Source organism: Cervus canadensis, chromosome 16 (assembly GCF_019320065.1).
Source record: "Cervus canadensis isolate Bull #8, Minnesota chromosome 16, ASM1932006v1, whole genome shotgun sequence".
NCBI classification, from domain to species: domain Eukaryota; kingdom Metazoa; phylum Chordata; class Mammalia; order Artiodactyla; family Cervidae; genus Cervus; species Cervus canadensis.
The window spans coordinates 6,935,532-7,079,710 of record NC_057401.1 but is presented as its reverse complement, the minus strand read 5'-3'; the positions used below and the strand labels follow the sequence as shown (position 1 = coordinate 7,079,710).

At 44.2% G+C, this 144,179-nt stretch overlaps 1 long non-coding RNA gene and 1 other non-coding gene across 7 annotated transcripts; one reads left to right on the top strand and one right to left on the bottom strand.

The window, feature by feature from the left end:
- Nucleotides 1-43,605: 43,605 nt before the first annotated feature.
- On the top strand, nt 43,606-43,678 carry TRNAR-UCG. The gene has a single exon. It is a non-coding gene; the product is annotated as a tRNA-Arg (tRNA).
- A 15,893-nt stretch (nt 43,679-59,571) lies between these two features.
- On the bottom strand, nt 59,572-124,740 carry LOC122454503. 6 transcript variants are annotated; one of them, XR_006273419.1, is made up of 5 exons: nt 124,401-124,740; nt 111,771-111,937; nt 97,781-97,880; nt 73,052-73,235; nt 59,572-68,025 (listed from the first exon to the last, which is right to left on the bottom strand). It is a non-coding gene; the product is annotated as an uncharacterized LOC122454503 (long non-coding RNA). The 6 variants fall into 6 exon arrangements; XR_006273421.1 differs by lacking the exon at nt 59,572-68,025 and adding an exon at nt 71,847-72,895; XR_006273418.1 differs by lacking the exons at nt 59,572-68,025; nt 73,052-73,235 and adding exons at nt 93,614-94,605; nt 95,617-95,859.
- Nucleotides 124,741-144,179: the final 19,439 nt, after the last annotated feature.

Sequence of the window (144,179 nt, the reverse complement as noted above, 5' to 3'; positions counted from 1 at the left end):
AATCTCTATGTGCATGTATTGAACAATCAGCAAATGCACAAGGACTTTCTTATATCTGTTGTTCCAAATCTTCATTGATAAATCACTGTACCTCACATGAGCCTGTGAATTTTGTAATATACGTGTATTTTAAATTGAAGTACAGTTGATTTACAATGTTGTATTAGTTTCAGGTGTATAGCACAGTGATTCATATATATGTGTATATATATTCTTTTTAAAATATATATATATTTGTAACATAGCATTTTATAATATATTTTTATATTGAGTTGTTTACACAGATAAGGGCTCCATACAATATGGGGGTGCCCTGCCTGTAGTGATATCCTTCTTTGATGGTGATAATTTAAGAAGGGTTACTATGAGAGTTCTCAAGAATTTGTAGAGCCTCTCTGGGACTCAGTTTTTTCTCCTAGTAAATGTCGAAGGTTAATTTATTATTTACACTGAGGCTAGAAGCTTATTTATTATTTTACACTGAGAAATACTATTGTCAAGCCCAAGTAGGTAGATGAATTGGCTGGCCAAAGCACTCTCTCTTTATAGACAAGATTCTGGGGAAGCAAAGTTATGGGATCAGAAAAAGGAGAGTTTGTTTATCATGGAAATGTTGAGCCTGGTCATCAGGAATGGACAGCCAAATGTAGGAGGGCACACTGGTATAAACGAGGGGTGGCACCAGTCTTAAATTCTGAGTCTCTGTCTAAAATCATCAAACACGAATGATGTCTAGTGTGTCCCTTATTTATCTATGTTAACAGTTTTGGGTAGGTTTGTTCTGAAAGGGAGTTAGAGCTACAGGGACCTCATATATTTGTATTGTTTAGACTGATTTGTGTTCCCACCAAAATTGTATGTTGAAATCCCAACCCGCAACTTTTGCTATTAGGAGGTGAGGCCTTTGGTGAAGGATTGTGTCATGAGGGCAGAGGTTGAAAGTGATTAGTGGTCTCATGTAAGAGACCTCAGGAAGCACCTTCCATTGTATGAGGTTGTAGCAAAAAGAGGGCCTTCTCTAAACCAAGAAGTAGGCCTTTAGCAGACACCCTGATCTTGACTTTCCAGCCTCTGGAACTGTGAGAAATAAATTTCTGTTGTTTATAAGTCACTCCACCTGTGACATTTTGTTATAGCGGCCAGAACAGACTGAGATTCTGCTCCTTGACTCTGATACTGTAACTCTCTGCAAGCAAGGTTCCCCTTATTCTTATGTTCCTGGGCTGCAGCTTTATAGCTGTCTTGTCAGTGAGGGTTGACCTGTTGTCCCGCAGATATGAGCCTGTTAACAATGACTTCAGCTTTATTTTCCAGTTACAGAAATGTTGAGGATAATTGAAGTTTGTATCCAGCTTGGATGCTTTTTTCCTTTGACTCACTAGAGATATCTCTGATGCCTATACTCTTAACTAGGAGGGCTGAAACGCTTCTTCCTCCCATACTATTTTCATAGCACATACCTTTAGGAAAACATTTCTTTTCCATTGTTCATATTTTACAGTTCTGCTTCCTCTTCTAAACTATGAGCTCATGAAGGTATGAACCTGGCTTGACTCACCTTTGGATTTCCTGGAGACGGTGTAGTGTCAAGGTCAAGATCTTGGTTGCTGGAGTCAGACTACCTAGCATGGGGTACCTGCTCCTCCTAATTTCCCTCAGTCTCCATCTTCTCACCTATAAAAAAGGATACTAGTAGTAATTGCCTCTTAGGTTGTTGGGGGGAGTATGGGATGACATAGGTAAAATGCTCAGCATAGTAGCTGCCAGTTAACAATACATACTAAATACTAGTATCTAGTTGGTGCATGGAACAGGGTTACTCAAAGGAATGTGTTCTGAGTGAATGAATGCAACTGAATCAGTGAACTGAAGTCACAAATAGAGCTCCCCAACTACAAAATGGGTCCTCATGATACACAAAGACATTTACTAAATATGACTGCAACAGAAGGGCAAATTCTGAGACTACATGGATGGGTAGATGAATCATTGGGCTTCTTGAAATTTCCAGCATCTCTTTCATTGCCCAAAGGGAATGTTCCTCAGAAATCCCCTGGGGAAGATCCAGCTCCACTGGATGATAGAATCAATCTGTGAGGAAGAGACATTAGCCATCCCCATTTAATTCAAAAGTGGGAGATTTAGACCCAGGGGGCTCCTGAGTCTTCTGAAGTTTAAAGAATAATATTCTTTCTGGTTTTCTGCCACTCCGATGAAAAAGTCAGGGCTCCTCTGCTTGGTGGGGGAGTGGGGGTGGGCAGGAGAACACAGTGGTAAATGCCTTCATCTTTAAGGTCCCAGGTTCATTACAAAGTTTCCAGGCCCCTTTTTTTGGGGGGGGGAGGGGAGTGTTCTTAAAAGGGCTATTTCATTGCATATGCACTGGCATGTTTCACTGTGACAGGTAGACACATCTTAAAGCAAATACAATTCAAAACAAACAGAGTTGGTAAGAACTGGTTTCTTACATGAACTCGTCAAGTCCATCCCCTTGTGAAGGAGAATCGAATCTCCAGGTAGAAGACCAAATACTTGATCTTTTCCAGAAGGCCATGTGGATTTTACTTCTTTTCCTTCCATCACCAATATGATCTCAAAAAACCACATCAGCCTGGCTCATAGGAGGAGCTAGACCTTGCTTTGCTAAGAAATTGCTTGTTGCTAGTGAGGGCCTGAGCCTCATGAACAAAGAGATTTTCAACCATGTGGCTGCACTTGCGTCTGGTTTTCTGTCAAGCTTGCTCTCTCAGCGCCTATGTCACCAGACTCTTATGTTGACCAAATGAGACATATGTAACAGGGGGTTGAAAACCACTGCAAGTTCTATGTAGATGTGATCTGTGCCCATTTTTCAGGGCATTGCCAACTCACTATCCTTAACCTCAAAGAGCTCTAAAGTTTAAATAAGTTTATGATCTGTACACAGGTTTTGCCTGTGTGTGTGATTCTGGAAATTTAAGTTGGCTTGGGTGACAGTTCGTGGTCATGGAGAGAGAAGATGAGGAGAGAAGGTCCTGGACAAGAGAGCCTGGAGTTCAGAGGAGCAGGTGTCTGTGTCACCCAAGTCTTCTAAGCCCCATGAACAAATCTATGCTGAGGGTTTTCCCTAGTGGTCCAGTGGTTGAGAATCTTCCTGCCAGTGCAAGGGACACAGGCTGATTCCTGATCTAGGAAGATTCCACATGCCTCAGGGGCAATTAGACCCATGGGCTGCAATGACTGTAGCCTGCAACAACTGCAATGACTAGAGCCTGCACTCTGCAGCGAGAGAAGTCACTGAGATGAGAAGCCTGCACACTGCTACAAAGACTAGCCCCCCACTCACTGCAACTAGCGAGAACCCAAGGGCAACAATGAAGACCCAGTGTAGCCAAAAATAAACACATAAATAAAATGTATTAAAAAAAAAAAACACCTATGCCAAGATCAGCCCCTTTTGATCCCTCTTGTCCACAAAGGGCCTTGGCCCTGTTAAATGCCCTTACAGAATTTTCATCTGTCAATGGCTGTTGCTTCTATGGTGCCATCTCCTACTGGGTACCACCTTGTCATGCCCTGAGCACTGCATGCATGGCCCCACTGCCCACCACGTTTCCTCTTGATGTCCCCTCTGAATAACACTCAGTCCAGTGTTATCACACCAAGACTGCCTGAGCCTCTCCACTTCTCAGCTTTTCAGAGAAAGATGTCTTTCTTATTTGCTGCCCACGCTATTCCCCACCGAGCCCCACACTGAGTTCAATGGTGCTGCCCCAGGAACAAAACTAAGTGACAGGCTCAGCGTGCACAAAATCACTCTTCCCTGCCCCAGGCCGATACTGTGCTTCAGGGCTCCCTGGCATACACATCCTGCTCTTTCCTCAAGGCCTCTTTCTCAGGAGACTCAGTCACCTATGGGGTGGACTGTGGACTGAATGCTTGTGTCCCCTCTAAATCCCTGTGTTGAAAGCCTACCCCCTCAATGTGATGGTGTTAGGACATGAGGTCTATGGGAAGTGATTCAGGTCATGAGGGTGGAGCCCCTGTGAATAGGATTAGTGCCCTTAGAAAAAGAGACTCTAAATCTTGTTCATTCTCTCTTCTCCTGACCAAGTGAGGATATCAGGAGAAGATGGGCCATCTGCAAACCAGGATCAGGGCCCTGACCAGGCACTGGATCTGACACACCTTGATCTTGGACTTCCCAGCCTCCAGAGCTGTGAGAAATTGGTGTCTGTTGCTTAAGCCTCCTCATCTATGGTGTTCTGCTATAGCAGCCAGAGCTGGCAAAAACTATCCCACTCATTCGTCTCGTTTTTCAGATATCTCCAGAAATGTCTGCATCTTATTTAGACTTAACCTCCTCCTTCCCCTGCTTCACCTCACTTGCTTTATAAAACTCTCCTTGTTTTTCTTATGTTCATTTATTCCATAGATTTATTTGAAGAGTATTTATTCTATGAAATGTTTCTCAAGCTATAAAATGAAATTGTATTCCAACTCCAAGCTGTACTAAAAATGTCCTGTAACTTAAAACCCTTAACTAGAGGCACTAGGCTTATGGAAAAATGAGGGACTTGTGACTATAATTCATCATGTATATTCTGTTTTAAGAGATGATTTAAATCCAAACACTGAAATAGATTTAAAGGGTTTTATTAAAATTATTTACTCAAAAATTACACCTTAATGAAATTGCGTTATATATCATTTTAAGCTCCAAATTGCAAAGTAAACAACTAGAATGTGTGGGTGCTTACCTAGTTCTCCTGGAGGTAAGTTCTGGGAGGATCTGGAAGTCGGTAGAAGCTGGAATAATAGTGGTTCTGGGGTTTGCTGGAGGTGGCTGGGTTAGGTGGGGAAAAGAAGGGGCCCCTACTCCTCTTAACTCCTCCCATCCCCCACCCCCAGGCTCTAGGAATGGCCCTAACTGACCTCTATTATCCACAGAATAACTCCATATGTATATGGTGGGTGAGATGGGGTGCTGGGAGACAGGAGAGGCAAGAAAGAAAGTGAGCAACACAAATCCCATTTATTTTGAAAGCTTTCAACGTCCTCTTCTTGTAGGACAGCAGATCCCAAGCTAAGTCCCCAGCTCCTTTTGCTGCCTGGAGAATCTAATGTGAGAACAAGAGAAGGAAGGGGAAGAAAGCATAGTTGTGCGTCCACACCCACATCCAGTCCTGCCCCCTCGAAGTTCTCTTCTCCCCCAACTCCAGTCCACCCTTTCAGCTTTTAGAAAGCCTGGCAGCAATTCATTCCTGCTCAGGCCAACACCCTCCAGCAGACTCACTGGTCTTTGCGATTTGCTGAAATCAGAACAATGAATTCCTGTGCCTGGGTTAAAATCAGTGAGGGTGGGATGGTGTTCGGGGAGTGGAGAGAGCAGTTTGGGGCTGTGGTGTTTTGGGGGAGAGAGATGAAAGAGTGGCTGTGGCTGAAGGTCTGCAGAGAGCTCTGGGTCTTGGGAAGACTGTTCTGGTTCTCCCAGTGTGGGTTAGATGTCTCTCCTACATGCCTGTAGAGGGCCTCCTCATGAGTGCCAGTGCTTGTCCAGCTGCCTGCTTTTCATATGACCCTCCTCTGATGCTATAAACTCCTCAATGGTGTAGACTGCTTCCAGACGGGCACAGCATTCCCAGCCCCTAGCCCTAGCTCCCAGGTCAGTAATGTCACTTGTTTATGAATGGAGTGGGCTGCCATATTGATAAAGTCCCTGGACTGAGAATTAAGAGAGATGAAGAATTCCTGCTCTTCATTTATTAACATGGCTGGAACAATCCCTCTAAATCATTTTTTTTTCCCAATAGCAAAATATCAATTCATCCCATCCTACGAAGGAAATAATGGGGCAAAGTGGAATAATAGATGTAAAGGGGATTTATAGACTATGTAGATTTAGTCACAGGGAAGATATGCTGATGAAGCTTGAGCAAAGAAAAGCACAAATCTGGCCATTGTATGAGAGCAAGTCCATGTACTCATGTGAAGAGTTTTATAAAACCAGCTCTTTAGCCTCAGAGTAAAAGTAAAAAGAAAGAAGAAGAGGAAGAAAATTATGACAAACAATTATGAGATAATAATACTTTAACATTTTGTGAATATTGTATTTACTATGTGTCAGGAAATGATGTGAAATGCTCGGCATGCATTGTCTTATTTAAAATCCCTAATGATCATAGAAAGTAGATGCTCTCATTTCTCTGAAGTTTAGAGGGTCATGTGACCTGTGGTGGGCCAGAATTCAAATGAGATCTACCTGATTTGGGAGCCCAGCTCTAAACAAGATCACTAAACCATGTCAAGTAATCACTAGAACTAGTTGGAAGTAGTTGACCTAGTTTGAACCTCCTTAGAAATGAAGTCTTAAATAAAGACAAGCAGTCTTGTGTTTAAATCTTGCCACCTCTGAAACAGTAGTAAGTTGGTTTTTACAAAGGACTATAGAAAATGCTGGGCTTCCCCAGTGGCTCAGCAGTTAAGAATCCACCTGCAAGGCAGGAGACCTGGGTTCAATCCCTGGGTTGGGAAGAGCCCCTGGAGGAGGGCTGTCAACCCACTCCAGTATTCTTGCCTGGAGAATCTCATAGACAATAGAGCCTGGTGGGCTACAATCCTTGGGGTTGGAAAGAGTCAGTGACTGAAGTGACTGAGCATGTAGGCATGCGAAGGAACGCTTGTTTGTCAAACACCAAGGGTACCAAGGGTCCGTGCTGCATGGGAGGGCAGGGGTGGCTCACAGGCCAGGCCAGTTGACCTTCTATGTTCCTTGATTAATTCTGCTTTTTTCTGTTGCGAGAGTTGTTTAAGGCCTAGAGGAGATTTCGTTGTCTGAAGAGAATTTGCATTGGTTCCACCCAAAGGTCCCTGAGAGCTTCTCATTTGGAAAACATCTACTTTGGATGTTCTCAACTATGTAGGGGGTGTAAATTCAAACCCCAAATCCCCAGAATGGCAAGCACAGGCTATGGATTTTCCAGGAAATCTTGTGTGTCACCACTAAGAACCCAAATCCAGCAATGCACGTTTCCTTGTCCTCTCCCTTTGCCAATACACTATTTTCCCAGGTTTTGACAGGAGTCTTAGCTGTACCTACCTACCTTGCTCAGACCCTGTCCCCTGCATGGTTGACAAGACCCAAGGGCATCAAAATTCTCCAACACTCTCAGCACAACCTGACCTGGAACCCACCTCCTACTTTGAATTCTGGCCCCCCTCTTCATTTTGAGCCCCTTAGGGTTTGCTTAACGTTCCTTTTGTGATATTTTCCCAGCATTTCTAGGCAGTTGTAGTAGGACAGGGTTTCAGAATACACAGTTGGCTACATTGGCAGAAACAGAACCCCCACCAGTATTTTTACGCAAGTAAAATCTGGTTAAGAACTGACATGAGAAGAGGAAAAGAGACCAGTTGAGTTGTCAGTGGTCCTCCCTTTCAAATCAGAAGTCAGGGAGAACAACCTTGGAGTTGTTTCTTTGGAGTTCAAGGGATGGAATGTTAAAAATAAGAACTAGCTCAAGAGATCCTTGCCTAGAGGGGAGACAGGCATCGCCACCAGCAGGGCTCAACATGGTCCCTGGGTAAGGAGAATGTCTCCAGAGACCAGCACCCATGTGAAACTATACCTGCCTCCCAGCCCTGCCTCTCACGAGGGGAGCGCAGGGGGTGGACAAGAATCCCCACCTCCTGACCTGGGAAGAGTCTCTGCCCTAGCCTTGAGCACCTCTAAGGACAGGCTCTGCAAAACACAATGTGTGTACAAACGTTAAGTCTTTCTTCCTCTCTCTTTTCTTATGACTGGCTGGGAAAGAGCTCAGCAATTGGCTCCTGCTGTAGGACCCCAAAATTAAAACACTTGAGTCCAACATCTAGTTCTTTGGTCACATTAATGGCTTGGCATAAGGTGGCAGGGAATGTTCTTGATTGAATCACATCCATTCAGTCATCCTCAAATGTCTTCCTAAACAAGCAGATGGCTAACCTTGGGAGGCTTGGTGGTTGGTGGGAAGTGTGTGAGGAGGAGGGAACGCCTTTGTCCACTGTTCACTGCCCATTTGACTGACATCTGAGCTGGGTTGACTTCACCTTCACCTTGTAAATAGTCACCCACGAAGCCCATTTGCCTCACTGAGCTCTTCGCAGACTTCCTCTAGTGAATTTTCATCTTTGTTAAGGAATCAGGGCCACAACTGGCAAGCTTAATGTGTAGGAACCATCTTTCCTCATGGAGTTCTTCAGCTGGGGGAGAAGAAATGCCCCCACAAAATTAATTAGCCTCAGGTGAGTGGCACAGGCGGTGCTTGCCATGTTGGACATGCTTCAGCAATTGAGAACAAACCCACATTTATCCTGGAGATGGGAAACTTTGGGCCTCAAAGGGCAATGCTCTTAGAGTTCACGTTTTCTTCTCATTCCCCTTAAGGCTACTAAAGTGTCTTAGCCATTGCAGAATCTACTCTGTATTTTAAATTCACAGTCCTTTTGGTTAATTTTAAGAATGGAAGGGTTTCTCTCTCCTCCCACCTCTTAAACCAAGGCCCAGAAAGATCTGGGGATAGACTCAGGATCACACTAGTCCCCAAGGTGGACCAGTTCTTAGGGCAGTTTTCCTTCCTCCATATTCTCAGGGCTTCGCATAAAATGGTAACAGAGGAAGCAGGCAAACAGCTGGAAAATATTCCTCCCCACCCACCCCAAGCCATGGAAGGAGTGGCCACGGGGCCTGTCTTGCCTGTGGTGGAATTTTGCTGAATAAAGACACCAAACAGACCAAACCATGGGCTCTGTCTTTAAATCTTCAGCTTAACACTTTCAGTGTCCAGTGAGGGGCCTAATGAAACAAACACTTGCTTTTGATTTTCATCATAGGCTACTTGTAAAGAGGGACCGGCATTTAATAGGTACATAACATCTCCAACTCTGTTACCTCCTCGCCTTCAGAGGAAGCCAAGGCAACAGGGTCCACACCTGCATGTTCCAAATGGCCTTCTTGTGAACCTTCCTGGACAAACAACCTCAGAACCAAGTTTCCTTTAAACCCAGGTCAGAGAAATCTAAGCCTCCTGGAAAGCACAGAATGCTGACCATTATACCAATCTTTGACTCGTTATGATATTGGGCACTCCTCATTCTTTATGCCTCTCTGGGAAGAGGAGATTGTAGAGGAAGCTCTATTGTAAACATCTGGCAAGTTTGCCTTCAACAGCACTGGAATCCTCAAGGTTATGTTGCAGGCAGGGCTCTCCTCTCACCTCTCATCTCTCTTCTCTCTCATCTCTCATCTCAAAGCAGAAGCAGGTTAGATAGTTCCTCTCTCAGCAACATGGCGTGTGGCGTTGGGTGCAACTGGCCTTGGAATCTGAAATGGATGACACAAAGAAATGTGGGGGTACTTAAAGATGAATCCTGGCAGGACCAGCAACAATCAGGCTGCAGTGACATCCAAACCCTTCCATGGCATTACTATGGCTGTGTATCTAGCATCTGGTCTCCCTTGGCACCCGTGTATCACCCAGACCTGGTTCTCATGTGGCCTTCTCATCAATTCTGCAGGTTATCCAGTCTCTTCCCAATAAATTCCCTTTCTGCTTAAGTTAGCCAGAAATGGTTTCTGTTGTTTGCAAACACAGATCCTGGCTCGTCCCGCTTCCTTGAAGTTGTTTCAATGAATGGATGAGTATTTGAGGACTGAGCTATGCTCATAGCATCTATATTAAAACGGAATGAGGATGTAAGAGCTTCATGATTGAGGCTTGAAGGACTTTTACGTCTCCAGCTGCTGGCAGTGGGGACAGGAAAGGGGGCCATTTAATGTCAGCAGGAGGTGGTGGTCTATGTTCAATCACCCACATGACTTTGCTACAGCTCCCAACCCCCAACTTAAAAAAAGGTACTGACAGGCATCTTGTGGATTTATTTTTCCAGCTCTGGTCTCCCTCTCTCTCTGGCCCTCCTTTCTAGCCAAAAGTCAGGCCCCACAGCTGGATGAAATAAAACAGTTATATTGGGAGGCCTTAAAATTAGCATGGCTCAGTATGTTTTAAACTTGGGGCCATTCCCTGAGTACAGAATGGAAGCTTTTCTCACTTTCTCTGCTGCAGCTGCTGGGAATGAAGTCAGGAGCAGTCTGCTCCAAGGGCTCCCCCAACCCAGACCTAACACCCACCCCCAGGCCCCCCTCCGAATCCAGCCACCACCACACCCACCATGGACCTCAGTGAAAGACAACCCCACTCCATCAACGGCACATTATCATGTGGCTTTCCATTTTTCCTAATCACCTTATTCTTCTGCTCTTCCAAAGTTGAGGATAAATTATTTAACAAGTCTCCAGGGGTTAGCTTTATGAGAACTTAAAGCCAGTGCCCATATGCTATAGGTTAGGGTAAGCCAAACGCTGAAAGTTAATCCTTCTTGTTCCACTCTGGAAAGCACCCAGCCATGCACACACACGTGTGCACACGTGAGCAATCGCAAACCCACACACCCCACAACAGCACCTCCCAAACCACACGGCCTGAGCACTAAAACATCAAGGCTTGAATCACCTACTTAGGCCAATAAAAACTTAACTTTGGGCCCTGATGTAGTTGAGCCTGTGCTTGCAAAGTATCCCCCACACGCCTGGCTCTGTGAGAAAACCATTGTCATGCCTTTCAGAAAAGGGAATAGGTTCTGTTTAAAAGCTTATGCATTCATTTGCACCTATATCTTTCTGACACGTGCAGTGAAGTATGGAATATCAGAATTGAAAGGGTACATATGCGACATATATAACGTTGTACATACACTGTATTTTATCATTTGATAATGTATTAATTCCACCACATTTTATTTAGTTTTAATTTAAGGGGCAGAGAGCAGCTAATGCAGTAGTTTTCAATCTTTGGCAGAAGAAATGGATTTGAATGTTGGCTCTGCCACTTTCTTACCAGATAACCTCGTTAAGCCAGAGCTGCTTCTTTATCTGTAAAAAGGGGATTGAAAATAGTACCTACCTTGTATTATTGTGACAACTAAATGAAATAGCAAATGAAGTCTTAGCACAGAGTTTGGCAAACAGAAAAGGCTATATTATTAGCTAGAAAAATGATAGCTATTATTATTATTCACCCCCAAATGGATTCTATTTTGAAGGAGATAGACAACAAAACTATGTTTATGAATTAGTAATGAATTTACTCTCCGTATCTTTTAGTTTTCACACACATTAATATCACCCCATCAGAACTTCTCTTCTGAGAAATCAGTTGCTATAACTCTGGTAAAGACCATTCTAATTAAGTTTAACCCAATCAGTCTTATTGTCAATGATGATAGACATTATAATTAAAAAATTTTGAAAATTAAAATTTAAAATATTTTAAAATGTTTCATAACTACCTAGAACCAGCCTAATGCAGATTCTGTATTTTTCAGAAGAAGAAACTGATATCTAGAGAACGGGAACTTGCCTTAGACCACAGAGCAGAGACTAGAACCCGAGTCCCCTAAGACTCTGAGACCAGCGTCAGTCTCCTTCATTCTGCATCCAACTAGGAACCTACAGCCCACTTTCAAACCACTGGTTGGTACCTTTACAGGCCACATCCTGAGCCAGGAACTGTGGCGACCCTACAGGGAACCCCACTGGGTTACGTGTCCAGCAAGTCACCCCTGTTTCACCCACAGTCCTTCTGGGGAACTGCTTCACCACTCCCACGACTCCCCACCCATCCCCCTCCATGGCTCCTGGCTGCCGTGTTTGTATCAATTTCGAATCAGCTCCTGGCATGGGAGTAAGCACCAGGACTAGGCCTGTATTGGGCCACTCGGAATAGCTCTTCTCCTGAATATGGAATGAAGTGAGGGAAGATCTTTTTCAAGTGAGGAAAGAGTCTTTTTCAGATCAGTGGACACCATTATTGGTTGTGTTTTCAGTGGTGCTGTCCACAGAAGCAGAACAGGCCAGGGTATAAAAAGAGAAAAGAAAATTGACCCATCAGGAGGAGATGGAAGAGTCAGATTTCTTATGGCTTTTGTCCTGCAGGTTCTAGATTATTTTGAGGTCTGCTGCCTGCTAACCCAAAGATTTTTTGAAATATTGTTGAATGAACTCTTTCCTGATTTAAACTAGCTTGAGTCATTTCTCACCTCCTTGTACCCTCATAGTGGTTACATTCCAGGAGGTGAGAGCATTGGGGAACCTACACTACATTGCCCATTTGAACCTCATCCCAATGGGGAGATATTTTCTCATCATTAGAAATGACATTTCCAGAGTCTTCCTGTGCTTTCTCAAGAGTGGCATGAACTGCCCTATAGCCCCAGTGATGAGAATCAGAACAAAAGCAGTTAAATAGATTTTCTCCGTAGTCAAGAAGGTCTGACTCTGGAAGGTCCCTTTCTTACACAGGCCCCCATGGATGCTGGGAGTTGCTGGGATTGCAAAGGTCTAGGTGAGAAGGAGAGGTTAAGCTGCAATCATAAAGTATTTCTATGTAAGCACATAAAAAGGCCTGAGAAGAAAGGGACCTGATTTGTTTCAATCTGCTCTCTCATCATAAATTAAATTCTCATTACCCCCCAAAAAGAAATGGCACTTCCATGCCTCATGTCTCATTAATGCACGGCATGCCTCTGGCTGTGGTCTCTGAAGCCCCCAGGTCTACCATGGCCTGTCAGGCCTCCCAGCTCCTGTGCTGTTTCTCTAGCAGATGTCTAAGGAAGCACTACTACAGACCCCCACATACTTCCACTCTTTTTTTCTGCTTTTACCGCCATTGTCCTGAAGGCCTTTGGGCTTCCATGAAACTTGCATTTTACCATCTAATAGAAAGCCCTGATCCCTCATAGCTCAGTTGGTAAAGAATCCGCCTGCAATGCAGGAGACCCTGGTTTGATTCCTGGGTTGGGAAGATCCACTGGAGAAGGGATAGGTTACCCACTCCAGTATTCTGGCCTGGAGAATTCCATGGACTGTATATGGGGTCCATGGGGTCGCAAAAAGTCAGACATGACTGAGCGACTTTCACTTTCACTTTCAGAAAGCCCCATGCTTCCCCTGGGCAGCTATAGCTCCAGCACTTGTCAGCCATCTGAGGTCAAAAAACTCCCGTCATCTATCTGGGGCCCAAAATGTCCCCCTAGAACACAAGATGAGTGGCTGGAAGAGAGATCACAGTGGAGAAGACAACATGCATTACAGGAGAAGGACACTATAGCCAACTGTTATGTGGCCTGGACATGAAACAGCCCTCACACGTCCTAAGTCTCACAAAGTCCCTACTCTATGTCCAGCCAAACACCATCTTTGAGCCTACATCCAGGAGGAGGAAGCCTGGAGTCAGAGGCCCTTGCATACATTCAGGTGGCAGAGTACCAGGAAGACATGCATTCTTTGTGGAAACTTGTGCATCATTGAGTACTTAGAGTAACCAAGTACTATGACTTTGCTAAATGATGTACCATCTTGCATTTGTATCCCAAAAAGTATTAGCAGGTGCTAGAATGTAAGCCCAAACCCACAAGTACACACACACACAAAGGCCTTACAACAGAGGAGATGCAACTCATTAATGTACGTGTGTGTGTATGTACACAAGAGAGAAAGAGGGAGACTGAGGTTGGAAAGATGACCATGTATGGACACATCCACGTGTGGCAGGCATAGCCCATGGATCACCAGTGTTTTGAAGGAACTGGCCTGGAAAGCCTTGGAAAATGGCTGAGCCTTTGGGGGTCATTTGGGAGACCTGGTGAGTGTGCACTGGGGCTCAGAATCCACGTAGTGTCATTCCTGGGAATCTCAGCTCCTTCTCTGTGGACACGAAGTGGTTAGACTTGAAGCTCTACTGGTGCTTCTCTAGTTTCAACCTTCTGAGATTCCTCCTGAAGTTGGTAGGCCAAGAGAAGGTTTAGGGTAAAAGAAAACGTTTTAGGGAGGGAAATGCCAAGAGAGGAGGTTTATTAGGTGGGAAGACGTTTATAATATGGCTTAGGACCTCACAGTGGTCTGTTATCTACAAGGGTGGCACTGTAATTACAAGGTATTTTAAAGGGGAACATTCTCAGCCAGGAATAATATAATTCCAGCCTTTGCTCCAAGCTGCTCAGGGCCTATGCACAGGAACTTATTAAGCCCTACAGACCCCTAGAATGGGCTATAAGTATCATTGTATCTTTCAGGCTATAAAAGGCGCTGTGGCCGCAAAGAGGGCTGCCTTTGTGCTCCCAGAGTTACCCACTGGCCCAGTGGTCTTCTGGGGTGGTCCAGGCCTCCCTGGTGTGGTCTGCAGTAGACTTTCAGAGGTCTGTGGGTTGGTCTATGCTTTGTCTCTACTTACACTCCAGAGGGATTTATAATTTACTCCTGCTCCCCCTTCTGAGAGTTTGCCAGATTTTAATGCCATTCTTCTTGCTTCCCCTTGTGACACTGTCCATGCAGACCCTGTGCCTCATTTTTACAATGCCAAGGCGGCCTGAGTGTTCTCTGGTTCTGACAAAGTAGCCCTTTAGTCTAAAGTGTCAGCTTCTCTGGTTCATTCTGGCTTTTAGCTAACATATCTTATAATGCTGAATTTCAGCCCCATAACTGGGCACAACATCCCTCAGAAGTCATCTCCGCTTCTACTAACAGCCGTTTTTCTCGTCCAAAGGCGGGTGTTGTCAAGACATCATCCAGACTGTGCCTAGTAAAAGGCCAAGAAAGGAAACCAGGAAAAACAGAGAAATTATTTGTGGGTCAAGGTTTGTTATTCAAATATAAGTTTCATTTTAGTGGAGAGACAGGAAAAGAACATATGCATGCCCACCCAGACAGTTTATTAATAAGCACAATTGTTTTCCTTTGTTATTGGCTGTTATTTCAAAGGCTCTTGAAAGTATACACAGAGTCATTATTTTTTAAAGTAGTAACTCTTTGCAAAAGTTTACAGAAGCATCTATCTATTGGCCTAATTTTTCAATGAAAGAACATTTAAACCACAACAACCTGAGAGTCCCAGAACCTTTTCAGCTTTTTTTAGTCTGTTTGTTTGACAATGAAATTTCACATCTGGGTTGACAAGCTTGGTGCCAAGTTTTAACATAACGCGATTTCAAATGGATTAGCTATTATGTCCAAGCAGGAAGACTCAGACTTCTAACGGACCTCCTTGACAGCCCTTCACCCATAACTTGCTGCTGGAACAAAGGGTTCATCACTTTGCTTAGTGGCCAGTGAACACAGGCTCTTGCCCTAGACTATTTTCCTCAGTTCAGTTCAGTTCAGTCGCTCAGTCGTGTCCGACTCTTTGCGACCCTATGAATCGCAGCATGCCAGGCCTCTCTGTCCATCACCAACTCCCGGAGTTTACTCAAACTCATGCCCATTGAGTGGGTGATGCCATCCAGCCATCTCATCCTCTGTCGTCCCCTTCTCCTCCTGCCCCCAATCCCTCCCAGCATCAGGGTCTTTTCCAATGAGTCAACTCTTCGCATGAGACTATTTTCCTAGAGGGGACCAAGTGTGAGACTCAAGTCAACACAATCCAGTTTATTCAAACTTGTCCTCATTGAGAGGGCCACTGCTCCCCTATTAACTATGCACACCAACAGTACCTCACCCAAAACCTACTGTAAAGATTCTGGAGAAAATTACCCCCCACATGCTGATAGCTCAAATGTGATCAAGGTTTATTATTTTTTGCTTCTATCAAGTGTAAAATATGTTCTCCATCAGCAGCCTGCTCTGCTTCAATATGGGACACGGGGCCTAGGGTGACTCAGCCGTCAGTCTCACATGGGCCATCTGTAATAACCCAGCACAAGGAGAAAGAACAGGGCAAAGCACATCTGGAGGTGTTTGAGGGCCAGGCCTACAGTGTCACATATCACTTCTGCTCACATTTCTTCAGTCACAAGGCCAGACTGAATCACCAAGAGCCACGGAGGAGGAAGAAGAAATGGGATTGGTGAATCATGAACCGGTGTCTGCCCCTCTTTGTTCTAGCCCCAAAGCTTAGCTTTATAGCACCTCCCAGCTCCACCCCCTAGAGATGATAGGGGTCTCTGGCACAGGAACTGGAATAGAATTATGTCTACCCTTCATCCTCATCCTGGTCTCTGGGGGAATGAATGGATGAATTTCAGCCAAAAGAGTGAAAGTGTAGACACATTTTATGAATCTTGGACCTTTTGATGGTAAGGACAGATGGTGAGGCTCAACAGATGTAGCTGTTAAGGTCATCTTTTGCAAATTGAAAAAGGATTCTTGTCTTTTCTAATTGTATAAAACTAATATGCGCTTATCATACAAATTCAGAAAAATGCTGAAAATAAGTTAAGGAAGGAGATTAAAAACCACTCATAATCCCTTTTCCCAAGAGACGCTAACATTTTTCTTTCTTATATATTCTGATAGAATCTTTATGTGCATGTCATTTAAATTAATTTGTGTCTACAAAACTGAGATCATACTGTATAGTATATGCTATTTTGCAACTTGCTTTTTTACTTAACAGGATACATTATGAAAGTCTATACATGTACAGAAAAATAGGTCTGCATCATAATTTTTGGTTATGTATTATTTGATTGTGTAGACAGGGATGAGAATGATTGTATAATACACTGAGCTGAAAAGTTATAAACTAGGTGGTCAGTGAGACCTGGGATTATGTCTGTTTTATTTATCAGTTTATTCCTGGGCAAGATATGATGTCTTGCTCATAGGGGGTGCTCAATCGTATTCTAATTAAGCTGGCCTCAGCAAGATGAACAGAGCCTCTCAGACCTTCAGTGAGGGATAGTCTCTCATTTGTGGCCAATTCTTTGCAATCCCATGGACTGTAGCATGCCAGGCTCCTTTGTCCATGGAATTCTCCAGGCAAGAATACTGGAGTGAGTTGCCATTTCCTTCTCCATTTCAGACCTTTGTGTGCATACAAATTAAGTGGCTTGCTTATTTGCTTGCTTTGCTTCAGTCATGTCTGACTCTTCGCGACCCTATGGGCTGTAGCCCACCAGGTTCCTCTGTTCATGGGATTCTCCTGGCAAGAATACTGGAGCGGGTTGCCATTTCCAACTCCAGGGAATCTTTCCAACCCAGAATCTTCTGAACCCATGTCTCTTGTGTCTCCTTCTTTGGCAGAGGTGGGGCGGGGGGGTTCTTTACCACTGGCACCATCTGGGATGTGGGAAATCTTGTTAAAACACAGAGTGTCATTCAGAATGTCTAGGTGGGCCCTGAGATTCTGCAGTCTCACCAAACTTCCATGTGATGTCCCTGTTGCTATACATTCAGTAGTAAGGATTTAAACTAATGGTTCTCAGCTGGGGGTGATTTTGTCACCTGGGCTCACTTGGCAAGATCTATAGACTTCTTGAGTGTGTGTGTGTGTGGTGCTAGTGTTAAAGCCATGAAATTAAAAGATGCTTACTCCTTGGAAGGGAAGTTATGACCAGCCTAGACAGCATATTAAAAAGCAGAGACATTACTTTGTCAACAAAGGTCCGTCTAGTCAAGGCTTTGGTTTTTCCAGTAGTCATGTATAGATGTGAGAGTTGGACTGTGAAGAAAGCTGAGCACTGAAGAATTAATGCTTTTGAACTGTGGTGTTAGAGAAGACTCTCGAGAGTCCCTTGGACAGCAAGGAGTTCCAACCAGTCCATCCTAAAGGAGATCAGTCCTGAATGTTCATTGGAAGTACTGATGTTGAAGCTGAAACTCCAATACTTTGGCCACCTGATGCGAAGAACTGACTTATTGGAAAAGACCCTGATGCTGGGAAATATTGAAGGCAGGAGGAGAAGGGGACAACAGAGGATGAGATGGTTGGATGGCATCACTGACTCAATGGACATGAGTTTGAGTAAATTCTGGGAGTTGGTGATGGACAGGGAGGCCTGGCATGCTGCAGTCCATGGGGTCACAAAGAGTCGGACGCGACTGAGCGACTGAACTGACCTGAGTGTTTAAGAACACGCCTGCCAATGCAGCAGACAGACATAAGAGATGTGGGTTCAATCCCTGGGTCTGGAAGATCCCCTGGAGGAGGGCATGGCCACCCACTCCAGTATTCTTGCCTGGATAATCCCACGGACAGAGGAGCCTGGAGGGCTACAGTCCAGAGGGTCACAAAGAGTTGGACATGACTGAAGCGACTTAGCATGCACGCATGCATAGACATTTTCTGGTTGTTATGACTGGGGTGTGTGTGATGGGGGTGGGGGATGCTCCTGGCACCTAATTAGTGGACAGAGACCGGGGATGCTGGAATACATCCTCCAATGCACAGAACAGCCCCCACATAAAAAATTATTCAGCCCAAGTTTTTAACAGTGCCACTGCCAGAAACTCTGATCTAGCCTTTCTCAACCAGTATTTTTCATCTGCACACAGACAATGATTTGTGTGACCATTTTCTCAATTTTCCCAAGGATAGTACATAACTAGTACTAAACTATATACGTAGGGTAAGTTGATTGATTACACATAATGGATGCTTTAGGTAGTTCCAGCTTAGTTCTTTCCCAGAACTTAGATTTACAGCTGGCCATACAGCTATCCTGTTTCAGGGATTAAGGGAAGACAAAAACCTCACAGTTTCATTTCTCTCTCTCTCCCTTTCTCCCTCCCTCCTTCTTTCTTTTTGTGGAAAGAGGGATTGAAAATTACTGCTTGCACTTAAGCTTTTCTTGAGAGTTGAAGAAATAACTTATCAGAAAAATATAGACTGCATTGATTATTCAGTTGGGGAATATTCATAGGAGTTTTTTTTATAAAGCCATGATCCTAATGTATTACTCTTCACACAGAGTTGCAGCCAGTAAAACACAGTTCAGTCACCAAAAATTACCCAAGTTCCAAAAAGGAACTCTTTTAACACCATGAAAGAAATAACAGAATACAACAATATTTAAAAACAAAGAAAACAAGCAAAACTTATGTACTTGTTTCCTCCTATTCTTAATGCAAATACCCCTCAACTTTTCAACCAGATTTAACTCAGGTCTTTTCTACTTCTCCCCAGTTGCTCTTAGTTTGCTGTCATAAAAGGCCAAAAGAACTAGCTTTGATGAGGATAATTTTCCTTGATGGGCACAATAGATAAGAATTTTTATGAACAAAGTCAGAATTTTCTTTAGAAGACAGGGGAGAGGATATAGACAAAGATATAGCTACAGATACAGTATTAGTACTCTTCAGAGAAATACAACCAATAGATGTATAAAACAAGGAACTTGTTCACATGATTATGGAGGCCAAGGAATCCCAAGATCTGTAGTCTGCAAGTGGGAGATTTGGGAGAGCCAATGGCATATGTCTCAAGGCCCAAGAACCAGAACTGAGGGGGTAAGTTCCCATCTTAAAGCTGACAGGCTTCAGACTTAAGAAGAGTCAGTTTTCATTTCAGTCCGAAGGTAGGAAAAGACCAATATTCCATCTCAGCAGTCAGATAAGAGGAGTTTGTTCTACTCAAGTCTTCAGTTGACTGGGTGAGGCCCACCCACATTAGGGGCTTCCCTGGTGGCTCAGATGGTAAAGAATCTGCCTGCAATGCAGGAGATGTGGGTTTGTTCCTTGGGTCAGGAAGATTCCCTGGAGAAGGGAATGGCAACCCACTCCAGTATTCTTGCCTGGGAAATTCCATGGAGAGAGGAGCCTGGTGGGCTACAGTCCATGTAGTGGCAAAGAGTCAGACACAACTGAGCAACTAATACTTACTTACTTACTTTGTTCAGGTTACCATCTCAAATGTAAATCTCATCTAGAAATACCCTCACAGACACACCCAGAATAATGTTTGGCCCAACATCTGGGTACTGTGTGACCCGGTCAAGCTGAAACAGAAAAATAAGCATTACAGATACAGCTATTAAACATACATGTGTGTGTGTGAAAGTCCCTCAGTCATGTCTGGACTCTTTGCGACTCCATGGACTGTAGTCCGCCAGGCCCCCCTATCCATGGGGACTCTCCAGGCAAGAATACTGGAGTGAGTTGCTATGCCCTCCTCTAGGGGATCTTCCCATGCCCTCCTCTAGGGGAATCCCTAATCTTTGATCTAGGGATCAAACTCAGGTCTCCCGCATTACAGGTAAATTCTTTACTGACTGATCCACCAGGGAAGCAAGCCCTGGTGTGGGTAGCCTATCTCTTCTCCAGGGGAACTTCCTGACCCAGGAATCAAACCAGGGTCTCTTGCATTGCAGGTGGATAATATTGCTAACATAGATACTATTGGTCTGATCCCTCGGTATGCACTTATGACAGTGTTCTGGGGCTCCCCTCCCATGAGTGTCTCCAGATAAGGTTACTTCTGTTGATCTAAATTCTTCTGAAGATTTCCTTCAAAGTTACAATATTATGGCACAATGGTATAATATTGCTTTCCTACAGTGACCCACAGAGAAGGGGGGAAGAAAGCAAATTTTTAAAAATTTGGGACTCTCTGAACTGTGATGAGAGGCTCAGAGGACAGTGACCTTTCTCAGGGCCTCTACCTAGAGTGGTACACCATGTGCTTGGTCCAAAGGAAACCAAGCCCCTATTGATCTCACCAAGCCCAGTGTTAGCCTCACAAGGAGCGGCTGTTTTCTGATTGGTGCACCCAGAAGGATGCCTTTTTCTGATTGGTTTTTGGAGACCAACGGTTTTGTGTAGTCTTGGGCAATCACTTGCTGTTCCTAGGGAGAGAGGGCTGGGGGGACCCTTCACCCTCACTGAGAATTCCTCTAAGAATGAAAAGGGCAAGTATTTTTAGAATGCCCAGCACTAAGTTTGAAACATAGCAGTCATCACTCAGTACATAGCAGGGGCAAGAGGAGGAGGGCAGACTGGGGAGAGGATGCCAGGCAGGGAGGGGGTTAAGGTGGTTACAGCTTGGCCTCAGGAGGGGCACCGTCTCTAGATCTGACTTCTCACCAAATGCCTTCAGGTTGTGTGACCTTGAATAGGTTGAAAACTACTCTACTTCTCAATTTTTGAGCTGGTGATGGGGTTGTTTGGGGATTAAACCAGATATCAGGGGACAGACTAACATAGCATTTAACATGAAGTGCTTCAGACACTTTCAGATCTAAAGCACAGCATGTTGATGGTTAACAGTTCTTGCGCATCTTAGGGTAACATGTATTCTAGACTTAACGAATAAGAGTGGGACCTTGTTTTAAAAGAACCCCTGGCCAAAAATCAGGAACATAACCTTCTCCTTGCCAGACCCCAAATTACTTATTAGGTAGCAAGTGAAAAGATTCAGAATTCGAAGAAACGGGGAGCAAGCTGAAGGGATTTTTCAACAAACTCAAATCCTATTTCTACTTGAGACATTGTCTTGAATAATTTCAAAGTTCCCAGTATATCTAGAGAATGCTCCCTTCTGAGGAGGTTCTCAGAGAAATACGTCATTTAAGGTCATGTTCTCTTTCTGCAATGCAGGAGACCCCGCCTGCAATGCAGAGAGTCCACCTGCAATGCAGGAGACCCCGGTTCGACTCCTGGATCGGGAAGATCCTCTGGAGAAGGGATAGGCTACCCACTCCACTATTCTTGGGCTTCCCTTGTGGCTCAGCTGGTAAAGAATCCGCCTGCAATGCAGGAAGCGTGGGTTCAGTCCCTCGGTTGAGAAGATCCCCTGGAGAAGGGAAAGGCTACCCACTCCAGTATTCTGGCCCGGAGAATTCCATGGACTGTATAGTCCATGGGGTCGCAAAGAGTCAGACACGACTGAGCGACTTTCACTTCACTTCACTTCTTCACTTTCTGCAAGGTGACCAGCCTCCATTACTGATAATAAGGATGACTGACAGAGATGACATCTAATTATAGCCTTTCTCTTTCCATTTGGCACAAAGAGACACTTCCTCTCCTTATAAACAGAAATATTAAGATGTAACCAGCATGCCAGTAACCACGTCATGAGGTCCAGTCAGACATTAAGAGTGATGTTTTCTTTCCCTCCCCTTCTGCATTGTGTAAGTGATCTAGTGGGCATAGAATGGTCCCAGCTCAAAGTTCCATGTGCTCCTGATGCCAGGTTACCAAGGCTGTGTGTTCACAGAGAAAGGAAGTATTGTAACTTTGCAGCTGACCTAGTGGGATTGTCATGGCATTGTCTCGGGGCCAGGTATATTAGCACTCCATGGTGCTTTTGACGTGCGGTCTGGGTTGAGACCAACAGATTAAAGGCTCTTGGATGTTCAGGATGGTCCATTCCTTCCCAACATAGGCCATGTCCTCATTTAACCGAGTTTCTTGCTAGTATCTGTTGCATAGACTCCTTTCCCGTTTAAGAAACTGACCTCTATGGGGCCAGATGGCCTTGTACCTCGGGGCTCCAGGTGCCTGGTGTTTATCCTGTAGCCGAGCTGGAGTCCCCATGGTTACATAAGCCAGGGGCACTTCCAAACATGACATTAGCTGGAGTGTATTTGCTTAGCAAATTAACAGCGTAAATAAGATTAAAAGGAGGCAAGGAGTGGGTTTAAATGTTAAAATGCCTGAGGACAGACTGTGTTTGAGCATCTTAAAAGCCTCTATTAATATTTAAGTAATTTAAAATTACTTGTACACGCATCATACCTATGACACCAGGCCAGGCTTGATTGAGCTGTGTATATTTGTATACGTAGGTGGAATAAGGAAGAAGCTGCTTTCCCACTGTTCAGTGATCTACACGTTCCACTTACATCTCAAACATCCTTTGTGTAGCAACCTATGGATTCAAACAAAAAGATATGACTGCTACTGCCCAGGTCTTGGAACCACCAAACTCCCATTGTTCATGCAGGACCTCCCATGGTCTCCCCACGTATGTATGGAATCCATGGAGAGTGACTTACGTCCATCTGTGAATCAGCTTAGGAACATTGATCTCACTGCCTCTTCTCCCCTTGTTCAGGCTCCAAGGGCCCCTGCTGCCCTCTGCTCTGACCTCTGCCATCCCGTACTGTTTGCAGCTGCAGTCCCCTGCCTCCCAAAGCCACATTCCTGCCTTTGACCTGGGCCCTTTCCAAAGACCTCTGCCTGGCCAAGGTTCGGCTAATGCGCCTGACCACCACAGGGCTATCAGTCAGCCCAGGACTATGACAGCTTCAGTCTCCTGTAAATTAGGAAGGAAAACATTCATTCCCTCTATGTCCCCTTCTGACAGACGGGGGTGGGGGGCAGGGTGTTCCCACAGCACGGTTCCTTGGCTCTTGGATTGTTCTGAGGTTTATTGCAACACCTGTCAGTTTACACACCCAGCTCCTATTCTTCAAGGAAAGGACAAAGGTCACCTGGGGGCCGTGGATGGGAGGATTTCATAGCCAGACCCCATGCTGCCTGTTCCAGAAACATCTACTGTTTCTGGAGGGAGAAACAACAGGACTCTAACAATAGGACCCTGCTCTTGGATCTGGCTTGCTGGACCATATTTATCCTTTTATTCCAAATAATAAATTATTCCTTGAGGAGGCTGCTTTTATCTCTGCTCCCCACCCATCTCCCACCTCCTAATCACCACCCTCCCACCCCAAAATACATCCACACACATTTGAATCCCATGGGAGACACAGGGACTCAGGCAGCAACTCACCCCCAAGTTTATCAGTTGGTGCAAATAGATTTGGAGGGTGGAGTTTTGGAGATTTGGGTAGGCTGGGGGCAATAAAAGGTGGGGCAATATCTACCACATTCCACAAATGAATACTAGCCAAGCCCTTTGTTTTTTATTAATTCATTTTTGCATTTCTCCAATTAGTCTGCATCAGGGAGGTCATGCACCAGAAGTTCATCTTCTTATAAGCTGCTGACCAGAGAATACTGATAGAAAGATCCAAGGACGGGGATGGCATTTTGAAAAGTTAAGGTATATAGTTTCCATTGAGATAATTTTTAAAGTTGAAAATGATGAAAAATGACAAGCACTTGTGTGTGAGGTTATTTATTTAGTACAAAAAAATCCCAAGGCTCAGACAGTGAGTGATACAATATGTAACATAATAATATAATTCTTCTCTATGTATTTTTCTAAGGGCTCTTAATTCCAAGTTTACTCTGATTTCCCAACTCTTTATTTAGAAGGCAGTTCCAAGAGAACTGTGGAAAAATAAATAGTGGGAGACTAGAACATCTTAGGTTGAAGTCTTTGAACACCACCTCCACCCCATCTCTTCCCCTAAGGAAAGTTTTTCTAGAATGCTTAAGAAGCCAGGAAAAGAGCTGCCCACACTTTGTCTTTGATTCTTTGGTTTTGCCAGCTACAGCCTTGTCCTTCAGATTTTATCTTTGCCTTTGGGGTTTCAACTATCACCCAAATGAAAATGCCTTGATTTCCATCTCCAGCTCTGATCTCTACTGGACCTTGGATATGAAACCCTCCAGAGCCACACCTTGTCCTTTCTCCCTTCATCTAAAACACAAGATCTAGAAGCAAATCTATTCATTTCTTTTTTCCCAAACTAGGTCTGTATCTGGACTTGTTCATTTCAGTTAATCACTGTTTTGTAAGTTCAGTTACAGTTAAATATATGAAAACTTTTCAAAGGATTGGGAGGCTTTATTTTTCCAAAAACTGAAAGCTTTTTAAAAAAACAAAAAAAAAAAGTTAGTTTTTTCCCCTAGCATTGAGTTGGAAGTTTATCCATTTCTCTTATTTCTTTTCTAAGGGAAGGAACAAAGCTGAACAGCAAGCAGACATGGATGGTGGCTGCAGGAGAAAGCCTGAAGGAAAGTAGTTACCGTGTCTGTTGGCTGAGCTGATGAATGGACAAGGAGTCCAGCCCCAGATGCCATTTCAGGATAAGATCAGTGGTCTAAAGCCATTGCTCCCACCTTCCCAGCATCCCTGGGGAGCAGGAGCTGGGTGTGGTACCCCTCTTGGATGTGATGCCGAGTTTCCAGCCAGCAAGGCCACGTGTGGATGGGCATCAACTAAAAATGCAAATGATGTCACAAGCACAGCTGCTGCTGTGTCCACCCTCGGGTTTTGCTCACAGCCTGGCTTCAGCCTGGTACTGAGCACATTCTCTGCTTCCCGGTCTTCTCCAGGCCATGCCTTGCTTCTCCCACCCATCTACTCCCAAGCGGGAGGCTGCAGCTGCCGCTGCTTACAGCCTGTTTCCATGGTCTCTTTCCAGGCCAGTGTCAAGAGTGGGAATGTGGACTCACAGCTGACACTGGCTGGCTCTTTGTCTTCTTGTCAAATGGAACAAATTGGGGGCAGCTGAACTATCTTTTCTTTTTATATTACTCCTCCAACTTCCAAATTTTTCTTAGTGGCTGAAAGCTCAGTCTCTGTCACCAGGCTTTCTGGGTTCAAGCCCAGGCTCCACCATTTTACAAGCTGTGTGAAAATTGGGCAAGTCACTTAACCTCTCTGTGTCTCAGTTCCCCATCTGTTAAACAGAGATAATAACAGGACTTATAAAATGAATAAAGGGATTAAAGGAATTAATATGTGTAAAGAATTTAGGATAGTGCTTGACCTATAATAAATACTGTGCTGTGCTTAGTCGCTCAGTCATGTCCAACCCTTTGTGACCCCATGGACTGTAGCCCACCAGGCTCCTCTGTCCATGGGGATTCTCCAGGTAAGAACACTGGAGTGGGTTGCCACGCCCTCCTCCAGGGGATCTTCCCAATCCAGGGATCGAACCCAGATCTCTTGCATTGCAGGCAGATTCATTACCATCTGAGCCACCAGGGAAGACCATGAATACTGGAGTGGGCAGCCTATCCCTTCTCCAGGGGACCTTCCTGACCCAGGAATCAAATCGAGGTCTCCTGCACTGCAGGCAGATTCTTTACCAGCTGAGTTACTAGGGAAGCCCATAATAAATGCTACCTATTACAATTTTTATTACTGAAAAGATGTTCACTCTACAGCAGCAGGTCATATCATGATTGAAATTGTCATTTCTAAGAGAGGTGTTTATTACCAGTAGCAAACTTTTGTTAAACATTTTACAATTTTAAGACAGGATATTCACTATTTCACTAAATCCTATAATACAGACAAGGAGAGGTTTTTATTATACCCAGAGAGGAAGCTCAGAGAATTTTAATAGCTTTCTAAGATCATTGAGTTTGTAAGTACAGAGTAGAAACAAACTTACAGCCATGTGGCATTGAAGAAGACTCTTGAGAGTTCCTTGGACTGCAAGGAGATCAAACCAGTCAATCCTAATGGAAATCAATCCTGAATATTCATTGGAAGGACTGATGCTAAAGCTGAAGTTCCAATCCTTTGGCCACCTGATGTGAAGGAGTGACTCATTGGAAAAGACCTTGATGCTGGAAAAGATTGAAGGCAGAAGGAGAAGGGGATGACAGAGGGATATGATGGTTGGATGGCATCACCAACTCAATGGGCATGAGTTTGAGCAAGCTCTTGGAGTTGGTGATGGACAGGGAAGCCTGGTGATGGACAGGGTGATGACCCCTGCAGTCCATGGGGTCACAGAGAGTCAGACACAACTGAGTGACTGAACAACGACGACTCCACATTTCCTACTCTTTCTGACTCTATTAAGCTGCCTCAATTTTTATTGACTTGTTCAATCAATTTTTGCTGAGGAAGAACATGGTACTAGGGTGAGATGAAATCAGGTATGATGAAGAAACAGACACCAACAAAAAGACAAGTAGACAAACGGAGGTACAGCCTTTCACCCAAAGACAGTACCCCTCAAATGTATAAAATTTAATTGCTATAATTGAATAATGGATTGGATCCAGTTAACTATTTAAAGAAACTCTTCTAAACAGATGACCTCCTAAATCAAATTTTAATCAGAAAATCATCTAAATATTTTAGCAGGAAGGGATTCAATAGTAGGAACTATGTGCCTCTGAAACTCAGAAGAGTTGAAGGCATAAAAGCCACAGAGATGCTCTGATTTTTTTAGGAGATCACAGAGAGCCTCTATCAGGCCCTTAAGAAAATAGACAAATCACAAGATCTCAGTGGGAAGCCATTGCAAACTTCACTTACTACTTTCCATAGTCTGCCCCCAGCTTCTAGCAAGAAGTAATGGCTGATTTTCTTCTGCCATGGAAATCTCCTATCAGTGCCTTTCATTGGCTGCATCTGAAGAACTCTCCTGGCAAAGGAGTCTGAGAAATGTAGTTTCTAGGCTTCCAGCTCTGTGATAATTGAACACACTTAGAAGGGCAAGGACACTGTTGTTCAGTTGCTCAGTTATGCCCAACCCTTTTCAACCCCATGGACTGCAGCACACCAGACTTCCCTGTCCTTTACCATCTCCCCTAGCTTGCTCAAACTCATGTCCATTGAGTCGGTGATGCCATCTAATCATCTTATACTTTGTTGCCCTCTTCCCCTCCTGCCCTCAATCTTTCCCAGCCTCAAGGTCTTTTCCAATGAGTTGATTCTTTGCATTAGGTGGCCAAAGTACTGGAGTTTCAGCTTCAGCATCAGTTCTTCCAATGAATATTTGGGACTGATTTCCTTTAGGATTGATTGGTTTGATCTCCTTGCAGTCCAAGGGACTCTCAAGCATCTTCTCAAATACCACAGTTCAAAAGTATCAGTTTAGGTGCTCAGCTTTCTTTATGGTCCAACTCTCACATCCATACATGACTACTGGAAAAACCATAGCTTTGACTATATGAACCTTTGTTGACAAAGTAATGTCTCTGCTTTTTAATATGCTGTCTAGGTTGGTCATAGCTTTTCTTCCAAGGAACAAGCGTCTTTTAATTTCATGACTGCAGCCACCATCCACAGTAATTTTGAATCCCAAGAAAACTAAGTCTGTCACTGTTTCCATTGTTTCCCCATCTATTTGCCATGAAGTGATGGGACCAGATGCCATAACACTAGTTTTTCAAATATTGAGCTTTAAGCCAGCTTTTTAACTCTCCTCTTTCACTTTCATCAAGAGGCTATTTAGTACCTCTTCACTTTCTACCATAAGGGTGGTATCATCTGCATATCTGAGATTATTCATATTTCTCCTGGCAATCTTGATTCCAGCTTGTGCTTCATCCAGCCCAGCATTTCACATGATGTACTCTACATAGAAGTTAAGTAAGTAGGGCCTTGATGACAATATACAGCCTTGATGTACTCCTTTCCCAATTTGGAACCAGTCTGTTGTTCCACGTCCAGTTCTAACTGTTGTTTCTTGACCTGCATACAGATTTCTCAGGAGGGAGGCAAGGTGGTCTGGTATTTCCATCTCTTTAAGTATTTTCAATAGTTTGTTGTGATCCACACAGTCAAGGCTTTAGTGTAGTCAATAAAGCAGAAGTAGTTGTTTTTCTGGAATTCTCTTGCCTTTTTTATGATCCAACGAATGTTGGTAATTTGATCTCTGGATTCTCTGCTTTTTCTAAATCCAGTTTTTATATCTGGAAATTTTTTGTTCACATATGTTGATGACTAACTTGAAGCATTTTGAGCATTACCTTGCTAGCCTGTGAAATGAGTGCAATTGTGTGGTAGTTTGAACATTCTTTGTCATTGCCCTTCTTTGGGATTGGAATGAAAACTGACCTTTTCCAGTCCTGTGGCCACTACTGAGTTTTCCAAATTTGTTGGCATATTGAGTGCAGCACTTTCACAGCATCATCTTTTAGGACTTGAAATAGCTCAGCTGGAATTCCATCACCTCCACCAGCTTTGTTCATAGTGATGCTTCCTAAGACCCACTTGATTTTGCACTCCAGGATGTCTGACTCTAGGTGAGTGATATTGTTGGGTATCTATAAATATGATATATAGTACTCTCCCATTGACTTGAAAAGTACCTGCAGGTGGGGATGATTCTCTTCTTCAGGTCTGGAAACCAAAGTTTCATGGAGATAGGTGTCACATTGTCTACTTCCGTGAGCATAAAGGGCTTCCCTTGTGGTTCAGTCAATAAAGAATCCTCCTGCAATGCAGGGGACCCAAGTTCCACCCCTGGGTCAGGAAGATCCCCTGGAGAAGGAAATGGCAACCCACTCCAGTATTCTTGCTGAGAAAATCCTATGGACAGAGGAGCCTGATGGGTTACAGTTCAGGGGATCACAAGAGTTCGACATGACTTAGTGACTAAACCATCACCACCCACATTAAAAAGCTGAAAGTTTTTCCTTGTCCTATCTTATTGGAATTAAAGTCCCCAGAGATGCTGTTTGAGGGTATTGCTTTGAGACAAGTGGGTCCATATAAAGGAAGATGTCCTTCTGAGTCTCAGAAGATCTTGGGATTTGGGATACTGTCCCTTGTGTTAGATGATAAATACATGGGTGATTTGCACTCAGCAGTCAGGGAAAAACCCTCACACTGTGCATCGCTTATGGGGCTTCGCGGCCTTGGTGGTAGGTCCTGTTCCTGAATCGGTGATCTAGAAACAAGCACCCGATCGCCACACCATTGTGTTGATCTCTTTTCATGCTGATTCTTTCCTCCCGACAAAGTGCTTGGTCCACTCTCCAGGCTTCAGGTGCGCATGCCCCATCCCACTCTCTTCCTCCTCCCAGCCCTGGTCCAAAGTGATCCTCAGGGATGGGAGTCTTTAGCCAGCATCTCTCTTCTCTCCAAGTCCAAGTTGTCACAATGCTGATTTCCTTTCAGTTCCCAAGGGCTTCTCCTCTCTGGGCCAAATCTATTCCAACAAATGAAAAATGTTGGCCTTCAAAACAATCATTTCTGGTTTAAGATACAAGAGCTTACTCTGGAAGTGAAATCTGCACATCAAATACTGCTCTCTAAAAATATTTCCCAAAACAGATACATACATATACAGTTGCTTGGTTTATGACAGAACCACATTTAAATGAGAGGGAGATCTTTCTCGTAAGTCATGTTGGAACAGTTAGATATCTGTATGGAAATGTTAATCCCAATAGCTTTTATTTATTAATAAACTAATAAATATCTTAAAAAACAGAGTATTCTCATGACCTTGGCACAGGCCATAATTTTTAAAAGTCAAGACATAAAATGGACTAAGCACAAAAGAAAAAACTAAAAAATTGGACTTCATTAAAATTAGGGACTTTTGTTCTTCAAAGGTTCAAAAATGGCACCAGTGAGAGATAAGGCACAGATTGGAAGAAGATACATGCAATATATATGTCTAATATGAGACTGACACCCACAGTAGCCTATGAATCAATAATGAGAAGAAAGATAAATAACTGTAAATATACAATGAGAGGGAGAGTTGAGCTGCTGCTGCTACACTAGGTAAAAGAGAATGTATAAAGGACCAATAACCATGTGGAAAAGCCCTCAATATTATTAGTTATCAGGATAGTACAAGTTAAAACCACAATGAAATGCCATTACACACTTACAAGAATATTAAAATTTTAAAAAGATGGACAAAACCAAGTGTTGGCAAGGTTGTAAGCAACTGGAACTCTGATATCAATACATTGATGCTGGGAGTATGAAGTGATGCAATCACTTTGGAAACTCCCTGTCAACATCTAATTAAGCTAACGATTAATTGTTTTTCTAGATATAGGCCCAAGGGAAATAAGTATTTGCATCCAACTAAAACAAAATCCTTAGAAGCCTTATTCATAATAGTCAGAAACTGGAAATAACTCAAATATCATCAACAATAGAGTGGATAAATATATATGAGATATATATATATATATATCACAAGACATCAAATAGGTATATAAAACAGTATTTTAATGATTTAATGTAAGTAAACTAGAAATGGATTATATATATATGTATATACATATATATATATAACTCAGCAATAAAAAAGAATGAGCTAATGCTCAAACAGCATAGATAAATCTCAAAAACATTATGTTGAGTGAAAGAAGCCAACAAAAAAAGATACTCTCAGATTTTAATCAATATTGTATTGTAATCAATACTCTCAGATTACATTTATATAAAATTCAAGGACAGGCAAACGGGTCTATGATGATAGAAGTTAGAATGGCTACCTCTTGAGGTGTCAGGATGGCCGAGTGGTCTAAGAATGGCTACCTCTTGAGAATGAATGGGTGCTGACCGAGAAGGAGCCAAGGGATCCTTCTAGGGTGTGTGGGAATGTTTACGCCTTGATCTGGGTGGTGTTTACATGCATGTATACATTTGTAAAAATCTAGTGAATTGTGTTCTTGATACCAGTGCACTTACTGTATGCATCTCATGCTTCAACTTAATCAGAAAGGGAAAAAGAACTCATTTGAGAAATTAAAAAGATAAATATTAAATATTCCTGTCTCTTTCTCTTCTTAGAGCAATTTAAATTCTTCCCCCAAGAAATGTATATACCTGTGACTGACTTGGGGAAGGACTCCAAGCAAGAGAGTCTGGAAAAGAAAAGAGCACATGTTTGTTTAGTTGCTGTTTCATATCTCTTTAGCCTTTTGCTAGCCATGGAGAGACATATATGCTTCAGGATCGGGGACGGAAAGAAGAAAGAAGAGAGCACCCCCAATCAGGCTGCCCTCTAGAGCGCTGGTACACAGCATCATGCTGCAGACACACAATAGTAGATAAACATTTGCCACTTTTCTGACTGAGTCTTTCTAGGCAGACTGGGCCCCATTAAAGACCAAAGAGACAAGTCTGATTGCATGAAGGTGCAGGCTAATTTCACAAGACGCCCTTGAGTGGGCTCCCCGCTTTCAATGCAGAGCTGGGTGCTGTGCTCAGAGTGGCCCCTCTCTCTTAGGGGAGCACTCAGCTTCAAGTGGGTCAGGATAGCTCTCCTGATGAAGATTCTGGGCTCACCTGATTCTTGCCTCTGAAGCCTGGGAAAGTCCCTTTTCTTTTAAAACTTTCTGGCAGGCCTCCCACTCCCCCTCCTGCTCTGCTTGGTGGCCTCTGGGTAAATTAGACATGCTACATTTGAACAACCCCAGCATCCGCAGACAAGCTTATCTCAGTCTGGCCACAGACTTAAAAGTACCTGCACTTCACATTTTGGGTAATCCATCCTTTGTCTACAGAAATGAACATCCCCGCCCATGAACTCCTAATAAATATCTGGAAGATCTCAAGGAATGAACCTTGGCTGACCCGCACGTGCACATCTTTGAAATCCCTCCCTTCCGCACTTTCTGTGGGGCTGGGCGAGTGGTCTGAAAACCCTTGAACACTTTTGTGAATCATAAATTCAGAGAACTGTGAGTTTGGGGATTTGAGGAACAGATTTCAGGAAGTAGCAAGGAATAATCATGTTTTGGGTCATTTCATCATTGTCCATTCCCAAGAGATTACATATGTTCTCTGCCTGTATCCCTACAGATCCATACTTCCTGTTGGAAGGAAAGAAACCAAGTCAGTACTCGATTTGCAAATGATATTAATCAAAATTTTATTTTAAGTGACAGCTCTTGGTAATGTGGGGATAGCTCCATCTCTCACAGAAGATCAATTCTGTCTGTTTGAATGTGCATGAAAAGCAATGTATGTCCTCTCTGCATAAAGAATCATCTCATAAAAACATATTCCTTTCCCATATGGCACGTTTTCAGCCCTTGTTATGTGTGTAGTCAGAGGAACAGCAAGCAGTAGCTTTGAGCTGCATGACCAAATTCATGTTATTTTAAGAATCTAAGAGTTTGACCTCAGTTCAGAGCCATACTTAAAATGGATAGGTTTTATGAGTTGCAACTGTAAAATGGGAATTCTTTGTTTGATGAGTTTATTTCATCATTGCTATGGGATGGAATAAGTGACAATAGTGATCATTAGGGAGAGAAGCATTCATTTTTCCCTGTGTAGAATTTACCAGATCCACAGGGTTTGGGTTCTAGCCTAGAAGTAGAACCCTCTGGTGCTTGAACTTGTTTACTGTGGTCAAAAATATGACTACAGGGGAAAAGGATTAGAACATTTTTTAACGACTTCCAAAAGCATCTAAGACATCAAAAGGGTTACATGAAGCAACATTTTAATGGTTTGATGTAAATGAACCAGAAATGGATATATTGCATTTCGTTTAGAGGTACATGGGGATTAAAATTAAAGGGAAAATGCTTACAGAGAGGGTTTCTGACTTTAATAAATCACAAATGTTTCTAAGACCAATTCTGTGCTGCATAGGATTAAGAAAGGATCGCTTGATTTTCCTAAAAAAATGTTAATCTGTCGTATTTTTAACTCATAAGATTCTGTGTTAGCTAACAGTGTTTAAATACAAATCATCTCTACCCATCATTGAAAATGCTGAGGCTACCATGGAAACAATAGATTTCATTTTTTTTTTTCAGTCTAAATAGCGACATTATCACAGCTCTGAAAAACGAAGCCTGGAACATGGTATCAGCAGAAATTTCAAGGATGTGTCAAGGTGGAGATTGCAAGCTTGTGGCCCATGACTGGATCTGTTTGGCACTCATGTTTTATCTGGCCCAGAGCATTCAAACTGTTTTTGAATTATTTGCCAGCATTTAAACAATCTGTTGATGGGATCAAAAAGTTAAGATTTCTGGTTTCTCTGGACAAATAGAGAATCTGGCCCCAGTGACCTTGATTGCCTGATGGCCACGTTGGCAGGAGCTGAAGCCAGACTGACTCTTCAGAAAGCAAGTTCTCCAGTTTGCTACAGTCCCCCTCCTGAGCTACTTCAAGCAGCCACATCACCTTGTCCCTCTAGGCTTTAAATGTGAGCCAAACCAAAGAACAGAGGAAGAATGCAACACCTGCTGAAAACTGCATCCATCTTAAAAAGCCATGGAGCATTTCTGCTCTGTGTCCTTCAAACGGAATATCAACTTTGTGTCTTCAAGTACAGTTTCTCTCCTTTACCAACACTCAATCCCAGATCTCTCAGTTTACTGCTCAGAGCCCCTTCATTGAAGAGGCAAGGAGAAACGCAGGGAGCGGTGTCTCTGCTCAATACTTTAACTCTTCATTCAGTCAATGACATAGATGGTCCTTGAAACTAAAATCAAATTATCGAATTAACTATGACAATTATTTCTCAAAGTTCTATCTTCAGCCACTGAGATTTGGGGGCTACACATTCCACTGGCTATTTAATTATTACCAGGAATCTTTGGTAAGCACAAGATAACGGTTCTGCTGGCCCAAGCTTTTAACTAATTTAGACATTATCCTTAGGAGGGAAAGAGAATGGGATCAAGTGTGGCATGGGCCAGTTACAAACTATGATCACAGAAAACACCCTTAAATCAAGCCAACCACCTCACCCAAGTAAACTGCTTATTATAAGGAAAAAGAGGTTAAAGTGTACCTGAATCACTGCAAACCTATCATCATCATGGATAAGTAACTAAAAACACACTTGTAAGCAGAGAGGTACCATTTATATTTGCTTCATAATCTTGATTTGAGTAAAATGGCTAAAACTAGGCAATGTGTCCAGTTATAACTCATAAGGCAGCCACTAATTACACCATAGAATAAGTCCACTTTATAAAAGAATGACATAACCCCTGGGTTGTGACGTACAGCACTGAGGTCAAGGTGACTCATGATTTCAGCAGAATTCGGAGCTAAAAACAATGCCCAGAAGATTCACCTTCATGGAATGACAAGAGTTAGCATTCAGTCCTGGACCCTCTTCTCTCCAACTGAAACCAATGCAGACAAGACTTACTACAACCCTTCCGTGAGTTATCTTCTCTGCTTGTGCTTCTTCTCAATCTTTTTTTGTGTTTGAATATTACCACTAAAAGATGATGCTGTGCAAGTGCTGAACTCAATATGCCAACAAACTTGGAAAACTCAGCAGTGGCCACAGGACTGGAAAAGGTCCGTTTTCATTCCAATCCCAAAGAAAGGCAATGCCAAAGAATGCTCAAACTACTGCACAATTGCACTCATCTCACAGGCTAGTAAAGTAATGCTCAAAATTCTCCAAGCCAGGCTTCAACAAACAATACATGAACTGTGAACTTCCAGATGTCCAGGTGGTTTTAGAAAAGGCAGAAGAACCAGAGATCAAATTGCCAATATCTGCTGGATCATCAAAAAAGCAAGAGAGTTCCAGAAAAACATCTATTTCTGCTTTATTGACTATGCCAAAGCCTTTGACTGTGTGGACTACAACAAACTCTGGAAAATTCTTAAAGAGATGGGAATACCAGACCACCTGACCTGCCTCTTGAGAAATCTGTGTGCAGGTCAGGAAGCACCAGTTAGAACTGTACATGTAACAACAGACTGGTTCCAAATAGGAAAAGGAGTATGTCAAGGCTGTATATTGTCACCCTGCCTATTTAAATTAAATGCAAGTACATCATGAGACTCGCTGGGGTGGATGAAGCACAAGCTGGAATCAAGATTGCCAGGAGAAATATCAATAACCTCAGATATGCAGATGACACCACCCTTATGGCAGAGAGCGAAGAACTAAAGAGCCTCTTAATGAAAGTGAAAGAGGAGAGTGAAAAAGTTGGCTTAAAACTCAACATTCAGAAAACTGAGGTCATGGCATCTGGTCGCATCACTTCATGGCAAATAGATGGGGAAACAATGGAAACAGTGAGAGACTTTATTTTTTGGGGCTCCAAAATCACTGCAGATGGTGACTGCAGCCATGAAATTAAAAGATGCTTGCTCCTTGGAAGAAAAGTCATGACCAACCTAGACAGCATATTAAAAAACAGAGACATTACTTTGCCAACAAAGGTCTGTCTAGTCAAAGCTATGGTTTTTCCAGTGGTCATGTATGAATGTGAGAGTTGGACTATAAAGAAAGCTGAGCGCTGAAGAATTGATGCTTTTGAACTATGGTGTTGGAGAAGACTCTTGAGAGTCCCATGGACTGCAAGGAGATCCAACCAGTCCATCCTGAAGGAGATCAGTCCTGAGTGTTCATTGGAAGGGCTGATGTTGAAACTCCAATTCTTTGGCCACCTGATGTGAAGAACTGACTCATTGGAAAAGACCCTGATGCTGGGAGGGATTGGGGGCAGGTGGAGAAGAGGACGACAGAGGATGAGATGGTTGGATGGCATCACCGACACAATGGACAGGAATTTGAGTAAACTCTGTGAGCTGGCGATGGCCAGGGAAGCCTGGCGTGCTGCAGTCTATGGGGTTGCAAAGAGTCGGACACGACTGAGTGACTGAACTGATTACCACTATTGCCCCTCAAAAAATTCTTTGAAATTGCCTCTTCTCTCTGTTGCACAAAACTCAACTGAGGCCCAGACCTTGCTGTCCTTTCTAGATGAAAACCCCAGGGCAGGGCAAAGATTTTGGTGTGCAAGTGAGTCCCTGTGGAGATCAGTAATTGTGATTTGCTTTCATAATTGATGACATCTGTTTACTTTCCCATTTTAGATTTATTCAACAAATATTTATTGGCTGTGTATTCCAGGCCAGATATAATCCCTGAGTTATGGCATTTAAATTAGTTCACTGGCTATTTCTCAATATCTCCAGGGATGGAAAATGAAACCCTCACTCTGCAACGCTTGTTAGTATATGGTCTTCCACTTAGTGACACACTTTCTCAGGACTAGTCAAAGATTTTCTGACTTATTCACAACATATCTGTTGACTTAACAATACTCATTGACCTTTTTTATTGTTGTTGTTCATGAAAATACTTTTCAAGAACATATCATGCGTAGCAATCTTAGTCATCATTTGAATATCCTTTTTCTTTCAAATGAGTTGAATCCATTTAGTAGGAATGTTTTTGGTAGGTATCTTGTCTCCTACTGGAGAAATAAGGCAATTCCTTTGTTATTTTAAACAATTTGTTCCACTCAGGTATGCAAACTTGTTCCTTTGTTGCTACCAGTTTGTGATGTGTGAACTGGGCATATCTCAGGGATGGTATTTTCATTGTCAGCTCTCAGTAACTACAAAGTCTTTCTCAGTACTTACTATACTTGTCCAGAGTTGAAGAAGAATCTATATAATAAGACAAGAGTTTCCAACCAGTTAAAACTACCAGCTGAGGAGTCAGATAACAAAGCACAGTGCCACTGTAATGGTGTCCCTGCATGACAGGGACATCTAGCATCATGCTGGTGCACGTGCATACTCTGCCTCCTTGTAACTCTGATTGCAGAACCTGACCTTAATGATGCTCTTTGGATGTCCATAGGACTTCCCAACAAAGACACCTTGCAGGGCTCTCTCAGAACTCAAGTGTGCATGAAGAGAAAAAGGAAATTGCAGGAGATGTTGGATACCAGAAACCTGGACACAAAAAATACTAAGAAGTCTTCCACTCTTCTCTCACGATGGATGCTTGGTTATTTTGAGATGCAGTGTGTTGACAAGGAAACTGATGTGAGGGTACAGTGAAAGCTAATAACTATCAATTTTGGTTAAATATAGAACTTATAGATAAATGAGATGCACAGAATATTGATATTGATACATGTGACCCAATGGAGAAAAAAAAAAATCTATCAATTTGGACCATAAACTCAACAATCACTTATCCTTATTTTTATGAATGTGTGCTGTGCCATGCTAGGCTGCTTGTCATGTCCGGCTCCTTGTGACCCCATGGACTGTAGCCTGCCAGGCTCCTCTGTCCATGGGAATCTCTAGTCAAAAATACTGGAGTGGGTTGCCATGTCCTCCTCCAGGGGATCATCCCAATCTGGGGATTGAATCCACATCTCCTGCATTGTCTGGTATGTTCTTTACCACTAGTGTCACCGTGGAAGCCCTTTCATGAATGTACCTTTTGCAAAAAAAAAGCCACGTGATAAGTTCAATGGAGACCAGTAGGCAGGTAAGAGGCTCCACAGCACGGTGTGAAGAGGAAGAATGCATTCAGCTTATTTCACCTCTGCAGTCTGCATCTTATAGTGAAATAAGCTTTCACTCTGTGCAATAGTCTGGCCAGCCACCAAGAACTAGACTTAATTTTTACCCATGAGTATAAATTAGTCCAGCACGCTGACTGCAAGACCCCAGAGCTCAGCTCAGATGGAGCGTGCTTGAGCCCCCCCATGCGCTGCAGCCAGGTCTCTTAAGCCCATCAGCTAATTAAGCTCACTTCCTGAAGGGCGAATTCCAAATGAGTGGGGGTCATGAAATAGATATAAGTGAGATGCTACTGAGATGGTCGGTAAGAGGAAAGGTCATACCTTCATTAGAAGTCTGATATGACTTATAATTTTGTAAATATATATTTCTTGAACACATACAGGGTGTAATTCATGTCTAAAACACAGCAATTACATTAAGTTTTTATCTTTTATTGGAAAAGACTGTTAAAGGAAGTGAGTGAGTGAAAATTGCTCAGTTGTCTCTGACTGTTTGAGACCCCATGACCTATACAGTCCATGGAATTCTCTAGGCCAGAATACTGGAGTGGGTAGCCTTTCCCTTCTCCAGGGGATCTTTCCAACCCGGGAATCAAACCCAGATCTCTCCCACATTGCGGGCGAATTCTTTACCAGCTGAGCCACACGGGAAGCCCAAGGAAAGTTAAAGGAAAGAACTGTGTTTATCTGACTTGGCTAAAGGAAATGTTCAACCCCAAACTGTTTCAGAAGCATTAGGTCAGTTCATGTGAAATATTATTAATGACTCAGTTTTATTGAGGGGAAACTAAGTTGCTATCCTGATAGTTATCTTTCTTGCATGGTGGAAAATTCAAGAGTAGAGTTATATTAAGAACAGAAAAAAATATACAGAAAAGAACTTCAAAAAGCCAGGAAGACACCTTAAAAACAATCTGAAACATTGCTGTTCAGAAATAATGTAGGAAGAAAAGGGTCATCAACAAAATAAGAGTCAGGGATTGATTTGGGCAAAATATCAACTACTTTATATTGGGACAATTTCACACTAGCTGTCAGGTGAAATGTGATGATGGCTTTTTATTCTTATGACAGCCCCATAGGAAATACCAACATATGACTGAATGTTAAAATTGATCAGGAAGACACCAGTGAAATGAGGTCAACTGAAGGGGGGAACTGAGTGGAAGCCTACAAAAGCCCAATAAAAGTGAAAGTCTCTCAGTCATGTCTGACTCTTTGCCACCCCGTGGACTGTAGCTTGCCAGGCTCCTCTGTCCATGGGATTCTCCAGGCAAGAATACTGGAGTGAGTTGCCTTTCCCGTCTCCAGGGGATCTTCTCGACCCAAGGATCGGACCCAGGTCTTCTGCGTTACAGGCAGATTCTTTACCATCTGAGCCACCAGGGAAGCAAATGTCATTCCAAATGACAAGAAGTCTCAGTGGGAAAAGGACCCCATGAGCCTTTCTGCAGAGAGCTGAAAAGGGGGAGCTTGCACAGGAAAGGAAAAGTTAAATATAGCCTGATAAATCAGAGGAGGAGACTGAAATCAGTAAATGTCAGCCAGGTGAAAGGGGGAAAGGGAAGGTGGAGAATGGTAGCTTGGCTCTGCAGGCATCACCTGGGGGTAATGTGATGAAAGCAAATGATGCTACAAACCTTTTAAGGAATTGATGCAAAGAGAAAATTTTAGATGCATGGGTATACTTAGGCCACAGGGGAGAAGGCTGTTAAGTGGTGTTTCTGCAACTCCACAGATACTGTCTATAGATTAATAGATGCACCCTCAGGCGTATTAATTTTCAAATGTATGCACATGGAAGCATGAGGATGTCAATAACTGTGAGGAGTCTGAGACTGTGCCGTATCTACAAATTATGAAGTTAGCCTGCAGGTTTCATGGCTGCTGCCGAGGACACAGAGACTCTTGGATCAGAGACGAAGGACATCTTATTACTTACATCTTGGGCCAGTTCCCTGAGCCCCAAGTCCTATGGGGGTGACAAGAGGAGGGCCAGGCTACACCTGCACATGCACTGAACTGTCCTGTAGGGAAGAGATCTTGAACTTAGGAAACCTGGATCATTGTAGTGGGCTGCAAACAAAGCTTCCTCTTGCTTCAAAGGGAGACATTATTTCTATCCTCCAAGAATGATCTCTATACCAATATTGTGTTTGTGAGATTCATCCACATTGCTGTGTGTAGTTTGGGATTATTTATTCTCATTGCTGTATGCTATTCCATTTGTAAACATTTCACAACTTATTTTTATGCATTCTACTGTTGATGGCCATTTGGATGATCTTCAGTCTGGGGTTATTATGAATAGTGTTGCTTTGAACATGCTAGTTCATGTCTTCTGATAAACAAATGAATTTCGGTTGGGTACATCGCTATGGGTAGAATTGGGTTGGTCATATGGTATGCATGTATTTAACTTTAATAGGTGTTGCCAAACATTCTACCAAAGTAGTTACAGCAGTTTACGCTCCTCAATAGCATATGAGGGTTCTGGTGGCTCCACATCCTTGCCAACACTTGATATTTTCCATCTTTTTTCTATTCGCTACCCTAGTGGCTATAAGTGACTGTCCGTGTGCGTTAAGCTCCGTGTGCTTTGAACATGACACAGTTTTATTTTTCTAGTCCACACTTTCAACTCTACTGTCAAACCCTACTTTCTCATCACTTAATGGTATCTTAAGAAAATCTCACAACTTTTAGGTCCTTTTCATTAACTAAAATTTAGTTTGATTCAGTGTGAAGTTTCAGTCTCTGATTCAGAGCTCTTTCCTTTCTCCAGTCCAGACAGACAGGTTTTGCAGCTTAAGAGGTGTGTGGAGTAGAGAGGTGTGTGGTCTCCTCTTTTTAACAAAGCAAATTCTCCTTCCTTTAATAGGTTCCGTTTCTGGTTTGGAGGCAAGGAAGATGGTGGAGTTTTTTTTTAATGTCTTGCTAATTAGCTTATATGAGCTCACAAGTAGTCTTCTTTTGATTGTGGCTCCTTCTCTGGCTATCACTGGTTCAGTTCAGTTCAGTTCAGTCGCTCAGTCATGTCCAACGCTTTGTGACCCCATGGACTGTAGCACACCAGGCTTCCCTGTCCGTCACCATCTCCCGGAGTTCACTCAAATTCATGTCCATTGAGTTGGTGATGTCATCCAACCATCTCGTCTTCTGTCATCCCCTTCTCCTCCTGCCATCAGTCTTTCCCAGCTTCAGGGTCTTTTCCAATGAGTCAGTTCTTTGCATCAGGTGGCCAAAGTATTGGAATTTCAGCTTCAGCATCAGTCCTTCCAATGAATATTCAGGACTGATTTCCTTTAGGATGGCCTGGTTTGATCTCCTTGCAGTCCAAGGGACTCTCAAGAGTCTTCTCCAACACCAATATTCGGGAATATATCCAGTGTCCCTAGTTCCAGGCACAGGGCTTTAAAATCCCTTGGAATTTCCCCTAGTGTAAGGACTGTCTTTGTTATGCTAATGAGATGACTCTGGTGGGTTCCTAGATTGCTTCAGGGTGGAGGCTGGTCCCCAGAAAGACCAGGAAGCCTGTGATTAGAGTTGGAACTCTCAGCTGGCTTAGGAGGGGAGAAGATCTGGAGAGGAGCTGGAGATTCAGTTAAATCTCATGGAGCGGGATTTAATCAATCCTGTCTATGCAATGAAGCCCCAACAGAAATTCTGGATGCCAGTGCTCAGCAGAGCTTCCTGCTTGGTGTACACACTGATGTAGGCTGATGTAGGCTGGTGTGTCCTGATCCTGTGAGGACAGGGCCAACAAATTCTTCATTCCCTCCCAGACCTCACGCTATGTGTACCCTTTATAATCAAACTAGAGTGGTAAGTATAGTTCTTTCCTGAGTTCCGTGAGTCATTCTAGTGAATTTTTGAACTGAGGGGGTTGTGGGAACCCCCAAATTGCCAGCCAGTCAGTCAAAATAATAGGTGGCCTGAGGACCCCATGTGCAGCTGGTGTCTGTGAAAGTGAAAGTCTCTCAGTCATGTCCCACACTTTGCGACCCCATGGACAATACAGTCCATGGAATTCTCCAGGCCAGAATACTGGAGTGGGTAGCCGTTCCCTTCTCCAGGGGATCTTCCCAACCCAGGGATCGAACCCAGGTCTCCTGCACTGCAGGTGGTTTCTTTACCAGCTTGAGCCACCAGGTGCCAGGCCCCTAAACCTGAGGTGTCTGATACTGTATCTGGCAGGTACTGTCATCACTGGATTGTAACACACCCCTGCTGAAGTGGGAACGAAACACCTGAGTAATCCCCAGGCTCCCTCTCCATGGCTGTTGCCCAGGACTGGTTCAATGGTGGAGCTGCACGTGGAGTTCAGCAGAAGCCCATGAGGCCTCTTATAACTCAAAACCTCTAGCTCCAGCTTGACCATTTCCAGCTCCTCCTGCTCTCAACACAGTGGCCGGTCCATCAGCCTGTTGCCATTGGAACACCCTGGGCAGCAAGCAGCCATTTTAGGGGAAAAGCTGGCAATGCAGGTCCAGTCCAGGTCCCTCCCTCCATGCCCATGAGATCCTCGGGAACTATGCTTGTGGGAGTGCAGAGAGCTCCACCAACGCCCTTCCTCCCGCTTTGCCATCCCTCTCACAATGGCACAGGGGCAGGGCCTTCAGCCCGCTGCCTAAGCCCAGCTCCAGTCTGGAACACGATATGTCAGTCACCCCTTCTCATAGGCACTCCACAATCTTTATGTTGTTGTTGTTCAGTCACTAAGTTGTGTTCGACTCTTTGTGACCCCATGGACTGCAGCACGCCAGGCTTCCCTGTCCTTCATTGTCTCCTGGAGTTTGCTCAAACTCATGTCCATTGAGTCAGTGAGGCCATCTCACCCTCTGTCACCCCCTTCTCCTCTTGCCCCTTACCCTCAATCTTTTCCAGCATCAGGGTCTTTGCCAATGAGTTGACTCTTTGCATTGGCAATCTTTATAAATAATTCCTTTGGGAGTTTCCCTACTCCCCATTTGGATTAAGGAAAGGAAATATACCCTTCCTTAAATACCCTCACTGTCATTCCCCTCTGCCCCTAAATTTAGATTTCCAACAACTCTCTTCCCAATCTCTTTCTATGGGCTATAGAGGGACTGGTGCTATGGAATGAAAATGGAAAAAGAATCACATGATTAGGTGTGAGAGGCCTTAGTAGGGAGGATAAATATCTATAATAAGAGATGGGATTTGGAAACTGCAGATAAGAGAGAGAACTGGTCCTGCTGGGGACTAGATGTAATTCTCTGTTGCCAGTTTATCTCGTTTTCTTTCTCTGCTTCCTCCATTGTAGCAGCACTAATTACAGGCGGGGGAAGGTGAACCCTGCATGACTAAATTGGATTATTTTTATTGTTTCCACAGGAACCACACCATGTGGGGAATGTTTGTTCAGGAACTATGCTGTGTTTGTATTCATTTCATTCAATTGTCCACAAGAGTGATTGAGTTTTATGTCCTATAACTTTAATACCATGAAATATGCTTAAAGTACATTGATTTTAAACAGGATATGAATTTTAAAACTCCTGAGCTTCCCACTTCCTCATGTTCTGTCATTATTTTATTTAGTTGATCTCCCCTCTTGATCTCCATTGAGCTTTTAAAAAGTATAAAAGCCTGAAGGCCGTTTACAAACCCCTGGTCTCAGCCTTTCCCCCTGGTGACCACTCCCCTGCTGAGGAGTTTAATGCAGTGGTGCTTCTGTGCAGATCCTAGGAGGGAACAGGACAAGAACACCGGAGTGGGTAGCCATTCCCTTCTCCGGGGGACCTTCTCAACCCAAGGATGGAACCTGGATCTCCTGCATTGCACGCAGATTCTCTACTGTCTGAGCCACCAAGGAAGTCCCGAACAGGCAGCAGGCAGTGGAAAATCCTGGTTGGACTTGGGATGTATGACTCTGTCCTCTGCAGCTGAAGTCAACAGTGCCACCATCTCCGAGAAGGCTGGCTGCACCTAGCTGCCAAGTATGTTATGACCACGTGGCCTAATGGATAAGGCGTCTGACTTCGGATCAGAAGATTGAGGGTTCGAGTCCCTTCGTGGTTGGTTCCATTTTGTTTAAAAAAAAAAAAGGAAAGTCATGCCTTAACCTGAGTTCACATTCAGGCACCACCACTTTGGGAAGTTGCTTCCCCCTTTCTGCCCCTCCATTGTGTGACTTGTACGATGGCAATAAAAATACAACATCCCTAACAGGGCTGATGGATTAGATGAGATAATGCCTGTAAATCCCTGAGGGAACTGCCTGAAATATAATAGTGCTTAATAAATATGACATGCTCTTCTGAATAAGGGGGTAGGGTGGAGTGGGAGTGGAGAAGGAATGTTCTTAGTGAATGTGGACAGAATCACTACAAATTCTCTAAGTACTGTAGCATTTTTGTGGACTGTGCTGTCTCCAGGAGGGATATACAGCTTTTCATTAGGTCGGAGGGCCTTCTTGGTGAAGAAGGAAATTATCTCATCCGGGTTCGTGTTCCGCGGTTGCAGCGCCTGCTGATGTTGATTTAGTTCACTTAGCAAGCCACACACCACGCTGCCGCGCTCATCGCCCTCCGCATTAGCTTATTAATCCTCGAGTTATTCCTCTACGGTTCAAGGGCATATTGGCTTTCCAGCGGAGGCAGGAGAGGGGCTCCAGCCTCTCCATTTCCACAGAAATAATGGGCTCCAGCCAGGCCGAGAGGGAGTAGCCGAGCCAGCTCTGTCCCTCCTGTGCCCAAGGCGCTGGGAGGTTTCATTTACACTGAAGACTTTTTCTCCCGAGAGCTGAGGTTTCCCTTGGAGGCATTTTATTTGTTAAGCGAGAAGGAAGCCGTGGGAATCAGAGAGCAGAAACTGGACTGGTCATCGGCTTGGCGTTTAGTCCCTCCTGCTGTCCCGGCTCTGTGCGTGCTTAGTCGCTCAGCGGTGTCCAACTCTTTGCGACCCATGGACTACTTAGCCTGCCAGCCTCCTCTGTTCATGGGATTCTCTGGGCAAAAATACTGGAGTGGGTTGCCATTCCCTTCTCCAGGGGATCTTCCTGACCCAGGGATGGAACCTGGGTACAAAAATCGTAAATTTCTAGCCCTCATTTCCACCTCTATACTAGAGCATACAGGATCGGATCAGAAAGATCTCCATGTTTCCTTTCAATGGGAACACTCCAGGGTTCAAGCTTTTGCAGACAGGAGATGGCCTCTTGCGATGACCCTAAAATCTTGTTAAATTAGAGGAAAATTTAACTTTAGAATTTTCTTTGTAATTAAGTAGTATTATGCAAGATTTGACAATGGGTCAAATTCGTCACTATATGTCAGCAAGTAACAGTGGAAAACTGCCCTGGGCATCTTTAGACCCAAACGAAGAGCAGAGCAAGCCATCAAAGAGGGTGTCTCTGCTGCACTGAGGCTGAGCATCCCACCCTGGGCTCACCCTGACCCTTTTGGCTTTCTCCAGATGCAGTGGGTGGGGCTGCTTCCCGCAAAGCTTCCAGGCAGCTGCTGCCCTTGGAGCTGTGTGTCTGATGGATGCCAAAGACAGTGAGCTCGTGGCACGGCTGCCTGGTCCAGCGTTCCTCTCCAAGGGCTCTTCTCAGCAAAGGCGCCTCTCTCGGCAAATGTACAGATGGTTTAGGGAGCATCTAGCTGAATCACCCAACTGTTCTCTGGAGTGTTGGTGGCTCGGTTCTACCCACCCCGGCACAGCACCCCGCAATGCCCAGGGTTATCTCTGGGAGCCACTCGTGGAAACCTGTTGCTGTTTCTCACGAACATCTCCAGAAGGCAGAAGCTCTGGAACGTGATTTGTGAGTCTGGGGTCATTGTCTCAAACGCTGCTTTCACTGCACTCTGAGTTTCTGAAGGAGCAGTCTCTGAGTAATTCTGCAGAGATTTAAGGCTGAGTCTTTATCCCTCATGGCCCCCCGTGAAGTGGGGTGGACTCCAGTTTCTCTGGCCTCCCGACAGCCCGCTGTCCTGTGAGGCCAAGTTACTTGGCTATTCAGACTGGAAAAATCTGTTTCTGAAGGAAAAAGTGAATGAGGATGGTAACAGGAGGAGGAACCTACCTCTTGAGCTTCTTGTGTGTTGAGTACCTTGTGTGTCCAGCACTCCTACTCTTATCACCATCTTAGAGAAGAGAAAACTAGAAAACGGGAGAAACACCTTTCTTGAGACCACAAAGTCTGTAGGTGGCAGAGCTGGCTCTAAACCAGGAGGGAAGTTTCTGCAAGGGTCGCCCGCTTGCAGCCCCGGAGAGACCACAGTCTTACTCTGTGGACGGTGACTACCCTCATGCAAGGCCTGTGGGTGTCCGTTCATTTGTGTGGGTGCTCAGCTCTGGAAGCATCCTCAGGCTCCTCTTTGAGTCCCTTGAGGGATGGTAAACCCTGCCTCAGTGCTGGAGAAGAAAAGGAGCCTGCAGGTGAAGCTGCTGCTCTTCTTACAAAGGGGCTCCCCCATCACTCACTATGCCCCCCCAACAAACTTCAGAAAACCCCGCAGAGTTGGGGCCAAGTGCACCAACTCCTCTGAAAAAATTCATTGGCATCTGTTGTACCTCCCCCAGTCCAGTCCCTGTTTTCTCAATTTCAGATTTTTCCATAGGTCTTGATATTTTTTCCAAGTGGTTTTTTTTTTTTTTTATAATGCAAATCATTTTTTAAAAATTAGTTCTTTTACCCTCGTGGTTTGTCATTTTGACCAGTCTTTTGGCAAAGGGGGAGGGCACACCATACAGCTTGTGAGATCTTAGTTCCCCAACCAGGGCCCTCAGCAGGGACAGAGTGAAATCCTAACCACTGGACCACCAGGAATTCCCCCAAGTAGCTTTGTATTAAAGTATTATGCTGTGATGGCCAAGCACTCAACTCATGCTCAGTCATGTCTGACTGTGTGACCCCAGGGACTATAGCCTGCCAGGCTCCTCTGTCCATGGGAATTTCCCAGGCAAGAATACTGGAGTGGGTTGCCACTTCCTCTTGTAGGGGGTGTTCCTGACCCAGAGATTGAACTCATGTCTCCGGAGTCTCCTGCATTGGCAGGGGTCACCTGGGAAGCCCTAAAAAAATATATACATATGCAAAAGTGCCCTGGGCTTCCCCAGTGGCTCAGACAGTAAAGAATCTGCCTGCAATGCAGCCTGGGGTTCAATCCTTGGATTGGGACGATCCCCTGGAGAAGGAAATGGCAGCCCACTCCAGGATTCTTGCCTGGAGAATCCCACGGACAGAGGCGCCTGGAGGGCTACAGTCCGTGGGGTCGCAAAGAGTTGGACTCGACTGAGCGATGAAGCACGCACAGCACAGCAGAAGTGCCCGCATCCTAAGTGTGCGACCTGAGGACTTTGTGTGTTAGCACATTGAACACTCTTGTATTAAACAGCACCCAGCCTGAAAAACAGAACATTACCAACATCCCAGAAACCGCTGTCTGCTCCCCATCCACAAAGATGACACCTATCGTGACGTCATCCACCATGGATCAGTTTTGGTTGTTTCTGCGCTTGGGAAGGACACTGCAAGTCTATACATAGCAGACTAACACACATATGCTTCTCTGTGTTTGGTTTCTCCTGCTCGGCGTTATGTTTGTGAGATTTGCCCACAGCACTAAATGAAGTTGTAGGTCGTTCATCCTCATTGCTGTCAAGTATTCCATTGTGTGAATACAGCAGTTAATCCCTCCGTTCTTCAGTTGATGCACAATGAGTTGCCATTTGGGGGCTATTATGGTTGGTTATAAGCCTCAATTTTGAAAAAGTATTTGGTAAAGCATCACAATAGGTGCTGAGTAATTAGGATTCCAGAATTATCACCCCATCATCAGTTTGGCTCCCCCAGATGCTTGGGGTTGGCAGGTGAAGTCAGGGAAGACTGGGACGCCCTACAGTGCCAAGTTTATTTCAGAGAAGAACTGCATTAACAAGCCTAGGTGGGAAGGAATACGGGGTCAACTCACGCCCTGAAATGTTACCAGAAAGGAGCCCGACTCCTTCTGGTGGTCAAGAATCCTGCTGGTCTCAGTCCCGCAGGGAAGACCATGTTACAACCAAAACTCTTTGAGACAATGAGGAACCTTATAATTAATGGTCCAGATAACTCAAGTGTCATGACACAGTTGGAGGATGGGGATCTTGAGACCTGTAGATTACATTTTGAGGTAGAACTCTGTGACCACAAATTCAGTGCTGTTCTCCTCAGTAAATATTTCGGGGAAAGCTTGGCTGTAGGTGACCTGGAATGGCCAGCATTTTAAACTACATATTTTAAGTTATGGGCATAGCTCCTAAGTAAGAACGACATAAACAAAGGATGTTCTAAAGGTCGTTAGTCTTCGGAAGATATCCAATTGCATACCCGACCATGTTTGGAAAAGCCGAATGAAGTCAGAGAATCTTCAGTCAGAGAATCACCAGGAGTCAGAGAATCTGATGATAGCACAGTGTGGGGACAGGTACTGTAAACCAAGGCTCAGAGATGCCAGATAACTCTCTGAATCATGTACACAACTACTGGAAACAGAAATGCATCTTTTATTTTATAAGACTTTTAAATTTTTCTTATTTAAAAAATTTTTATAAAATGTGTGAAGGTTACACTCCATTTATAGTTATTACAAAATATTGGCTGTAGTCCATGTGTTGTACAATACATCCTTGTAGACCGTCTCACACTTGTAGCCTGTATCACGCCCCTCCCCTCCCCCTCCTCAGTGAGGAGTAAAAGACTAGCAATCACTAGGTTTTTTAGTTTTTTGAGAAACCTCCATACTGTTTCCCGCAGTCGCTATGGGTGTGGAGCAAAGGGAACCCTGGTACACTGTTGGTGGGAACGTAAATTGGTGCCGTCACTGCAGAAATACAGATTTTAAATTATTGTAGTTTTATAAATAAGCTCTTCCTTTCTTCCCTGGTTTCCACACAATTTCACAAAACTAGTAATAGGTATAAAATTTCTTTGACCTAATAGTGTTAAAATTTTGTTTTCTGATGCTTGTTAACACATGATCATTTTGGCAAAATTGAACATTGAGAAATATATAAAGGGGAAAACAAAAAACACCCATCCCCCATCCAGTTGGCCTCTGTTCACATTTTGATAGACTCTTAAAGCCATCATGGTTTTCACTTCTCTCTCTCATGTAGTCTATAATACAGGGTCATACTGTATAATAGCAATTTAAATCCTCTTTATAACTTACTGTCATATTGTGACTATCTTCAAATATTATAAAGAGACTTGAAAAGCAGCATTTTTGTCTATCATATGGATGTGTCAAATTTCTTTAACTTCTTCTTCCATCACAGTGGAGTACAGTACACTTCCAATTGATTTAACCAAGACACGGCTCCAGATTCAAGGCCAGAAGAATGATGCAAACTATAAAGAAATCGGGTATTGTGGGATGTTGCATGTGTTAGTGACAACGGGCAGAGAAGAGGACCTGAAAGCGCTGTATTCAGGTAAGTAGACCTTTGTGTATTTATACTTCTCTGCTGATCTTTCAAATGAACAGGCTTCATACTAAGACTTTATATAGAAAAAGTGTAAGTTTGGGGGGTTTTGAAAAGAGCAAGTAATAATGGTTGATTTTTTTCATTGTTCATTTCAATTTTGTTTTCTGTATACACATTTTATGTAGTGAATATTGTGAAACTTTGTTTTAATTATTTTCAAATAGAGATAATAATACAAAAATTATGTTTGTTTTAAAACATTCTGTAGTTTCCTTTTTCACTCTGAAAATAGCCTACCCCTAGGTTCTTCTGAATTACTGAAGTTTTTTTCTATAAGGAACCAAACTATTTAGCATATTAAAAAGCAGAGGCATTACTTTGCTGACAAAGGTCCATCTAGTCAAAGCTATGGTTTTTCCAGTAGTCATGTATGGTTGTGAGAGTTGGACGATAAAGAAGGCTGAGTGCCAAAGAACTGATGCTTTTGATCTGTGGTGTTGGAGAAGATTCTTGAGAGTCCCTTGGACTGCAAGGAGATCCAACCAATCCATCCTAAAGGAAATCAGTCCTGAATATTCATTGGAAAGACTGATGTTAAAGCTGAAGCTCCAGTACTTTGACCACCTGATGCGAAGAACTGACTCATTGAAAAAGACCCTGGTGCTGGGAAAGATTGAAGGCAGGAAGAGAAGGGGATGACAGAGGATGAGATGGTTGAATGGCATCACTGACTCGATGGACTTGAGTTTGAACAAGCTCCAGGAGTTGGTGATAGACAGGGTAGCCTGGTGTGCTGCAGTTCATGGGGTTGCTAAGAGTTGGACAGGACTGAGCGACTGAACTGAACTGAACTTGCTATAAGGAAAATGTTACGGTATTTTCTGTGGATAAGAGTTGCAGTGGGCTTCCCGGGTGACTCAGTGGTAAAGAATCTGCCTGTTCAATCCCTGGGTGGAGAAGAACCTTTGGAGAAGCAAATGGCAACCAACTCCAGGATTCTTGACTGGGAAATCGCATGGACAGAGGAGCTTGGCGGGTCTGGCAGGCCTCAGTCCCTGGAGTCACAAAAGAGTCGGACTCAGCGGCTAAACAACAGCTCCCACATTACAGCTAATAATATTACCCACCTTGCTGCATTCTGGGTTTCACTTTTATCAGTTATAATGGATTCTCCCCAAATTATAATTTATACATATGAAAATTACTTCTGTTCAGTATAGTGTGGCTGTCTGTCTTCTTTCCTGTTTTCTCTAAGGGAGGAAAAACTGATTTGTGGCTTTTCCTTTAGCAAACATGTCTGTACACAGTGCTGGTGAGAATCCATTTACTAGAGTTCTCAGTTTAGAAAAGCCCATGAATTTGCTACCCAGAATCCCATGCCGGCCAGGGGGGAGCTCAGGGGGTGGGTACCCTGTGGGGCTGGATGCAGTGTCTTGGGTCTCCTCCCCACTCCCCACCTGAGCGTCTCTCGCAGGAGAAACCAAATCCTGTGTGCCGTTGACAGCATGTACCACATAAAGTGCATGAATGCATTACCTGCCACGATGCTATCATACTGTATTATCATCTGAGCTCGTCTTCTCCAACAGCCAGCCCGCAGCCCAAACAAGTGAAACCGATACCCAGAGGAGGGTTAGTTCCAGGGAGTCACGGCAGGTTAGAGGCCTAGCAGCTGCCCCTGAAAGAGGAGGAGGACTGGCTTCGCAGGAAGGTGGAGGGGGTCTCCTTGTTGGATGAGCAGGGGACACAACTTAGCTCAGGCAGCCTTGGGCTAATCCACCGCCCACAACCCGATTGCTCAGAGGATGCAGGAGAGTCCTAGTGAGGTCTGAATGACCCCCATGAATTGTCCAGATTGTTAAATGCTTTCAGAGCAAAAAATGTTTCTGTGTGTGTGTTTTCCTTTAAAAATTTTTTTGACATACAATACTGTATTAGTTTCAAGTATACAGCTTCAGATTCTTTTCCATTATAGGTTATTTTAAGACACTGAATATAGTTCCCTGTGCTGTATAGTAAATCCTTGTTGTTTATATGCTTTGTATATAGTGGTATGTATCTGTTAACCTCATGCTACTAATTTGTCCCTCCCTCTCTCCCCTTTCCCCATTGGTAACCTTAAGTTTCTTTTCCATGTCTGTGAAAATATTTTGTAACTAAATCCATTTGTACTATTTTTTAGATTCCACATATAAGTGATTTCATATAATATTTGTCTTTCTCAGTTTACTTCACTTAGTATGATAATCTCTAGGTCCATCCATGTTGCTGCAAATGGCAGTATTTCATTCTGTTTTAAGATTGCGTTTTATTCCATTGTATATATGTATGTGCCATATCTTCTTTATCCATTCATCTGTTGATGGACAGTAAGATTACTTCGATATCTTGGCTATTGTAAATTGTGCTGCTATGAACATTGGGATACATATATCTTCAAATTAGAGTTTTTGTCTTCTTCAGATACATGCTCAAGAGTGGGATTGCTGGGTCATGTAGTGACTCTATTTTCAGTTTTTTAAGGAACCTCCAGACTGTTCTCCAGAATGGTTGCACCAATTTACATTCCCACCAACAGTGGGCTCCCTTTTCTCCACACCCTCTCTAACATCATTTGTAGACTATTTGATGGTGGCAGGGCAGGAATTAGAAGTCCCACACACACCTGCACACATCCTAGGCTCTAACTTCATGCTGGTGAAGACATGTAACCTTGACATGTGGACAAGCAGAATGCAGGGAGAGTTAAATAATTCTTTTCAGAAGAAGCTGTGATCTCTCAGCGTCTGTGTCCTTTTGTGATGTGTTGAATCATATCACTTCAGCCCCGGGCTGCGCCCCTCTGCTTCCTACCACTTTCTCTGCTCCACCAGTATGCTAGCCTCTTCTTGGTCTCCCAATAGGATTGCTAATATTTGTTCAGGAACGTTCCTGCCACCTGGAGTCCTCTCTCTGTATCTCTCTTTGTTTCATTTTGGTTCACAGCAGGGCGCCAGTTTTCTCCCTTTCTGTTAATAAAAATTAAGCAATCAGTTTCCTTCCCCTCCATTACACTTAATTCCCTCTGTAACTCAATTATTATTGTAACTCTGGCAAGTGCTTTGCAAGGCAGATGGCAGGAAAGACACGTTGCCAAAATAAAGGGCATTGTTTGCAGAGGAACATTGTTTACATGAAGGTGATAGATTATCCTATCCTTCCAAGGATAGATTATTTTTTCTGAAATCAAGTTCATCTTTAACTCTATTAATGTAATAAGCTTATGCACGTGCTGCCAAGGTTAATATAAGCACATGTGATGAATGATAGTAACCACTGAAGATGCTGGATATATACTATATTCCTTATTCAGGGGTCATAGGAAGTTAGGATAAACCTATTATATGATTTTTTTTTATTCCAAGAATAATAAATACAATGAATGCACTGCCTTTTGCAAGTGCTGGAATATCTGATTTGTAAAAGTGTCCTAGATTGCATGCAATGTATTTGTCACAATGGACAGCAAGGCTGGCAAGTTTAAAATATGGTTGTTTGTAACCAGACTCAAGAAGATGCAGTGTGGCCAGGAATGGCCGAAGGGTTCTAGCTCTAGTGCAAACTCCAGTTGTTTGATTGATTGATTGATTGCCAATGATGGGGTGGGAGAGAGATGCAGGAAGAGGACAGGGATCCTTTGTAACTTTCCTGACTCCTGGTGACGCCCAGAAACAGGGGAAGGGAGACATCCTCGGGTGGTCCTCCTGCCCAGGTCAGGCCCTACTGGGTATCAGCAGACTCTTTCTGTATTGTATTATGAACCAAAGTGAAAATGTTAGCCGCTCCTTCCTGTCTGACTCTTTGCAACCGCATTGACTGTAGCCCACCAGGCTCCTTGATCCATGGGATTTTCCAGGCAAGAATACTGGAGTAGGTTGCCATTCTCTTTCCAGAGGACCTTCCTGACCCGGGGATCAAACCTGGGTCTCCTGCATCGCAGGCGGGTTCTTTACCACCTGGGCCACCAGGGAAGCCCCTATTGTATTAGATTTGTCTATTAAAGTAAGAGGCTCTTTTCTATGATTCAGCTACAAAATTGACCTTCCTATGTTATAATCACACAACATTTGTAATGCTTTCTGCCCTGTTTGTAGAAACACTTTCATTTCTTCCTGCCCCTGCCTTTCGGGCCTGTATCTAGCAATTTGTTTCTCGCAGAAAGCATGGGAGTTCCTGAACTAAGATCTCAGAACCAAGTCTTACTGGTGGAGAGGTCTGCTACCACATCTCCTGGCTTTAAAGAGAAGTTGGACACCTGTGTCCCATTAATTCACATAGTGGATGTGAGCTTATCAGGGCACATGAAGCTGGAGTGTCTGGCCAGAATTTCCCTCTCCTAAAATCACACGGATAAAAATGACAGAAGTAATTAATAGACAGAAATGTAACAAGATACATTTTCTTTGTTTTAGAACAGCAAGAAAACATATTCATTGCTGAAAAGCCAGAAAATATGAGTAAGCCTAAAAAAGAAAACAATTAAATCACCTATAATTCTACCCCATGGAATTAATAGCCATCAACATTTTATTATATCTCAACTATTTTTTTATGCATTATATGATCTTAAAAGTGGAATTTGCCACACATATTCCATTGTAACCCATTTTCCTTCAATAGCATGTTATCAGTGCTGTTTCCATTTTTTCTTTCTTCAGTAGCTTATTGTCAAAAATTCTGCGTCAGGGCTTCCCTGGTGGCCCAGTAGTTGAGAATCCACCTTGCAATACAAGAGACATCCTTGGTCCGGGAAGATCCCACGTCCCTTGGGGCAACTAAGGCCATGTGCCATAACTACTGATCCTGAGCTCTAGAGCCTTCAAGCTGCAGCTACTGGGCCCACGTGCTGCAGTTACTGAAGTCCACTCGCCTAGAACCTCTGCTCCACAACAGGAGAAGCTGCTGCAACGAGAAGACCATTCACACAAGAAAGAGTAGCCCCAGGTCGCCAAAAGTAAAGAAAGCTTGATCGCAGCAACGAAGATGCGCCACATTCAAAAAATAAAGTAAATAAATAAATCTTTTTAAAAAATGCTGCTTCAGAATCATTTTTAATGGCAAAAAGGTTCTCTGCTACATGGATATACCATAATTTAACCAGTTCCCTGTGGTTGCACATTCAGAAAGGCATGTAGCTATATACACTGCAACTGACTTTTCCATTGTTAAGACTTTGTACACTATGTATCTGTGACCCTAGGACAAAGTTGTAGAGGTGGAACTGCTGAGTCAAAACTTATTGGAAATTTTAAGGATTTTGATATCTATTGCTAAGTGACTTCCTGAAAGGCTCTATGATACTTTGGAAATTATAATTTTTCAAGGCTGCATTCTTTTATGTTCAGTATGTGAAGAGGCACTGCTTGGATACATGTTTCTCGTATGTTCCATTCAGCTCTGTGGCCTGACATCCTTGGCCCTGGGATTCTTTATGAGCAATTGTAATTAGGACTCCTCTTAGTGCAACCAGTTTTTCAAGGTCACCAGTTATTTTGAAACGTATCCCTCATTTATCCCACTATTACCGTGTTTAGCATTACAAATCAGTGGCCCTAGGCTTGCAATGGGATTCAGATGTCTGTTCCCTTAGTCATTTTCATAATTTATTTGAAGAATTTTGCTCAATATTCATAGAGCCAAATGTTCAAGCAGTTGATTTGCCAGACTGTGATGGCCCTGTTACTGCACGTGAGGCCCCTGTGTCTGGGCAGGACAGGGTGTGGGGGGCGGGGGGCTCTGAGAGGCACAATACAGGTAACGTTCTTTTGGCTCCATCCCAAGACCACAGCACGCAGATGGTGCAGGACAAAAGGCGTGCATGGCCCACCTCATTCAGCTGTTCCTCCAGCCTTCCCCTCAGCCCTCCTGGGTCTGTCCCCTCTCCCCCCATCTCTACTCCACATCATATTGACAAAAGGCCATGCTCAAAATACCCCAAATGTGGGTCCAGGGTGGTGAAGTCGAAAGGGGAGTGGTTTTCTGTCACTCAGTGCTCTCATTAGACTTTGTCTTCCCTCCCCTCTCCCAATGTCAAAGAAATAAAGTCCATCTAGGTGCCAACAAATCCTTCTGATAGAACGGTTGCTATAGCAACTTTATAGCAATGAATTAAGCAGCAAACCATTCAGTCGGAAGGTGTTGGCTCAGAAACTGCTCTGCGTGGGGCCCCACCTTCTTTTGAGACGAGATAGTCCTCCATGACCCAGAGTCTTGGTTTTGTTACTGTGTTTCAGGCACAATCCTTTGTTAAGGTATTTGATTTAAGTGGAAATAAGACTCCCAGGGTGCGGTGGTAGGGGGGGAGGGTGGAGAAGTGGGGTGGAGAATAGCTGAAAGACTGGAAAAATACGACAAATACAAGAGAATGATTTTTTAAAGGGGAAAGGGAGGAGGGAAAGCTTAAATAGCATCAATTCATTCAAAACCAGGTGCAGAAGAATAACATAAATCCTGTGCTCTGTGAGACGGTCAAACAAAATCAGCTCTATCTAATGTATGGGCTGGTTTAAAACAAACCTCATGTTATTATTAATATAATCCCTGCTTTGTAAGCCATGACATTTAGCTGGGTAATTAAATAATAATTGAATGAGTCTGCAAGGCAGAAAGGCATAAAACCAGGCAGAAAGGCATATTCCCCGGAGGTGATTTTGATCAAATATTGACTTACTCTTCAATATTAATGATGGGAATTTAACATTATATTTTATATTTACATATTAACTTGGTTTGAAAGACCTTTTGTAATTTATAAATTCTCGAGTTACACATGTGACGTGAATTAAAAGCACAAAGGAAGAATGTAGGGGATGGGAGACGTGCAAACACAAGGTGTATGTGTGGGTGGGGGGGTGGGGAGGTGGGCACACCTTCACTGCAGTTAGTCCTGCATCTGCTGAGGTCTTCACCTATTGTGGTCTTCATGTCTGTGTTGTAAATACTCTGAATGTTCTTATTCTACAAAGATGCTCACTTCACGCTGGGCAGAAGTGGAGCTCCCTTTTCAAGCAAACTCCTTTCCTCTCCTAGCCTTTCCAGCAAGCCAGATAGAGAAGGGTAAGATGTCCCAGACCCAGTGGGGTGTTGTAAAGGGTTAACAGTGGCTCTCCAGAAAGAATGTGCGTGTGTCCATATACACATGTGCTGTTCTGTGCTTAGCCGCACAGTCACGTCTGACTCTTTGTGACCCCATCAGGCTCCTCTGTCCCTGGGATTCTCCAGGCAAGAATACTGGAGTGGGTTGCCATGCCCTCTTCCAGGGGATCTTCCTGACCCAGGGATCGAACCCAGGTCTCCCATATTGCAGGCAGATTCCTTACTGTCTGAGCCACCAGGGAAGCTCAAGAATACTGGAGTGGGTAACTGATCCTTTCTGCAGGGGAACTTCTTGACCCAGGAATTGAACCCGGGTCTCTTGCATTGCAGGCAGATTCTTTACCAGCTGAGCTACCCAGGAAGCCTGCATACACACATAAGTTTATTTTAAATTTTACTGATATAAAGGATATATGGCAGACAATTTAAGAAGAAGAAAAATAAAATGCAACATTATAGCTTCCTAAATTCATAGTCAATTTATTTTCACAGAAGGCTTTTTTGTTTTTTGCTGAAATTTTGTATCTGTAGTCAATCTACAGTTATCACTAATTTGTTCAGTGCTTGTAATGAACAAACAAGAATAGTCCTTAACACGAATGCTAACTGATATCTTTGTTTCTGTCGAGTATGATAAAAGCAAACCAACATGTCTGGTTGATGCATGTGAGTGATTTCTTTGCTGAATCAGGTTGTAGGTTTCCAATGCTGGAAGAATATTCCCTCAATGTTTCACAACGTGATGCCTCTGCACATGACATATATTTAAGCTTAGTTTGCCTTATTAGCATTTTTCATCACATTCTTAAGTCTGAACATGGATAAAACAGTAAGTTAAGCCTTGATTTGTAGCATTTGCAATTTCCATTCTTATCCCAGCAGATTTTCAGCTCCCAATGTGATGTCACCAAACACAGGGTTAAGAAGAGATGAGCAGAGGAACACTGTTAGACAGTATCGCCCTGTGTAGGCACAAAAATTTCAATAACCTCAAGAGCATAGCTAATAATAAAATGCAGTAAAATAATTAGGAAATGACAAGTTTTGAGTATTTATTGCTTTTAGTAAGCTCTTTAATTAATGAGTGATTGAATCTTAATAATTGCCATATTTAATGATTGTCTCACAGAATTCCTGAAAATTTTGCACTTGACTCTTGGGAGCTGGGAAAGACTGGCTCCCTGACCCCTAGCGTGCTCACCTCTCCTGGCAGCCTCTGTCTAGGGTCATGCCCAGGCTGCTCATACCCTCGGTATCCCCTGCCACTGTTTGCACTCTGCTGTCCTCCACCAGGAAGCGCGGTACTAGCTCCCAGGGAACCAGCACCTGCTCCATGCTATGCCCCTTGAGTGCCTGGCCAGACCCTGGGGCTGTGCCCTGGGTGGCTTCTTAGCTGTCGTATCCTGTGGCTGTTTCCCTCTGCCCTGAAACGCCACTGTCTGCAAATGTGCTTACTACACGTAAGCACATTCGTGTCCCAGCCCTGCTCTGCCCTCTGCCTGACTCAAGACCCCCACCTACTTTGCCTCCAACTGGCTGCATAGGCTCTGTTCTCTCCACAGCTAGGGAATTGGAATTATTTTTTTTTCTGCTTGGCGGCTCTCAAGCGTGTACTCTGTAAAAAAGGATGGAATGAAAGCTTGTATTTTCTGGATTCCCTTCCAGGGCATGCTTTTCCTTGCTTGGGACACTTTTTGTCACAGTGGCAACCCTTCCCACCACTTTCAATTTGGGCTACACTGCTTCATTACTCTCAGATGGCATCAGAGGCAACAAGCTCAGCTTTCTAGCAGGTATATGTTTCAGGGATAAATCCAACCCCCTTGTGTGTATATGTATTAAACAGGAAGGAAATGGCATAGAAAGCCGTTCTTATATTAGGCTAAACCCTTTTGCTTACAAATAAAAACTGGCTAAAGCAAGAGAACAAAAGGAATGTATTAGTTCATATTTAAGATGTCCAGAAATGAAGCTGGCTTCAGGTCAAGCTGGGTCCAAGGGTTCAAATGAAAATATTGTGACTTTTCTCTCTCTTATTTTCCATCTCTTTCTCCTGTCTATTGGCCTCATTCTTTCCTTCTACAAATAAGGTTTCCTAGGCGCCAGGAAAGGGGCCTTAATGGCTACTCTAGGCTGCCCCGACCTCACTCAGCAACCACAGTGGAAAGAGAGCATGTGTCTTTCCATGAACAGAAAAAAGGGAAGGACTTGCATTGGCCCTGCACTGGTCATGCACCCAAGCCAGACTGGCCATGTGAGCTCTGCTGGAACTGGCTTCTAGCAGGCGAAGAGGGAGGGTACAGCAGATGCTGTCAGTTACCCCCACCCTGCCCCCTTGGCCCTGTCCCTTTCAGGGCTCACCTGCTACGCATCTAAGTGTCAGGCCCTGCTTCTCTTTGCCTGAGGGCTTTGGCATTCAGGCAAGGTAGGCCAGAAGTGCCTGCCATCTGCCCCCAACCAGGGAGTTGGTGGATCAAGACCGCCGTCCTCTGGCCCTGCATGTGGGCCAAGCCTGGGTTCCCCAGGTGGTGTCAGCTCCATGCCCACAGAGCTCACTAGCTTAAAGACACAGCCTTGGCTGAATTCCTTCCCTCTCTTGTCTCAGGTCCTCACTCTCTTACCAGTGTTAGCTGGCCTTGCCTCATGAACAAACTGTGTTGCTAAGTCACTTCAGTCCTGTCCGCCTCTTTGTGACCCCCTGGACTGTAGCCCACCAGGCTCCTCTGTCCTCGGGATTCTCCAGGCAAGAATACTGGAGTTGGTTGCCATGCACTCCTCCAGAGGATCTTCCCAACCCAGGGATCCAAGTCTGTTATATCTCCTGCATTGGCAGGCGAGTTCTTTACCACCAGCGCCACCTGGGAAGCCTGGGAAGTAGTTTGTTAACTACTTGCCCTTGAAACCTTGTATCAGGATCTGCTTCTGGGAACCTCAAGCTAAGACAGAGAGGACCTACAATTAACCCCTCTACTATCATGTGGCGTGTGAGGGACATCCCTGCATGCCTCCCCCCGCTTGCCCCAAGGAAAGAAGGTGCTGGCAGACCAAAGCAACAGAGACCTACAGCATCTCCAACTGTTCTAATCACTTTCTTGGCACCAAGGGTCTGCTCTTTCCCTCCCAACTTTCAGAGTTAGGTGATAGGATCTCACTCTAAGATCCCTCCCATCCTTTTTGACCTTCCAACCTAGCACCCCAATGTGGATTTGATTCCCGGGTGGGGAAGATCCCCTGGAGGAGGGCATGGCAACCTACTCCAGTGTTCTTGCCTGGAGAATCCCGAAGGCAGAGGAGCCTGGTGGGCTACAGTACATAGCCTGGCAAAGAGTCAGACACGACTTAGCATGCACGCCTGCACTGCCCCTCACCATCATAGAAATGCTGATGCCGAGAGTGGCTGGACCACACATCCACAGGAGTCCTCCAGCTCACCCATTCTTTTATTCCAGTTTCAGACAATTAAATAAACACTTTATTTCTAAGATTTCCCAAAGGATATTTTTAGGTTGTAAGTAAATATACATAGGGACAATTCATATAAACTTGCTATTCATGAACTTTCTTTTTAATACAGGTTTTTTTCCCTTCATTTTACCCCATGATTGTCTGTGAAACACCAAGCTGTTGGTTGACCTTCCCAAAGAGCGTTAACAGAGAGGCTTGTTATAGGCCAAGGATACACAGATAGGGTGCTCGCCTCTCTGTGTTCTGTGAAGGATCTTGGATTTTTCTTAGGTTCTGATTTCTGGTTACTTTTTCCAGAGGTTGGAAAATCATTCATGGGTTGGCTTTTTTTTTTTTTTAACCTTAAACTTTTCCTTTCAAAATTCCTTTTAAAAATCTTAGCATTTCTTAGAGAAAGCCAAGCTGAGAGCAAACATAAAACCAGCCAAACCTGTGGCTTAATTCTGGGTAGATTTCCCTACTTTTGGTGCTTGGCTTTCGAAGTGGCATGATTTCCCACATTGCTTAAAAAAGAATCACTGCTCTATACAAGTGAAGTTCAGAGAAAGCTTCAGTCCCATGGGGTCGCCCCCTCTCTCAGGAACGGCCACATTACCTTGAGCTGCATCTGCAAAATCCCAGGGGAATGTGGGAGTCAGAGGATGCGCTCCTTCTAGCTGTAAGAAGGGGATGGAGCAGAGGCACACGTGTGCTGTGTGCCTTTGCTAATATAGCAACTTATCTATCAACTTTGCGAATCTGTTGTCATTGGGCTAAGTTGTATTCTATATATGTGGAAATGTAAAATTTAGAAAACCTGAGTTTTAACAATTTAAAACAATTGCAATCATTTTTTTGAAAAATATTTTTCAGGTATTTTGTGTTTTTCCTCTGCCTTGAAAGGAGGATATGGATGTGTTTTAATTTCTATTTATTCTGATGTCTTGATGATTTAAGTTTATCGTGATAAACAGCCATCCTATCATCATCATTATTTAACGGGTAAAACAATGATGTTCTCAAGAGCTCTCAAAGTATGTCGAATTTTTTGATGCTACTTAAACTGTTCTTGGACAAATGTGCTCTAGGAGATCTCTTCTGTCTTTGCCCTCTCTTCTCTTCTTCTTTTTCCTACTATTCCTTAGCAGATGGTCTGTAAAAGCCAATGCTTTCCATTGCTCGCATTAATTAGCAAGTATTTACTTGGCACCTTCTCCAAGCCTAGGACTATTCTAGATCCTAGGATTTCAGCAGTGAACAAAACAGGCCAAGTCTTTGCCTTCATGAAGCTTATATCCTGGCAGATAATGCCTACCTGTCTTCTTCAATCTGCTCTTTTCCTCGTCCTTGTCTCGTCTTCCAAACGAATGAAACATAAAAGTAAAGAGAATTATGTTTACAACACAAGTAAATCAGCTCATGTTGCACAAGGGGGCAAGGGTGTAGCCCATGACTCATCTCGTGAAGTTCAGTACAAATACTACATGATAGGAATTTTTAGGTAGTGAAAACTCTACTTCTGGTGTTTCAGCATTGTGCCAGATGGTTCAGCTTATGAGACAATGGCCTCTGGATAAAGGCCATTTTATTTGATTCAGATGAATATACTTTCAGAGAGAACCATTTCTCTCTTTAGCCCAATGGAAAAGGACAGTGATACGTTACAAAATAAGTCATATGAACTTTTGGTCAACATCCAAAAGGACTTGTTGGTTGTATGAAAAGAGGTGCACCTTGGGGCCGACTCTGCTGGTACATTCTACACTGGTTCAGTATGGAACACTGATTCCAAAGTGGGATCGTAATAGGCACATAGTAAAGAACAAAAAGCTACCTTCCAGCCCTACTCCAACTCCGACTCCACTGTAGCTTAAAGAAAGTCAGACCCCAAGACCCAAACCTCACTCTTTAGATCATTCCATGTTTAGGAACAGCCTGGTGGAGGCCACCTGGTTGGTCCCTCCATCTGGCATCTGGAGTGGAGCAGCCTGCTAACATGTCACCTGAAGGTTGTTTTTCTTTGCTAACTTGGTCACTGATTTTTTTTTCTTTTTCATTTGTTTGATTTTCTCACATGTTCAAGTTTGGCCAAATGGAAAAAAAATTAGTCTTCAGTTAATCCCAGTAATCATGCTATGTGCATGGGAGAGAGAAAACCTAAATCTTTTCCTGGCTGCCTTACTGACTGCTATAAATTGTCCTCCAACACATGTAGAGAGAATGGAGCCAGAATTTCCATAGAAGGACTCCAACCAGCAAACTCTGGACCTGCTTCATTTTTTAGAGAACTACTCTGGCTTTCAGTCCCCCCTGCCAACTCAACAACCATGGAAGACACTTGACTTGTTTTTAAGGAGACGTTGTTGACTTCAGACAGAAGTTAAAATGCAATCCAAGGACTAAGAAGAGAGCAGAACTTCTAGAAAGTGAGTCAAAAGTAAAGGAGCTCACACATTCTCTGTTACAAAGGCAAAAAAAGTAAAAGCCTCTTGAAAATATTTTTGAAACCAGGCATGACATTCTATTCCTCTAAACTACATATTTATAAGTAATTTAAAATGATCAATTCCCTTCCTCCAGAAAAGTATGAGAATTTGAGGTTTTAATTATGGAAAGGCAGGGGGAAGGGAGGGGTTTCCCAGGTGGGTAAAGAATCCGCCTGCAATGCAGGAGATGCAGGAGACCGGGTTTGATCCCCGGGTTGGGAAGATTCCCCGGAGAAGGAAATGGCAACCCATCCCAGGATTATTGCCTGGGAAATCTCATGGACAGAGGAGCCTGGTGGGCTAAAGTCCATGGGGTCTCCAAGAGTTGGACATGACTGAAGTGACTTAGCATGCTTGCATTCATTCATCATGCTCACAAGAACAGCTAACAATACATTCACAATACCATACTGCAGTTGTTGTTTATATTTCCCTGATTAGTGATGTTGACAGTGTTCCATGTGCTTATTGGTCATCTGATTATCTTCTTTAGTGAGGTGTTTGTTAAAGTCATTTACCCATTTTATATTGAATTTTTGTTGTTTTGTTATTGATTCATAGTTCTTTATACGTTTGGGATACAAGGCCTTTGTTAGCTATATATATTACAAACACCTTCTCCCAGTCTCTGGCTTATCTTTTTATTTTATAAATGTGTTTTCAGTGAGTAGGAGTGTTAATTTATCAATTTTTTATTTTATATCTAGTAATTTTTCAGTCCCTCTAGTAAATCTTTTCTCAGCACTTAAAATCATGAAGATATTCTCCAACATTTTCTTATAAAAGCTTTATAGCTTCACCTTTTTATAAAGTCTATGACTCAGTTTAAAATAATTTTGGGAAGTGGTATGATTTAGGGGTAAAAGTTCATTTTCCCCCATACATTTATCCAGTTTTCCCAGCATTATTCATTTTTAAAAATTTAACTTTTCTCATAGACTTGCTTTGACAGTTTTATAAAAATCAGTTGATCATATACATGCAGGCCTAACTCTAAACTCTTCATTTTGTTTTATAAATCTGTTGGACAGTTCTTCCACCAGTATCAGAATTTTGAAGACCTTATAGTAAGTCTGGAAATCAGGCGATGAGAGTTCTTCAGTTTTGCTCTTTTTTTTTTTTAACTTCAATTGTTTTGGCTATGCTAGGTCTTTTGCTCAGATTTTAGAAAGAACATTTAAATTTTCACAAAAAGCCTTATAGAATTTTTATATGAATTGCATCTAATCTATAGAATAAGATAAAAATCGATCTTAAATTATTGGGTCCTTCAGTCTATGAAAACATTAAATCTCTCATTGGAGAAGGTCATTAAGAAAACGTGACTGTGGGTTGATCCTTGAGATGAACCTTGGCAATCAGAATCTCTTTGCCTCCTCCTCTGTCCTTGGAATATCCACTCTGCCCACCATTTCTATCTTGGGAGCCATTTTCAAGGATGCAGTCTTGAGAGTGTAAGATGTTATTAAGACTGTCTGATGGTACACATGGGACTTCCTTGGTGGCTCAGTGGTAATGAATCTGCCTGCTAATACAGCAGATGTAGGAGATGAGGGTTTGATCCCTGGGTCAGTAAGATCCCTGGGGAAGGCAATGGCAGCCCCACTCCAGTAGTCCTGCCTGGGAAACTCCATGGAGAGAGGAGCCTGGCAGGCTCTACAGTCCATGCAGTCACAAAGAGTCAGACATGCCCGAGTGACTGACCATGCAAGCACAGTGGTACACATGACTGAAGCCCGGTAAGGCCTCCATACGAACTTTTAAGATTCTGCTGGGTGGTGGGGAGATCGACTCATCTAATGGCTGTGTAAGTGAAGTTCCCTTGCTTATTAAACTTGCCACCTACCAGTCTGGAGTGATGTGCCCCTTCCTTCATTCTCTCCTTGCCATGTGTGTAGGGAGGCCTATTTGTGAATCAATATCTCTTTATCTATTTAGCTCTTCTTTAATTTCTGTAGCAATATTTTATAAATATTTATTGACATAAATGTATAAAATGTCTTTTGTTAAAGTTTTACATAAGTAATTTTTGGGATATTATTGTAAAGGGAATTTTTTTCTATTTCACGTTCCATTTATTTGCTACATTATATAGACAAACAAAGGATTATTTTATTTTTTTAAAATTCTGTCCTAATTGCTTTACAATGCTGCATTAGTTCCTACTGTACAAGAAAGTGAATGAGCTATATGTATTCATATATCCAGAGGTGGCTCTTGAGCCACCCTCTCACCCTCCTACCGCCTTCCCGTCCGTCTCGGTCATCACAGCACTGAGCCAGGCTCCTTGAGCCATGCAGCAGGTTCCCACTAGCCGTCTATGTTACACATGGTAGTGTATTTGTATTTTGGTTTTACATCCTGCAACCTGCTAAATTCACCTATTGATTATAGTAGGTGTTTCATAGATACTTTAGGATTTTCTATGTAAACATCGATGTCATCTGAAAAATAAAGATTTTTTTAATAAAAAATAAAAATCTTCCTTTCTGATACACATGCCTATTATTTTTTTAGAAATTGACTAAGCTCTCTAGTCCAGTTTTGAACAGAAATAATAACGATAGGCATTCCTGCCTTGATCTGCATCTCAGAAGGAAGCTTTCAGTTTATCATGCTCAAGTACTATGTTACTTCTAGATTAATTTGTAGATCCTTTCATCAGATTGAGTAAGTTTTCTTCTATTTTCAGTTTGCCGAGATTTGATTATAAACAGGTGAATTTTGTTAAGCACTTGTTAAACAGAAGCCCACAGCATGCTTAATTGATTCTTTCCAACTAAGCAGTGCTACCCATCTGCTTAGTTTTCTCTGACCTCACAAAATCTTCCCCAAAGCAACCTCTTCCTCTTGCCATGAGAAAGTTCTTCTTCCTGTCTCATGTCCTTCCTTCTATCCCAAGCTTCAACAATGAAGGATGCAGAAAGCCAAGTACCCAGAATTAAGAGGATCCCTGCCTCCAACAGCAGTTCTCCAAAGTGAGGACTGCCATCTTCATGAATCCACATTTAAAGCTTAATGTTTTATATGTTGTGTATGGCTTCCACAGAGTTGAAAGATGGAACACAGCTAAAGCATAAATGAAGCAAGAGGTGGGCAAGAAAAGCTGGTCATCCATTGCTGCACCTCTCGATCTTGCTCTCAATATCTTAAAATTACCTCTGCTTCATCATCCACCTCCTGCCTCCTCACACATTTCCAACAACATACACATGCACTCCCTTTTCACCATCTGTTCAGAAATGTAAAATCTAAACACTTTGAATAGATTAGAAAATCTCTAAAATGCTTAATAAAAGTGCTCAGCCATTTAACAGATGACTAGGACACCTTGAGAGAGAAATGCGGCTGGCAGAGAGCTGTCCTGATGTCCCTCACCATCACGGTTCTGCACCTGCCCATCTGCTCAGGCAGCGCTGCTGACAGTTGGCAAGGCACTCGGGTGCAATTGGAAAGACCCACAACTTCCAAGAAGCTTTCGCTCTTGCTTTCTGTGCATGATGGTGCCTTTTTGATTATTCTCCCTTCTATTCTTACGGCTTCAATGCGGTCTTATTTCTTTTCCCACCTTGCCAATGCTCACTTCTATCACTTCTATTTTCCAGGGATATGTGAACAGATTTTATGGTTCATACAGAGGAGAAAACGTTTTCAGCTGTGCAAAGAGTCAGGGTTAAGACAACAGAGGGGACCATTGTACAACCCACCGGCCCATGACTTGACAGTGATATAGCAAGAGTTGTTAACAGTAGGTTCCAAGGAGATCTACATGGGTTTCAATATCACCTCCATTGCTGGTGGCTTTGTGACCACAAGTCACATTAAAAGGAACAGGGTTGGCTACACAATTTACAGGGCTCAATGCAAAATGAAAATGCAGGACTCCTTGTTCAAAAAGCAGGAAAAAATGTGTCACTAAAGACACTAAAATATAAACATTTTTTCTTTCTCCTGTGGTTTTGAGCATTAGCTTGGGCAAATTACTCTATGTGAACTTCCTTAGTAGCTCAGCTGGTAAAGAATCCACCTGCAATGCGGGAGACCTGGCTTAGATCCCTGGTTTGAGAAGATCCCCTGGAGAAGGGTACAGCTAACCACTCCAGTATTCTGGCCTGGAGAATTCCATGGACAGTATAGTCCATGGGGTTGCAAAGAGTTGTACATGACTGAGAGACTTTCACTTTCACTTTCCTCACTGGTTGTAAGGTGGTGAGTTAATTCACATGAAGGACTTAGAGCAGCACATGTACATGACTGGCCTCACTCAGTGATAGTTGTGTGGTTATAGATGCATGCTGGGTGACCACAGGCTCTCACAGATGCCTGAGGACCCCTTTCTGTAACTTGGCACCCATACACAGCCCAGCAACTGCCAGCTGTCAACTGGAAGGGAGGAAATTGGACCAGGAACCGTCCCTTCTCATGGGTCTTCTGGTCAACCCACAGCAAACAGGTGATTCTCCAAGGGAATGAAACCTCTTCAAAGAGCTCAACTAGTACTTGGGTCAGGGGTGGGCAAGAAACTTGCCCCAGCAGAGTCACCTGATGAGTGCCCATGGGGCTTCATGAGGCAGTGGGGATGGTTGCTGCCCTGGCTGAAGACACAAAGTACATGCACTTGTATCTCCTTGTGATGGGGTGGGGGGGTGGTGGAGGGCCTCAGTGGTTACTGTGTAGGGGTGGGGTGGTGGGACAGTGTTCTGGCACCAGAGAGCAAGAGAGTAGGTGGGTGAGAACCTGCTGATGGGGAGGAAGCGAGAACGTGGGAGGCAGAAAGATTCTCTAAGACCCTGGTGCAAACTATTTTGTCTCATTGGATGTCACTTACAAAATGCAAATTCAAAGATAAAATTATAAAGAATCTTGTCGGAACACAGACTATTAAACCCCAAGTACAGGGCTCTTCTGAACATGGGACCATTTACAGCTCTACTAATGACATACGCATGAACCAGCCCTTGAGGTAACGCCTGAGGCAGAGTCAGGAGCCAAGAAATATGAGCTATTAGTATTATCATGACTAACTCGGTGGTCCATATGGAATAGAATATATAATACATATTTCAAGCATGTTTATAGATGTGGATATGTTGGTGTCTAGGAGAGCAACACTAAAAAGACTGCTCAGTCCTGGGAGGGCTGTGATTCTTGGCCTCTCAGAAAGTTGTGACCAATCCCAGCACTGGGTGTACGGCCTCACAGTGACCCAGCAGCCGGTCAGTGAGGTGCCTGCGATGATTTTAGTGTGATTTGGAAATGTTGGGGAAGCTATCTACATACAATAGACATTTAGGGTAGATAAAAATGAGTTTTCCAAAGTGGACTGCTCAAGGCAGTTCAGCCTCAGCTCTCTCTTGAAAACTAGCGATAGGATGAAGGTCTAGTCACCATGGGATTGAGCAAAGCCTTTTCTGTGTCCACTTGTTCATATCTGCAGCTTCATTTGGCATTGCCAGGTGAGGTGACTCTGGACTGCTAATCTAGAAAACAAACGTATGCATCTTGGCAGTAAGTGTCAATCAAACTTTTGCTGAAAGCAAATTGAGTCCAGGTGAGTGCCAGCCATGCACCCTCAAAACCTTCACACTTTGAGGGCCTGCCTTACAGAAGTTAGGCTTTCCATAAGCTGGCGCAAGTGAGTTTACATGCTTTCCAAGGACATCTTCTTAGATGAGCTTGAACAATGTGCATTATCCAAGCAGCAGTGCTCTCTTGTAGACCTGGGCCCTCCTTGCTGTGCATACAAATCCCCGCACACTGTTGTGACTATACTGGGCATGTTTGTTTTCACAGGCTTCTTGAATGTTTGGCCTGGATATAAAATGACTGCTGTCATTCAGACAGAAGGGTGGTCTTCCATATCCAGAAATCAGGCAGGCATAAAAGGAGCTGTCAAAGAAGAAAATATGTGAAACACCAAGAATTTCCCTTAAAAAATACATGAGAAAGAGTACCAAATGGGAGGGAAGGCCTGTTGTTTCCCACCTAATAATTCATTTAAAAATAATTTTCTGTCCTTGTGCATGCTAAGTTGCTTCAGTCATGTCTGACTCTTTGCGACCCTATGGACTGTAGCCCACCAGGCTCCTCTGTCCATGGGATTCTCCAGGCAAGAATACTGGAGTGAGTTGCCATTTCCTTCTCCAGGGGATCTTCTTCCCAACCCAGGGATTGAACCCACGACTCTTATGTCTCCTGCATCGACAGGCAGGTTCTCCCTAGCGCCACCTGAGACAGTTGACATTTTCATGGTTAAGTTCAATGACAAATCCCCCTGATGACCAAGGGAAACAGCGAGTGGAACAATATGCACAATTTATTCTGTAATATTCTGAACTGAGCAAGAGTTAGCCGTCCTAACTCTAATTGAGCAAGGCCAGTTATGTGCCAGGTGCTGCTCTAAGCCCTGTGTATGAATTAACCTTAAAATCACATGAGGAAACTATCTGAGAGCAAGTTGCTCAAGGTAATGGCAGCGCAAAGATTCAAACCCTCCAGTCTGTCTCTAGAGCACACACTTTTAGCTACTAGACCCAAGTTCAAATTCTAGGACAGTGAAGAAGTTTCATTTAACATGAACTGTATGACACTAGAAATGCTCTAAAGCTCGTAACAATATAGCAGAAACGTAAAGATGTGAGAAGGGTGACTTTCCTCAGCCTTCCTGGACCTCTCTGTGTTTCACATCCATTTCAAGCCCTCATTCCAGGGGGTGGCAACATACAAATCCTAGGCAATTCAGGTTTCCTGTGCCCTGTCCAGGCTTGTGTCTCCGTCCCCGGTGATCACAGTTCTAAGGCCTTGGGGAAATGGAGAAGTGAATCTGAGTCCTCTTTTCAGGATGACATTTCCTGAGATGCATGTTGTGCCATCCAAACATCTGACATCCATCTAGACTGTGCGCTTCCCAGCCGCTTCCTCCTCTTGAACATATTGAACTGTACTCCCACAGTACTGGGGGGCCTCAGAGGTGGTGGGGCTGCTCAAGGTCCTTCACTATTTCCTTTCTTTTCCCTGTGCTTTCCCAGGGACTGGGACACAGGCTCCTCATCCACTGAGATTCTCAAGCTCAGTTGGGACTTGGCCAGTGCTGGGGAAGGGAATCATGCAGTGACCCACTGGACTGGCATCTTCCTTCCCTTGGTCTGGACTATTCTCCCTAGTCCCGGGAAGAAGGGCTGGTACTGGAAGGAATGGAAAATAGCTTTAGCTAATTACGTATCTATCCAAACTTTTATTTGTATCCTATGCCTGGGCTTCTACGAGGGAGGAGTCAGGAGTTTGGTGCCTTTGTCATCCTTGCTTGGGTAACAGCATCCCTTCCTAGAGGCATGGGAGAGAGGATGTTTAGGTGCTCAAGCACTAGAGAGATGGGTGAATGTGGGAGGGGAAGCCAGGAGCAGCAACTCTTAGACCTCGAAAGTATCCCATCACATGGGCATGGATGCCTCACTCTAAAAATGGTCTGTAAGGTAATTTCACCCTGAGTGATAAAAATCGGCACACAGTCCCATGTGCAGTGGTGCTTGCCCTGGGGTGACCACACGAGGTAAGGAGCCCTCAGGCCCTGGAGGCTGCAGGATGGTCCTGACGGCAGAGCCAGAGGCAGAAGACCCAAGCACAGTGTGCAGCGGGCTCTCGTATGAATCCTGGAGTCTTGCTCAGAGCACATTTTCTATTCCTGGGGAAACTGACTTGTATGTTTCCTTGTGAAGGGGGCTACCTGAGAGGCCCCATTCCACTTGGCACTGTCCCACTTCAAAGAAGGCCTGCTTGGAAAACCTCATTTTTCTTCCAACAGATGCTGAGTTTCAGTCCAGATACATTAGACATGTCTGCAGTGTCTGTGTGGTGCTCTGGCTGGGATGGAAACAGAGCACAGAGTGGGGAGAGAGTGTGTGAAAGGCCCCACTCCATGCCTGGCTCTTTGAACATGTTTGTTTTATCCCAGGAACTTGGCTGGTAGCAGTGAGGTTACCCAGGTGGGGCCTGGAAGACTTTTCTAGATTTCCCTTAGCTTTCCAGGGGAAGCACTCCTGAGTCTATGAGCAGGATTATTCCATCTCTGGGGTGGCTTTAATGGTGATAGCAACTTGAACTTTCATCAGCATAAGAACAAGCTGAGGGGCTGATCACTCATGCAGATTCCCAAGCAACCAGTAGATCTGGGGTGCAACCCAGAATCAGCATTTTTAGTAACCCGCACAGGCTTCCCAGGTGGCGCTAGTGGTAAAGAATCCACCTGCCAATGCAGGAGATGCAAGGGTCATGGTTTCAATCCCTGGGTCGGGAAGATCTTCTGGAGGAGGCTATGACAGTCCACTCCAGTATTTGTGCCTGTAAAATCCCACGGACAGAGGAAACTGGCGGGCTACAGTCCATGGGGTCACAAAGTGCAGGACACGGCTGAGCGACTGAGCACGCATATACAAAGTAAGCCCTCCACGGGATTCTGACACAGATGCTCCTAGATCGCACCCTGAGAAACACCGAGGTGGGGTCTCTGGGTAGCCCTTCATGAGGACAGTGGTAAGGATTCCTGGGTTGAATATAAATTAATAAGCAGAAACCCCCAATTAACACGTTATTGGCCAGAGATATATGAATACCACAGGCACTGATTTGGTGGTTTAGTCGCTCAGTCCTGTCCAACTCTTTGCGACACTATGGGCTGTAGCCTGCCAGGCTCCTCTGTCCATGGGGATTCTCCAGGCAAGAATACTGGAGTGGGTTGCCATTTCCTTCTCCAGGGGATCTTCCCAACCCAGGGATCAAACTCTGGTCTCCTATACTGCAGGAAGTCTCCTGCACTGCAGGCAGATTCTTTACTGACTGAGCCACCAGAGGCATTAGTTTCTGCAAAAATCCCCCAGTCAGTAATGTATTAAAAAAAGAGTTGGGCACTCAGAAGGGGGAGCTGTCATGCCCTGTAACTATAGCAGAACCTCACAGGAAGAAGAAAGACTTTCCCTTCGTGCCTGGTATGAGTTCAGCCAGCGAGAGACTGTCACAACCCGGCCAATGAAAAGCCACTATTCTCTGAACTCTCTGTTCCTCCAAGGGATCTGCTTACTGGAGCCCTCCCAGCTTCAGTTACCCATTATACATGAGCCCTCTGCATGTCGGGGAGGGGACTTGTGGAGCTTGCCATGGTTATGGACCCAGATTGCCACGCTTTGCTAATCCTGAATAAAACCATCTCTGCTGTAGAAATTACTGGCCATCTATTTGTCAATAGTTTGCATCAAGCCACCTGACTGTTGCTCTCCTACAGTGAGTTCCTAAGCCCCAGGACCCATCTATTCCCGTTACTAAACATCTAGGTGAAAACAGATGCTCCCTATACTGCCCACTCCTTTCCTGTTAACAGAAACGAGCTCCTGGGTAATTGTGAACAACATGTGTCCACTAGACTTCTGCAAACAGGTGTCTGGAAGCTGTTGTAAATAAACAATGAAGAAGAACTTCCAGGCTTGCTTTTATAACTGAGGCACTTGCTGATCAATCTCACACAAGTTTAGATTCGCTTATAGATGGCCTTGCCTGTCTATTGTCTCGTATGTGTTTTTGTCTCTCTCCCAAACAAAGTATAACTTCTTTGGAAGAGGCCACACTCATATTTTTCTTCTCCTACTTACCCCACAGCATCTGCTATATAATTGGTATTCAACATAGGATAAGAGTTTCTAATTTATAACCCATTTGCTTCCAAAAGTTCATTCTTAAGTCAGATATTTGGATCTTGTTTCCCATTAGGACAATGTTATAAAAGGTAATTATGTTCCCAGAGCAGCCCCTAAATGTTTATTTAACTAGCAATGTAGCTGAACTCTAGTTCCAATAGTACGGCAGAACCTAAAATCATCTATAATACTGCTTTTATGGAAAAATGTGTTCCAGATTCCAGTGGGAGATGCCAGAACTCATTTTTCTGGCTACAGTTCCTGAACAAGACTTGACCTATTTGCAGTTAAGACTCCCTGTGTTGTGTGTGTGTGTGTCCATACACAGTGGGCTGGCTTTCATGGTGGGGTCCAAAGATGGGGAAAGGGTGGCACAAATTCCTGTTGGGAAACTGGAAAGGGCAGGGGTGCTCATGTGAGAAACGCTTCCGGTTGGCTTGTCTGAGTCAGGAGGAATATCTGGAAGAAGGTGGAATTCAGGGCTGTGAGGTCATGGAGTGACCCAGAGGGCACCGAATCTCTCAGCTACAGTAGCAGAGTCCAGCCGGGGCTGTCTCAACAGCCACCGCAGTAACAGCACAAGATATAGTAGCCACGTTGGCCAGGGTCCCAACTCAAGCCTGTAGATATGTTTGGGGAGGTAGTGGCGTCTTGGTTATTTATTGCTAAGTGTAAACCACCTCAAAACATAGTGACATAAAACAACAGCCACTCATGATTCAATCTGGGCTTGCCTGTGGTCCTCGTGTGGATGCACTCAGCTGGCAGGGATGCTGGGATCTGGTCTTTGCTGGATGCTGAGATTACTAGACTGCCAGTCTTCTTGGAGTCTCAGGGCTTTTCCTTCTCGACGTGGCCTCTCCGCTGAATCTCTGCACATGGTTTCTCTAGCAGAGTAGCCAGACTTTTTTTCGTGGCAGCTTGAAATATTCAAGAAGCAAAAATAGAAACTTCCAGGCCTTCTTAAAACTAGTCTGGCCACTGGCACAGCTTTGCTCTGGTTAAAGTGGTCACAGGGCAGTCCTGATCCCAGGGGGGGACTACACAGAGGCATGAGATCCAGGAGGCATGGTCTGCTGTGGGTTGTGAAAGAAGCAGATGGCCACAGTGGGTGCCATGTGAGAATCTCCAAAACCAAGAGCATTTAGCTAGGGCGTCTCCATTACAACCACCCCAACCACATTGCTGACATTCCTAGAAGGAGCTACTAAACTACTTTTTTTTTCACTTACCATATCTCTTCATGTCTAAAAGATAGATATTTGGCTGCAAAATTTCATCCTATCACTTTCTCCTTCACATCTTCTTGGCTCCGTTTCTCCTCCATAGACACAGCTACCTACTTTATATAGGCAGTGCTCTCTCAGACTTCACGGCAACACACCTTGGTCAATTACAGTGGACGTTGATGTGGATCTAGACAATAGAACATAAAATCCCAAAGTTTGTAAATGGTAATTTTGAAATAGTCAACTGAAGCAGTTTCAAGGTTGGCCCTATAATAATGTTCCTCTCAGAGTCAAGCACATACCTGAGGGAGAGAGAAAGAAGTGAAGTTGGGGTTAGTGCTTTGGGAATTATGTATAACCCTGGCAGAAACATACCTAGCTGCTTCCCCCAAGTCTGTCTTCTTCAGGTAAAACTTCTGTTTTATTTATGGTGTCAATAAGCCCAGCCTCTCTTCCAGCAAAATATGGCAATAGGGCTAAGTTCTGGCTAATGAAATAGAAGGGCAAATCGTGCCTGGGACTTCCAGAAAGCTTGCTTAAAGGGAGCTGACTTAGCTGAGAAGGAACTCTTGGGTCCTACTTTGGATTCCGTCTTCCTGTTGGCTTGCATTGTGGATGCAATGATTGGATCTCCAGCAGCTATTTAGGGTCATGAGTAGACTAGAAGCCACACTTCAGGGTGGTAAAGTGTAAAGACAGATGAATTCTAGGTTAGTGATTACCATGGAGCTGTATTCCAGCCCAGAACTCTATTAATAGACAGAGATCTATATCACGAAAGAGATAGAGAGGTTCTTCTTTAAGCCATTGTTATTTGGCATTTCTTGTTATAATTCATATTATGTACCTGGTCATAGCCCATTATGAATGTCATCTGTTATATGTAATTGCACCAGAAAAGTGATTAAGAACCACTTGTTAAGACCACAGGGAATTCTCACCTGGACCATTTCCCAATCTTTCTCTGTGTTTGTTAGCTCTCTTCTCTAATTAATCCTTAGTGGACTGAGGAAGTGTTGCCTCTTTGGATTTTAATGGTCCCTGGAAACCATTGATCTTTTTTCTCTCTCCATAGGTTGCCTTTTCCACAATGTCATAAAGTTGGAATCATACAGTATGAAGTCTTTTCAGATTGGAGTATTTCACTTAGTAACATATTTATGATGCATTTAATTAACATTTAGTATGTATGTCTTTTCACAGATTGATAGCTTATTTCCTTTTAGCACTAAATAGTATTCCATTGTCCATGCAATAAGGTTATATACCACAACTTACTTATCCATTTACCTACTGAAGGACATCTTGGTTTCTTTTAAGCTTTAGTAATTAAGAATGAAGCTTTAAACATCAATATGCAGAGGTTTTGTGTGGGCAAAAGTTTTCAAATCCTTTGGGCAAATACTAAATAACTCAATTGCTGGATCATATGGTAAATGTATATTTAATTTTGTAAGGATGTGCCAAACTGTCTTCCAAAGTGCTGTACCATTTTGCAATCCCAACAGTAATGAATGAGTGTTTCTGTTGCTCTGTGTCCTCTCCAGCATTTAATGTGGTTGGGGGTCAAGGTTCTGGGCATTCTAATAGATATATAGTTGTATCCCATTGTTGCATTTCCCTGCTGACATATGTGGAGCATCTTTTCCTATGCTTATTTGTCATCTGCATATCTTCTTTGGTGAGATGTCTATTAAGGTCTTTGATCCATTTTTTAATTGGGTGTTGTTTTCTTATTGTTAGTTTTAAAAGTTCTTTGTGTATTTTGGATATGTATGCTTATTCGCTCAGTCATGTCCAACTCTTTGTGACCCCATGGACTGTAGTCTGCCAGGCTCCTCTATCCATGGGATTTTCCAGGCAAGAATACTGGATTGTGTTGCCATTTCCTCATCCAAGGAATTGAACCCATGTCTCCTGTGTCTCCTGCATTGAAGTGGATTCTTTATCACTGAGCCACCTGGAAGGCCAATTTTTTGGTAACAGTCCTTTATCAGTTACATCTTTTGCAAATATTTCTCCTAGTCTGTAGCTTGTCTTTTCTATCTCTTAATATTGTCTTTCACAGAGCGGAAGTCCTTAATCTAGTGATATCCAGCTTATCAATTATTTCTTTCATGGATCATGCTTTGGTGATGTATCTAAAAAGTCATCACCATATCCAAGATCATCTAGATTTTCTCCTGTGTTACCTTTTAGGAGTTTTATAGTTTTGCATTGCATACTTAGGTTCTATGATTCATTTTGAGCTAATTTTAGAGAAGGCAGTGAGGTCTGGGTCTAGATTCTCGTTTTTGTACGTGACTGTCCAGTTGCTACAGCATTATTTGTTGAAGAGACACTGTTTTGTTTTATCTGTGTTTTCCCATGTCTATCCCCATTGATTAGCACAGTGTCTGATCAAAAGTATATGTTTAATATTTGTTGAATGAATGAATGAAACACCAAACTCTCCCTGAGGTTCTGTGCTGAGTGCGAAATGCCCCTTTCCTTTTCTGTTGGCAGTTCCATCTCTCGGCTGTACAGTTTGAGTTCACCATTCCCAGAAGAGAGCCAGATAATCTTGGTGGCCAAATTCCTGTTAAAACATATGGATGATGCTTGCCAAATGAGTGATGTGGTTGTCTAAGGCATTGTTTCATGCAGGCTCTATAAGAGAAGGGGCAGAGTCTCACAGGAAGAGGCGCGGCCATTCACTGCTAACCCATCATTCTCCTCGGGAACACAGAGGTGGGCACACACCTGGAATCGGGGCAGGGGGAGGCTGAGGTGGAGGTGACTAGAAGAGATGGTTACCAAAGCAGCTGAGGAAGAGGGATCTCAGCCTCAACCTCTCAACCATGGAGGAGACAGGGGAGGCAGTTCCCAGAAAGCAAGAAATCGAATAGCAGCCTCTCTATGAATGTATGAGCCAAGAAGCAAGAAAACCACTTAGGTAGTGATTAACTCTATGGCCCGGCCAGGTAGGCCTCTGTGATTGGGCTGTTCATCTGGCTTCTCCAGTCTAACTTCGCTGTAGTAGTTAAGTGACTGCTTAACCTTGATATCTCTTTATATTTCTTCCTATAGGGTTTTCACTTCTTTTGTTTATGACTAAGACGTTTTATTTCAGGTTTTTGAATTATGAAGATAGATACCTTCTGTAACAATTCAAGTGGTAAAAGTGATAATCCCTCACCCTTGTTTTATTTTATTTTTTAGCTTGGGACTTGATGAGGAATGATAAAAAGACCTGAGGGTGACTGGACTCACATTCCAAAGTACAAGCCAATGTAATTTAGATATTAATTGTCTTCAATTAATGAAGAGGTGGAGCCCGAGTCCTATATCAACCCCAAATCTCTTTTTACTGAGGCCAGAGCCAACCTTTACAAGTGGCTGAGGGAGCTGTTTTTGTGTGGTCTAGTCTGGAGCCTCTGAGATCTTCCGTGTTGACCTCTCCTTGAGCAGCCTTGTCTGTGTAGAACATCTGCTTCTTGTTTGAGTACCCTCAAGATTAAATTTTACTTTTGGCCTCCAATTTGCCCAAATGCAGATTTTAAAGACTATGTCTTTTTGAATTGATGTGTACAGAAGACGCCACTTCTTTCTAATATGTTCTACAAAATACCGACTGACACTCAGGGATGCGGCGGGTCTCTTCCTCTAACTCAAGGGCTCAAGGTTATTTTACAAAAATCAGCAGCGTCTGCCCTGGTAACATTCTGAAGCTCTGCCCATGAGAGGGGTCTTTAAATTCTCATTGGTTGGAAAGAGTTTCTCCCTAATGGAATTTTGAACGGAAGAGAGCAATATATCCCCGAGGGCTGCGTTGTAGGGGAAGAAAGTAGAACATTTGGACCACCTTCCTCCCCATAAAGAGGGTCTCCATGAAGTGTTAAGACCAGGAATCTCTGTGTGTGTGTGTTAGTTCTAAAGAGGTTGTACTTTTGGAAGCTTGTAATACCTACCACTGCTCCTTATACCACATCATGGATGAATTTTGCTTCTTCATAGTGTTTCTTATAGAAACATGTTTATGTTTGTGTCCAAACAGGGTTTGGCTGATAGTATATATTTCTCTAATCCCCATCCTTATGAGTGCTATCTCAAGTTTTAAGCTGTTAGAAATATAACTGTGTCTGCTAATTTAATTGTCTGTTATATAGCAGAGTTTCCTATAATCATGGTGTGTAGAAGTGAATTTCAATGATGATGATAACTTGTCAGCAGCTTCAGTGACAGACACAGAGATGGCTTTTATACAGAGTAGAAGTTTCAGTATGGCTTCATGACTGGAGTTTCTTCCTTCAGGAGGTGTAGGCATTTTGGAAACAGACAAAGGCACAGTGTTTAAAAAACAAAAAACAGCAACCACTTTGTCACACTTTCCAAAGGATCAACTGAACCAGAAGGGAGCATAAACATCTCACACTGCTTGGTGATGCTGCTGCTGAAGACAGTGATCTCAATCTTTTCCTTGGAGGAACCTGAACATTTCTTCGAAATAAACACATCTGGATAGGCTGCAAGTGAATCATGTAAATAAGAACTAGCCCCATACTTCTGTCCAACAAGAAATCTAAAGGGGCTGGTTGAGATTTGCTGGGCAGGTCTCAAAGAAGTTGAACATCATCTGTCTTTCCTTTTGCTTACCTATATTGTTTATTTGATTTCTTTTCGTAGGAATCTGTATCATCATTCCAACATATACAAAAAAACCAGCCCTTGAGTCTAAACACATTTACTTCTCAACTCTTGCCATGCAGTTAGAGTTGGGAAAGGAACGCCCAACATGTTGTAATTCCCTAACTGTTGTGCTGTCAACAGAGGCATAGCAACATCTGGGACTCAGGATGCTGGGCTTGTCTGAGGATGTAACCTTCATAGCGAGGCCCTGGCTACACTCTGAACCTCGACTGCAACCCACACAGTGATTTGTGGGGTAACATTGGCTTTGTGCCTTGTTGCAGGTTCGAAGTTATAGTCAAACATTAAGACACAATTGAAGAAATTCCCTGATGGTCCAGTGGTTGAGAATCTGCCTGCAGGGTACATGGGTTCCATCCCTGGTCTGGAAAGATTCCACACGCTGAGGGGCTACTAAGCCCATGCACCACAACGACTGAAGCCCTTGTGCTCTAGAGCCCCTTCTCCACAAGAGAAGCGCTTGTGATGAGAAGTCTGCACAACACAACTAGAGAAAGCCCGCACCAGCAATGAAGACCCAGTGCAGCCAAAAATAGATACAATAAATAAATGTTCTTTCAAAAGTCAACATCATCGTTCCAAACACTTCTTTTTAAAAAAGACACCACTGAAAACTAAACTCTTGCCATGTGTGTGAGAATGTGGACTAATTTTCTCCATTTCGATTCTGTCAACTTTTTCATGTGTTTAAAAATACATTTATTTTTAGTTTCTTCACAGCTTGCTTCCAGAGATTAGCTAGCTTTGAGATATCGTTTTCTCCAGGTGGCTTCTAATCTTGCAAACTCTCAGAATAAATGCATTCTGTAGCAATTAAGGCTTTGAGAGATGTTAGCAGCCCATCTTCACCAAGTTGTCAGCTTCTCTAGTAAGAAAATCAGTCTCAAAGGCAGCCCACTCTATACTACATTGACCTTTTTGAAGGAACCAAGATATTCATCATTAAATTATTTTTTCTTGGGACTACTGTTTGACAAAAACTTTGTAAAAAGGAAAATTGGTATTTTCAGGGTCAGTTCTCCAACCTTAAACATCATTTTTTGGGGCAGTATCAAATCCCCTTTAGAGATGGAAGGTGACCTCATCAGCAACCCACTGAGATTTGAATTCAGCATATTCTTCCAGAAAATATGAATCTTGCTCTTGGCTTTCTAACACTGATCTATTTCTGATGGCTGTATTAAAACATACATACGTGCACGTGCACACACACACACACACACACACCAGGATTTGAAGAACCTTGTTTCACGTTGGGAAAGCACTTCAATGTAGGGCTATGTACTTAATCAAAATGCTCTGTCTTGGTACAAGAGATTATAGGTTTAATTTCAACGCACTATCTGAGAGCCCCACTGAATGAAAAGGACAGGATTATCTGGAAAACTTCCAGACATGTGTTGCTGCTGGAAAAAAAATATATGACCATCCACATCCCGCTTTTTCTTTAAACTTTATGTATTCATTTTTGGCTGCACTGAGTCTTCGCTGCTGGGCACAGGCTTTCTGTAACTGTGGCGAGCAGGGCTATGCTCTGATGGCCGGCGCGCTTTTCACTGTGGTGGCTCCTCTTGTTGCAAAGCCCAAGGTCTAGGGTGTGCAGGCTTCAGCGGTTGCAGCATGTGGGCTCAGTGGTTGAAGCTCTTGGGCTTAGTTGTCCCACAGCATGTGGGATCTCCCTGGAGCAGGGATCGAACCTGTGTCCCCTGCGTTGGCAGCCAGATTCTCTGCTGGGCCACCAGGGAAGTCTGACTATGCAGCCTCTTGATAAGGCTGTTCCTGGGGGACAAGACTAAGGTCCATGCTTCAGTCTCAGATTCTAGTTTCGTCACTCTCACTTGAACACAGATCTGAACCACCTGGAAACCTTATTAAAATACAGACTATGGGTTCACCCTTGGAGTTTCTTGGAGTAGGTTTGAGGTGGAGCCTGAGAATCTGAATTTCTCCCAAGACCCAAGGTGAGGCTGACGCTGACCACACTTTGAGAACCTCTGACCGAGAGCTCAGGGCAGGTGCCGCCCACCAGAGGTCAAAGGAAGCTGACTGGGTGATGTCAAAGCCTGGAATTAGATGCACCAAGGGAGCAAAAAGACACAACTTGATGGCTGAGGTCAGGTTTACAGGTAGCAAGATGGAGTGGGGAATCTGAAAAGAGGATGAAGAAGCATTGAGATATCGTATGTGCCAAAACAGCTGAGTCCAGTGATGAGAAAATCTGAAGGAAGAGGCTTTTGGCACACCAATTGGGGGTTTAGCAGAGAGACAGGAGATATAGAAATAGAAATAGATATAGAAATAGAGATAGGCTAGGAAAAGACCCTGATGCTGGGAGGGATTGGGGGCAGGAGGAGAAGGGGCAGACAGAGGATGAGATGGCTGGATGGCATCACCGACTCGATGGACATGAGTTTGAGTAAACTCCGGGAGTTTGTGATGGACAGGGAGGCCTGGCGTGCTATGATTCATGGGGTTGCAAAGAGTCAGACGTGACTGAGTGACTGAACTGACTGACTGACTGAGGTCACCGAGCTTGAGGTCAGGAAAGGGCTCAACAGTCCAAGGGAAGGGAACAACAGTCCAAGTCCAAGGGAACAGCAGAAACAGCAGTGCAGGGGCCCAATACTCAGGGACTTGGAAAAACACAACAGATTCCCAGAAAAGAACTCGACATAATGTTCAGCATAACTCTTACTGCTGAATAAACCTCCAAGTCATAGTGATGCAACTTGTAAGTGTTTATCTATTGCTCTTGTACCTCTCAAACCAAATATTAACATTCTTGGTTGTTAGGCAGGTCTCCTCCGAGTGACTCAGTGATTCAGGTGCCATCCAACTGGTGGCTTTGGTGCCACCAAACATGACTTTCAGGTCACTGATGACAGGGAGAAGCGTAGGGAGTCACCCATGGGCAAGACCTGGAAAGGATTTGTTACTTCTGCTTACAATCCACTGATCAGGACTTGATTGCATGGCCTCATTAACTCAGCAAATCTAGCTGTGGATCCAGCTAGCTATGTGCCCAGGAGGAAGAATAAACAGATTTAGGGGCCAGGTGGCCAGTATCTGCCACATTCAGGTACAGGGGAGCAAGGCAGAATTTCAGTTAATATAGTTCAGTGCTGAAGAGAATGTTCTCCTGCCAACCAATGTAACGCCACTGAATGTTCTAACTGGGGCTTTAGCTCATTCAGTCTGTCTCATCTCTGAACAGGTCCTGCAAGTGGGGGACATAGAGGGGCGCCAAGGCTGCCAGCCAGGCAGGGCCTAGAGACTAGTCACAGAGAACCAGCTTTTATTGAATATACTTGAAGGAGGTTGTGGTCTTTGAACTCAAACCTCTGTCATTGTATCAAGGAACATAGTCATGTTCTGCAGCTACTGAAGGACATGAATGTTGTATCCACCTTATGTCTTTTGAAAAAGCCCATCCAAAATTTCCCAAAGAGACCAATTTGTATTCCTAATGTGAGTACACATTTCTTTAAAGTGGAAGTGTCAGTTGCTCAGTCGTGTCCGACTCTCTGCAACCCCATGGACTGTAGCCCTCCAGGATCCTCTGTCCATGGAATTCTCCAGGCAAGAACACTGGAGTGAGTTGCCATTCCCTTCTCCAGGGGATCTTCCCTACCTAGGGATCAAACCTGGGTCTCTTGCACTGAAGGCAGATTCTTTACCATCTGAGCCAGCAGGGAAGCCCACATATTTCTTTAGATATATTCTTAGAATTTGGTTGTACTATTTGGAAATAGGCAGGAGGAGAACAGGGCAGCAGAGAATGAGATAGTTAGCATCACCAACTGAATGGACCTGAACTTGAGCAAAGTTTGGGAGATGGTGGAGGACAAAGGAGCCTGACGTGCTCCTGGGGTCATAAAGAGTCAGACACAACTTGGCAACTGAACATCATTAATTGAGTAAGCTACCACTGACCTTCCCCACTTTAACACATTTAGGGAAAATGGTCAAGGATGACATAACTGCAGATGAGAGGTTTTTAATGGCCTAAAAAATGGAGAGCTGTTCATTTTGGGAAAGTGAAGAGAGAGTGGGAACGAAAAATCTGAAAGTGACTGATCTGGGGAAAAGACTAGGAAGTGTCCCAATTCCTCTTCTCATCAGAGCCCACCCCTACTTTAATTTGCCATACCCCCAAAGCATGTAAACCCCAGAATTATTCTATAAGAAATTTTAAATGTTCAGCCATTTAAAAAAAATCACCCATTGAAATAATGGAGGGATGATTTGATTTGACTAACACAGACAGCATATTAAAAAGCAAAGACATTACTTTGTCAACCAAGGTCCATCTAGTCAAAGCTATGGTTTTTCCAGTAGTCATGTATGGATGTGAGAGTTGGACTATAAAGAAAGCTGAGCACCGAAGAATTGATGCTTTTAAACTGTGGTGTTGGAGAAGACTTGAGAGTCCCTTGGACAGCAAGGAGATCCAACCAGTCCATCCAAAAGGAAATCAGTCCCGAATATTCATTGGAAGGACTGATGCTGAAGCTGAAACTCCAATACTTTGACCACCTGATGTGAAGAACTAACTCATTTGAAAAGCCCCTGATGCTGGGAAAGATTGAAGGCAGGAGGAGAAGGGGACGACAGAGGATGAGATGGTTGGATGGCATCACTGACTCAATGGACATGAATTTGAGTGAACTCCATGAGTTGGTGACGGACAGGGAGGCCTGGCGTGCTGCAGTCCATGGGGTCACAAAGAGTCGGACACGACTGAATGACTGAACTGATTTGATGCTAGGTATGATGCAAGATGGAGGTACGATCTGTGGGCTGGAGTGGTGGGTGGGAGCTGAATCCATGTGAAACTACAGCAGTCTCACTGATAACTTGTGAGTTTTTGTTGTTTTTGGTTTTGGTTTTACTTTTAAGTATTATTTATTGTTTGTGTTTGGGGTAAGAGTATTAACTAGCTTAAGGCATTTGTTTATAATTGTGTAACAATGTTACATGAATACAACTTGAAAACTCACAGTGTTCTTTGAAGTTATGCTATCTTAACACTGGAAACGTCCTTTGTAGCAGCTAAATCAGCCAGCAGACATCCTGTATATAGTATTGCAATCTTTCGCAATCCTTCTGAGTGAAGAGGGTAAGTGACAACTGAACCTTTCCACCGTCTCAGGGGAGGGAGAGGAGATGGCACGCGTGCACCTAACCTCCTCATGTGAAGAAGTCAGGATGTGCTGGAGGCAAATGAGGGTTTAATATTTGACCAGGATGGTTCTCAACCTAAGGTGCACCATAACATAACCTGGGGAGCTTTTAAAAAGAAATGCCAATGACTGGGGTCCCCCGGACCAATTAAATATGAACCTCTGGGGTGGGATCTGGGCAGTGGTACTTTTTTAAAAAAAATAGTCTTTATTGAATTTGTTAGAATATTGCTTTTGCTTTGGTTTTTCGCCATGAGACATGTGGGAGGTTAGCTTCACAACCAGGGATTGAACCCTCACCCCCTGGATTAGAAGGCAAAGTCTTAACCACTGGACCACCAGGGAAGTTCCAGTGGTATTTTCTTAAAGCTATGAGAACCACTGGGCTGAGGGGGGCCTCTCAGGCCCTCCCTCTGTTCACCTGACTTACAGATGAAAGTAGAAGGGAGAAAATGCTCCAAAATGGGACAAGTAGGTCACCCTGGTGAGCCTTGATGAGAGGAGACAGTGGAATGGGTGAAGGGCCATTGGCCTATGACCAGGAGCACCTCCACCTAACTGGTCTGTACACAGGTCCCACCCACTAGTTTGGTTATCTCTTCTTGTCATGAGGATCTCAAGGTTCTCATGATCCAGAACCCAATTTTCTTCCATCTTGCCCTGTCTTCTGGAGCCATGGGTCACATCCTACCCCCTTTCAGTGTGATTGTCAAGCTGGGATCACTGGCTCCAGCCCCAGAGTTTCTGCTGGTTTTATCCTCACTAGCATTCATTTGTTTATTTATCAGCTCCACAAATCTGCATCTTCACTAGCAAATTATCTGGTACCTGGCCTATGCAGGTAGAGAAGTAACCAGATTTGAGGTTCCATGCTGGATCCCTGAGGTTATGGTGCTACCTCTGTCCTGAACCTTAGTGATCATTTCTGTTGTCAAAGACTGGCTCACAGGATGCAGCCTGCTGATGGGCTGTAACAAGCTCCCCCAAACCATCCGTGCTCAAGAAATGGAGGCTGCGATCAACCAACATGATACATAGCCTGATAAAGGCTGATGCCAACCAGGGCTACCCAGGGTTTGGAATCATCATGAGCTAAGATAATAGCTAGAAATGTCCTCTTTGATGCTAACACTTTTTTCTGGGCCATGATTTCAAAGGAAAGGCATTATTTGATATAATTTTTTTCACTGATCCTTTTCTTTGGGTCATGCAGACTGACTTTTTGTTATCATTTCTGTCGCTGAAGAGGTCTCCATCCAAAAAACATAAATAAATGAGGGTACGTTTTGTAGCATATCAGAGAAAGAACAGATCAAAATGCTCCCTTTGAGTGTGCCACAGGTTGATTATTTTATAATTGCAATAGATACATGCCTTTAAAAGTTTTCAGGCCAGGGACTTCTCTGGTAGTCCAATAGGTAGGACTTTGCCTTCCAATGCAGGGGCTGTGGGTTTGACCCCTGGTAAGGGAACTAAGATCCCACATGTCTTGTGGATGAAAAACTAAAGCATAAAACAGAAGCAATATTGTAACAAAGTCAATGAAGACTTTAAAAATGGTCCACATTAAAAAAAAAAAAAAAAGGTTCCCAGACCAAAGTTGCCTCAACCTTATTTTATGTGGGAAATTTCAAACTTCAGTGGGATAACTGTTCAGATAATCATTTACCCATGATAAATTCTAGCTCTAACTGTATAAACAGTTGGGACTTTTAGCCTAAAACCAGGGAAAGGTAGGAGAGTCCTACCTTCATGGTGAAGAGATGTTTATCTCATAGTAACATTTCAGACTTGACGTCTGCACATCAGAGCATATAGCTCACTTTGCTTTCTAACACATGGACCAGTCTCCAGATTCTACCCAAGGATTAGCAGAAAAAATGAGTTCTCTAGAGCGAGTGTTTCTGAGTCATGCTAAACACCCATTCCTCTAGGCTGTCTGAGCTCTATCTGTATGTCAAGATAAATCACCTGAAAGTTATGGATCTGGACCACATTAGCTAAACTCCCCAAAGAAATATCTTCACTGAGTTATGATTTAATAAACAGCTTGCCCTCGGTATTCATTGAAGTTTGGTGGAAGAAACGGCCGGAAGAAAATCATTTCTACATCTTCTGTAAGCCCCTTTCATTCTATCTTGTCATTTATATAAAAATCAATTCAACAAAAACCTCTAAGAATTTATTGCCAGGAGAAAACAAGTTCTACCAAAGAACTCACACACTTCCTGGGTCAGACACAAAAGTGTAAAACTCAGCATCTCTCTGCTTTCCTCTGATTGCTGTGAGTCTTAAGCACAAGTCCCCTCAGGGCTTGCTCACAGTAAATCTTGGGTCTCTGATGTGTTTCTCTCGTCTCCCTTCTAATTTCTAGCCTTTGACTGGTTTTGATCCTTATTTTCGTGGTTCTGTTGCGTGTGTCTTCTTTTGTAAGTGGGTAACTGCGGAAGTGGGCTGAAGCATCGAGGCCTCACTGCTTCACCTTCCTGACTCGTGGGCTCAGGTAGCTCTTGTCTCCCCAGAGGCAGGTCCCGAGGGAGCACGATGAGAATAGTGTGTATATTGATAGGGTTTGGGACTGCCCACAGGAGGCTGCAGTGGGGAGTTCTAAGCACCATGGGGAAATTGTTCTCTGAATTAGGGAGACTGAGAGTGCTAAGTGTGCTAAGCGATGTGCTAAGCGATGGGACTCCTGAAGACAAACTTGTGGTCTGGAGTCAAAACCATCAGCTCTAAGACTATATCAACTATGTGTACTTTTGTCTGTTAAAAATGACATGTGCTGCATTGTCCTTATAGTTCAAGGTCATCAAAGCAGTACTTATTATAGGTACATTCATTTTATTTCCTTCTCATGAATAAATCAAGAGTAAGAGATCAGATTATCATGTACTACTAGGTCAATGGGTCCAGGGTTCAGGCTCATGTCTATTCCTAGTTACCTGTAGCCCTTTATGCAAGGGGGCTGATGGTTGCAGGTGTGGAATATCTGGGTCAGAATATAGGTCCTCTGCAGATTTCCCACCCCTTGTGGATCGAATGGAGGGGGAAGAAAAGGAAGAACAACCTGAAGGACATGTGCAAAACCTTGGGCAACAAAACAAGGCGAAAGGAAAGTTACCCTGGGGAAGAGGCAGAAATTTACCAACGGGAATTGAACTTGAAGTGAAGGCTGAATGTGATGAGAAGCAGGTAGAGCAGAGGGGTAGAGAATGGTTAGAGCTTTGGAAACAGAGCAGAAGTTAGGGGTTGAGGGCTTGCAGACTACAGTTTCAAACAGGGAAGTTTGAAACTTCCCTGCCGAAGAAAAAAGATGATAAATAGAGACAGTAAAAAAAAAAAAAAAATCAACAAAGGTCAATATGCATGGCTCAGGCAGGTAAGATCAAGAAAATGATCCTCAAAGAATGAGCAGGTATGTATAGGTTCTGTGGTATCGTTTTAAAGCTGAATCAGTAAAATTCATCTTGCCAAGTTGTAAGACTATTTGAATTGAGTGAGCTCTAACTTTAGACCTGAATTTAGGTTTCTGTATAGATACAATGGACCTTAAGTTTGAAAGAAAACAGGATTATTAATGGAGATCAAGAGTAGTTTTGGACATCAAATGGTTCTTACAAAAGAACATTTTGATTTGTTATGTATAAATGAATCAGAAACACATGATAAAATTTGTCTTGAAGCATATAGATGTTTTTAAAGAATTAAGACTGGAAAGTGCTGACACAATGCATTTGGTGATCTGACGAATAGAAGAAATGGAAAATAGGGTTTGAGACATTCTGCTCAACCCAAACCGCTAACAGGATCTCATAATCCTCCTTTGTCATTTGGGGAGTAAGGTTCCTGTTCTCTCTCAGTGACTGTATTTTGTTAACTTCAGTGAATGACTCACTCTAACATCAGCCTGAAAAGTTTTTAAAACTTCTGAAAGTTTTTGATACTTATGAAAATGCTATTAATATTTCTAAATCTGAGACTAGATCAGGGACATTGCCTTACCCTGAGCCTACTTTAATACCTAGCAGAATTTGTAGCTTTCCTTGCATCTCTCGGAAATGGAACCTACAATGAACTGCAGTTCCATTCTTCTTGATATACTGATTATATGAGTGGCTTTGGTCATGCCTCTGGTGGCAGAGGCAGACATGACTAGGACCTGAGGACCCCAGACCTCAGCCTGCCACCTCCTGCTGTCTTTCTAGGGAGGGATGCTAAGGCAAGAACGGTATTGGCTGTGTCTCCACTGTGAAATCCCTGGTCCTGGTAATCTGGGCAGAGGGAGCCCAGAGGTGGAGCTAGTGGTAAAGAATCCACCCACAAATATAGGAGATACCTGAGATGTGAGTTCAGTCCCAGGGTTGGGAAGATCCCCTGGAGAAGGAAATGGCAACCCACTCCAGTATTCTTGCCTGGAGAATTCCATGGACTGAGGAGCCTGGCAGGCTACAGTCCAAGGGCTCACAAAGAGTTGGACATGATTGAGCAAACACGCACCCATGCATGTATGAACACTAAGCTTTCTTCTGCCTCCATGCACTTGGGCTGGAATGCTAGTCCTCTTCACCCCAGTTGCCTAAACCTGCACCATCCAATAGAAATACAACGTGAGTCATACATGTGAGTCCCATGTGTGACTTCAATTTCCTAATAGCAACCAATTAATTTTAATATATTCTGCTTAATCCAATATATCTAAAATATTACCATCTAAACATTTAATCAGTGTTAAACATTTATGCATAAAATGCTTTACATTTAATATTTGTATTAAGTCTTTGAAGTCCAATGTATAAATTTTCCACTTAGAGCCTACATTTCAAGTGCTCATTGGTCTCTTGTAGCTAGTGGTTGTTACCATCTTAGAGAGCACATTTCTGGGACTACATTTTAATACTGTTCTTGAAACTGTACCACTGATGATGAGAGAAGAAATAAGAAAATTAAAACAGTGAAGAAGCTAAGAAAAAGGAATTTTGTTCCTTTAAGAAACATTTCTCAGAGTGCAACCAACACACCTCCTGTGTCAAAAATCACCTGGGATACATTTTGTTTTTAATACTAATGCAGAGTCCTGGGTGTGACCCTGAAACTACCTAATCAAAACCTCTAAGGAGGCACCCAGGAATCTGCATTTGTAAAGCCCCTGGCCTCTTTCTCTTGTGCACTTAATCCTCTGGTGCCCAGAAGAAGTCACATCCATGGGCCATTTTCTTCACAGAGCAGCTCTATTTGCTTTGTCCCTAAAAAGGGTTTTAAATTTCCACCATAAATTAAAATCATGAACACGTACATGCACACACAACTTTTTAAATTCTTTTGAAAACTCAGAGAATCTAAAAACTGGGGCCTGCTTTGCCACCTGGGAACAACTAGCTAGAGGTGACCAGTGGGCATTCCTAGAGGCAAGAGTTGACTAGTTTGTGACTGCCCCCAACGTGGCCCATTTCATTCCTCCGAGTTACATGCTAGCCCCAAAGACTTTTCATATTTAGTTTTCTAGTAGTTTTACATTTATAGAAAAAGTGCAATGCTATTTGTGGTCAGATAACCACTTCACTCAGCTCCCTCAGTGTTAACATCTTCCATACCCACTTCACTCAGCTCCCTCGGTGTTAACATCTTCCATAACCATGGCACATTTGTCAAAACTAAGACCTTAACATTGGTGTAAGATTATTAACTAGACTGCAGGCTTGATTCAGAGTTCACCATTCCTTCCACTCCTGCCCTTCTGTCCCAGGACCCAGTTGGAGGCTCCTCATTGCACTGAGCCACGTAGAGTCTTCTGAGTTGACCCTCCCGGGTCGAGTGCAGTGGTCCTTAGCTGTCCGCTGCATGCCTCCTCTCTTCTGGACCTTTCCCAGGTCCCCTCAGGCCCACCAGGGCTGGGTGACTTGTCCCAAATGTTTAGTAGCCCCAGACACACTTCATTGCCACCAGCTGCCCTGGCTGTGTATAACAGCCACGGCTGTAAAACGGAAGAAAATCTCCTCACGTTCAGTGTGGGGAAAAACTCGTGCCGGCAGTCCTGCAGGCACGCCTGCGCTCACAAACGGCACGGCCAGGAGCACCAGCCTCTAGCAGGTCGGGCGGCGTGTGATATACCTGGGCAGATGATCATGTGTCTGCTGGGTTCAGGTGGGACCAGAAGCTGGTGGATTGGTGGCCACACAACTTTGTATGCAGGCCCTTTTCCCAAAGAACTCCAGAACCCAGTGTCTTTTCAGTGTGTGGAAATGTAAGTACATCCCTCAACCTGAGTCTCCCACCCTGAGCAGTGAAATTTAGACACTCTCTTTTTCTGGCTCTGCTGAACCTGTAAATGTTCTTTCAGTCCAGTAGGACTAAACCTCTTGAGAAGGTGCTTTTTGTTTCTTGGCCAACCTTTCCTGGAGCAAAATTCCAATTTTGCAATGCCTGAAACCACTAGCTAGCATACATACTGATTTGTTTTAAATGCAAGAGCAAATCCAATTAACAAATCCCCAAGGAGCGGGCTGGAACCAAGCCATTCTCCCAGGTGGAAACAGCTTTCCGTCAGACCTGCCTCTTGTACTCTTCAACCCTGTCCTCTACATACAATCCATGGCCTGACTGTGGGAATTTGGAGTCTCATACATCCATCTTCACGAGGTCTGGGGGCCAATGGCTAACATGTTCAAAGACTTTTTTTCCCCTTATCTTTATCATTTCCAGGGCTGTATCCCGCTAATTCTGACACCTGAAATAGTTCAATAAACAACTGAAAGCAAAGGCTTTTTGCACACAGTGAAGTTCTGGAAAGGAAGCCAGTTAAGATCACATGAAAGCCAAGGTCCAAACAAACTGCAATAACTTAAGGCTCTCAGTGGTTTGGTTTGGGCTACTGGATTGTTGCCATAAAATGTCTTCTATCTTAAGCAGCTGTTCGCGCAAACCTGGAGTCACTCAGTTTCCTGAATGACTGTCTGGGAGTTTAACCCCTGGGTGTTGTTGTATCTTAAAGGTGATAAGACCTCCCAAGAATGCATGCACTGTTTATAGACAACACTCTGTTTTAAAAGCATCAGTTCACTTCCAGTTTACTGCTTGGTGCTTGTTCATCTTCAAAAGGTCAGCTCTGCCTTGCACACAACAAGAGAATGACCTTAGAAAATAATAGCTCATATTCCCAAGAGTCTCATGTTTTCAAAATATTTTCAAACATATGGTTTCACTCTGTTCTCTCATTGGCCTTGTTTGGTGGTAGATAACATGTAGAATGAGTACTATCATAATCTGTCAGAGGAGAGGCTTCATTCCTAAAAGGCATTAAGTAACTTTCCTAAAGTTATAAAGCTTCCAGCAACCATAGGTCTGGAAAGAGAAAAGCTAGGTTTGTCTCAAGATGTCAGAGCCCTATTCTTCTGTCATGGTGCCCCATGGGCCCCTTGGGCCCTTGTGATTTCTCCCTTCTTCCTAGCAAGATGCCTCACTTGAGACACTTAAAGTTGTTACCTATTCTAGAGCTATTTGTATTTTAATGGAATTCAGAGCTTTAAAGTGAAGCTACAGCGGTAGACATTCACAACGAACTGTGGAAAATTCTTAAAGAGATGGGAATACCAGACCACCTTACCTGCCTCCTGAGAAATCTGTATGCAAGTCAAGAAGCAACAGTTAGAACTGGACATGAAACAACAGACTAGGCTGGCTCCAAATTGTGAAAGGAGTATGACAAGTCTGTATACTGTCACCCTGCTTATTTAATTTATATGCAGAGTACATCATGCGAAATGCAGGGCTGGATGAAGCACAAGCTAGAATCTAGATTGCCAGGAGAAATATCAATAACCTCAGATATGCAGATGACACCACACTTATGGCAGAAAGTGAAGAGGAACTAAACATCCTCTTGATGAAAGTGAAAGAGGAGAGTGAAAAGGCTGGCTTAAAACTCAACATTCAAAAAGCTTAAGATCATGGCATCTGGTCCCATCACTTCATGGCAAATAGATGGGGAAACAATGGAAACAGTGACAGACTTTATTTTCTTGGGCTCCAAAATCACTGCAGATGGTGACTGCAGCCATGAAATTAAAAGACGCTTGCTACTTGGAAGAAAAGCTATGACAAACCTAGGCAGCATATTAAAAAGCAGAGACATTGTTTTGCCAACAAAGGTTCATATAGTTAAAGCTATGGTTTTTCCAGTATTCATGTATGGATGTGAGTTGGACCATAAACAAAGCTGAATACCAAAGAACTGATGTTTTTGAACTGTGGTGTTGGAGAAGACTCTTGAGAGTTCCTTGGACTGCAAGGAGATCAAACCAGTCCATCCTAAAGGAAATCAACCCTGAATATTCATTGGAAGGACGGATGCTAAAGCTGAAGTTCCAATACTTTGGCTACCTGATGCAAAGAACTGACTCACTGGAAAAGATCCTGATGCTGGGAAAGACCGAAGGGAGGAGGAGAATGGGACGACAGAGGATTAGATGGTTGGATGGCATCACTGACTTGATGGACATGAGTTTGAGCAAGCTCCGGGAGTTGGTGATGGACAGGTAAGCCTAGAATACTGCAGTCCATGGGATTGCAAAGAGTTGGACACGACTGAGGGACTGTACTGAACAACAGTGGAATTTACAGCAAGTCAGTGAGTGGAAGGGGGTGTCAGGTGACAGCCTCTCCTGACTCTTTTTTGTTTGTTTGTTTATTAGGAGATCAAACCAGTCAATTCTAAAGGAAATCAACCCTGAATATTCATTGGAAGGAGTGATGCTAAAGCTGAAGCTCCAATAATTTGGCCACCTGATGCAAAGAAACGACTCATTGAAAGAGACCCTGATGCTGGGAAGGATTGAAGGCAGGAGAAGAAGGGGGTGACAGAGAATGAGATGATTGGATGGCATCATCAACTCAATGGACATGAGTTTGAGCAGATTCCAGGAGATAGTGAAGGACAGGGAAGACTGGCATGCTGCAGATCAGGGGGTCACAGAGAGTTAGACATGACTGAGTGATCAACAAATTTGTGTTTAGAGTCTGGAGACAGTGGAAAGGGCCTCTATTCAATCAAGAACTCAGGATAATTCTGGCTAGATATAGACATGCTTGTTGTTAACCTTCCAGAACTGTATTTCAGCTCCAAAGTCAAGCTCAGTTTCCAAAGTCAGGGTCAGTGATGAGGCCTGATTAACTTCTTAGATTTGTGAAATCAATCAGATTGAAGAAAACTAATTGTCCGAGGAGTCTGTCAATTCCAAGTCAGTCTTTGTTTTATTTTTACTAGCTGAACAAACTCATTATACCATTGCTAAATAATTAATTCTCTGCTAAAATGAAAAGTTAATGTGTCTACTCTAATTCCAAAAACAATGCTTCCAACGAAACAGTCAGTGTTGAAACTGGGAGAAAAAGAGAAAATTCCAGAACTGGAATACATTTAACTCTCATGTTAATTTTTTGTTAGAGGCAGTTCCCATTATGTCTGCCTATCTCCCTCCCTCTAGGGGTTTTCCATGGGTCTTTGTTTTCCCAAGACCTACCAGTACCTGAGATCCCACTGATGTCTCTTCCTCCCAGAAGTGTTTTGAAGACCTTGGGGTTGGGGGTGGGCCCTGAATCTCTCCTGCAGAAGCTAGTGGCCCTCATGTGGTTTGCATGTGTTCATAATGACATGCTTGGAGTGTGTCAGCCGGTACCAGCTGGGGCGCCCAGAGCAGTGTCTGGGAGCCTGTGACAACTCAATCCCAGGCCAGAGGACAGGGGAATATATTGGATGATTGCAATTCCCTTTCAGGCAGAGAGACTCTCTGGCATTAGAGTGTCCACATCTGCTCAACTCATTATAGTCCCTGGTCCTCATGAGTATTATAATAAGAAGAGCCATCAATCTGGCTAAATCGCAGCTCCTTTCCGGCCACTATGCTCCGGTCTGATCTAGTCTGTGCTGCCTAACCAAGTGTTAGTGTGCGTCAGGCTCTAGTGGGGGCTCCTGGCCAGCCTTGCCCCTGCCTATGTCAGAGAAGTCAAATCAGGCTACTTGGTACTGAATTGACAGTCCCTGAAAATTCAGAGGCCTCATATCACCCTGGTGTTAATTGCTGGGGAAAGGACCTGTATTCTGAGTTTAGCAGATCTGGCCCCTAAAACGTCATGTCTCTACCAGGGCATCTCAATCCTTAGAATGCATAAAAATTACCTGGAGAATTTATTCAAACATCATTCTTGAGCCCCATTCCCCATGAATTCAGATTCAGTGGGTCTGGGGAAGCACCTGGGAATCTGGTGATCACACTTTGAGTAATATTGTTATATCTCCTTGCAACAAAAAGTGTGGACCCCGTACCACCAGCATTGTTGTAACCTGGGAACCTATGAGAACTACAAGTACTGGTTACCACTCAAATCCACTGAATCTGAATTTATTTTTTAATAAGGGCATTCTTTACACCTTAAAGTTTGACATTCGCTGGTCCATACCATTCATTTTGTGCTGAACACAGTGGCATATCATGGACTAGGAAAATCATTAGTTCAGATGCTCTAGGTCCTTGCCTTCCAAAATGCAAGGACTTTTATTATGTGCTGTGCTTAGTCGCTCAGTCGTGTCCGACTATTTGCAACCCTATGGACTGTAGCCCACCAGGCTCCATGGGGATTCTCCAGGCAAGACTGGAGTGGGTTGCCATGCCCTTCTCTAGGAGATCTTCCCAACCTGGGAATTGAACCCCAGGCCTCCTGCATTGCAGGTGAATTCTTTACTGTCTGAGCCACTGGGGAAGGCCATTTATTAGGCTGGTGCAAAAGTAATAGTGGTTTCAGACCCTGAATTTGAAATCATTATAACTAGGTTTAAACACATCTTTATTAATCAACATAGGAACCATTATGATCAACACATTTTTGCCAATGAGAAATAGGTTTGTTTATTCCTGTAGCAAAAATAATCCATGCTTCAAGATTCAGTGAACTCTTGGAAAATATTTCATGTATCCTACTGGTTGTGGAAGCATTTTCCCCTGCAAAAAGTTGTTGAGATGCTTGAAGAAGTAGTAGTCTTGGGCAAGAATTGGGGCCATTCTGTTGACTCATGCTGGTTGCAGGTGTTGCAGTTTTCAGTGCATCTCACTGATGTGCTGAGTGTACTTCTCAGATGTAATGGTTTCACTGGGATTCAGAAAACTGTAGTGGACCAGACCAGCAGCAGACCACCAAACAATGACCATGAGCCTTCTTTGGGTGCAAGTTTGGCTTTCGGAAGTGCTTTGGAGTTTCTTCTTGGTCCAAGCACTGAGCTTGTCATCACTGGTTGTTGTATAAAATCTACTTTTCGTCACACATCATAATCCGATGGAGAAATGGTTCCTTGTTGTTGCATATGATAAGAGAACACTTCTAGATGATTTTTTTGATTTGTGGTCAGCTCACAAGACACCCATTTATCAGCTCTTTCACCTTTCCAATTTGCTTCAAGTGCCAAAAGACTATAGAAAGGTTGATGGTGAGTTCTTGGGTGACTTCTCATGTAGTTGTAAGAGGATCAGTTGGTTGTTGTCAGCTTCCAATGGTGGGCTACTACGCACGTCATCTTCAAGGCTCTTGTCTTCTTTGCAAAACTTCTTGAACCAGCACTGCACTGTATGCTCATTAGCAGTTCATATTATCGTTATTCATGTTGCCAGTTGTCTCTGCTGCTCAGTGATCCATTTTGAACTTGAATAAGAAAATTGCTCAAATTTACTTTTAATCTAACATAATTTCCCTAGTCTAAAATACATATAAAATAAACAACAAGGCACAAGTCATTAGCAAAAAGCATAAAGCAAGAAACATACTTTAAATTAATCTATATAACATAGCCACATTTATTTAAGAACATATTCCAATATCAAATGACAAAGTTCAACAATGCAAAACTGCAATTACTTTTGTACCAACCTAATATATTGCTTCTGGAGGAGGAAATGGCTATCCACTCCAGTATTCTTGCCTGGAAAATCCCATGGATGGAGGAGCCTGGTAGGCTATAGTCCATGGGGTCGCAAAGAGTCGGACACGACTGAGCGACTTCACTAATATATTGCTTTGGTTTATCAGCTTTCTATGGAGACCTGTGTCTTTCCCCTAAATTGTAATAACCTCAAAAGGCAGAGGTCATGTCTTAAAATCCTTGCACAAAATATCCTGCTTATAGTAGACATGTGTCAAGCATTCATCTGTCAACTGGTTGATTGTGACAACATTGCGTAGACATCACATAAAAGGAAGGTATGGTCTCTGTTCTATTCATAAAGAAAGCTGTATCACCGGCTGTCATTTGTATTTAGTTTTTCATGTAAATTTACAAAACAGAAAGCTGAATAACAATGTCAGATTTAGTGTCTAAACTCTCACTGGCATAACCCGCATGTTCTGAGGCTGTGTTTATGGAGAAGGTAGCTACAGTAAATAAAGAGTTGGCTGGGAAGCCCTTGTTCCTCTCAACTGCATCCAGTGCTGTATTTGAAAAGTTTTACTTCAAGGAATGATGTAAACTCTAAATCAGGAGGACTTTAAACACAAACAAACAAAACTCCAGTCAAACACAGTAACTGATTTTGTCATCCGTCATTCCAAATAGACTAGTTTATCATTCTTTTGGCATTTTAATAAAGGGTAAAGGCCTCATCAAACCTTCATGCTTGAATGAGAAATATCTTTCAATACTAGCTGGCTTGCTCTCACCTAAAGCTGGAGACTTGGCTCTTTCATGCCCCTGGGGGCTGGGAGGAACAAAAACATAACAACAAATGTTTTGTCAGTGGCCTACTAGGATCCAGTGTGGTCCACAGACCAGCAGCAGTGTCACCTGGGAGCTCCTTGGAGATGTAGAATTTAAGGTCCAAGCCCAGATCTACTGAATCAGAATCTGCATCCCAGAGATTTGTGTGGGCACCGAAAGATGAGAGTAACTGGCATAGAAGGGCTCTATAAGGACAAGATACAACATTAAAGTCAAGATCTCAGTGATAAAAAGAAGGAGCCTGCTATCTGGCTGGTCAGGAGCAGAGTAGTCAAGCACAGGAAATAAAGTTTATTGGCCCAAGACCTGAACTGGGGAGAAAAGGAAGAAGGCCAGTGTGGTTGGAGCAAGCACGAGAGAGGCAGATGGTAAGAGAAGTAAAAATCAGAAATAGGAGACTGATCTATTATTCAAGGAGTCTGTCCTTCCTTGAAGACACTGTTGGGGAGATGGGTTTTTTTCTGAGAGCAAAGCAAGGCACCGATAGATTTCAGGCAGGGAAGAATCATGATCTGATTCAGATTTGGGATATGCTTTTGAGATAAAAATCCTCAGGCTTACTTGATGAATTGGATGTGGGGTGGGAGTCAAGTCTGTGAGTCGAGTATGATAAGACAGAACTTGAGAAGAATTCCTTGATTTTTGGAAGATTATGAAATAGCGGGTAACAATTAGTCAACGCCATTTCACCTGCCTTCACTAATCAAGGTCATTTTAAGACCTACCTGTCCTTAAGCTAGGTTGGGAAGATCCCCTGGAGAAGGAAATGGCAACCCACTCCAGTACTCTTGCCTGGAAAATCCCATGGACAGAGGAGCCTGGTAGGCTACAGTCCATGGGGTCACAAAGAGTCGGACATGACTGAGTGACTTTACCTTGCCCTTAAGCACATGTGGCCTAAACAAGAAGAGGTTTGCCCAAGTTGTTTTCCAGGAATTGGAGTCGGCTGTGTCTAACTGAAGCTGAGCTGGTTAAGACTGGATAGGACCATGACCCTCCACCTGGGCATGCATGAGTGTCTTTCTGTGACTTTTTGACATCAGGGGGCTGAAACTCCACCCTCCGATCGTGCTAAGCGCCTCCATTTTAGAAAATGCTGATCCCTGGAGCTTAGTTACACCTGAGCAGAGTGATGACTATTGCAGCTTTTCCCAATCCTTTCCCCATCTTCCCCATGCCTGAGACCACTGTACGTCGTCACTCACTATTCTATAAATACCCTGAGTCCTTGCCTTTGCAGAGGAAGGTGTCAGTCTTGTTCTACTGCCTTCTCGGTTGCTGCTGAAGCTCAGTGTCTTAACATTTTAGTTTGCTGTCCACCAGGCCAAACATTCCTGGTTACAGCACTACTTGTTAAGATGGGGATACCAGAGGAAGAGAGTGTGGAGTGGAGGCAAGGGAGGGGAATGGAAAGTTAAACTTCAGGTGCTATGAGACGTCCACATCAGGGGGGACTTGGCAGCTGGATAGCAGATCTGAAGATGAAGGCAGAGCAGACCCAGAGATATGAGCCTGGAATCTCTAGACTCTCAGCTGCCATGTTGTCCTCAATTTTTAAGTTGCAGGCAAAGGGCCCTTCAGCAGACTGTCAAAAACCTAGTTCCAGTGACGTTATGTCATTCTCAGTGTTATCCTCGGTATTCTGTGGGAATACAGAAGCTCCACCTTTCTACAAGGCCATGAAGCCAACAGTTGCAGTGCTTGAGACTTGCTCAGAAGTAAACAGAGATAGGCTCTGAGCATGCAACATTTTGAAATCCTGTTTATCCTTAATTTATCCATAACTCCCCTGAGTGTGATTATTCACATTCCCAGACCACAGCAAATTAGACTTGTCTGTGGCCTTGTTTATTGTTTTTCTCTCCTGCCAGCAGGACCACCCCGTGGGGACTGAGTCGTGGCCACTGCGGGCACATAGTGAACACTCAAACACAGGCCTCGAGCAAGCGTGCGGTGAGCGGGGAAGGTTTCTAGAGACAAGTACAGCAAGACAGTGACAAGCAAAGTCTGGTGTCCAGGGAATCGTTAGAAAAACTGTAGAGCTCAATAAATCTAAGACCCCAAGACATTTACCTAGGAATTTTCCCAGTGCAGCTTATAACTCACCAGACTCTGACGTCATTGCTTCTCTGTCGGCCAGTAAAATTATCCACGTTGACGGTGATGATGCTGAGTCATCAAGAAGAGATTGAAATATGTTCAGTCACTAGATTTAAAACGACAAGAAATATGAACTCTTCAAAGTCTCTTTTTCAAAATAATGGTTGAGATGAATACTTTGGGCCTGGAAGTCTTAGGATAACCTCACAACAGGTATAAATGGAAAACGTTATCACCCTCTGATACTACCTTATAAAAGTATAAATGGAAAATGTTATCACCCTCTGATACTATCTTATAAAAGAGACAAACCACCCTGTTCTTCATAAACAATTACCTTCTGCAAACTGTAGTCAATTTACGTTTGTGATGAGTACAAGTTTCTTATTACCTACAATGTCACTGAAGATAATCAAAACTTTTTTGGAAAAATTATAGACACTTGTTCTGTGCTAACGAGGGCATTCTCCTTCTGAACATGGTTACCACACAAACAGAAGAAGGTTGGAGGTGTCTGCCAGAGAGTAAACAAAAGCAACACAGCTCCTGAGGACAGATAAGCAAAGGGAAGGGAACCATGAGCTTTCCCCCTGGAAAGCCTGGCTGAGGCAGCTGGGAGCACAAGCTGTATTCTTGCAATTCCCGGGCTGGGAGCAAGCCTGCATGTGCCTACACCGTGGCTGCTCAAGGAGAGCCCCAACAGGAGAGGACAGATAAAGACACGTTTCTTTCCTACTTTGGAAGGGTGAGGATGAGAGCTAGGGTGCGGGCAGTTTCAGTCCTGTGAGCTTTCTCACCTGTAAGAGGTCAGAATGGGTGTGTTAAGATGGCCATCTTTGAAGAAACCACCTGAAACTTTGTCATCATGGAAATATTGAGTTTGGGATGATGGTCTAAAGCCAGGTTGTGTGTGCATGTGCATCACTTCAATCGTGTCTGACTCTTTGTGACCCCTGTAGGGACTGTAGGCCTGCCAGGCCCCTCTGTCCATGGGATGTTCTGGGCAAGAATGTTGGAGCAGGTTGCCATTTCCCCCTCCAGGCGATCTTCCTGACCCGGGGATCAAACACGTGTCTCCTGCATTGGCAGATGGATGGATTCTTTACCACTGAGCCACCTGAGTGAGTGAGTGAGTGAAAGTCACTGAGTCATGTCCGACTCTTTGCGACCACATGGACTGTCTGTGGAACTCTCCAGGCCAGAATACTGGAGTGGGTAGCCTTATCCCCTCTCCAGGGCATCTTCCAGAGCCAGGAGTCGAACCAGGGTCTCCTGCATTGCAGGCAGATTCTTTACCAACTGAGCTGTCAGGGAAGCCCCTGAGCCACCTGGGAAGCCCCCTAATGCCAGGTTTTAAAACCAAAGTGAAAGTCACTCAGTTGTGTCCACCTCTTTGCGACCCCATTGATAATAGAGTCCATGGAATTCTCCAGGCCAGAATACTGGAGTGGGTAGCCGTTCCCTTCTCCAGGGGATCTTCCCAACCCAGGGATTGAACCCAGGTCCCCCACACTGCAGGCAGATTCTTTTTTTTTTTTTAAGTAATTTATTTTTTAATTGAAGGGTAATTGCTTTACAGAATTTTGTTGTTTTCTGTCAAAGCTCAACATGAATCAGCCGTAGGTATACATATATCCCCTCCCTCTTGAACCTCCCTCCTCATCCCACACCTTTAGGTTGATACAGAGCCCCAGTTTGAGTTTCCTGAGACATACAGCAAATTCCCGTTATCTGGCTGTTTTACCTATGGTAATATAAGTTTCCATGTTACTTTCTCGGTACATCTCACCCCCCGCCCCTCTCTCCATGTCCATACGTCTATTCTCTATGTCTGTTTCTCCATTCAGTTGGGTTGCTCAGTTGTGTCCGACTCTTTGCGACCCCATGGACTGCAGCACACCAAGCTTCCCTGTCCATCGCCAACTCCTGGAGCTTGCTCAAACTCATGTCCATTGAGTCGGTTATGCAGGCAGATTCTCTACCAGCTAATGCCAGGTTAGCACAGATGCAAGAAGGCTCCCCTTGAAAGATGCTTACTAAGCTCTCCTCAGTAGCATTAGTCACAACACACACACACACACACACACACACACACACACTCACTCCTGAGGGCTGAGACTGTGTTCTACTGCAGGAAATCTAGGCTTCGTTTGGGGGCTGTAGGTGAGATAGGGGTTTGAGAAGCAGTTGTTTATTTCTGTCTCACCTTTTGACAGTATTTGTTAGCAATTTGGAAGTTCAAATGTTTGAGGTCCAGGCCCATTGGACAGCACAGGGATGTGTGCTTCCCAACATCCCTGCCAGGTTGGCATTAGGTACAAGTGTGCATGTACTATGCAGTTCAGAATGACTACACCTCTAGCCACAGTGACTCACTGAAATCAAAAATAGAATCTCCTGAAGAACTACATCTAGGGGGAAAAGATCTGTCAACTCCCAATAAAAGAGGCCCACTGGAGCATGAGCTATAATCATAATAAAAGCTAATGATAATCCCCAGTAAAACTTTATAGAGAACTTCTGTGCTAGCACAACGTTAAAGCATCTTAATGGACCATCTCGTCTAAACTCCATGGCCCCGCACAGAAGGCACTATTAGCTCTGCACTGGCAGCTGGGAAGATGGGATAGCCAGGGAGAAGGCTCCGGCAGTAGCTCAGGTGAGAGAGGAGGGTAGCAGTGTGGGCGGTGAGGCGTGGAGAGGAGGAGGCTTTCCTGAGGTCTCGGGACAGCAGCTGGTTGGGGAGCAGCGCTCCCACGGCCTCCCTCTGGGGGGCCCAGGCTGGGCTCTTGGTGGGCTCCAGGGTTGTATACTGAATGCGTCAGGCCCCCAGGCCGATCCCTAAGCTCATGGAGCTAAATAAAGTGAAATATGGAAGACAGGCAATTAATAGGGCAAAGAGAGCCTTTTCAATTCTTCTCATAACAGCTGGGCCAAAATGTCAAGTTTTATACATATCAGAATATGGTGCTTTGAGTATTAAAATACCTCCAGATACACAGACATGTCTTTATGGTTACTCGGGGAAAAGAAGTTTGATAAGAGAGAGCTACCACGCCCAGGAGTGAAAAAAAAGGTCTGAAACTCTAAACTTTTGTGAAGCTGGCTAAGAGCCAAATGTCAGCATTTTTCACCTCTTTTCCCATATGGCAGGAGGCATTTCACACTGCTTTCCATAATTTCAATAAATCTGGTAAGTGATATGAGTACTCTGCATGCCAAGAGACATTTAATATGTGTATCAAAATAGATGTCTAGGTTGGCTTGTGACAAGAACCAGATTTCAGCAGCTGAAGTGAACAAATGTGGCCTGGCTCTGGCTCAGCGAATGGGCGCACAAGATTCAGGATCACTTTCTGCTTATTTTCTTTTTCCTTCAGTTTTTAGTTATGTTTCTTTTAGGTTTGCTTATTCTCTAAAAAACCTCTGACCATCTTGATTTCTTCATATTAGCATTCCCTTCATTACTTAGAGCCTTACCGGGCACTGTTGCCAGCTGATGATAAGGGCAGGAAGACCCAGGAATTCATTCCTCCAACCAGTCAATATTTAGTGAGCTCCAGCCCTGTGCCAGAAATTGTTTTGGGTACTGGGGACAATGTAGTGAGCAAAAGAAAGCTCCTTGCTCACACAGAAAGACTGACAGTAAACAAGTGAACAAGCTCATGCAATATGTCAAGTGATGATGAATAAAGAAAATAGGGTAGGATGGATAGGGAGTGATTGGGCCAAAGTCCTCCATGACAAAAACACCATTTTAGCAGAGACTATTAAAAAAAGGGGGTGGGGGGGGGGAGAGCCCTGCTAGTGAGGGAGCATAACAAGTGCAAAGACCCTGGGGTACAGACTTGTCGGGAAGCCAGTGAGGCCACCAGACCAGCAAGAGAGAAGGTCAGAGTTTGCTAGGCTCAATGGGCCCAACTAAGGACTTTCGATTTTATTGAGTGAGATGGAAAGCTATTGCTGGGTTTTGAACGGAAAAGGGATGTGGACTGACTTACATTTTCACAGTTTTCTTTGGCTCCTGTTGGAGAATCTATTGATTGTGGGGTGGGAGGAAGCAAGTAGGGAAGAGGGAGGCTTCTTGCAGAAGTCAGCCTAATGATGACAATGACTGGAGCTTTCTTGAAAGCAAGGACTACAGAAATTGCTGATAAGATGTTCAGTGTGAAGTTAAGATAATTTCATGTTTTTGTTTTTGTTTTTTTTTTTTAATTTTGGTTACAACTACAAACTTGGCAATCGAAATATATTGCCTACAACAAAAAAGATGGTTATATCCCAGCTGACAGCCCATTTTGTGTGGTATTTTGTGCACATTTCAATCCGTCAGCAGGGTGATTGGAGCCCAGAGTTTGAGGCAATGGGGCCATGCTGGCACTGAGCTCTCATCACAGGTTGTTCTGGAGGGTCCCGAGGAGACCTGTTCCTTTTAAATTTCCATGAAGTAATTATTAAAGATGAAAATGGATGGCTCTTCTCTGGAGCTCTTTTAAACGGGTGACTCTAATTTGAACTGTCCTGTTGTAACATGATCCTTATAGAAAAGTCAGGAAAGAGCAAGCCAATTTTCACACGAATTTACAAAATTGTCCATTTAGGTGTCAAACGGGCAAGCTAAACTCTGTGGATAAGCTGCCTTTGTTTCTCCAGGGAATGACACTAGTTTTCCATGTGTTAAACAATACAGAGGCGGATGGAAGAAGAGGTGAAGACCTTTGCCAGTGCTTGTCTACACCTTAAGCCCACTTAGAGGCTTGTTGTCCATTTTAACCCGAGCAAGTAGCCTGGAGCTCCTTCGAGGTGGGTCCTATATGCTAATCATTTAGACACAAGCAAGGTCGGTTGTTCCAGCTGACTTTGATTTTCCCTCTGGGTGATTGAACACACTCCTCCTCTCTGGGCAATTACCCATATGCTCAGGAGCAGATCTAAGCCAGGGGAATACGGAGAGAAGCCAGCAGCTTCTGGGGACCACCTCCCCTTCCCACCTCTGCTGACCTCTGCTACTGAGGACCAGAGCACCAGCTGCAGAAGGCCCATTGCCTGGTGGTTTCTGGCCTTTCTGATCCCCCAAGGAGGACTGTGAGTAGAACCGGAGGTCCCAGTCACTGGAGTTTTCTTCCCTCCCCCAGGGAGGAGGGCAGAACCACACAGGGAGGGTACAGAGATGAGCTCTTCTGAGGGAGCTTATTATTTTGGCCTCACAGACTCCTCCTTTGATCCACTTCATGCTTGTTTCAGGAAGTGCATACACAGGAGCTTCAAAAGGCCGTGGGGCAACCCAGGGAGCTGGCCTAGGGAGTGGGAATGGGGCTCTCTGGGATACACCACATGCTGCTGGCATTGACTCAGGGCTGCTTCCACTACATGTGTTCTTCTAGAACCAGGTATGGTGGCTTGAGGAAGAGATGACGGTGGTTGAGTAGTTGGGGCAGGGGGAGGCCTGGGAGGAGTTGGTTGGGGAGAGCTCACAATGAACTCAGTGTCTCTGCCCCTGTGGATCTTAGTGGGACTACATGGATCCCAGAGACCTTTGCCCTTACCTGGGCAGACATGAAAAAGATGCAAGGGACTTCCATAACCTTTTGCTAAGCATCCCAGGGGGAAGCTCTAAGAACACCTAATCACCAGGTCACATACTAATACTGCAACCCAAGTGTCTGCCTTCCTGATAACTTGCAGGTCTTCTCATTTTCTGAGGTCCTTAATGTTCAAATACAGCGGCCTGATCTTTCCCCTTCTAACATACTATGGCAGTCCAGATCCACCCACTACCCTTTTCCTTCTTTTTTCCAGCATCCTTTCTGGAGGTTGGTAGTGTTCCTTTCGGTCCTGAGATGGTTCACACTGACCTGGTTCCCTGCTGTCTCCTGGCTCCTAGGCATCATTCTTGGCTCCTGTAGCTCCTGTCCTCACTTGGTACCACTTCTGCCAACTCTAGCCCCAGCTGCTCTTCCTTCATCCCTCAAGACACCACTCTCTAAGGTATCCTGAAAGGCAGACACTGCTACAAAGTTCTGATGGTGAAGAAGAGAATTACATTGCAGGGAAAACAAAGGTCCAAAACACAAGAGGCCTCGAGTGAACCAGCCTTTTTTCAGCTCAGCCTCCCTGTCCTGAAGCTTCTCTCTCTTGAGAACCTTCTCCATTCCACTTTTGTCACTTGTCCTGGACTGTCTGGAAAAGCCAAAGTTCTGTTAGTGTGGTGAAAAAGGCAATTAAGTTCTCTGGTTCAACTTGGCCTAGGCTCTAGCCCAGGGAGGCCAGGAGTGCTCATTGCCCATGCCCACGGGAGCTCATTAAGGTCATGGTGGACGTGGAATAAAGGGCCTGTCTTGCCAGACTCGCAGCGTGTGCTCTGAACCACTACCCCACACTGCCTACTTTCCCTCCCTCTCCAGGCTCAGCAGGGAAATGCAGAGACAACAAAGGAAAGCTGAGGAGGAAAGCCTCTCCCCCCAGCTCTCTTTGTAAGGCAGAAGTTGCCGAGAAGAAGCAAACATTTCATCCAAAGGAACACACCCCATGTCTGCACACCCTCATTAGCTCTCTGCCTGGACCTTTATTTGCCACAACTCCAGCCGTGGTCAAACCGAGAGATCAGACCAAGTCTGGCTCCAGTGTTTTGTGTAGGAACTGCTTGGAGCCCAGACAGCTCCAGCTGAGCTGCTGAAGTCCTAGCATTGGTCACACCCGCTCCGTGGTAACTGGTGGCTGCCAGCAGTGTCCTGCTGAATTGTTCCCTGGTCTTTCTCTGCTCAGTTCCTGTGCTCCAGCTCTGAGTTTATAAATGTTTACCATACACAGACCAAGCAAATGTGTATAGTGAACCTTCACACAGAACCCAGGAAAGCTCCCTTTTAATCCAGAAAAGTGTCCTGGCAAAAGGGGAAAAAAAGCCCACGGTGTTCACCGTGTGCTCAGCAGGCTGCCTGCTGCCTGCACCCCGACTGGCTCTTTGTAAAGGCAGTGGAGGCCCGGCTACAGCAAAGTGTCCATGTCTGTGGTCTTTGTGGAGTTTTCACAGTGAGGACCTTTATTCAGAGAGAGTCCTGTAATCTTTCACTAGTCCCATAAATCTGAAAACTGCAGACGTCAAAGAGGATTAGGTCACTTCGGGGGCTCCTGACTGAAGTTTAAGAAAGGGAGAGAGAAAAAAAAAAAAAAAAAAGCATGTTATATACAGTGATAGAAGCAGGGAGGTGGGGGAAATGTTATGAATTGTGTTCTGAAAAATTCAGCTCAACAGTTCTAATAGGGCCAATATTTAGGCTACAATATTTGGCTGGATCTGTTATGCAATTCATCTTCAGCAGGCAGACAACACATAATCTGACCCAGAGCCAATTTTTTTTAAATAGAGTTAAATTAGTCACTATTTATAAGCCTAAGAGATTTCAAAAAGGCTATTTAAGGAGGGGGCCATTAGTTTTTCCTACTGATATGTTTGCCTTTCCATCATGCTGGATTGCTTTTGTTTGACTGTGGTTTCTGAGTCAAATAGTGGGCAGTATTGGGCAGGGTAATTTCAGCTGTCTGAGTACTCGGATCATTCATCCTTAAAATGGGGGTTACAGATTGGGAAACTCTAGGCTGAGCAAACATTTGTGGGTTGGCATAACAATGGAAGAGAACTTCATTCCCCAGTATGGCTTGAATCCCTTTCCCACATTTCTTTCCACAGTAGATCTAGATCTAAAGGAAGAGATGCCCCCCAAGTTACCTGATCCAACACCTGCTGTGACACAGATGCTAAAGCTTCCTAGAGACCCACTCCTTAACCTCCTACCCAGCTTTTCCCAAACCACCCATCCTTTCTTATTCCTTTCTATCCAAGTTCACCTTCAGCAAACAAATATTGGTGACCCTAGGGAAGATGAGAGCAGTGGTAAAGAACCCGCCTGCCAATGAAGATGCGAGTTAGATGCCTGGGCCAGGAAGATACCTTGGAGGAGGGCATGGCAACCCACTCCAGTATTCTTGCCTGGGGAATCCTGTGGGCAGAGGATCCTGGCGGGCTACAGTCTGTGGGGTCGCAAAGAGTTGGACATGACTGAAGCCGCTTAGTACTCACGCAGACGGGGATGAACATCACAGAGTCAGTGTTCAGCTGAATGATCTGAGCAATCATTTGTTAAGAAACCACCTTTTACAAAGCAGACAGCAAGAGAAGTGGAGAATTCACAGCCATAAAAAGGATACCTGATTTAGGGATAGAACTCAGCTCCCCTTATGTCTACCAAGAAGAGACAGCCGGAAGGGAGACACTGGTCTGTGAGGGTGGAAGCCCGGTATGGCGGGCTGAACCCGCCACCCTGTGGTGCCAACAAGATCACTCACCTGCCCCTCACTGGCCAAAGACCAGATCCCAGAGCTGCGCTCTCAGGCCAAAGGTGCTCCAGGAGCCAGCGTTTCTGACCGTTTCTCCCCACTCACCTCCCCTCGTGGCTCCTGACTGAAGAGCTTTGTGCGCTCCTAGTGCAACGGCACCCACTCCAGTGCTCTTGCCTGGAGAATCCCAGGGACGGGGGTGCCTGGTGGGCTGCAGTCCATGGGGTCGCTACGAGTCGGACACGACTGAGCGACTTCAGTTTCACTTTTCACTTTCATGCATTGGAGAAGGAAATGGCAACCCACTCCAGTGTTCTTGCCTGGAGAATCCCGGGGACGGGGGAGCCTGGTGGGCTGCCGTCTATGGGGTCGCACAGAGTCGGACACGACTGAAGTGACTTAGCAGCAGCAGCAGCAGTGCTCAGTGACCATAAATCACTCTACCAAAATGCCTGATTTGCACCCAGATTTTTTCCCATCTTCTAGAGGGCTTCATCCAAACACATGTAAGTTACAGGACTCAGGAAAGAAGTAATTGGCAACTTTCTTGACCACAGAAAAAATAACAATGCCTCCCTGCCCCCTCCTCCCAGGTACTTTCTCTCATTGCCATTACTGTGCCCTCCCTGCACCGGCTCTGGTCCAGGACCCTTCCTCTTTTTTTTTTTTTTTTACTACAAAAAAATCAGTGAATTTTGTTGAATGTAAATTTTGCCTCAGAAATTGGTTTTAAAGGAAAGAATGATAGGTCCCAATCGTTGATTTCACATTAAAATCGCTGGGGAGATTTTATTTTATTTTATTTTTTTTGCTTATCTATTTTTTTTCCTTTATTTATTTATTTTTTTTCCAGTGGGTTTTGTCATACATTGATATGAATCAGCCATAGATTTACACGTATTCCCCATCCCGATCCCCCCTCCCACCTCCCTCTCCACCCGATTCCTCTGGGTCTTCCCAGTGCACCAGGCCCGAGCACTTGTCTCATGCATCCTACCTGGGCTGGTGATCTGTTTCACCATAGATAATATACATGCTGTTCTTTTGAAACATCCCACCCTCACCTTCTCTCACAGAGTTCAAAATCTGTTCTGTACTTCTGTGTCTCTTTTTCTGTTTTGCATATAGGGTTATCGTTACCATCTTTCTAAATTCCATATATATGTGTTAGTATGCTGTAATGTTCTTTATCTTTCTGGCTTACTTCACTCTGTATAATGGGCTCCAGTTTCATCCATCTCATTAGAACTGGTTCAAATGAATTCTTTTTAACGGCTGAGTAATATTCCCTGGTGTATATGTACCACAGCTCAGGACCCTTCCTCTTGCTCTGTTCTCAGGATCCCCTCATCTTCCTGTCTCCATCACACAAGAGCCCAGAAAGCTTCCCCGTTTGCCCCCTCAGAGTTAGGTGATAAATTTACGAAGTGCAAAATAAAGAGCCACGTCATGTAGATACAGTGTTTTATCTCCCATTCTACATTCCAGAATGCTATCACTAACAATAAAAGCTGTGAGCACTGATTCAAACCAACTTTGTCATGCATTGTCTCAAACCTGCCACAAATTACCTGTGCGACCTTTAGCAAATTACAACCTTCAATTATCACTTTCTCACCTATTTCTTATCTATTAATACAAAAATGGGGATGATAATAGGAACCTATATGGTGACATTTGTTGGGCGCTTCCTGAGTCTCTGGACAAAGGGGAACCCCAGATGAACAGGGAGAGCCCCAAATGAGGAAGGTGAGATGCCTGCCTTTAGGAAGCTAGTCAAGAGGACTCTGTACAGAGGATGGCCATCCCCCATCAGAAAAGTTGCCCACTCTTGCACTAAACGAAAAGTCAGTACCTAAGAACTTGAGAATATTATTAATATCATTTTGGTTGGAAAGCTACTTGCAGAGTAAAAATCCATCTTATATTTTAACAATAGAGATAATTGAGAATTATTTGAAAAAACTTGCACTGTTTTCCAATTATAACTGTAAAATAGGGCAAATGTAGCAAGCTTTGAAACTCTGTAATATTGGAATTTGGGGGTGAAATATTTCTTGTGTTAGACCAGTGTATTTAAAATAAGAACACTGATCAGTAGATAAGATGAAGCAATTCCTAAAACAGCATTCTCTGAGTCAGACAAAAGACAAAAGAACTAATAACATTCTTGAAGCTCTGAATGTAGATTCAGAGTTTCTATGTCACAGGTATTTTCCTTGTACTTGCCAAGGTAGACACTTGCCAAGACTGAACCAACTCCAGCAGGAAATAAAGGAAAAAGCTACCCATGGTTTTACTATAACTGAGTGAGAATCTGGATGGGAGGAGAAGACAGACACAGGAAAAGATGCAGTCCAATATGGTGGCACCAGAAGACTGAGGAGGGCCCTGGATATCAGGAAGGGCTTTCGGCAATGGATTACAAGAGGAGCTGGGCCTGTCGGATGGTGGATTGTGGATGTTTGTGCCACAGGAAGCAGAATTAGGAAGAGGAAGTAGGCTTCCCTCATAGCTCAGTTGGTAAAGAATCTGCCTGCAATGCAGGAGACCCCAGTTCGACTCTTGGGTCGGGAAGCTCCCCTTGTGAAGGAATAGGCTACCCTCTCCAGTATTCTTGGGCTTCCCTTGTGGCTCAGCTGGTAAAGAATCCACCAGCAATGCAGGAGACCTGGGTTCAATCCCTGGGTTGGGAAGATCCCCTGGAGAAGGCTACCCACTCCAGTATTCTGGCCTGGAGAATTCTATGGACTGAGTGACTTTGACTTTGACTCTGAAGCAATTGGCACCTGGCCCTAGGAGGCCCGTACAATCTAGTGTCTGGCTGCCTCTGGCCTCTTCCCACAACTCTCCCCTTGCTCACCACAGTCCAGCCCCTCCAGCCAATACACTTTCTCCACCTGCTGGGAAGTTTATCTCAGGGCTTCTGCACTTGCTGCCATCTCTTCCCAGATCTACATGGATACACGCACCCTTCCTTCAGGTCCATGTCTGAATTCATCTCCAGAGAAGCCTCCCCTGTCCTTTCTCACCTCCCCTCAATGCTCCTTCTCCCTCTTCCCTGGTTTCGTTTTCCCCATAGCATTTGTCACCGTTTGACATAGTCTATGGTTTGTTGACTTTTGGTCATTGCCCATCTCTCCCTCATGAATGGGAGAGCGGAGAACTGTGTCCTCTGCGCACTGCTCCTAGAACACTGTGGGGCACATGGTGGCCTCTCCCTGAGTATCTGGGGACTGGATGAATGCTGCTGTATTAACTGGAACTAACCATCAGCCTTCTCCCCAAATATTTTCCACTCAGTAGCCCAGTGGATTTTTTCTATGGCAACAGAGCTCTGAATATCGTAAACATCAACTGGAAAATGTCATGTGTTTTACCAGCATTTGCTCTATTTCCAAACCTGCTAAACAACATCTACTCCATTAATCAAGCAATATCATTATTTGTAACATTTCTGCAGAATAACCACTAAGAACATCACCAGCTACATAAAAGCCCCTTATTCTCCAACATTTCTGTAAAGAATATGTTTTGTCATTGTACAAGTGGCCTACATTCCTAGGCAATTTGGTAAATAAGGCACTTCTTTGGAGGCAATGTGGAGTCTACTACCCCTTTGAAGAAAATCCAACAACTTGTAATATCATGGTCAAGTAGTCCAGCTTTCACCAAGTTCCTTGCAGACTGTGTCATCCATTCTGTGGTGAATGCCTTTCATCAAGGAACCAAAGTTTCTTTGGAGCTTTCCCAGCAAGCACACATGGGGCTGTATGGGGTTCTTCTGCTCCCTAGAGGGTCAAAGAGTGGGGGCTGCAGGCACAGAGGAGGTGCCAGAGAAGCTGGGGGGTTGTCGGCTGACCCTGGTGGCATGTGTCACGGGGACCAGGCTGTGTTGGGGGGAGAACACTGGTTAGTATCTTTACTTGGAAACATGAGGATTCCCTGGGTCCTTGGCTTAAACACATCCAAGAAATTAAAGGGAAAGAAAAGGTGCATTCTGTTAAAGAACGTAGGGTGTGTTTTATAGTTCTGGGAAGTAACATGAAGCTTCCTCTTCTCCTCCCCAGGTGCTGCTTCTGTCCCTTCCTAGGCCGTTCAAAATCAGGAGAGACTCACTGAGTTAGAAGAGCTTCAGTCTCCCCCCATGCGTGCATGTGTACTTAGCCGCTTAGTCGTGTCCGCCTCTTTGCGACACTGTGGAATGTAGGCCGCTAGGCTCCTCTGTCCATGGGATTTCCCAGGCAATAATACTGGAGTGCGTTGCCATTTTCTTCTCCAATGGATCTTCCAGACCCAGGGATCGAACCTGAATTTCCTGCATTGGCAGGCAGATTCTTTACCACTGGGCCATGAAGCAAGGCCCAATCTACCCCCATGGGGTGAGGCAATTCTAGTACAGAGGACTATTTCCCCAGGAAGTAATTCTTTCCTAGCTCTGTGAGAAATCTCCATGCCAGGGAGGAGTGTCAAGGCAGAGTAAACCTTTCTCAGGGATTTGTGTAAACCAGCTAGTGACCCAAGCTTTCTTGACAAAAACTCCCATCCCCAGGAGGTAAAATGGCTCAGCTGGGCTCACAGAACTCTGCAGTCTCATCTGCTCAGCAACTACGAAGTCAAGGAACCTAAAGGGGCTTTTTCAGCCGAGGGGAGCTGTTGGCCTCTTGTTGCTCTTTCTGGGCCTTGCCAAGAATGACATCATCTCTCTGGATTATTAGCAGGCCCTATCGGCAAACACTATCCCATCACTCACATCAAAGCTGCCCCACATATGTTCACGCTGGTCAGGGAGCCAGTTTCTGTCAGCTTCGTGCCCTGCTTTTAAAATTTCTGAGATGCTCTCATGAATAGAAAAAAACCACTGCTAGTATAACTTTTTAAACAGCGGGAAAAAATTTAGTGGGACACCCTGATAACAATATACTAATATGGAGATTCAGATCTACCTCTGGTCAAGCTATCCCTTCTGAAATTTAAAGCAAAACAACAGTATTTATGATAAATACCTGGATTAGCGCAACCAACAGTAAGGTGAGATCTACCACAAAGCTCAGAAAGAAATGGATATTACCTCTTCTCTCTTGGTCAAATATCCCCCCACCTGTGGTGGGAATGGGGTCACTGTGTGGTTTTTCTGGGGTAGAAAATAGCAGAAATGATGTACTGTTGGAAGACATGCTGTATCCTATGAACTCCCTGCAGATTTATCTGGGCTGCTCAGTATTCATGCCAAGATGTGCACTTCAGGGCCTATTAGCCCAGAGAAGGACCTAGAGTTCACTCATTCCAACCCCCTCACCTGGAATTCAGTTCAGTTTAACTGTAAATGGGGCAGTCTAAGCCCTCAAGAAATTCAATGCCTACTAGACAGCTAACTAGCTAACCCAAGGTCCAGACCTAGCATGAGGGAATTAGCAAGGTGAGTGGTTTGACAGGTATAGGAAAAGAGGAAAGGGATGTGATTCTTTGTTTAATGATATAAGTACCCAGGCTAAAAGGTTACCAGGGACCAGTATTCCTGCCTCTAAGACATAACTGCTCTGCTTTGGAGTCCATGAGAACCTCTATCATCTCCAAGGACAGCACAAGCAGACACGTGGGTTAGTGCTCTGTTTTCACGAAGGGGCAGGTATGCAGGTAACACTCACAACCAGGACCTCACCATAAACAATCCGGTCTGCCTTCTCTTCCCACTTCCCACTTTGGGCACTCTGCCTCCAGCAGCCGAGTTCATTGTGGAGAACATCAGGGGACAGAAGGGCCTTCTGAAGTCTGTCTGTCTGTCCGCCTGTTGCTGAGGCTCTACTCCATGCTGGGCTCTGCGTTCTGCTGCATTTGAGGAAGGACAAAATGGAATCGCATTAAAACTGGCATAAATTATATCAATTTCCTGAATCTTAAACAAAAATGTATCTGACAGCATCACTAACCATACCCAGTGAAAAACACACTGCATGTGGTTTCTTTTTCAATGTTACCATTTAAAAAATACAGACAAGCTAACTGAATTTGAATCAGAACTGGACCTCTACACTTTCTGAAGCCTTTGAATTAGAAATATTGTGCTCACCCAGGACCTCCAGGACATGACTACACATGCCAGGATTTATGAGGAGAAATGCAAGAAAATGAGGAGGAGCTGGCGACTGCTGGGAACCCCGCAGTCAGACTGGGATGCGGGCCTGACCCTGAGGCAGGGGAGGGGGCTTGTGGGGAGATGGGTGCAAGCATTCCAGCTGCCCTGTGGTGCCAGGAGGCCCCGGCAGGGTGGCCAGAGAGTCCACAGCCCAGCACCCCCTGCCACAGGAGTCAGGACACCAGGGAACAGGCACCCAGGGGGCGCCTGCAAGAAACGTGACCTCAGTGCCCATGTGGGGCGGGATCCCAGAGGGCAGCAGCCGGGCCCCGGCTTACGTTCCCTCCAGCAGGGAGTCCATGAGGCATGTACTCCTGGCATAGAAGAGCAGCTGCCAGGACTTCCCTGGTGGTGCAGTGGACAAGGATCCGCCCTCCAGTGCAGGGGGAACAGGCTCAGTCCCCAGTCGAAGAAGATCCCACGTGCCGGAGAGCAACGAGGCCCATGCGCCACGACTACCTAGCCTGAGCTCTCCAGCTGGGAGCCACCACCACGGAGCCCGCGTGCTGCAACTACCAAAGCCCGTGCACCCAGCGCCTGTGCTCTGTAACAAGAGGAGCCACTGCAATGAGCAGCTGTTGCACTGCAAGGAAGAGTAGCCCCTGCTCATCACAACTGGAGGAAGCCCAAGCAGAGCAACGGAGACCCAGCACAGCCATAAATAAATGCGTAAAATAAATAAGAGCAGTTAGCAGAATCCAGTCTGAAGCCAGGCTACCTGTTTTTGACTCTGGCTCTGGTCTCACCAGCAGCGTGATCTAGGGCTCGCTACTTAACTTTGTCATGACTCTATTTCTTCAGTTCTAAATCTGGGTTCTAAGTGGTGCTGAACTGAATTCTCACAGCCCTGTAAAGTATTGACAATGGATCGATGTAAAGCAATGAGAGCAATACTACATTCAGAGCAGAAATGCTCAATGAATGTTAGCTTTTCTTATTAGACTCCAGCTGAGTTGTTGTCTGTGATGGGTTGAATTGTGTCCCCCGCCCACCACCATCAAAAGGATGGGTTGTAGTCTTAGTCCCAGCACTTCAGGATGTGACCCTATTTGGAAATAGTCCTTACAAGGTCATCAAATTAAAATGAGGTTATGAGGGTGGGCCCTCCTTTGGACCCAGTCAATATGACTGGTGTCCTTATAAAAAGGGGAAATCTGGACACAGGGACAGATACTTATAGAGGAAAGGTGATGTGAAGAGACGCAGGGAAGAGACGACCGTTTACAGGCCACAGCGAATGACCTGGAGCAGACCCCCTCACAGCCATCAGGAAGAAAGAAGCCTGTTGGTGCCAAGATCCTGGACTTCTGGTCTCCAGAACTGCAAGACAGTGTTTCTGTTGTTTAAGCTATACAATCTGTGGTACTTAATTATGGATTGTGTTTAGTAGCTCAGTTGTGTCTTGACTCTTTGCGACCCCATGGACTGCAGCACACCAGGCTTCCCTGTCCTTCACTATCTCCCAGAGCTTGCTCAAACTCATGTCCACTGAGTCAGTGATGCCATCCAACCATCTCATCCTCTGTCATCCCCTTCTCCTCCCGCCTTCAATCTTTCCCAGCATCAGGGTCTTTTCTAATGAGTCAGCTCTTCATATCAGGTGGCCAAAGTATTGGAGTTTCAGCTTCAGCATCAGTCCTTCCAATGAATATTCAGGACTGATTTCCTTTAGGTTGGACTGGTTTGATCTCCTTGCAGTCCAAGGGATTCTCAAGAGTCTTCTCCAACAAGATTGATGTTCAAAAGCATCAATTATTTGGCGCTCAGCCTCTTTCATGGTGCAACTGTCACATCCATACATGACTACGGGAAAAACCATAGCTTTGACTATTGTGCAATAAAAAGTAATGTCTCTGCTTTTTAATATGCTCTCTAGGTTTGTCATAGCTTTTCTTCCAAGGAGAATGCATCTTTTAATTATGACGGCCCTAGTAAAATAACCCATCGTCCATTTTTAAATTCTGAAACTGATCCTTTCTGATAGTTTTGAGTGACAACACCTGCCAGAAGTGGGTGCCTCAAGCCCTGGTTTAAAGGGATTGCTGCCCTTCCAGCATCTTGAGCTGAGGGACATTCCCGCTGTCAGAGCCCATTAGGAAGCAACCCCTTCTCTGCAGCTGCACATGCCCCTGCATGTGGGTTCCCACCCTGAGGGACAGAGCAGGCGCCTTGCTGTTATTTTGACCGTGCACAATTTAACCCACACTGGCAGACTTGGAAATTGACATTTTCCCATAATTGCTGTGACCTGGCACCAGCATTGCTAGCGAATGACAGTGCTGAGCTTTATCAGAATCGGATGCTCCACAGAATGAGATTACAGAACTCAATATGCTGTTTGCTGTGATTTCATGAAACTCAGCCCAGACACATGTGGCCAAATCAATTGGATTCATTCAAGAGATTTGGGGGCCCTTTTAAAACCCAGCCAGAATCTAATTTCTCCATCTGAAATTCAATAAGATCTTAATTCTTGTGAACAGTTCTCTCAGCAAAGAGACTTGGAGCTGGGGAGGAAAAAGAGTAAAAGAGAAAACGTAACATTTCTCTGATGTTCTCTGTGGTTGTCTGAGAGTGGGAGCAAGTTTAATGAGCTTTGATCTGAGTTTCCACCAGTTGGATTCCTTCCATTATCTAAATGGAATCGGCTTCTCACTGTGCCTCTGATACTGTTTAAATAAGGATGTGTTACTCCCCTCTGGTAGCTAGGTTGGAGACACTCCTGGAGACGTCACAGCAGAGGTGAAGGCGAGAACCACCTCCAGGGACTGCGGCCCACCCCTCGTGTGTCTGGACTGGACATCTCCTGGGAGAATCTATTCAACTGCAGCAACTTCTGAGCGCAGGAGTAGGTGGCCCTGATATCACTTTACCTGCCCAGTCTCTTGGACTGATGAAGGTCTGTCACCCTGGACGTGTCATGGGGTAAGAAGCTAGTCTAGGCGAGGAGGCTTTTTGTTTTTGTAAATAACTTGTTTGTTTTTATTTTTGGTTGCACTGGGTCTTCAGTGCTGTGTGGGGGCCTTTCTCTAGTCTGTGGCAAGAGAGGGCTACTCTCTGGTGAGGGACACAAGCTTCTCCTTGCCGTGGTTTCCTCTGTTGTGGAGCACAGGCTCTACGCACGTGGGCTCAGTAGCTGTGGCTTACAGGCTCTAGAGCAGAGGCTTAGTAGTTACGGCGCGTGGACTTAGTTGCCCTGAGGCATGTGGAATCTTTCTGGTTGTTGTTGTTATTTTGTTGTTAAGTCAAGTCGGACTCATTTTGACTCCATAGACTGTAGCCCACCAGGCTCCTCTGTCCATGGGATTTCCCAGGCAAGAATATTGGAGTGGGATGCTATTTCCTCCTCCAGGGGATCTTCCTAACCCAGGGATCAAACCTACATCTTCTGCATTTGCAGGTAAATTCTTACCCACTGTACCACCAGGGAAGTCTGGCTTTTTTCTTTTTAAGATTGACTTTCAATGGGTGTGCAGGAAGAACTGAATGTATGAGATTGGAAGGTATTCTGCACACGGTGGATATTTCCAGGATAAAAGAAAATGCCTACAGAAGCAGATGCTCTCGGTTAAGTATGTCTGGCCTTGGGAGTGTGAAACTTGGGAAGCATAACTCTTCCTCCATTCCCACCTTTCTCTGTCCCTCGGCTGGTCTCCACATTGGTAAATTTATTACTTATTTTATCATCTGAAGCTGGAGCGTGGATGAGTAAGATCAACCCCTGTGTCCTAACAGATTTAGAACAGAGGGTGTGGATGAGGAGAGAGTAAATCACTGGTTCTCAACACTGTCTGTGCTTTTGAATCACCTGGAGAGCATTTAAAACCACCTTTCCCAGCTGGAGCTCCAGATATTTTGATTGAAAAGGGCCGGCTGGGACTCAGGCACTGGTAGCTTTGAAAAGCTCCCCAGGCTACTCCAGTGTGCAGCCTGAGTTGCAGAACCATGAAGGAGTTCCTCACCTCAAGCAATGAAGTAACAACCCAGAGAAAGACTGGCTCTCGTCCCCTAGGTACAGCCCCAGCCAGTCGGCCTCAGTGATGGAGAAGCTTCGAGAAAGTGAAGGGACCCAGCCCAGCTGAGGGAGACCCTAAGGCTGCCAAGGGAGCGTCCCTTAGTCCATTCCTGGTACCACTGGAATCAAGAAGTCTGGAGAGACTGCCTCCAAGGGCAGGGGTTGGGGTGTACAGGGAAGTGTGAAACTGGTTATGCCAGAAAAGAGAGGCCCAAGGGTTTCTGCCAAAAAACAGGAAGCTGGAGGTGGGTGTTACAGACTTTGAACCTGAAGCCAGAAATCTGTGCAGCAGCAAGAAGGTGCCATGCTGTGGACCTTCCCTCACGTCCTAGCATCACTGCTACATGAAGGGCAAGTCATAGTCACAAAGGTACAGTGAGGGTGGTTGTCTTTTTATCCAGAGAAGAAATACTGGGTTGGCCAAAAAGTTCATTTGGGTTTTCCATATGCTGGAATATGGGAAAACCCAAATGAACACTTTGGCCAACCCTATGCATGTGTGCGTGCTAAGTTGCTTTAGTCATATCTGACTCTTTGCAACTCTATGGACCGTAGCCCACCAGGCTCCTCTGTCCTTGGGATTTTCCAGGAAAGAATACTGGAGTGGGTTGCCATGCCCTCCTCTAGGAGATCTTCCCAATCCAGGGATCGAACCCAGATCTCCAGGCAACAGGCAGGTTCCTTACCATGAGTGCCACCTGGGAAGCCTGGCCAACCCAATAGAAGGATTTATTTCTCCTCTGAGGTTGATGTTTTTGCCTATGGTTCTACTAGGATATCAGTAGCAAACTGTGCTATTTTTCTCTTCTGGGAGTTGAGGAGAGTGGCATCTTTGTCATTGGCAGTGCCCTTCCTAGGGGCTGCTCCACCCAGCTGGGTTTAGGCTCCCCACCCTCCGGTATCTGCAAAGCGGGCTCTGCTCAAAATGTGGTCACCCAGGCCGAGGAAAATAAGGGGACGATAATGGGCGTTGGGAGATGCAGTCATTCAGTGGAGGGGCTGGGTCTTGCCTCAGACATTTCTCCTGCCAATGTGAGATTAAGGTGAACGAACAAGCAACGAATGCCTCAGGTGTGAGGAGCCATTGGTGGAGGTCTGTGGACTGCACCCTTGCCTTGTATATTGCACTGAAGCCCTGTCAATGGAAAATAAAACCAGACTGGCTGTTAAGTGCTCAAAGAAGGATTCCAGAACAAGTACCTAACCCTGCTGCTTTTGTCAGCCAGGACTTTAGTCCTTGTGACCTTGAAGCCTCGTGAACACAGGGCAAGAGTGTCCCCTACCCCCTGGCAACCCAAGAGAAGCAGCAACCCACCTGGGGTAGATCGGGAGAAGGAACTGCATCTTCTCACCTGTTTACATTTTGCTTCTGGGCTTCGTTCCTTCTACCTTATCTGGATTAAAAATTTCTTGAAGTAAGAAATGCTTTTGGCACTTGCCCTGTTGAGGCATTCTATCTCAGATGGAACGACCCCGGAGAATCGTGTTGGTGCCTCCTGGTAGCCCCCTGTATCACCTCGCCAGAGCCCTCCAGTTCTCCCGGAGGGCACCCTTGGCCTCTGTCCTAACTGAAATGGGGTTGAAGGCCAGAACAAGCAGGCAAGGGAACCCTGGGGCCCCGCAGCTGCAGCTTCCCCCTCCAGACCATGACTGGAGAGGCATCTGTCCTGTAGCTGGTTGGAAGAGACACCCGGGAGAAAAATCAAAGTCTATAAGAGCTGGGGTGCAGCTTTGAAACTGCCAGCAGCTAATTTTCTGAAGGAGACAGAAGTGTGTGTATGTGCACGCACGTACTCACTCAGTCATGTCTGACTCTTTGTGACCCCATGGACTATAGACTGCAGGGCTCCTCTGCCCATGGAATTCTCCAGGCAAGATCACTGGAGTGGGTTGCCATTTCCTTCTCCAGGGGATCTTTCTGACCAGGGACTGAACCCACATCTCTTGCACTGTCAGGCGGGTTCTTTACCAGATGAGCCACCAGTGAAAGCCTGGAGACAGAATTGGTTTGGCTAAACTAGATTTTTGGGCTCATGTTGGCTGCTCTTAACTACTTGTCAGAGTGATCACACCTATCAGAGTGATCATAACTCCAGAGGGGAGAGGAAAGCCGTGGAAATGACCACTCTGGGGAGGGTGTGGACCGGGAGGGTGGGGCTGGAGGGAGGAAGCCTCTCTCCCCTCTACTCCTCCTTGCCATGGTCAGAGCAGTTCAGGCCACACTCTGTCTAGCCACGTGGCCCTGACGGGTGTCAGAATCTGGCCTGGGAAGACTCGCTTTGCCTTGGTCTAGTTCGTATCTTCTCTTCCCTCACGTCTCAGCTCAAGCCTTGAGTTCTCGAGAAACCTGCCCTGACTTCCCTGACAAGGTTCAGTGTCCCTACTCACACTCAACACACCAGGCACCTCTCCTTTGGGGTCACAGCGACCACTCTCCTCTACTGCTTAGCCTCCTCAGTAGAGCAGAAACCCCAGGAGCCAAGATCTATGTCTGTTTCTGCTTTCCATTCTACCCCCATCACCTTACATGGTGTCTGATGCACGGCAGGTATTCAATACTTAACCGATTTACTGCTTACAGTAAGGTTTGTGTGCATGCCTACACTTCGTGAGGTTTTGTCCCTTAGAAAGGACTGTAGGTTTGACAACTATGATGTACATTGCTACCCCCACCTTCCCAAACACACACACAACAAGCACACACACTATAAGCTTACAAGAACTGATCTCTCCCCTGTGGCTGAATATGGGTCATAAATAAAGCCGTGGCCAGTGGGACACTGGGCCAGGAGGCCGGCCCACCCCCACCCACTTGGCCTTCCACTACTATTCTGAATCCCTGAGTCAGGCCGTAGCCCGATTGGGCCACAAACAGAGTAGAAAAGGAATAACATTTGGGGAAGTGGAAAGGAATATGAAACCACAGGACTGTGCTTTGGGAATGCAAAGTATTAGAATAAAGCCTTAAGGATCTAATCTCACCCTCAGATACGCTATTCCCAAACCATACAGGCTTCTGACCAGAGCTGGCTCCGCCCCCACTTATTAAAGCCGTCTGCCAGCCATTTAAGGAAGAATGACCTGGTTCTGTGCCTTCACCTTCAGTATTATAAGGTTAAAGGCACAGGCAAACAGATGCACTTGGAGATGGGCCACTGACAATTTCCTGACCATGGAACCTCACAGAATTGACTCCATCCAGACCCTCCTGGGAGAGAGGGGGCTGCCAAAGTGCCATTAAGTAGCTCAATGCAATTATCTTGGATGACAGGGAGGACAGTAGGTCCAATGGGGCTTGCTGGGACTTGAGCATCCGTTATACAGATCAGAGTATGGACTGGCCCCACATATTATAAAGTAAACCACCTTGGGCAATTATTTAACCTTCTGCTCCCCATTTTTCTCATGCAAAATAGGAATTATAATGTCTCTCTCATTGAGCTGCCATAGGAATTAGTCAAGTAATCCATGTAAAGCACTTTGCCTAGACATAGAAGAAAGTATGTTAATGGCTCAGTTGTGCCCAACTCTTTGCAGCCCCATGGACTGTAGCCCACCACGCTCCTCTGGCCATGAAATTCTCCAGGCAAGAATACTGGAGTGGGTTGCTTTTCCCTTCTTCAGGGGACCTTCCAACCTAGGGTTTAAAGTGCTGAATAAATATTAGATATTAATATAGAAAAATCTATATATTTCTAAACATTAAAATTAGCCCCTTTCCAAGTGATTACATAAATGAAATGCTATACTATTATGCATCTCCTTCTATTATTAAACCCTGGAGAAGGGAATGGTTACCCACTCCAGTATTCTTGCCTGGAGAATTCCATAGACAGAGAAGTCTAGCGGGCTACAGTCCATGGGGTCTCAAAGAGTCGGACACGACTGAGAGGCAAACACACTTTGCTGTTAAAATGTCTTAAAATGTGCTTCCCGTGCCTGACCACTGGTCCTCGCATGCTTTCGTTTAGGCTGCCTGGTATATGAGGTCTGGTTGCATGTTTTCAAAGTCAATTTTTGCTTTGACATTATGTATTTAAGAGATTTATTGGTAAGGGACATTTTGGGTAGTTTGGGTACCATGAGTCAGGAGAAATTTGAGTTCATAGGATTATTGTCTTTTATGTTGTTGAAAATTCCAGCAGTTCATGAAAAATTCTCTTTAAAGGTATATTCAGGTCTGGAGGGGCTAAAGCATAGTTTGTCTAAATGATATGTCTTTTAGGACATTCCTTAAATTATTTGCTTTGTTTGAGGCTCTTTCAAGAAACCACATGTAATTATGTTCAAGTATTCAGAAGGTTAAGCCTCAAACTAGCAAATGCCAAGAAATTCGAAGTTCTGATTGCCACCCCATCTCTAATTGCAGCAAGCGGGCCTTTGTTCCTCCCCTAAAGCATGATGCCTTCAGAAAAGAATGCAAGCTGAAGTGTCTATGGCTTCTGGCTTCTTTCTATAGCATTCTTTTCCATTATTTGGGCAGGTCTTCTGATATTAATCAATTCTAGTATTTATAAACAGTTCTGTCTAGGGAAAAAGAAACATATTTTAAGACAATCACTGTGTGCTAATAATGAAGTGTCATGAGATTTTTTTCAAAGTGTAAGGAAGAGTCAGAAATGAAAAAGATTCTAAAACCCAGTTCTCAACGATTTATTATTCCTTATTTTGACTAACTTGCTTCTAACATGTATATTCATGCCTCCTGCATGCAGAAATATTACTCTTAATAATCCTGGACTAGATCTTCATTGAATTCAATATTCTAGTTTTTCAGACCATTGTGACCCCAGATGTTTTTTCCCCCTTATTGTTGTTTAAATTATCACTAGCTTATAAGGCAGAAGCTGAGAGAAATAAAGCCATGCCTATAGGAAATCAGACTTCACACAAGTGTTATTTGTAATTAATGATGAAATGTATAACTGTTCTCTCCATAACCAGTCTCTATGCTGGATTCTCTTGAGCTTTTAGTGTTCAGAGCATACCAGATGAATACCTATAGTGTGAATGAAGAAGCAATGAGTGGCTGGGGAGAAAAGAGCTTCATCCATCCATCCAGAGAACAGTTAGTGATGTCTAGTCTGAACCAAGTACTCTTCTAGGTGCTGAGGATACAGATAATGCTTGCCCATATGGAGCTCAGTCTGTAGTGTTGGGAGACAGTCAGTAATGTAGGGGTGTATGGCATTTCAAGGTAAAGGGTTTGTTATGGCAGGTGGAAGTGATATGGAAAAAAATACAACGAGGAAGAGGGATTGATGTTTGTGGGAGCACAGGACAGGTGACTATAGTTTGTAAAAAGTGGTCAAGGTAGTCCTATTGGTATTTGAACAAAGTCCTGGAAGAACTGAAAGAATGATCCCTGTGGATATCTGAAGAAAAAAGCTCTTGCAGCAGCCATGGACACCCACAAAGAAGAGACTAGCATGACCGCAGTGATGGAGGGGGCAGAGCGGCAGCAGTTAAGGCCTGAGAGAAAGGAGGGACGGTTTAATTTAGGCACCATGGACCATTTGTCAGGACTTGGGCTTTTACTCCAAGTGGGACACAGCCATCAACATGTTGTGAGCCTGAGTGATAGAACCCAGCTTCTGTTTTAATAAAGATCCCTTTGGATTTGGTGTTAAGAGTGGGCTGTACAGGGGCAAAGGCAGAAGCAGAGACACCACCTTGGATGGCTCTTATAGACTTGGACCAGAGATCTAAGAAGTAGCTGGATCCTGGATTATTTTAAAGGAAGAACTAATGGAACTTGCTAAAAGGATAAGAGGTAGGTTGTGAGAAAGACAAGAGACTAGAATAAATCTAAGATATTTTGGTATAAGAACCAAAGGACAGAACTGTCATTTTTTGAGAGGAGAGAAAGTGGGAAGGGGGTGAGAATTTGAAGATGGATGTGTTAAGTGTGAGATGCCTATTAGACATCCAAGTAGAGATGTTGAGTAGGCAGTTGGAGAGACAGATCTGGGATTCAACAGAAAAGTCCAAGCTTGAGACATATTTTTAGGATTTTATGAGCATTTGGATGATATTTAGACCCATGAGACTGGCTGAGATCACTCAGGTAGTGAATGTAGGTGGAAAAGAGATGAAGGCCTGAGCCCTGACGCACTTTTTAACATTTGGAAGTATGTACATGACGCAACTCTGGACAACTGTGCTATTCACAAATGTCTAGTCCTTCACAGTTTAGAAAACCCTGTTTTGTCAAATCAAGTAATTTAACATGGTCTTTCTCCAAATGTTCTCAACTGAAGTGCTTCTATAATAAAATAGTGCTTAACATTAAATGACAATAACTCTAAAGTTTTCTGTCTTGGTGCTGAAGGAGTATTTAGTCACTGGCTTTCAGAAGCAAGTTGCAAAAGCTTCTTTGTCAATGACTAGGTTAGTACTGCCTATCGAAGACAGAGATCGAAGTATCTTTTTCACTGTGTACGTGAAGGCAAGAGGACACTGTCTCAAAACAAGGAGGGTGAACTCCAACCTTGTGTTTCACTGAGATAGTGTATTAGTTATCTTTGTCTGCCTAAAAAATTGCCCCCACCCAATTTAGTTGCTTACAACAATGATCCATTATTTCACAGTTCCTGTAGGCCAGGAATTCAGGTACTTTTAGCTAGGTCTCACACAAGACTATAATCAAGGGGTGGGTTGGGACTGTGGTCTCATCTAAAGGCTCAACTGGGGCGTGATCTGCAATTGATCAGAAGCCACCTCAGTCCCATGCTACATGGGCTTCTCCAGCCTAATTGGTTAGGAAAAGCCTGTGAGAAGAGCCAGAGAGAGAGAAATAGTGAGAGAATAAGTGAGCAAGAAGGCAGTCACAATCTTTTGTAAGCCAACCACAAAAAAGGCATCCTGTCACTTTTACTGTATTCTATTAATCAGTCTCAAGTCAGTGGGCCCAGTCTGTATTCAGATGAGGATGTGAACACCAGGAGGCAGGAATCCCTGCGGGTCTGTCTCCCACAGATAGCATGGATAATTTTTAACACCAATGAATTTAGATTTACACCATTACTTTCAGTACAATAGAAGCACTTTCAAAAGTACTGTTTGTCCTCTGAAATTAGTTATAGATGACTAATAAGGATCTATTGTGTAGCATAGGGAACTCTACACAGTACTCTGTAGTGACCTATATGGGAAAGGAATTTTAAAAAGAATGGATATATGTATAAATATATATATAACTGACTCACTTTGCAGTACACCTGAAACTAACACAACATCCTAATTCAACTATATAAAGTAATATAAAATATAACAATACAAAATAAAAGTAAGTTAATAAATAAAACTGCAAGTTGCAACTCCTTAGTGAGGCATGAAATAAGTTTAGTAGTCATGGCCAGCGTTTAAAAAAAATAAAATGGAATCAAGCCAGTACTATCAGAGTACACTGCATGTATAAAGATTTAGAAGAGGTACTAGGTTGTGATAAAATCATATCTCTTTTTAAGGGTCATGTTCAAAATTAGTGATTTTCATAATACTACTAAATGTGAATGAGCCACCAAAACATAATTTGGTAAAAACAGCCACCTCCAAACTGTACAAAGGAAAGAATGTCAGAACCAAACAAAAAAAGCCCCAATGCACTCAGGGGAGCTAAAGAAGCATGCACTTGCCGGTTCATGCTTACAGACCTCAGCCCCCTCATGGGGTCTGTAAAGAGTAATCAATAAGAGACCACAAAACCCTGAACAGACATGACAGATATGACATCTTGCCTCGGCAGAGGTAAAGCAGACACACCACAAACTCATGAAAATACCCTGCACAATTCTACACATCTTGAAAGGTCAAACGCGAGAATCTTTTTGACAAGAGGCCAGCTGTGAGTGGCTAAAACCAGTAGGCTTCCTAAAGACAGATGAGGCCAGTTTTTAGCTGAAGCACTCTTCTCCTTCTCAAGGGAGGCAGCCACCACCGACAGGCACGTCTTCCTGCCATAGACAGAATGCAGTCGGTACTTTGCTAAAGCCTTGACGGGTTTGGAGCCCGGAGTCCGGCCACTCTACGCCTACCACCTCTCCATCTCCAGCCCCTGCCCATCTAAACCTCCAGGCATCTCCAGCATTAGCAGTGATTCCCAGCAGGGTAAAAAACTAAAGGCTGCCCAGCTTAATTACCTCTTTCATCTGAAATGTCCCTTTTAAGATCAATGCTCAGATTCTGCCATTAGAGACAGCAAAGCAAAGTCTTCATCTCTCATTCATCCTTATCAGCCAGACGGCAAACAAGCCAAGTTTCGATTAGAGTCCAGATTTGAAAAATCCATCATATGCCTGATGTTTCACATTTTCCACAGTACTGCCCTACAGATCCTCCTGGTTTCATGTGAGAGTGCTTCAGAGCAGAGAGCCTGAAAGCAAAGCCAGGAACTGGGGAGACACGCTGAAAGTCAGGGCGCCTTGGCGCTGTTGACTGCGTAGGAACAGAGGTTCAGTTAACAACATGTGCAACCTATTAACGTTCGGCTCTGAGGGAAAAGGCAAGGAGAAAGGAGAGCCTGAGGCAGAAGGGCTTGCTCTGTGGTTTGAGTCTTAGCTTTAGGCTCCCCTAATTCCTAGAGATGAAAAGAGCTAAGCGTCTTGGAGGCTTTGCATAATGTGAATTTGGAAGTATTTTTGCATTTTCATATAGTATTTAATAACCATAGTCTAAACAATTTCATTCAAAGTTGGATGATGGGCCAAAAGATTTGTTGTTCTACTCATCTCATGTGTTAAAGACATATAATCACACAGCCTAGAAGCCTGAACGTTAACTATTGTTTGCTGATATAGTATGTTATTAATTAGTTAATTCCAAAATAACTTTGACATTAGAGTGGGGGTAGTGTCTAGGTTTTAGACCAACTAGAGGTTGGGAAAAGAGATATTTCTCCTTTTCTGAAAAATGAGTTACATTCCTGAAAGCTTTTTATGTGATAAAATCTGAGAGACACAGCAGGAGGCTTATTTTTTTGCCATGAAGTAAGATGAAAGGGCCAAGTCATCCTTAGATTTATATATATCTTGAAGAGGTCTTTGTAAATGACTGTTTGTGATCTCATCAGAAAAATAAGATGTGTGAACAGGATAGACTGTTACCCATTAAGTTTGGGCCCCTTCTTAAAGCACTTACATTTATATTAAGTTTAGATTTAGACTAAGATTAAGTTTAGATTAAGGGTACAGTTAGATTTAGATTAAGAAGCAGACTAAAAATAGCTTTATTTTTAATTTTTTATAAATATTTAACTCTATCAGCAAGGAATGCTTTGGGCTGCAATTATAGCAAGTCCAAATAACGCAGGCTTAAACACACAGGGATTTGCTTTGCCTACCTTAGGATTTCTTACTATGTGAGTAATGTCCAGAGCTGGTCACTATGTTAAGAACCCAGGCTCTTTTTACCATTTACTCAATAGCATCAGCTGTTGACCCACAATAGCAAGTTGATTGCTGCATCTCTACCCATCATGTCCGTATTCAAGGCAAAAAGAGAAAAAAAGAGATGCTGACATTAGAAACATTGGTCCCTTTTATCAAGAAGGCTAACAATGAACAAAAGGTTTTCTTTTTTAAAAATATTTATTTATGCATTTATTTTGGCTGTACTGGGTCTTTGTTGCTTCCTGGGCTTTTCTCTAGTTGTGGCAAAGGCGAGAAGGGGTTACTCTCTAGTCGTGGTGCATGGATGGGCCTCTCATTGTGGTCTGTCTTGTGTTACAAAGCACAGGCTGTAGGCACATGGGCTTCAGTAGTTGTAGTCGGAGGGCTCAATAGTTGCAGCTCCTGGGCTCTAAAGAGCAGTCTCAGTAGTTGTGGCACATGGGCTTAGTTGAGCAGCAGCATGCGGGATCTTCCCCAATCAGTGATCGAACCCATGTCTTAGGCATTGGTATGCGGATTCTTTACCACTGAGCCACCAGGGAAGCCCAACAAAAGGTTTTCTTGTATCTCATTCTCCCCAATTCAGCTTCAAGGCAAAGCCTACCTTTGAGGGAGGTGGAGGAAGCAAGTATATAGCTTTTCCAGGTGGTAAAGAATCTGCCTGCGATGTGGGAAACCCTGGTTCAATCCCAGGGTCCAGAAGATCCCCTGGAGAAGGGAATGGCAATCCACTCCAGTATTCTGGTCTGGAGAATCCCACGAACAGAGGAGCCTGGTGGGCTACAGTCCACGGGGTCACAAAGAGTTGGACGCAACTGAGTGACTTGCACCCATTGTTTGGCATGGAGGTGAATGGGAGAGAAGGGTCTTGGCAATGAGGTTGGGTCATTGCCAACCACAGGGAATCCATTAACAGAAATGCCATTGACCCAAGGAAGAGCAGCTCTAGGCAAGAAGGCCTGGAAGCTCACCTAGGACTTCAGCTACTCCCCCATGGGAGACAGACATTTACACTCACATAGGTAGAAATATAAGTAGAATCTGGACTTTTAAAGGCCAATGGGGAAGTTCAGTACTATTTCTGTGTTATTGTATGGGATGCTGTTATTGAAGACCCAATTTCATGGTCACGAATCAAAGTTATATAAGTATAAACCAAATATCTTATTTCAAAACATCAAGTCATGTTCATTATAATGATTATGTGCCGCAAATGAGAGATGCATGTTTTTAATAAGAATTGGTTTAAGTCATGACATTTCTTATCATTTCTTACACAGTTCCCATCTATGGAGTCATTCATTCAAATAACTTGATCGTTTAATCATTCATCTAAATCATTCAATATAAACTTATTTGTGCCTTTTGCCAAGTGCTGGTCTAACACTGGGCATGGGGGGGTGAGCAGCAGCAGTGGGCACAGCCCTTGCCCTCGTGTTAAATCACAACCGTAATCATTGCTATACAGTACAAGGTGTTATGAAATCAAGCCTTAGGAGAGGGGCAAGGGTAAGTCAGGAAAGCCTGCTTGGGAACTCAGGTGTCTTGAGTCCCAGGAGATCAACAGGAGTTAGTCGGCAAAGAGAAAGAGAAGGAGCAATCTCCAGAGGGAAGCAGACTCTCCCGGAAGCTGGAAAGCAAGCAGGAGAGCGGCATGATTCAGATTTCAGAAGAGAGATTCTGAAGAATGCTTCTTCAAGCTCATTTTGGGGATGTTTGTTTGCTTTTTTTACTACCCCTAAACTATGTTATAAAAATGATTGAGAGTGTTATGTCAAAAAATACACACATATGATTATCACATTTTACATTCACATGGAAGTCTATCCCCTTTACTGAAGATGAAAGCTATTTCATTTCCAACAAAAACTCTAACTATAAAAATGTGGTTCTCTAAGACTGACATTATTTATGTTTTAAGCATGAAATGAAAATAAGTTAATGAGTAAATTAATCTCAGGAGGTTTACCTTGAACATATTGTAATATATTCAGTTCATTACAAAGATTCATTACAAAGTTTGTGCAGTTCTTACAACCTAACAACTTAGGACATCTTGCTTGGGCCATAATGGGAAATTCAGTAACTGTACAGTTACTTCAGTTACTTTTGACCATTTAAGCTCATACTGGTTCAATAGCCAACTAGAAACTTCAAAGTCTGATAAATGAATGACAACACCGATTATGTGCTAAAAACATACTAAAAGCCAGAGGACGTGTGACTCTGAAGACTTGGATGGAACGAGAGGAGCTTGTAACATTGGAAAGGAACTCAAGTCTTGGCTTAAGTACTGGAAGAAGAGAATTGAAGCAAACAGTGAATACAGAAGTTATTTCTTAGAAAGTGGAAAGGGAAGAAACAAATGGAAGTCAGAACTGAACTGACAAGAGCATGTGGGAGGTGACGTGGAAGGACATGGGAACGGAGAGGTGGACACCCAGCTGCTTTGGCCAGAGACTGTCTCCAGGAGGACAGACAGAAGTGAAACCACAGAGACAGGAGAGGAGAGGACTGCTCCCTGGGGAGGCTGGGGTCTGCTGTGCCCAAGAAGAGAAAAGAGCAGGGTTAGGAGGACCTGTGCTACTCTCCTAAACACTGGTCTCTGGAGGGCTGGGCTCCTGGTTTGGTGACATATAAAGTCAATATTTCTGGAAGAATAGCACTGTTGAATCTATTCATGGATGGCCTTCTTGCCTAGAATAGAACTGACTTTTCAGCAGGTCAGGCTATGAACCTGGGCAGAAATCTATTGCCACCAACTGGCTTCCTGCTGCAGAGCTGAGCCACCAGGCCTCTGGCACTGCTGCCAACTCACTCTTTCAACAGAAGGAATGAAGCTGCCCCTGCCTCGAACCTACAGCCCTCTTTGCTCCCTAACAGAGACTGATCAAGAAGCTGCCCTTCTCTAAGGGTTTAACTGAGACCTTAAAAGCATAATTTCAAAGTTTCAGGCAGGTCCTGTGTATAAAACTGTACATGGTCAGCAACAGGTCAATTTCTAATTTCCTGCAGGCTCAAAAACACAGTTTGGAAAGGAGAGTGAGAAAAGGATAGGAAATGAAATCTAATGCCTATACTCAGGTCATGCAAATTCTGGGACAATTAGGACAATATATCCTTTTCTTGTACTTTTAGCCTTGAATGCCTTCAAGAACAAATATTTATTCTTGAAAGGGCTATGTGTGTGTTCAGACAGTTACCAGCAAGACAATAAGAAAAATAAGACGATGTATCTCTAACTCACGTTGATGGGCATACCTCCATGTGGACTGGATGAATGACCCCTGGATGAATATCTGAGAGAACGCCATTGGGAGATCAGGAGAGCCCCAGTTCACTCTGATAGTGTTAGACCGTCCCTCTGAAGTCCTCTTGGGTTTCACCAGGGCCAAATAACTCCAGCTTAAGGAAATATACTATTAGAGAAAAAGAACTCAATCTTGGGGCCAAAAACAACTTCATTGATAGAGTTGGAATTTCTCAAAAAGCAAGAGAAGACTATCATGCAGACTTTATAAAGGAGGTTCTCAAAGAGATGGGGACAGACATAAGGACAGATATGTGTGATCCATTCCCTGTGGAGACTTTGGAGACCTTCCCCCTGTAATATGGGCTGAGTCATGCCCATATGCAGTTTTAAATTACTTTCTTCACATGATGTTGTTCCTTTCGATACTCTCAGTCTTTCACAAAGTATGATGAATCCACACAAGTATGGATATGCTTTTGCCAAAGGGTGTGAGAAACACGACCTGTCTTCTCCATGCAGGCCCTTGTGTAGATAGCAGAAATACAACACTGAAACCACAATCCATTACTGGATGCCAAGAGCCTTGGCAAGGGGAGCATGACCTTCAGAGGAGCTGGAAAAGACACACTTTATGGAGGAGCAGCTGGCTGTTTTGGAGCTGACTTGAGAGAACCTCCCTTTCTCAAGAATACCAGAGGGAGGTCATCCTTTAGGGAAAGAAAAAATTGATCCTTGGTGTGGCCATTTTAAGACAAGACCACCAATTCCTTGACATTCTTCCCATTGAGAAGTGGGGTTTATGTCCTCTCACCATGAATCTGAGTGGGCTTGTGCCGTGCTGACCAATGAAATATGGTGGAAGGGATGTTACATGACTTCCAAGGTTAGGTCATGCAAAGTTGTGGGATTCTGCCCTGCTTGCTGGTTTACTCTTGGAATCCTGAGCCACGTAGAGAGGCTATTGTAAGTGTGCTAGTTGACAGTTCCAGCTGAGCCCACCCTTCCAGTCCTCCCAGCCCAGATACCAGTCATTTACATGAAATTTCGATGATTCCTGTCCCCAGCTGTTCTAATCAATCTCAGATGAGGCCCTAGATATTACCGAGTAGATAAGCCATGCCCACTGTCTCCTATCCAAATTCCTGACCCAAAGAATCTGTATCATAAAATCTGCTGTATCAGATGGACATGAGTTTGAGTAAGCTACAGGAGTTGGTGATGGACAGGGAAGCCTGACATGCTGCAGTCCACGGGGTCGCAAAGAGTCAGACACAACTGAGCAACTGAACTGACTGAAAACTTAAGTATCATAAAATTTGCTGATGACACTGACTTTTGGGATGATTTATGTAATAGCCATAGATAACCAGAACAGTTGGATTACATACATGATTTAACTACCTGCCAACGTCTAGTCTCCCAAGTTTTACATTCTCTGCCCCATTAACTCATTCCAGTCAGAGTCAGCTGTGCCTGTCTTGGCCATTGTCTTATGTAACAATCTTTCTGAAGGGCAATTTAATTGCATCAATGTCCAGTGAATTGTGTATTGTGCTAAGAGCAAGTTAATAAGGTTTTGAGTCAGCATGTTGAAAGCAGGAATTGGTACATTGGTCACATCAAACCTCAGAAAGCCTGGCATGCCCACCATACCCTTCTAATGGGCTACCTCAGCAAAAATCACCCTAAATGAGCCCTGCTATTTTAACCAATAAAAATTAAATCAGGAACCTGACCAAAGAAGAGCTAATAGCAAATTTTAAATTGGCTGACGGTCTCTAAGCTAGACATGCCAAGAAGAAAGATGATGGTTAACTGGTCCATTGAGCTTCTCTGGGAACATGTAGATTCAAGAGACAGAAAGAGAACATTTGGGAGTTGCCAGTAGAAGGTCAATATGTAAAGACACACAGAGAAAATGATACGTAGAAGTTTGAGATGGTATGAATCATCTGAAAGGGACACCAGAGTGGACGAAAGTCATGAGTCAGCAGAATCTGTAAGAAAATAAAGGGGAGCCAGGTCAGGTGCCAGTGTCAGAAACAGGGGAGCAAAGGTGGAAAATGGTGCTAGGAATCAGTGAGTGCTGATTTCATAGTGGGGTGCAAGATGCAGAGGTCACTAGAGCGGCAGTTTATCCAAGTCTTTATTCAGGAACATGAACATACCCCTCGAATATAACACTGTTCTCATGGGAAGTGAATTTTCATTCCGTCAGTTGGTGCCAGGGTGTCTTATGATACCATGTCTAAGAGACTGTCTAGATATAAAGCACACACCATATATCTTTCCCATCCATTTTTTTCCCACTTCGTAAAGGGACATGATAGAATCTTGTATGGGTTTGATACGGGCTGAGCCCCCCTCTTGTTGACACTCTTGCCAGAGCAGAATTCCCACAGAGCCGCAAGCTCCGAGGAAGCATCAGTCACCACAAAGTCCTGGTCTGAGAGATGCTCACACAGCAGATTCCTCCATCCTTCCTGTCAGGTTGCTGTAAACCCAGCAGAGGACTATCACAAAGCGGCCAAGAAGGGCCATGGCGGCCCCTGGACAACTCCCCAAGCCCGTCTCTCAGGCAGGGCGGCAGCCACAACAGATTGAGGAAAATGCCACAGCTAGTCAACCCAACACAGCACCACTGGGGGAGTCCACCATGGAGAGGTTTTAGAAGGGACACCGAGTCATTTTGAGACTAGGCCCTGAACTGAATTCATGCTGATACCTCAGAATACAGAGCGGCTCATCTCCAAAGATTCTGACTGAGCAGCTTCCCAGGAAACCAATACTATAGCCTTGGTCTCCAGCAGCAGCTGTAAGACGAGAGCTCAAGGATTGGAGGCTGCAACAGGGCTGTCCACTTCCTGTCCTGAGGACCATATGCAGGTGCGCTTGGAGAGGGCCCAGACCTCTTCCTGAGGACACCACAGGAAGAAACTCCATGCATTAGCAGCCTCCACTCCAGAGTAATGTTGAAAGTGTAAGTCATTCAGTCATGTCCGACTCTTTGCAACCCCATGGACTGTAACCTGCCAGGTTCCCCTGTCCGTGGAATTCTTCAGACAAGAATACTGGAGTGGGTTGCCATTTCCTTCTCCAGAGGATCTTCCTGACACAGGGACAGAACACGGGTCTCCTGCATTGCAGGCAGATTCTTTACCATCTGAGCCACCAGGGAAGCCCGAGTAACTAACGGAGACACTGATTTCACAGAACTGTACTGTGCCAACTTCTTGCTCACTGTGGATCTGGACTTAAAACAATAGGGCCTCTTTATACCAACCTTGTTGTTCAGCAGCATCCCTCCTAAAAGCAACCAGTCTCTCAGTCTGAGGACAACACAGAGTGTGTCTGAAAATGCTCAGTTAATGGATGAGAATGGTTTGCCCAGACATGGGCAAACCAATATGGCAATATGGTTTATTAACCATATTGGTTAATATGGTAATTGGTCTATTAACCAATATGGTGGCTTCATGTGAATGAGAGAAAAAACAGGCACAAGAGCGGTACCAGCACTGCTGGGTGGATGCATGGAAGTCCAGGAAACAGGAAGTAATCCGAGCCTGCCCATGTTTTCATGAAAAACATGATTTAGTAACAACAAACAGGTGCCCCTAGAGATAAAGCAGAGTGGGGCTGACCCTACAGGTGCAATGCCTAGGATTAGGGATGAGGAGGAGAAATCAAGGAAGAGCCAGTTGGTGTTTCGAGCAAACAGGGCGACCGGACAGGTGAGGCGCATGTTGTGTACACAAAGCAGTGGACGGGGCCTGCGATGGCCTCCATCAGCATCAGGCTTAGTAACTTTAGATGTGCTTCCAGGACTGACTAACCTTCGTTATTATATCCTTTGGCAACAGCACTCACTTTACTAACAGAAGAAATAGGAACCCTCACCCGGTTTTGACTGCTTTTGTTGACCCTTGGCCCCTGGGTCGGTCAAGGCACTGGGACGTGTATCCCGGGTGCACTTTCACGGTTGTGACCTGAAACTGAACGGTTAATCTTCATACAGCAGAGGAAGGAGCCTCATGCTGTGGGCTGTAACCTATCTCAAGAGGCTGAACCTCAAATGTCAGATGTCAAGGGCTGGGGGATGGAGGCACCGCGGCAATGCTCTAAACAAAGGGCTCCAGCATTGGTCTTCAGCATGCCCTACTTTAGACTTGGGAATAACTTCATCCCTACACCGCTCTGCCGGTTCCCTTTGACACAAGGTATCACTCAGCACACCCTTTCTCTGAGGACAAACCTAACTTACTCGGGTGAGAGGAATACAGACATTACAGATTTCTCAAAGAGCACTTCCTGAAAGGAAAATTCTCCAAGCGAGGAGTTCGCTGAACCAATCCACCCAGACTCCTGTTTAGCTGGAAGCCTTGTGGCTCAGCTGGTCAAGAATCCGGCTGCAATGCGGGAGACCTGGCTTCAATCCCTGGGTTGGGAGGATCCCTGAAGGGAGAGGCTACCCACTCCAGTATTCTGGCCTGGAGAATTCCATGGACTGTATAGTCCATGGGGTCGCCAAGAGTCGGACACGACTGAGCGACTTTCACTTTCTTTCTTTCTCCTCCCGGGAGACTTCTGCTGTGAAAACATGGAGCTTTGTTCCCAAGAGGAAGTCGTGCTTGCAGAGGAGGCCTCGTTCACGTGACGGTCTTAGAGTCACTCCGTCCACCGCTGCTTCTCCCCGTTCACCATCTCTTAAGCTTTGCACTGAAGGCCACAAAGTGCGCATGCGCTCTCCAGACTCCCCACCCCCGACCCCCACCCCAATCCAGCCTGGACTGTCGTGGAGGCATAGTTCTACGCTGGGGCCCCATGCCCTGGCGTCCTCACCTCTCCGGCCCAGGGAACCCTCTCCACCGCCTGCTCAGCAAGCCTCCTTTCTGAACATCTCCTTGGCCCAGAACATGTAATTTTATCAGGCCATCTCTGACTAACTTCATTTTTTGACCGCCCCACGCTGCATTCAGGATTTCAGTTCCCCAACCAGGGGTGGAAACGGCGCCCCCTGCAGTGGGAGCTTGGAGTCTTAACCACTGGACCGCCAGGGAAGTCCCAAACTCTGACTCATTTTAAATTGTTATTTACATCATCTGCATTTACCAATAACAACTAAGGGGAATTCCTTGGGAGTGGAGGCGACAACTTAAACCAGGTAAGTAAAACCACCAGGAATAGACGCTTCGGGCTGTTTGAGAGAACTATGGTCCGTGTTTGGGAAGAATGAAGTGTGGGAAATGAAGTAGAGAAAGTGAGACGGATGTGGAAAGGAAGCAGGAGAGTGACTCCTGCAGCATTAGGTCCCTACAATGCTCTGGCTTGGGAAAGGAAATGACTCGGTTGGATTTGCCTGCCTGGTAGTGCACATCACATGAGAGACACTGCTAACTTGCTGTGTATGGGACCATCTGATTCTCATTCTGGCCTAGCCTCCCCCCGGGAGCCCTGCCCCAACAGCCTGTCACCATCCCCCGCCCCCCTTCCCCAATCAGGCTCCAAAACCCAGCAATAGACTTAAATGAGGCACAGTCTCTCTTATTAGGACTTCCCTGGTGGCTCAGATGGTAAAGAATCCACCTGCAATGCAGGAGACCTGGGCTCAATCCCCGGGATGGGAAGATCCCCTGGAGGAGGGCATGGCAACCCACTCCAGTATTCTTGTCCAGAGAATCCCCACGGACAAAGGAGCCTGGTGGGTTACAGTCCATGGGGTCACAAAGAGTCAGACATGACTAAACGACTAAGCACAGCACAGCACAGCTCTCTTATCAGAATAAACTTGGTATCAGAAAAACCTCAAGATTTCCATGGTCAGGATACAACCCTGAGATGGACTAAGATCAAATCCTGATTCCCCTCCTAGCACCCACACCCCGAATCAGGTTCTTATGTCCTAATCTTGCTCTAAGGGTTTTCAAAGCACACAGCTAAATTGCTCAGATCCGTTTAAGTTGAAAGGGACATGGGCTCAGCCCTAGGACAACAAATAACTGGACTTGCTTCTTAAAGTCCCAGCTTGCTCCAGCCACAGAGAATATTGTCAGTGGCAGGGGTGAGTGAGCCCAATGGACTTGAGGAAATAGCTAATAATGATGGCGTCTACTGCAACCGACTCTGTGCCAGGTACTTCATATATGTGGTCTCTGATGCTTCCAATGGTCCTGTAAAAATGATGTGTCTATCTCAATTTTGCAGATAGAAAACAGATTCAAATAAGACAAACAACTTGTTCAAAGTCACACAGTAAGTAACAAGGTAACCTGTCATAGGGTGAGTTCTCCAGAAGCAGAGAGTAAGAAGAAGATGGATGTGAAAGTACTTTATCAGAAGAAATTCCTAGGAAAACTGGTAGTGGAGTAGAGAAACGGGACCAGAAAGGAAATTAGGGCAGGAAAGTCTCAAAAGTAAGCTCTAAAGACAAAATTGGTCACAGAGTTGATTCAATCAGGGAAAGAGATCTGGGGTATTTAAACCTCTGAACCAGTCGGTTCTAGGCTAAGGACTGCCCCCTCATGAATTATAAATTCTCAGATACTTCCCTGCTCTGCTGGCATATTGCTCGAGTGTGAGGGAAAGTGCAAAGAATCAGGAGTTGGCTTCTGGGAAGAAAGCAGGCTGAGAGCCAGGTGCTTGCAAATGGTGGGGACCTTGGCTTTTCTACTGGGACATACCCCTGTCCCAGACACTGGTTTGGAGCCATAGACCTTCTGCATCCAGGGACTGCCTTGTCAGGCCTTGACTGCCGCACTGTTGGGGTCCAGGCTGGGTGCTGGCAGAGGGAAGGATAGAAGAGGTAGTTTATCAATGCTACACAGTCATAAAAAGCCTCAGTTTTAAACCTTGGCTTCTAGCAAAGATAAAGTGAGAGAATGGAAAGATGTCTTCATTTAACTTTAATTTCTCAGACCCAGCTTGTCTCTAATGCACTATTCTTTATTTCCTATGATTATCTTGTAATTAGCAAATTTATATTGTGTGACACTTTCTTCTGTGATGGGACTTTTTGTCTATTTTTAGAATGTCATCAATAGATTATGAACAGAGTGTAACAATGATTTAAATCATCAGTCGTGACATTCTCATAAGTCATGACATTCTCATAAGTCATGACATCCTCATACTAGTCATGATTATCAATGTTTAAAGTTACATTATTTGCTATAAAATTTTTGATATTTCACATTGGTCCCATGTTTTTAAGTCATATTTTGTCATGTATAAAAATTAACAAAGTGTGACATTTCATAGTAAAAGCATCATTTTCTTAAATATAACTATAAAAACAATGTGTCACAATTCTTGTTAATTTGTTTTGGCATCTTTATTTAACATATTGGAAACCATGACGTGGCTTCCCAAGTGGCACAGTGGTAAAGAATCTGCCTGCCAATGCAGGAGATGCGGGTTCAGTCCCTGGGTGAGGAAGATCCCCTGGAGGAGGAAATGGCAACCCACTCCAGTATTCTTGCCTGGAAATTTCCATGGATAGAGGAGCCCAGTGGGCTACAAGTCCATGGGGATCGCAAAGAGTCAGACACAACTAAGCAACAGAGCACTGGAAACCTTGGTATGAGAGGGAGGCTGAGCCTCTCGAATCCTGAGAAAACTGCTGAGGAAGCAGTGGTGAAGCTGGGGTGACACACGGCGATGGGGCAGCCACCCTGCTGGGCAGAGGAAAAGAGCAACCAAGATGTCAGGCTCAGGACGCCCCGCATGTGTGCAAACAGCCACCAACCATTCACTCTTCAGGAGCCAGACCAGCAGTGCAGGAAGGTACCGCATGCTCAGTAAGTGAAATGAGAAAGTATCCTAAAGACTCACGGGCTGTGGGGAACGGTTCCAGGTGAGGTAAAAGGTCTTTGAATCTGCAGGGGCTGAGCCAGCGGTCTGAGCTGCCAGAGGTTGGAAGCCAGCTCGGAGCCTGTTTTGCTCCAGCTGAGGAGCCTCCAGCCCAGGACACCCCACCACTCCTCAGCAGCCTGGCCGGGGCTGACTCACTCTTCACACCCACTTCAGGGGGAGCTGCCTCAGAGCAAAAGGCAAGGGTGCGTTTGACATTACTTATGGAAATGATCTGCAGGCTTTTGCTCAATATCCATATTGTCGAGAAAATAATTTTTTTTAACACATCCTTAATATCTGCAGAACAAAATTTTGACCTAGATCTTTCTGTCATTGGCTGACAAGGTGATGTACGTGTTATGGGACTCATAGCACATTATCAGATTAACTTAATTTCAATTTTATCTGGTGTGAGCCACTGGGCCCTGACTGAATGCCAAGCAGCATGCTGAGTGCTGGTATCTAAAGATGAAAAAACCCTATTCCCTGCCTTCCAGAAGCGTATGGTCCAGTGGGATAAATAGTCCATACACATGAGTTAGAAGTGAGGGGGCAGAGGGATAAACCTAGAGATTAACAATGGGTCACAGAGGCCCATCAGGCTAGAGGGAAGCTCCATTTGGCCAGTTTTAAAGAGATGTAGAATTATCATCCCAACCAACTCAGCCATATATTGATACCAACCTCCAGGCCACAGACCGGTACCTCCTGTTGAGAGAGTCAATTCCTAGGCAGGTTGATAGGAACTCTGGGGTCCCCAAGGGGGAGAGAAGGGTCTGGGACTCTTGAAGTGGAGATAGGGGTCTGGCATTCTCAAGGAGGAGGAAAAGACAAAATTTTTATTTTTTTAATCTACATTCCTTAGTCTTGTTTGTCTTAGTCTTAGTCATATAAAACTTTTTTTTCTTTAAGACCAGAACTGATGATTACATGACAAACAACTCAGTTTAAACTGTATACTAAAGATTATATACTTCCCTGGTGACTCAGATGGTAAAAGAGTTTGCCAACAATGCGGGAGACCCAGGTTCGATCCCTGGGTCAGGAAGATCCTCTGGGGAAGGAAATGGCAACCCACTCCAGTACTCTTGCCGGGAAATTCCATGGACGGAGGAAACTGGTAGCCTAGGTAGGCTACAGTCCATGGGGTCACAAAGAGTCGGACATGACTGAGTGACTTCATTTTCACTTTCACGGATTACATAACAACAACGTATCCTGCTTTAGGACAGTTTCTCCTTCCTGAAAACTTTCTGGCTAATCCTGTTATCTGAAAAATGTAAATTATGGGAGTGGGTCTAGTAAGATCTTTACACCTTGAGACATTCTTTCGATTTACTGTAGCAGCTAATTAAAAAGTGTATAACTCCCTGGCTTAGACTAGCAAGGGGCGCACACTCCGTCCCCCTTCTGATGTCTATGTCACAAATTTCTCTGTCCCTTTTCATTTTAATAAAACTCCGCTACACAATAGCTCTTGGGTGATCAAGCTGGACCCTGGTCCCAAAGTTAAATCTTCTTCTTCGGAGATCATGAATCCGACACCATTCATCGTAAGCTATCACTGTCAGATGAGCAGTGGCATTAGATTACAAATAAAGTGCACCGTGAATGAAATGCACTTGACTCATCCCCAAACCACTCTCCACACTCTGGGCTGTGGAAAAACTGTCCTCCACAAAACTGGACCCTGGTGCCGGAAAGGTTGGGGACTGCTGTATTGAGAAAAACGGAAGTTTCTAAGTCTAAAATATAGACATTCTTCTAAGGAACAATAGGACTGTGCATTTAGATCCAAGGCGAGGAGCTCTGGGTGGGAACTCAAAGGTGAGAGACCTTTTTGGAAGAAACAGACCCCGTGGAGGCCAACTCTGAACCTCAGTCTCCATTGGCTGAAATCTGATGTTAAAGCTCAAAAGGCTGGGAGGCAGGAAGGGGGGCCCGTGTGCACCCCACCCCTCGTGAGTGAGTTCTACCTTCAGGACAGAGTAAGGACAAGCTATCTCCCCTTCTCAGTGAACTCATCTCCTGTAGGGCTTCTTTGTCCTTCTACCTCCCTCCTGCCACTCTCTCCATTCGCCTCACCCAAAGCGTGGAGTCCTCTGCCCGCACCCATCTCAGCCTCCTCCCCGCTCCCTGCCCGACAAGGAAACAGAGAAACAGAAGCAGCAGCAGAGGCAAAGATGGCAGAAGCCTCGCCAGATGAGGGGAGAATGCTTCCGATGTCTCCTAGGGGCCACCTTTGTCAGTCCCATCACTTCTCCCTTGGGAACATAGGACCTCAGATGTTAGTGACTCACCTGGGCAGACTTAGCATTGCTCAGCGATGAAGAGCTGACAAGTAGCTCCGGGTTAAAATGGCTAAACAAAGGAAGCAGTTCCTTGACTCATTTTCAAAATCCTCTCTCATGCAGATTGTCCTCTCAGTTCAACTGAAATACTGACCTCTGTGTTCCTGTTAAGATGTTTGCCCCACAGAAAGCGAACTGTGGACAGAGCTGTGTTTCTGCGTTTCAAGGTCACCCTGTAGACAAATGGTCTTATAGTGGAGTTTTGTCAGTCATCTCATCAGAATGACTAGGGGTTGTGAGCTATTCGGATTCCTGTTCTCCCAGCCTCTCCTGGGGGAGAGTAGGGGAAGAAGGGTGATTCTGACTCAGTAAGTCTGCTGGTACTTAGGAATTTGTGTTTCTACAAGTGTTCCTGGTGATTCTGATATGTAGTCAATCTGGGGACTCATTGCTCCAGGGAGAAATAGCTTTTCTTCCCAATTCAGAAATGAGCTGGTTTTCTTAAAACTTGTGGACACTTAGACTCCCTGAAAGCCTTGTTCTCCCTCCAAAGGGAGTAACATATTGAGATGTCTCCCCCGCTTGGCTGCACACATTCTGCCTCCCCAGTCCTGTTCACAGCCAAGCATGGGGCTCATTGCCCAGCTGGTGGGCAAGTTCTGGCTGCCCGACAGCTCTGAAGTCATCATAAAATGTGCGGAAATGACCGTTTGGCGTCGCTGTCCTAGTTGTCTGCAACGTGACACTCGTCCACAGGGATCGTGTGTGGAGGAAACGTGCCCCTTTGACAGAGATATTATTTCAGTGGGTCTCCGCTTTCAAAGGGTTCCCCGTTTATCTGCACTATCAAATTGTTCCTGGTTCCATAAAAGCAGGGCAGCTATTGTGATGGAAATGTATATATACTAGGTAAGTGCTGAGCTTGTTTGTTGTTTGAAAGAAGCTGCTGGAAGCTGATGAGATCAGGTGTGTCCTGGGCCTTCAGCCAGCGGCCAGTTCAAAGGCTGGACCTGCAGAGAATTCCTCCTCCCTCTTCCTTATTCAGGTTACCGAGGAGGAAGCTGGAGCCTGGAACCAGCTGAGCACAGAGTGAGCCATCTCCTCACCCTCTCAGAGTCCTACTTGGTGGTGAGGGCCTGAACTTCAGGGCAATAATCTCCCTCTCCATCTCCTGGGAGAACTCACTGATCCTTTTTCAAGTACAGTTAGTCAGTTCAGTCACTCAGTCGTGTCCAACTCTTTGCGACCCCATGGACTATAGCACACCAGGCTTCCCTGTCCATCACCAACTCCTGGAGCTTGATCAAACTCATGTCCATCAAGTCAGTGATGCCATCCAGCCATCTCATCCTCTGTCATCCCCTTTTCCTGCCTTCAGTCTTTCCCAGCATCAGTGTCTTTTCCAATGAATCAGTTCTTTGCATAGGTGGCCAAAGTATTGGAGCTTCAGCTTTAGCATCAGTCCTTCCAATGAATATTCAGGACCTTTAAGATGGACTGGTTTGACCTCCTTGCAGTCCAAGGGACTCTCAAATGTCTTGTCCAACACCACAGTTCAAAAGCATCAATTCTTTGGCGTTCAGCTTTCTTTATGGTCCAACTCTCACATCAATTTTTCAAGTACAGAAACACTTTTTTGGTATTTACTTTTCCCACCCCATTGGTGGACTTCTGCTCCTGCGTACTGCCTTCACAGGAGACGAAGAACTACCCTGACACACTCCAGAGTGAGTACCTAAGGTCTGCTTTGTGGGCAGCAACCCACGAGTCATTCGTGGTGGAGAAAGTTTCTGAGTGGCCACCACAGGAGATCAAATAGAGTATTTCTAAATTTGGCAAGGACCTAAAGTCACATTATTAGTGTGTTCATGCCTGAAGCACAAGAATTTACAAATATCTAAAAGATAATCAAAAACACAGTCATAGCTTCAAGGGATTTTTAACTTCTGTGTCCCTGTTGACAAAACTTAAAGTTAGATGTATTGGCCCAAGGATAGGCCACACTGCCCAATATCTGTGAGCAAGGTGAAGGCATCCATTTTTCTCATAAAATATGAGTGGGGGAAAAAAAGAGTGAGAAGACATAGGGTACAATAGACTAGAAATTGGGAGATGAGTTAATATCCCAATTCTATCATCTGTTGTGTTTCTTAATGAAGGCTAACAATGAAAGAAGGCAGATCAGAAGGGAGCTTGGGGATAACTTCGCCAAGTCCACGTTTGATGGATGAAGAAGCTGAGCACTCCAGAAGGTGACTGACAGGGCCCTTAGGGAGCCCAGCAGTACTTCACACAGCCAGGGCCAAGTACCATGCTCTTTGGCTTCTAACCTGCGCTCTTCTTCATGGGGGCCTCGGTTATTCAGTACATGGGGACATTAATGCTTATCCTACCTACCTCATAAAAGTCTTGGGAAAGTCAACTGAGATAATGTGTGGGTTGGATTAAATTATCTCTAAAGGAAAGTGGTATTTAAAGACCATATAAAGTTTCTTTTCCTGTTTTCCTTATCATCATGAATAGCCACACCACCTATTCTGTTACACAGGATAAAAGCCTTGATACTTCCCTTTCTCACGCCCCCAAATCCAATCCATCACTAAATCCTATTGAGTTTCCTTTAAAGGCATCTTGAGTCTGTCTACTTTTTACCACGTCTGATTCATCATCCTGTCTAGCCACTACCATCTCTCACTTGGACCAGTGCAGCAGCTTCTTAATTGGTCTTCCTTCAGCTACTCTTACCCCCTTAAATGAACTCTCAACACAGACACCAGAAAGATCTTTAAAAATTCAATCATGGTCATGCCCATTCCTGCCAAAACTCTTCAATGACTTCTATGGCTTTTAAATAAAATTCTTAACCCAGTTATATAGCATCAAAAAGAAAATAAAACACTTAGCAATACATTTAACAAAGGTCCAAAACTTATACTCTGAAAACTATGAAACATTATTGAAAGATATTAAAGAAGAATTAAACAAATGAAAAGACACATCATGTTCAGGGACCTGAAGACTTAATATCATTAAAATGACAATACTCCCCGAATTGACCTATAAATTCAATTCAGTCTCTATCAAAATCTCAGTTGGCTTCTGTGTGGAAATTGACAAGATAGTCTTAAAAATCATGTGGAAATTCAACAGACCCAGAATAGCCAAAGCAGTCTTGAAAAAGAAGAACAAATTAGGAAGACTCATACTTTCTGATTTTGAAGCTTGCTGGAAAGTTACAATAGTCAAAGCAGTGTGGTTATACTCACTGACATACTCATCAAAGGAACAGAATTGAGAGACAAGAAATAATACACACACTTGCAGTCAGTTACTTTTTGATGGTAGTGCCAGAATAACTCAACAGGCAAAGAATAGTCTTTTCAACCAAACAGTGCTGGAAAAACTGGAAAGTCATATGCAAAAGAATGGTGTTAACTCCCTTTCCTCATACCATACACAAAAAATTAACTCAAAATGAATTGCAGACCTACATTTAAAAACTAAAACTATAAAACTCTTAAAAATATTGAAGAAAATTTTTGTGACCTTGGGTTAGGAAAAGTGTTCTTAGATATGACATCAAAAGCACCAGTTACAAAAGAAAAAATTAGATAAATTGTACCAATATCAAAATTTAAGACTTTTATGCTTCAAATGATACCATTCATGAAAATTAAGAGAGCTCCACTGAATGGGAGAAAATACTTGCAAATCATACATTCAATAATGGGCTTGTGTCTGTGGGTGCATGTGCGTGCTGAGTCACTTCAGGTTTGTCTGGTTCTGTGTGACCCTATGGACTGCAGCCTGCCAGGCTGTGTCTAGAATATACTTAAAAACCCTTATAATTCAATAATAAAAATACAATTGACCAATTTTGAAATTGGTTATGAGTAAAGATCAGTCCAGGAAAAGTATAAATAAGTCATCAAAATATTAAATTCCTGGAATAAAAATGCTCTAGAAATTCCCAGAAAGGAGCAGTGCATGCAGGCTGGAGGAGCGAAATTTGAGCTCTGTCCTTTGGGAGATTATTAAAATCATGATCTTCAAGTTTTAGAGCCTTTGTGTCCAGTAAAAATAAAAACCACTGAGTAAGGTTTGAAGAGAAAATGATCTGGAATCCTGGGCACAGGCATCTGTTGGGGGAATAATGAGAAAGCAGTTGGGGCAGGGCAGAGAGAGGAACCGAGGGAGATTAGGAGACAGAGAGAGAACTTTATAGACTGATTAGGGCTTTTAGACCAATATAATGTCTTTTTTTTTTCCCACTCTGAGTGAGATAGAGAGTCACCAGATGATTCCAAACAGAGAGACCTGCTCTGGCTTCAGTGGACATCAAGGGCAGAAGGAAGGATGTCAATCAGACTGTATACAATACCTCAGTTGGGAGATGAGACTTGGATCAGAGATTGAAGGTGGAAGTGGGAAGAAGTGATGAGATTTCAGAACAGTTTTGAAGGTAAAACCCAATGCATTGTAGAAACCCCCGAAGATGGAGAAAGTAGATTGTTTTTTCAAGGAATGCCTCTAGGGAAGAATCTTTCAGAACTTGGGAGGTGGGAGTTTGAGAAGCCTTGGCTCCCAGTGACTCCTGCCAGCGTCCTATGTCATTCCCAGAGGACACCGGGAGAGGCCATCTTTACCCCCAGGCTGTTCATCATGGACCTTTCGGGTTTCTCTTTCTCTGATCTGTCCAAGCTATGCAGAGACAAGCACCTGTCCTAAGTTTACCCTATCCTTTACATGGTCATCGTATCTGCAACAGTAAAGAGATTATTATACATAGTAATTTTCTTCATGATGTAAGATGCTGGACTCCTCCTAAATTGAATAGCAAACTGTCTAACTGTGGGAAAGCTGTCAAAGTCCAGATCCAGAAAGCCCCATACCAACTCAGGTGGGTTTTAAAAAACACATATTATTTTATAAAAAGTACTTCTGGAATTTTAAAATCACACAGCATTTTCACTTTTTATAGTTCATAAGCCATGTCTCAAGCACCAACTCAGATTCAAAGGTTGGCCTGATAAACCCAGATGCTAATTTCTTTTCCAAGAGAAAGGAACAAACATTTACAGATTGCCTACCCTGTGCCATACTCTTTTATGATATTTTATTAACCTTTCTTTTAAG